This window comes from Thermobia domestica, chromosome 4 (assembly GCF_964235325.1).
Source record: "Thermobia domestica chromosome 4, izTheDome1.hap1.1, whole genome shotgun sequence".
NCBI lineage: Eukaryota > Metazoa > Arthropoda > Insecta > Zygentoma > Lepismatidae > Thermobia > Thermobia domestica.
Genome location: NC_137457.1, coordinates 242021703 through 242165881, shown reverse-complemented (window position 1 = coordinate 242165881; position 144179 = coordinate 242021703). Strand labels below are relative to the sequence as shown.

Below are 144179 nucleotides of genomic sequence, written 5' to 3'. Positions count from 1 at the left end.
TTTCTCCTATAGCAAGTGTTATGCACGAGCAGTTAGGAAAATTTATTTTCCTAATATGAAGAAATTCTTTCACGATAAGTGCGCATCCTGTATAAGTTGTCAAGTAAACAAGAGGAAGACTGGACGTATTCCGTTACATCCACAGACATACCCACAATACCAACCGTGGGATAGCGTAGTGATAGATGAGGCTGGACCATTTCCGATATCAAGCACTCATAGGCATAAATATATCTTAGTTATAGTAGACCAAGCTACTAGATATTTGATAGCGAAATCCATTCCAAATGTGTCTGCAGAAACGATATGTCAAACTATATATGAAGAACTAATATTAAAGTATGGCATCCCAAAGCAGATTCTGCTAGATCGGTTGTCCTCACATCGGGGGAAACTAATGGAAGAAATGGCCGAGCGGTTTGGAATTCATCTAAACTTTGCTAACACAGGAGCCCACTATAAAATCGGTCAAGCGGAAAGAATGAACTTAACTCTACAAACAGTAATGAGACACTACTGTGATAAGAAACTTAATTCATGGGACGTTGTATTACCGAGTATTGTATTTACTTTAAATACACAAATACATGACGGAATGAAATATAGTCCATATTATTTGTTATTCGGTAAAGAGGCTAGAACCCCTCTTGAAAATTCTTTAGACATTCCATGTGAACACGAAGATAACGAGTTACGTATTGCCGCATTAAAAGAAGCTAGAAATTTAGCATATAAGAACTTGCAAAAACGGTTCAAATCTCAAAAGAAATATATGGAAAAGAAATTTGACCAACCAACTTTTGAAATTGGCCAAAAGGTTCTAGTGCGTCAGATGCCAACACCAGGGACACCAGCATGTTTCGCAGAAAAATATAATATTAGAGCGGAAATAATTGAAAAGTTAAATAATAATTCCTATAAGGTGAAATATTATAATAATAAAGGACAGGTGAAATATGACTCTGTCGAAATTCGTAGATTAAAACCATATATTGAGGATGAATTAGAAGAAGAAACGCTAGGTGACTGAAAAAAAAAACATGAACTTTATTTTGCTTATAAGTATGAGCACTGACCTAGGTCGAGTCAGCCCGACCTAGTTGGGTAGTGAACTTAGAGTTCACATAATATCCCAAAGAACCAAAGGCTAACGCATTGACGGACAGGAAATGGTCTCGTCTCTTACAGTGTCATATGCTTATAAGGAAAATAAAGAGAAATAAATAAGTAAAGTAAAATAATATTTAATATTGAAGCTAATTGTAAATGTCTGAAATAATCATAAACACGGCAAAATAATAAATAAATAAATAAATAAGAGGTAAATTTTCCATAAATTACAGATTGTGGAAGAAAAAAAAATCCGTCACATCATGTTTGGAATATTAATATTAGTTGGCATCGCAGTTGTAACAGCAGCAGAACATCAGCAATACACTTTGGAGAAATTAGGAATTGCAGTTTCCGAAGATTCGTTCGCAGTACATACGGTAAATGAGGTATATACCACCGTTAAATTACACCTAAACTTTCATGAATCAGTTCCAATTCATGAAGTTTGTTCGGAAGTGCCAGATATTTCCGAAGAATTTCGAAAACAAGAATTAGAATTTCGCACAAATATTTTAAATTCCATCCCATGTGCATTTTTATACAAGGATGGTATAGCACAATGCATGAATAACAATAGGACAAGGAGATCTATTTTCTCATGGATTCTAGGATTTTCTTCCATTGGACTATCAGCTTACAACTTAGTGCATGGACAACAAATGTCAGCGTCAATAAATAAATTAACCGAACACGAAAATGTATTAACAAATGAGGTCAGAAGATTAAAACAATCTGTGAATGGTCAAATTAGTATAGTTCATGGTGTAATTGTTAAGGTCAAGCACATATTGGATGATTTTCGGTCAAAATTACAAGAACTTTACTGTTATATGCACCAAGCTCATCGGAAAATTTTAACAAATTTATTTTTGCATATGGCGAAACAACGTGTTTCCGAAATTTTGAAAAATATTTTATCTAACGAATTAACATATCATATTTTGAGTAATCAAGAAGTTTTGGATTTCATAAATTCTCATGATGTATTAAAACACACAGTATATTCTCAAGACATTGGATTATTTTATAGAATATCGAGTGTTCATTTGTTAAAATTTTATTATAATGAAAATAATGTTGATTTATTATTACGCACACCAGTTGTCTATGAAACTAGCATATCGAAAATGTATGAGGTAATATCAATGGGATTTCTCATTGACAATCGACGATATTATTATAAATTACCGGAAATGGTATATTTTACTGGAGGAAAATTCTATAGCCTAGAAAAAGATGAATGTACTTTTAAAAGTTTTTTGTATTTCTGTAACAATGTAAATTTAAATACGGAGTCCAAATGTTTGAATAATTTAATATTCAAAAATTCGGTAGAACACTGTCAATTAAAATCAGAGAAATATCAGTCAAACATATCATATTCTTACACTCATGCTGGAGTGTTATATTCAGCGTTAGAACCAGGCTATATGACGAAATTAGGCGAGCAACAAGAAGTACATTCGGAAAAAATTCAATTTGGAAGTAATAGATCATATTTCATTTCATATGAAAAATTTGATAATCTCATTTTTGGAGACATTGTAATTCCGACGAAGAAAATTTTACAAGTCTCAAACGAAATGATAAATTTAGTAGGGAACTGCTCAGACGAACACTTAAATGTTACAGCTAATACGCAAGAACTAGATGTCTTGGCTGAAAAATTGTTAAAATTAAAATTAAATTCTGTAGTTCCAAATCTTCAACTAAAAAATGACTATATGATGTATGCAATTATTGGACTTTTAGGAGTATTATCTATTATTATTATATTATCAATTTTTATTTACGTTAAAGTATCTAAACTCATTTCAAAATATGAAATAAAGCATGATAAACCGTAAAAAGGGAAACATGTGTCCAAAATTTTGAACATAGATTTCAAATAATTAATGATAAGTATAAATAAAGCTTGAACAACATTTTAATAGAGTGCTAAGGTTATTTAAAATTGAACTTAAACTGCATAGGCAAAATCTATTTTTACTAATGAGTACAAGTGTATTTTGCTTGTATTGAATCTACATAATGTTTTAGCACTAAGTGGGAAATTCAGTTTAAATTGAAATATTTTAACTATGAAATTTTGAAATGAGTAGAGAAAAATAAAATAAATAAATAAAAGTTGAAAATTTGGAAATATAGAAGTGTTCTGCAAATGTAATAAATAAGGAAAACAAACATTAAATTAACAATTATAAAAAAAAAAAAAAAATTGCAAACAATAAAACATGCATGGTACGTTACCGAACGGCTATATAAAACTGAAAGAAATCGCGAACCGCGGAAAACGGGAAAGGATAAGAAGTAGATTTAGGTTAAGTTATACATTAATAAGCTACAATGAATAGAGCACAAATATGTTTTTCGTCAAGCTAAAATAAGTAATAGAGTATTAAAGTAAAAATGTGTTATTTGGTAATGGGTTGTAAAAAAAAAAAAAAAAAAAAAAATCAATCAATCAATAAGTAATCAATAAATCAATAAGTAATCAATCAATACCTAATCAATGAATCAATCAATCAATCAATCAATCAATAATTATTGATAATTAGTATCACCTATCAATCAATTGATGATTTATTATTTATTAGTATAGGCCTGATATTTATCAATGTAATCTTATAGGTGATAGAAACAAGAATTTATACATATATATATGTATTAGATGTTTAAGGTATCTAATTTGTACTAATAATGGCAATTACTATTTATTTTACCGTTATATTATATTAGTATTTAATGATAAGTATTGACTATTATGTGTAATATGAAGAATAAATATGAAATATGAATGAAAAAAAAAAAAGAAGAAAATATTACGTAGACAATAGATGAGGTATTAGCCTATCAAAAGTAACTACGTTAAAGTCTGAAATCAAAATAGATATTATTCTAATAAATCAATTTTGAGGTTGATTCAGTATATAATATCGAAACAGAACCTACATGTAAATTAGCTCAATGCATGATCTCGTGAGACGCGAGATTCAGTAGCTAATAAAAGCCAGATTTAAGTACATGAATATGTCAATAAATATATTAGTTTTAAAAGTATTTAGTATTTAGAATTTAGCAATATATATATTTAGGGATATAACAAGCCTGACGAAAACATATTTTGTCTTTATTACAGAAAAGAAAAATGGAAAAATTAGTAATTATTTTCTTGGCAGCAATCGCTATAACCTCCCTCCTAGGCATTATGTTAGTAGCGATAGGCATATGTCTTTTTAAGAAAGCAACTAGAAAAGCGGAGAAGGTAATTTCCTGTGAGACGTCTATTCCACATATTTTTATAGTGGACTCACCACAAAGCAAAGAGCGAAACAGCATAAGCTCTACAACACACAACAATGATGATGACATTATTTCATTCAAGAATCTTTTTCACAGTGAGAATGAACACTGCGACACTGAAAAGGGATATACTTCATTCATGAACACAAATAAGGGGGAACTTTCAGACACGCACACAACTATGCACAATGAGGAGTCACTAATGCACAATACAGCCATCTTGAACGAACAGAACAATATTTCAAATTCATTTCCACCACCCCCCTCCCCTCTTACTCAAGCAAAATTAGACAGTCTTCATTTCCTGTATACACTTAACTCTGAAAATACAAAATTTATAAAAAGCACAGAAGTGACACACGATAAAAGCACTAGGAGCACAGCACAAGCAAAGAAGTTGAGCCAGAACACCGTTCCCGAGCTGATTTCCACGCCCGAACTGGACTTAGTAGAGAAGTGTGTTTCCAGAAACACCCCGAAATATGTAAAATTTTACAATAACGTAATTCAAAGGGAACTTCTCCAGTTACAACACGGAAGTGCGATAATCCCGTGCAATATACGATTAATATAGTCCAGTTATTCTACAAAAAACGCTAAAAATCAGACTTTCGAGTAGCATGGAGTCTATAACGGAAGAAGCCCCATGTTGAAGTGACGCTTTCGAAGTATTTCATCATCCAGAGTGACCGGATGTGAACTAGTGTTGCTAAATATGATGAGAGTTAATGTTATTACAGGGGGACAATGAGCGAAAATAAACTAGTGTTTTCAGCCACCCTGTATAGCTTATTACATTCATTATAGTGAAGAATAATATGTACTATATTTTGTTTCTGTGTAGTGTACCTAGTTACGTTAAAAATAGAAGAAGAGGGAAAAGTGAAATTTTATTTCCCACTGTGTTCATTTGTGTCTAAACATAGTGAAAAAATAAATGAGCTTTCTACTCTGGTGGAGTTATAGCATGAGATCCCTTAGTCAGCAGTAACTCAGTCAGACCACATCGGTACAAAGTGCAAAACCACACCTATGTTATCAGAGACTTTGTCGGATCTCTTGTTCTTCATTGCACTTGTTTTCCTTTTCATCAGCAAGGAGAAGAGTAACTGAAATATATACACATCTTTTTCTCTCTTGCATTAACTGCATTTCTTTCTTTCTTTTAAGAGGAAGAATGAACAGCAACAAGTGTGATATGTGTGAGTTATTGTTCAACGAACATAATACGAGAAAAAATCAACAGATGGCTCAAGCTTATTCTTTAAAAGACTTGGTTTTAAATCAAATGAGAGAGCCATGGATGAAAAAGATGTTTCAATATATTTAATAAACTGTTTATTTTCAATATATTATATGCTATATATATATATACTAAATGTTATGTATTGGTTATTGGTTTCCAACCTTTTTCACGCAGATACTTAGCAGTACTGCGAAATTTATGTAAATATAGTAACAATAGTATTTTTTTAGAAATCAAGTAATGATTTAATTTTCATTGTAAATCTTATACAGTAAAATATCAATATTTATACACTTTTGATAAATTTTGCATTAATTTTGAGGTTATGGGTTTTATCGTACTCAATATTGTATTTTAGTCAATTATTTTCAATTTTATATTTATTAATACTGTTTTATATATATCTTAAAGATTTTGATGTTTCATATATTGCTCTTGGCGTCCACTTGCGACGGCAAGCTGGAGTCTTGTCGGCGGGGGTGTCAAGACCATAGATAATTATTAATTATTGGTTTAATTTGTTTAGTTTAATTGTAGTACGGTCTTGAGTTTCAGGAGACCTAATTTACTCTTGTTTATCTCTAAAGATTCCTTAGACAATTTTCCGGGAATCCCTCCGTTTCTTTGGGGAATCCCTTGCGCGCGCATTGCAGAGTTATCAACCATGCATTTCTGCATAGCGCATGTCTGACTTCGATAGTCATTCATTGGACCGCCCTCTGTCCGATTCATACTTTTTGAGATATTCGTCTCTAAACTTCATTTTCCCAAACTTTTGACAGCCCCTATCTCCGTTACGAAGCGTTTGCGGACACATGTTTACTAAGACTTTTTTGTTAGTTTTGGCATGTACTATCTACGGTTTAATTTATGACCATTACTTATTAAACACCCTGTATAAACATGACAATTTACGTGTTAATTAAGAAACCATTTATACCACACCTGGCATGTATTGATGAGAAGTTTCTATTCTCAATTCTTCAATTAATGAATCATTTAAATATTCCTTACGTTTTCTTTTTAATCAAATACTTGGTGATTGACTAGGGTAAAGTTGAACGTCTCTTTTAGCACCAAAACTATATAACATGTAAATCCACATCTTAACGCGAGATCCACACCACATAAATTATTACCTGATCAAACTCCTTTCTCCCGAGCCGAAAGTGCGTAAAATAGCAACGAAGAAACTCGTTGAATACAGAAAAGATTGTAAGTTGTACGGAATATTCGGGCAACATGCTTCAAAAATGTTCTTCCATAGAGGAAAAATAATTTAGGTAAATCCACATATGTAGATTTATAGGCATGCCTGCCTCAATAACGAATAAAATTCCATGAAAATATTAAATTACTATATATATATATATATATATATATATATATATATATATATATATATATATATATATATATATATATATATATATCTTTATTTGTTGGAAAATACTTAATTTGATTTACTTAATATAAATTTCTGTCCAATCTTCACAAAACAAGAATTTTAGGAATGATCCAAACAAATGGATCAAAAGATTGCGATCTTGACCAATAATTAGTTTTTCGATTAAAGGCCACAAAATGTTTGAAGGTCCTTAATTGGATTTTTTGTATTTTTTAGGGAATAAGCACACCATACTGAGTTACAAATGATAGTTTCGGTTTGGCTACACAATATGTAGTTTTGCAGATGTAAGGCGTACAAGAAAATTTTTGATTGATATATATTGGATATTTTGACGTACTTTTGGATCAGAGGCCACAAAATTTTTGATCGGTCCCTAAATCGAGTTTTCGTATTTTTTACGGAATAAGCACATGATACTGAGTTAAGTGATAGTTTGGGTTTGGCTATACTATATGAAGTTCTCCCAGATATAAGGCCTACAAGACAATTTTTGCCTGAAATATATTGGATCTTTTGATCCAATAAGTCACAGACCAGTATCCAGTTCAGCTCCACAGTAAAACTGAGCGAAAAGCATCGAAAGTTCTGGCTATTTCAAAACAAACGGTTTTGGGCTCAAGAACTGTTTACACTTGTAGTGAACGAATGTAAAAAGAGAAAATAACAGACTGAAAGAGGAAAAAAGACTTCTAAGATCAGAATTATAGGGAAAGGGGAAAATGATCAACATTCAGAATTTATATATAATACAAGTCTATCTTAAAGCCTTTTACATTGAAGTCAATATTAATTATTTTATTTCACATTAGATCAATTATATAATGATTTCATAGACTTTAAGTACGTTTGCTGAACTTATGTCTCCTTCTAGAAAGATCTCAATGCTAAAAACCTTTAACGCTACGTACAGAGAGTACAATTTTTTTTTTTTACTACTTTACAAAATTTATTTAAACAATTATTTAAAGTTCATTCTCATTGTTCCAGCTGCGCAGTACAACTACGCAGAGGTGTTGGGGAAGTCTTTGTTGTTCTATGAGGCTGAGAGATCTGGAAAACTTCCAGCCAACAACCGTATTCCATGGAGAGGAGACTCCGCTCTCAACGACAGGGGAAACAATGGAGAAGATCTCACAGGGGGATATTACGATGGTAAGACCATAAGAAGCACAAACATTTAATTCTTCTACGCAGAAAAGAATCATTAATAATAATTTTAGTCTCGGAAGTATGCATATTACTTCTTTTGTTCTTCTAATGTATATTGATAATCACTATACTTAATTTCATTAGTTTAAAGCAAAAAAGATGTTCTTACAACTCTTCTACAGTATAGAAGATGTTATCACAATTTTCCTTCAACATAACTTATTTAGTGAGAAATTGCGTATTTTTATATACAACAAAGCTTTAGTTTGTTAATGGTAAAGTATATAAATATAATGACAACAATGTACATTCATTTCTATAGTTATTTGTAACATTATTTGCGTTGAAAATTTTGCTTTTGCTGTTTACAGCTGGTGACCATGTGAAATTCAACTTCCCTATGGCTTACTCTGTGACTGTTCTTGCATGGGGTTACCTCTCCAACAAGGCTGCCTATGATGCTGCAGGTAAAGTACTTCGTATGATATAAACATTTTAATTAATCTATTTTTTTTTACACTACAACAACAATAGTCTTGGCTGGGGGGCTATGCGGTAGAACCCTAACTTCTGCTGTGTAGGGTCCATGGTCAAGTAAGTTTGTGGTGGACAACATCGTGTCCGTTGGTTTTCTCGGAGTATTCCCGTTTCCTTCCACATTCTCATTCCACCAACTCTTCCTTCATCATTCACTTGCCTTAATCATCCGTCTTCCTTAGCCTAAAATAGCATAATCGTGGGACGTTAAACTGAAAGACTTCATTTCATTTTTATAGTCTTGTCTATCGGTACTGAATGGAGTAATTAAATCTCAGTAAAAGTAGGTAAAAAAAATTAGAATTTTCAGATGATCTGATTGTTATAACTAAGCAAAAATTGGTCTTTTCCTAATCCAATATTAAGCAAATTGTACAAGGCCTATTGAACTGATTACTGAAAGTAATCTTTTCTAATTGAATTAATGACTTTCTTTCCCAATCTTCATTTTTACTTTCAAAAGTACGTACGTATTTATATTTGAAATATTTTTCATCGTGCTATACCTCTGCTGTATTCCAGTAACAACGATTGATACACAAGTTTTTCGTAATAGCATTTAATAAGTAGTGTTTTCACACATTGAAAGTTTTACTTTTCTAGCTGAAATAACTTAAATATTGTTATATTATCTCGTAGAAATTGTATATATTGGGGATAAGAATATCAGGTTACATATCTTCAGTTTTGTGTAGTGATAGGGATAGGGATAACACAGAAAGTTGAAATAAAATATAAACTTCTTCGCTCATTCCCATTCAATATAACTAGAATATTTAAGCTACACTTTTCCTAATTTTTAAGTACAACTATAATCATTATTTAGCTCATTCCGTTACATTTAGAAATGTATAATTCCGTTAGTAAATCCTAGAAATTTGTTAGCACTCAATTAGAAATCTATTTGATATCTCTACAAATTTTTTTGTTCTTTGAAGAATTATATAGAACCATTATCTGAAGGAGAGGTGAAGCAGTTTTATTATTGCCATTATTTTATTATAATTACTTATTGTACCGTTCACAAACTGCAAAATTGGCCATATTCTAAGAACCTAATTGTATATTTTTGAAGTTCTACTTAATCTCATTTAATCTACATAGAAATATTCTACACATTCCGTCACAGCAGAAATTAGTTTATAAATATTCAAAGCACATTACTCGATGGATTTAAAAATATTAAAGTTTTGGTTTCATGTTTTATGATATGGTTTTGGTTCTATGTTTTTTTCCTCAAAGTACAACCTTCGCAGTAATAAAGATAGCATGAGCTCAATGTATAGTATGTTTTGAATCATAACATATTACCACCCACGTATCTCTCTGATAACTGATTTTTTCGAACAGGTCAAACTCAGTATTTGAAGAACACCCTGAAGTGGGGCACAGACTACTTCATCAAGTGTCACGTGAGTGCCAATGAATTGTACGGACAAGTAGGCGATGGAAACACCGACCATGCTTACTGGGGAAGACCAGAAGATATGACCATGAACAGACCTGCTTGGAAGATTGATAGTGGTCACCCAGGTACGGAAAAAACGATTATTTTTAAAAGAAACCATCTTAGCTTTCACTGTTTGCATTTGTTTCAACTAATTTTTTGAAAGTTATTAAGCAAGATTAAATATTATGTAGAGGTAACGGAAATTCTGGAAAAAGTGAATTCTTTGAAATACGCTGAGTACTATTTACACTGGTAAAAATAGTTCTCATATATGTTACAAATGAAATAAAATACTTCAGTTCTATACCGTGTAAGTAGTTAATTTATTTATTATTTAATGCTCTTCATTACCATCATAGTAACTTCAAATTTCAACAGAGCTATATTTGTGCATGTAATATACATCCATATGAATCAATATTTGCTTCTACAACGTTATTGGGTCATTTTTTATACAAATTAATATCTATACTGTTGTTCATAAGGAACTAATTGTTATAGGTTCTGATCTCGCTGGAGAAACCGCCGCAGCTATGGCAGCCACAGCCGCTGTGTTCCAAGGTTCTGATGCCGGTTATGCCTCTACCCTGATCAACCATGCTAAGCAGCTCTTCCAGTTTGCTCTCAACTACAGAGGAAAATACTCCGACTCCATCCAAAATGCTGCTCAATTCTACAGGTAAATAACAACAAAACAAACACTGGATTTACCTTAGTCATATTGAATGCTTAATTATGTGTGATCATGCAATTAGATGCGTTCTTCTACGAGTACAATTCTTCTTTTAATCACACACATACAAGAGTCTTCACATCTTAAATGTTGTAATCTGAACACTGATTTCTTCTTTCTATCATTACAGCTCTTCCGAATACAAGGATGAACTTGTATGGGCTGCAATCTGGCTGTACAAAGCAACCAATGACCAATCTTACTTGAATCAAGCCCAGAGCTTGTACAACGAATTGGGTCTCGACTACAGGCCGTCTGAATTCTCATGGAACGATAAGACCATTGGAGTACAGGTGAGTTCATATTTTAGAGAACTTATATTATATACTTTTATATTATTCTCTTTCATCAATTCATAAGTTACAGTTCTGACTCTTTGAATACTTCTTGATAATATGATGATGGACAACATTTTATGTTATTTTGCAGTTACTTTTGGCTGAGCTTACTGGTGGAAGCAACTACAAGACCCGAGTGACCGACTTCTGTGACTACATGAAGAACAGTCAGCAGAAAACTCCCAAGGGATTGCTCTACATCAGTCAATGGGGAACTCTCAGACATGCTAACAACATCGCTTTCATCTGTTTGGAGGTAAAGTAACTTTTGTGTGTATCATTTTAATACACATGTTATTCAACACTTGAATTTTCTTTACTACCTTCATTTATAACTTTTAATCGGATTAATTTTGTCAAAATATATCCTGCTTTCCTCTTTCCTTCAATTCTGACGTATACCCGTTTCAGTAAATTGAAATATACTAGATATTTTGCACTTGCCTCCTGATGATAGTGTTTAACAATGTAATTCATTATCAGATTACTTATAATCATAAACATAATTTATATAATTTATATGTGACTTTAACATAAACATAAACATAATTTATATGTGACTTTTCAAGTGTATATAAGTTTTATAACACTATTCAGACTAAGCAATTGATTGGTTGCTTCAAGTTTAGCGTCCATGTCAGCGACGAGCTATAGAGACGTGGGCCTACAACTTACCGTGAGATTCGAAGTACCTATGTTTCCACGTGAAATCAAAACCGAGTCTCCAGCGCCAAAGACCCATGTACTAACCACGCAAGCAAGAAGGATGGTTCCAATTAAGCTATTGAACAATATTCTACTTGGGTAATAACTATCCGCTAACTTATTAATATGAAGTAATCAACGCCTGTGAATCTAAATTAAATTTATAACTCATTTCATCAAACATTTCCTTCCATAACTATAGTCAATTAAATTTGCGACTTATCCACTCAATACTTCATAAGTTAATTTCTTTTAACCTTAACTACGTTTTGGTCATCTATGTAAAACGTTTTCACTTATTTATAGTCGTACAAAAGCAACGAAGTAACATTTTGTTGAGATGTAACTTAACTCGAACTACTTACAGTTTAATGATACCTTGCTTCTAGATATATAATTGAGATACCACTTCAAATTAATTAGTAATATATTAGCCTATATACTGATCAACTGAAAAGAACGGAAAAGTATTGAAACATTCCAGCTAATTGAATAGTATTGAATTACGGTATCCAATTTTGTGGTCAACATACTTCATAATTCAAGCTAACTACACTACATTAAAGCTAAAGGAATTTATTCCTTTAAATTCCAGGCTGCAAACAAACTGAATGTCAACACAGCCAGTTACAGACAATTCGCCAAGAGCCAGGTTGACTATGCTTTGGGATCTACTGGAAGAAGTTTCGTTGTTGGATACGGAAACAATCCACCAACTCATGAACAACACAGAGCTGCGTAAGTAAAGTGACATATTTAACTACTGTTTTCAATTATGGTACTGTAGTCACAGGTATTACGTTTCAAGAACTTACTTAACTGATTTTGCATGTGCTAGGAAACTATTAAGAATATACACGTCTTTTAGCGAATACTAAAAAGAAATGTGGAAGATGTAGAGAAATTAAACAAACTTACGTAAACACTATTACAAATAAAACATTAAGTAGAAGATTTTCTTACTAGCTGTTTGTTTGTCTTGGAACATATATTTATATATTTTGCTTTCCTTGTAGTTCTTGCCCCAACCGCCCAGCCACCTGCGACTGGAATGTTTACAACGGTGCCCAACCTAACTACCAAGTTCTGAATGGTGCTATGGTTGGAGGTCCTGACCAGAATGACAACTACCAAGACGTGAGAAGTGACTACGTCCACAACGAAGTGGCCTGCGATTACAACGCTGCTTTCACAGGCTCCTTGGCTGCTCTCAGCGCTCTCTACTAAGTTATATTATCTTATTTCCAAAGCAAAGACATGGCAATGTTTGGATAATGAAAGACAATAACATTCCAAAAATAATTATCTCACACCACGTAAATACTATGTATTTGTTTACTAAAAATAAATTATCATTAATTTAATCAATATTCTTCTTTTAATTAATGATATGCGATGTATGTTTAGAAGCAGGATAATTTAATTATACTATATTTTTTAAAAAAATACATTACATTTATTTATTGACGTATGAGGTTTAGATTTAACTTATATCAGGAGCATCATGCGGCACTATTAAATATTAACATATGAGCAAAATATTAAACTAGGAGGAGTTCGCGGACAACCAAACGGCTAACCCGAGTATAAGAGCTTCGCTTCGCTCAGCTCAATAATAACGCTCTTGTTACTGGCAAAATATGCTCTAGATTACACAAAATTTAATTGGGAGTTTTTGTACTAATTTGGACACGTTGAACCAAATGAGACTATTTTTAAATGTATCTGTCCGTGAGGTCACAAGGAAAATCTTATTGGTTAACCGCAAATTTGAAGAGAATCCGCATCATCATATTGCATATATCTTTACCTGGATATACCAATTTCGCATATACCATACTATTGGATAAAATAACCAGACTCAGTTACTTTATAGGTCAAGTGGTAAATTTTTGCTACTGTTTAGTAAATAAATATTGCGCTCCTAGATTGATTTTCAAATATCGAGAAGCGGTGGTAACAAAAGCAGTTGAAAGAAAAATACTTTCATGTTTTTATCATGACGGGAAAATGCCATGATAATTGTGAGGACGTTGAAGTCAACATTGTGTACTTGATAGTGCTATATAATTTTATATTAGTGCATTTATACTAATATAATAAAAATTACCTACAGTAAATACGTATTAATTTAGTAACGCATAATATTGAGACAATAGTAATATTTGAGTCTAGTTGGGCTTAGATATAATTATTTTTTTCAGTCAGCTATTTTACAATTAGCGGGAAAGCCATCTTGATGTGGGTTGATGTTGTGTGTGAAATGTAGACTGAATCTTCCAATTGGATTATTTGAACTTTCGTTCGCCGTTGGTCATAATTGGTATAGGTTCAATCAATTTTGAAGAAATTTTTATTAAGTCTTAATTCAGACTTCTGGATACTTTTTGCTGATTTTGGATTCTGTCAGTCAATTTTTACGAGGACCTAAGCCCGATTGGAAAATATCGATTCCAAATTTGAAGAGTAGCGTGCAGGAAGTCCCACAAGTGCTAGGTAACTACGATGAAGTATTAGTGAGGAGGAATGAGATTTACTTAGGAAGTTGGTTTGGTCGGGGTCCGATTCGAAGATTACAAATTTTTAATATCGACAAACAATTTTGGGCTAAATTCGATTCCAGTTAGTTTCATTCTATCAGGAAGACGTGCCATTGTGCACAAATAGAGTCACAGAGAATAAGAAGATTTTTGGCTGATCGTGAAGTACGGACATTGTCGAATCCAGAAAAAGGAGCTAAAATCAATGGAATTGTAGAGAACCAGAACAGGAGCCGAGGTTCTAATCTAGGACTTACAGTGTGATTATTATATGTTTTGAGCAGAAACCCATCTTTTGCAGTGTGGGGAATAAGTTTCAAATTTCTTGGAAGGGACAGTGGAGTATAAATGAGGATAGCACGTTTACTCAGTGAGAAAGTAAAGCAAATGAGTGTAGATTTGGCGTACTTTAGTTTCTATAGACTTTCGAAAACAGACGCCCCAAGAAATGAAGAAAAAACATGTCCTATTATAATAATATATTAGCAATTTTTCGGATGTGAACCTTAAACCACTGGCGCAAATTCCGGGGAAGATGAGAAGGACATGTGCCCTAATCTTGGAACTGGGAGACTGTTTCCCCAATAATCTGATTTGAAATTGATTTTTTGGGGAGAAATGATGATTTGTGTCCGACTTCCACTTCACCTACATTGCTTGATATATAATATACAACAAGCTCACCTCAGAAATCAGATTCATCTATCATAATATGTGTCTCATCTCTCCCCTTCGTAGAATAAGCCTCAAATCTGCCCGCCTCCCAATGTTGAAGACAACTCTGCTTCACTGATCTTCCACAGCATTGTTTTCACTTTCATAAATATTTTGAACATTGCTTTAAAAAATATATGGGAACGGTCTTACTCGTCCCCTCCCAATGTTGAAGACAGATTAGCGCCGCTGCTTTAAATACAAACACTTCTGGCTAACAGATTGAAATCAAAGCCACATGTACTTTCGATTTCTTGTTTTTGCTATGCGGAAATGAAATAACATAGAAAACTAGAAAAAGTCAAACCTTCTATCTTCGCCCATTAAGATACAGGTCCCTAGAGTTAGTTGGTTAAAGTGGTGTAGTGTGTTGAACCTCTGTCCCAGGATTAATTTTCTCATAAGCTCTCTCCCTCTCTCTGTGTGTGTAGGGCATCTAAATCAATTCCTGGCTTGAGCTTAACACCTCTAGAAATGTTTTAAGCCAAATTGTATGTTTAATCAATAGTAAACCTCTAGCATGAGGTTTTGACGTTGTCCTGTCCATTTCCTTGACCCGAAAGGAGACCTGTAAACAGATTATGCAGATTTCTAGCCCTAAGTATGAGACTACTAAGTGACCGAATGGCATACAGTGTTCCACAATAATCGTATTAACCTTATAATAAACCCAAAGAATTACCCATAATTAATCATTAAATTAAGACAATCCTAGGACAGACTTTGGAAATTTGAACACATGACTAGCATCTGTTATGACTGGAATACAATATAACAAAAATTCAGGCACGTAAGTGCATGGTTTGGGTAAATCAGAGTATAGATAATCACTCTCTTTCTGATGCTTCTGTTTGTGTTGCTTATCTATAATTGTCGATGAAGGATTATTTTCAGCACATATCAACCGAAGACAGTGATGCGTATTGACGTCTTTCCTCTTCCTTTTACATCAATCATGATGTTCTGATCTTTTCTATGCCTAATCTCCCATTTTAAGAACCAGAACTAAGATGTCTTTAAAATGGGTTGCATTCTGCCCCACACGAAGTGCGTGCCCTAAAAAACGAACAGTTAGATATACCTCCAGAAGACTGAAAGTTACAAAAACAGCAATGGAGCCTTAGAAGTTACGAAACAATACTTTACGTCTGATCGGAGTTGGCTGTTTGCAGTTATGTTCTCGGTATGGTGTTCAAATTTAATTTGGCATAGCCATAAGAGTCTGATTTTAGTCTCCAGCCGATCAGTTTTCTTAGGATTTTCCAACTTTAAGCATTTCTTTCGAGGAAAAAGATTTTGATTTGATAACTGCTCAGCCGACACGAAAATCACTCAATTTCCCATATTGGCCAGAGCTGCCTCCTTTGCCGACAGCCTACTGAGCAATCTAGGGAAGCAATAACAGCAAAAGCAAAGTAGAGCTTATTTTTTTTTTTTTTTTTTTTTTTTTTTGCCGGTATACTGTGCTGATTCATCGAAGCTTGCTCAATACTTGAAGTCGGTATCTGCAGGTGACGACAGTAGACAAATGTAGACCACACCAGTTGATATCAATTATTTCAATTTTACCAAACTTTAGTCGAATTTCAAATTACCATATTTTAAAAGTCGATTGATTTATTCATTTTTTCATTTTTAAATGAAACTTTATTTTTTATTCATTTTGTGCATCCGCTGTTGGATTCTAATGGACTTCCAGCCTGAATAGTTTCTTTGAATTTTATGACATCTTATCAGGTTTTACTCTGTTTTAACTAAGTCATGAGAGAAGATAAAGTTTTCTCACATCGCCGATACTGATCCGTCACTTATCTGGCAAGGACTGAAGTTTATTTTGTTTTGAGTTTCTGACTGTTTTTGGAGAACGATAGTGAACTTTAACCCTGACAAACAACCGGCGATGCTACTAACCCCGAATAATTCATTGGACATACTGTTTCGTACTTATCCTAATATTTCGGCACATTTCCGAACAACATTACCCTTTGATACGTCGATAACAAATCAAAATATTAATTATTATTTATTTTTAATTTTACTTCATCAGAGTTCGGTATAGACGTACTAATCTTTCATTGTCACCCATTCGAAAAATGAATTAAACTACTTGTAACTCTTTGTACATAATATGAAGGTAGTTCCGAACATTATTGTACATTTCCCTCGATTATTTGGCTATAGTTTATCTACAGAAATTATTGAATCTGTGATCTTAGTATACTAATTATGTAGATTTGTTGTAACTCAAGTCCTCAGTCTATGCCTTACTATTCTCAAATACAAGCACTTTGTTGGAAGTTTGCTTGTCATGGATAGTCTCTGGTATCGAATTTTGTCCACCTAGATATCAAATACACGATGGTATAAAATTACATACAGGATTTTCATTAATACGACTTATTAACAATGACCTGGATACCGACATGAGAGTTCTTACTCAAAATGGGAATTTAGATGCTAAAGAAACACTGTAATTCTTAATATCGTGTAACTGCAATATTTAACCCAGTGTATCATTATTCCAAATCACATTATAATAAATAATTCAAGTAAAACTGTACTCTTTATTCTTTATACCAACTCTATTAAACCCTGACGCCTAACAGTCAAGGTCAACTTGTTTAAAAGTCTCGCTAAGACATACTGTACCAGGAAAAGACACTGTGGATGTTATGTATGATTCCGTGGCTCTGCCAATCTAACTTACGTTATTATCTCTCTACCTTAAATTATTTGCTCTATAACATTAAGACTAGACAAATGATACCTCTCGTATGTTCCAAGCTTGAGTTTCCTCTCAGGCTATGTTACGTACTATGTTAATTGTTCTCTGGCGTAGAATTTCTACGCCTATATTAATTCACGCTAATGGCTGGCCAACATTTACGAGTGAATTTTACATACGCATTGGAGACTTCTTGCAGAAGTACAAGACCGTAATTATTTTGCAAAACAGAAGTTTTCAAACTGGTTTGTTTTACTGGATGTCGAATTCCAAGAAATGTCACTTGGAAACCTCTCTGAATGACTAGTGTGGAGGAAAACGTGGCTAGGCCATAAGAAAACTGTGCTGTGAGTACAAAAGGTTATACACAAAAACACTTAGGAAATTGTCGTTTTCTTAACACCATCCGGATCAAGTGACTGATGGTAAAGAGCTGGTTACAGCAAGTGTCTGATTCACGTTCAGCACTCTCGACCTGAATTTCAAGTTAACTTGCGCTATCTGGGTTTGCTTCAATTACGTTCATTTCTTTTCTATGCAAAAGCACTTTCCCTTTTTCTTTCTTTCTTTCTTTCTTTTTTCAGAGGGAAAAAAGTGTTCAATGAATTGCCAAAAAAGACGTATTGATGGTTTCTTCGTTAAAGGCGCATTAAGAGTGGACGATGTCAATACATCAGACTGCAACGTTGCCAGATTTTGCACTGGAACATTGGACACTGAGGAAGTCAAGGGTCACTTTTCGGATCAAACCTGTCCTGCTAAACAGGCGCAGTGGTTGGCTCAGGTTCACTTACATTATCTTTACTTAATTATGGAAATTCATTATCATCATGCACCAGAGGTTAGAACATTACCAGGAATAGGAATATTCAGGGGATGTAACGAACGTTGTGGGTTTCCCGGAAAAATACCAGTGGGTAATACTAGGCCCTATCATACGAAGTTCGTCCGATTTCTACTGAAGAAGAGTTGACTGGTTTGTACAGAACATTGGGAAATCAAATGATCAGCACTGAGACATCAAAGACAACCTCTATTGTTGTAAGAGATATACTACGAGAGTTTTATATCCCATAAAATGAAGTTTAGATGGAATATGTTTTCCTAATTTCATATGAACTGTCCGAACACCGTTCAAACAGGACAAGTCAAATAAGCTCCTCATTTTTCATGAACTATTTGCTTAACATCGCCATATTGAGGTTGAGTATCTCGCATTGCATCATCACTAAGTTCACATGGTAAATAAAAAAAAAGTACTTTTGATATAATATTCAGCGGCGTTCATTATAGTCACTAAACTGGTCACGCCATTTGAACGGCGGAAAGGAACAGATTCGAGAGGAGTATTTAAAGCTTGTTCAAAATCCACAACATTGTCCAATTTAATATAAACATTGAAGTCGTCCTTATGTAATTAGATTGCAGTCACTTTATCCATAATAGCTTGAAATATTCACTCAACCACACATGTATTTAGGCAGAGACGGTAGAACTTGTTTCAAATGTTTATCAAACTTGAATTTTAGTGTATTTTGTTGAACACTATCCATGATATATTATTTGTATACATATTACAGTATTTCACGCAATTAAACAATCTCAGTCACCTAGGAACACAGAAAACGTAAGTGAAAGCACAGATAATACCTAGGGAAAACTTGCTAACTTACCTTCACACACCATGAGAACTCACGATGAACTGTGCTACTCAGCTATTTCCACGCTACACGTATAACGTTTCTTAATTCGTCTATTGTGGATATAATAATTGAAAATCTACTATTATAAGTAAAAATATTCTAAGTTGCTTCCTGGATTTGAAATCTATGAATCTTTTATACGGTTGTAGATTATGTTCCGATCTCTCTACTAAAATCCGTTTCAACATTTTTCTTATTACCTCAACTATAAACAAAAAATCCATCTACCGAGTTCAAAATTCAAGGTAGGATCCTTAAATGTACAGATATGACCTACAGAATGAACTTACATAAACTTTGATGCTACGAATTATAATATGTGAGAAGACATAGACTAACAATTGACATAACGCGACCGAAACTTGAGAAACAATTCGGCAAACCAAGTTCCTGTTCACTGTTATCGTTCGGCTTCCAGGTCGGAAAAGGCTAATCGCATTCCATCCGGCTTTGGTCTGAATACGAAATCAAGCCGCTCCAATGACTGCAGCCCAAATATCGAGACTGATTTAAATGTGCTCACACATTCGAGCGGTCCTGCCACTGTAATAAATAGAGAACCAAAAGCGGGGTGGAGCATTTGCTAATGGGCTTCATTGATTAATAAAATTACCTCCCTCAGAGCCATTGTAACATTAACTATTGGTTACAACTATCATAAGTGTGTGTGTGAAATACAATGAAAGGCTAACTGAATTAGATTTCCGAAATGATTTTCTGGAACTTATATAAGATTTCGTTCAGATTGTATGTATGGTAAGCAGTGACAATCTATTCAACTGTTTCGAAGGAGAGTTGTACTTCTTTTTCCGAAGAGAAATACGTATTCACAGTACAATTCTATAGAATCATGAGGAAAGTCCAATTAGTATAAAATATATGAATAATCATATATTTTAGAGAGAGACTAAAAAACTATCGTATCTTCTCATAATGCAAACCGGTGTGTAACAATAACAAGAAAACATGCAATAAAAGTTCACAATGTCATATCATCATAATCATCAAAATTTATATATTTTAGTAGCTAGTTCCGTGGTAGCTAATTCCTACCGTAAGCAAAATAACACATTTCTCATTGTCGGGTTTTTATACCTCAGTGTTTTATTCGCTGAATTGTTTGAATATTTCAAATAATGATTTGTTCTATAATTAATTATAACAACATTACTTTTCGGCAATATTTCGCAGTTATCAACATTACATTTAAAACCATCAAATTCTGCTGGCACGTATATTGCAAAAACCGCGAGCACCAAATGTATTCTCGATAATTCATGACCCTGAGCATAAGAAAATGCTTGGAATGCAATTTAAAGTAAATATATAAAAAGAGAAACATTTCCAGCGAATGAAGACCAACAGCCGCGAAGACAAACAGGCAAACGATATCTGACTTCCACATAAAGATACAGGACGGTTTGTCATAGCTCTGAAAGGGTATTTACACTCCTCAAATAACGAAAAAAAATATTACGTAATTGCTTATTATTGTTAATTGAGGCAAGAGGCAGGGGCGAATTTCTAATTAGATGAATAGGCTGCAGCCTAGTACGACAAACTTTAAAAGTGTGGCAAATTTCAACAGTTTATTGAAGCAGTAAATTTCGTAAAATAAAACTTGTGCACTTATTTATCTCTTAAAACTGAAAAATATTAATTAAGCTAACAATATTTTGAGTTGCAAAAATCACAATTTATTGATGTATTCTTCAAAATTGAGTGTCAGAATTCATTTAGTGAGTATCAAAGTATTACTAAACAAAAGAAATGGATATTTATTCGATAAACCACTACACATTTGGATTTTCGAAATCTCAGGCCTAGGATAAAATGTGGTCTAATTGGAGCGAGAAAACTCATAGACTATTTGACATTAAGAATATAATCGATGGCAGAAAAGGCGTAAAAAGAGATGAGCTGATTTACAATCTCTATGTTATGTAAATGGAAAAAATAAAACAGGCGGGTGTTTTGTCGTCTGCTTCATGACCTTGAGCCGCCTATGGAAAATTTCGCTACTATAGTTAAACTGTAGTACTTATCAATTTATCTTTTTTTAATGTTTTCTTGTAGAATATTAGGTTTTAAAATACTTTTGAGACTTTAAATAGCATAAGAACCCTTTCTAAGCACCATATTTTTAAACTTTTCTGGAAGGCGGCAAAATCTCAGTATGGGTGGCAAGTTTATCCTAGCCTACAGGCGGCAAAACCCTAAATCCGGCCTTGGCAAGAAGTGTCAAAAATGTCATTTGTATTATTTGTTAGACAAAGATAATACGTAACATTATTCCTATGCTTAAAAAAATGTAATCAAGGTCGACCTTGTATTCATTGGTTAATTTATCACAGATAAAAAAGACAATGAATTATTTTAAAAGGAACACTGTTCTTTCAAAACAAGACTTCATTTAATGTATATCTGCAGGTAGGTGTATGGGGGAGGTCAAAGAAGATAATAATAGCATTAGTATATGCTTATGTAACATTTTTTGTTTTAAGGAACATAGCTTGTCCAAAAAAAAAAAAAATAGCTCAGGTAATAAAATGTGTTAAGAAAACTTACATTAGATTAAAACCTTCTGATGGATACAGCATAGGGTATCTATACACAGGCAAAAAAAAAAAAAAAAAAATGACAAAAAATAATGTACTTTGTTATGTACTATTGAGTATGAGTAAGTCTTGTGAGGAACTTGGATTGGTTTTAAGTACACATGATGAGACATGTAATTAAGATAACTCGAGGGCTCACTATTAACATTGCAGCCATTGATAATGTTTTGATAAACCTTTTGGAAAATTTAAGTATCGGATTGAGTATAGCCCGCTCCCCTCAGTGAATTTTAACGAATCACAGTGATTCTAACGATTCATATTAGTGCATAATAAATCGGAATCACATGTTAATCAAGATTTAAGATGTAAATCTTGTGGTAGGGAAGCTTTAGTATAAGTAGTAGTAGCGGTAGTGGTAGTAGTAGTAGTAGTAGTAGTAGCAGTAGTAGTGGTAGTAGTAGTAGTAGTAGAAATAGTAGTGGTGGTAGTTAGTAGCAATACTAGTAGTAGTAGTAGTAGGAACGGGTTAGAAGCCCCGCAGGTGTTGGTTGGGTTCTGTTCTCGATATAAGTAGTAGTAGTAGTCGGAGTAGTAGTAATAGTAGTAGTAGTAGTAGTAGTAGTAGTAGTAGTAGTAGTAGTAGTAGTAGTAGTAGTAGTAGTAGTGACTTCTAGTTCCGGTGACAAAGAAGTAGGGGGAGCTGGCTACACACAAGCCTAAGTATGTTTTAAAATGCATTAACCTTTAAAATGAACTTTAAAATGAGCTTCTGGGTGCATTTTTTTAAAACTATAAATTGGATTGGGTTGGACTTGAATTTAGCATCCCGTGGAACAGCGAGACTATATAAGACACAGACTTCAGAGTTGCCAACCTCAGAGAACAAAATTATGATTTTCGTCTTTAAAATTATTGTATGCAGTGGAGTCCCGATTATCGGAGTTTCGATTAACCGAGGTTCCGTGTTATCCGAGCTTAATCCAAATAAACAAACGAAAATTTAAAAACTAACCCTGTTACAATGATAAGCAGTCTGTAGGCTTTTGTTTCAGCAAAAAGCAAACAAAGCTGGCGTAAAGATAATGACTCCGCCCGACCTTGCCACAATTAAACGCATGAGCTTAAATTGTTGCATGTCTCCGAGTTTCAGTTTGAGAAGGCATTGTTCTATGTCGAACAGCAAGATGACACGACAGCAGCTGACATTGTAATGTTGCTACATCTGTGCAATATAATGGTCAAAAACGACACAGCTTAATGAAGCAGAAAGCTTAGACTTTTTAAAAAGATGTGTGTATGCTAAAAGATATATATGTATGTACCTTCAACTGACCAAATCAGTATATATATTTAAAATTATATATTTGTGTTACAGTTTCGGCTATGTAACAGTCTTCCTCAGACACATTATGAGAGAGATATCCAATTTTGATACATATATATATACAGCTGTCAAAATTGGATATTTCTTTTATAATGTGTCTGAGGAAGGCTATGTTACATAGCCGAAACTGTAACACAAATATATAATCTTAAAATATATATACTGCTTTGGTCAGTTGGAGTTTTATTAGTAATCTTGAATTTTCCAAAGCTACAATGAATAATTTACAAGTATATACCTTATTTGTGTTGTGTTTTGTATTGTGTTTTACTTACGTACGTATCAATATCAAGCTGCATTTTATTTACTGTATTAGTGTTAATTTCTTATGTATGTATGCAGTACCGTATGTCCAATAAAAAAAATAAATAAGGAGAAATAATCAACAAACAACAATAATAATTATTGTACAGTTTTTTTTGTGTCCATCCGTGTTAACCGAGTTTTTGCTTATCCGAGTTAAATCTGGTCCACATTAGCTCGGATAATCGTGACTCTACTGTATTTCAAACAATTATCGTACATTCGTTATGCACAATTGTATCTTATAGAAACAAGTGTAATACTACTAATATTAGCAATAAAAACTTACCTAGTATTCTTCAGTTTCGAACTTCTAACCAGTATCACTGTTTTCATCATTTTTAAGTCCTTATTAACACTACTCTGAACAACAATAATATTCCCTTCGTAAACGTAACTGAATTTAAAGAATGGATGCAGGGTTGCCGTTTGCCAATTCTCAAATCGTTATTGATTTTTTTTACATGAATGACTGTTAGAAATCTCAGTGTGTGTGTTATAATTGTTTAATGCACATCTACAATTTCTTTGCACATTCAAAAATTATCATATATTCACCTATTACACTGGTATGCAAATTTTGATCAAGGTCGTGCTTATGTTGGTTTTTCATCGGTTACTTAATGATTTGCACCCGCTGAACACGAATATGTCAGTTATATTCCCGTAATGTCAAAATTTGTGATGATATAAGCATATCAGATTTTATTGAAACAGTAACATATTATACAATTGTATCTTATAGGAACATTGAACTACAAACATAACACACACATTTTGGACATCTACTTTCTGGGTAACAAAAATGTACATAACAATGCATAAATACCAAAATATGTGAATATTACATTTCTTATAAAAAACATACAAAAGTACTTGAGATTGGAGGAAAAGTGTTCATCAAGTACTGGAATTCCGTAATCAAAAGTGAGGGTTAGTGGTTCTTTTTCTTTTGTGGGATACGTTCACTTCGTCACGGACTAACCCCCAATTATAATTACCCATCATTACACAATCCCACCTTTCTTGGTATCTGCTTTCCATCACCTGAATGTCCTTATGGAAATGTTTCCCGTGCTCTTCGCTAACATCTAAATTCTCCCTTAAGAAATCCAAGTGTAAATTGAAGCATATGCAATTTTAAAGACATTCTACATCCCATTGCTCGATATTGATCAATGAGTGTCTTAACTTGGTGATCAAACGCTTCACTTTGGTTATGCACAAGAAATTCCGTCATCAACTTATGAAAGGCCTCCCAAGCGTTTCTTTCCAACTCCGTCATTTTTTGTTTAAGTGGAGCACTATTAAGTATGACACGACTCTGAGGCCCTGCGAAAATGCCAGCCAGAACTTTTGCCTCTGATAAAGCTGGAAACATTTGTTTGATACATTGTAGGGCAGGTGAATTGCGATCTAGAGCTTTCACAAATTGTTTTGCCAATCCCAGCTTAATATGTGATGTTGGTATGAGAATCTTCTATCTGGGCACTAATGCTTCATTTATCACATTATGTGTTCCTGGAATAAGCTCCGTTCTTTCAGGCCACACGGTTTGATCATAATACTGGTTAGTTGCCCGACTGCCCCACAGACATAGAAAGCAGGAATGTTTAGTATAACCACTTTGCAACCCTAGAAGAAAACCAATAATTTTGAAATCTCCACACATGTCCCATTGAAGTTCCTCATATTTAATTTTCTCCAACATCAGCTTCACACTTGAATAACTTCCCTTCATGTGAATGGAATATGCAACAGGGGTTGAAGAATACTGGTTTCCGTTGTGCAAAATAACAGCCTCCAGACTAGTACTCGAACTGTCCATGAACAGTCGCCATTCCTTTGGTTCATGTCGAAAGCCAATAGCCTTAAAAAGACCACCGATTTCTGTACAGTAGCACAATGAATCATCAACAGCAAAATGAACGGGAAAATGTTGGTGTTTGCTTCTGTACTTAGATATTTTGCAGGAAGGAAGTAGAAAGTTCCACTCTTTGAGTCGTGATCCTAGCAATTCGGACTTGTAGATCTCTAATCAGATCATATAGTTCTTTTTGTTTCAGTAAATGAGGTTTCTCACTATCTTCCAAAACGAACGAACTATCTGAACTGTCGGAATGAGCTGCTTCTTCACTGAAAACCGTTTGGGGCGAAGATGAGGGATTAGGGAGTTCTTCACTATGCGGAACAGGTACTCGGGAGGATGGTATGTTCGGGTATTGTAGCTGACGTCTGTTCTTGCCTTTCTTGTAGTGCATCAAGTCGATCATGCAAAAATAAATCATCATGATGATTGGTAGGTTCTCTCCACACTCGCGGAATGGGAAACGGCATGCTTTTCCTATTCCCTCACAACCAATGTTCCAACGTCGACGTGCTATTACCACAAGACACATGTGGGGCCCATGGCTTGTCAAGATCCTCAATCACCATTCTGAAGTAAGCTTTATAGGCTGCACAAAATTTTGTTCCAGGCACAATCCTATGCTTCACCTGCTTCGGACCAATATAGTACCCATGCACATAAAAGGAATCCGCACGTTGCTTGCACTTCCGACCCGACATGTTGCTCAAATATATTAACTACACACTGACACTTACACACTGATATTTAACTACACGCACGTACACTTAGATAGACTTATACGATAATATAAAATAACTGTGGAAAATGTGCATTTCAATACACCATTTCATTACTACCAGAATTGACTACAGCTTAATTATTGCTTAGACTCTATTTAATCAATTTACAATTCTGGCATTAATCCTTAGAATCTATATTACGTCTGCTATTCCGAATATAGGTAGAAAAATAAAACATGCTTATATAATTGAAAACAGGGTTGGCACAAACCATGGTTTTTATTGAAAAAATCAAAAAACCAGTTTTTTTTGTTTAAACCCGTTTTTTGTTTTTGTTTTTGTTTTTGTTTAAACCAGGTCTTTTTGGTTTAAATAATTTACTCTATGTATTTATATTAGATATGGACAGAAATTAGTCTGTTTTGCCTTAGTGTTATTATGCAACAACAAGATTATGCTGGAAGGGGTCAGATAAGCTTAAAGCGGAATCCAAACCGCTTCTCGGCTTCATCCAAGAAAAATTGTCCATTTCGACACGAAACCGGGACTAATTGGTCACAAATGCGATTGCAGACTCACTCACGAAGGACTCCTGATAAAAAATACGTTGTACTGATCTTTACATAGGTCTAATTGTTAATATAATTGTCAAGAGTCATTTCAGAAGAACAAAAAGATAAACAGTTACACAAGTAAAAACATTATAGGCCTACAATTATATATAAATCGGGAAACTCCCGCCTTAGCCATTGGGAAAATCCTGTTATTACTTTAAATGAATTTGTATATAACATTTGAAAGTCAACGTATCATAATCACTACGCTAAAACTGAGGTATTAAATTACAAATTTGGTATGTAGATATCATTGAATAAAATTAAAACAAAGTCAAATCCAAGCTGATGTTGGAAGCTGCGTAGGCAGTTGATAAGTTTTGCCAATTTCTATCAATATATTTAAGCAACCTTGGCTTATTTATAAAACAACAGGCATTCATCAAGTAGAAATATACAATTTGGTTTCGTTTCGTATATTGAGGCTTAACATCCTTATGAAATACCAAGGTTATCACGGAGAAGACTTTCGCTTAAAGGGACACCTCAAATCGCTACTTGGTTTATACTTGAAAGATGGATTGTGGTTCGACCAAGAATTGAACACGGGACCCCTTGATTAAAAGGTGAAAAGTACATAAACGTAGTGCGGATGGTGTGATATGTAGAGACGTCACCATGAAGTTCACACGATTTAAAGCATTTTTCGTTCTTTTTTTTTTTTTTTTGTTTGGTTTAAACCAGTTGGTTTCTTTTTTTAAAAAACAGCTGGTTTAGACCAGCCAACCCTGATTGAAAATATTGACACTACATGAAAATGATTATATGATGATGAAAATGTGCCGGATTCGTGTTCAGGGGGTCAAAATACATAAAAATTCATCAAAATATCACAATAAGCAAAATTTTGTATACTAGTGTTATCACAAGGGATTATCGTATATAGCATTAAGTGTTAAATTATTGTATCACGATAAAATATTGTATGATTGGCAAACTTGGTAGACCTACAGCTTAACGTGGAATCGAAACCACATGAGCTCCTGCCTGGAACTGAATCCGGATCTCCCGATCAAAATGTCTTAGAATGCATATTGTATCCGCAATAAGTGAGTTTATTTTCTGTTCCATGAGACTGATGAAACAACAGGCAATTGAAAACTCATAATTGTTAATTTTGTGGAATAAAATCGAGGAAAAAGCATTTGAAAGAGTTTGGGCTTATTTTGTAGTATTGGATAAACCTGCTGATGGTTTAGCGGCAACAATTCAAAAAGCAGTGAAATAAATGGTAGTAGAGAAATCTCCCGAAGAACTCGTTTGCCAAACATGCGATGGAACATTAGATATGAGCGGACAGAAGAGTGCGGTGCAGTTCTTAGTCCAAAATAAATATCTTGTGTAAATTGCAATGATAATTACACATAAAAGAAACTAGTTTCCAATACGCCACATAGTCTTCCTCTTACAGTAGAACATTTTCTTTTTCTTTCTTTCTTTCTTTTTTTTTTTTTTTTTTAGGATTTGCAATAATAGATCCATTTTCAAGATCTCTCAAAGGAATGGATTATTTGACAAATTGTGGCAAAAAAAAAAAAAAAAACACTCTCCAACCGACAGTGTGATATTTTCCTCATCGTAAAGTTACTACTGTTTTTGACCAAAAAGATACTTGAGAGACATAAAAGACACTGAAATAAATTACAGAAAAATCATATACTTACGTAACAGGATTTATGTGAGCAAGGCGCGTAACAAAATTTTTTTGTGGAGAGGGGTCCAAGCATTGGGGGTTCCATTACTACAAGTAATTACGTCTATGTAGTATTGAACAGGAATTATTCTTTATCCAAAAAGACGATAAGTAATTGTAAAATTCTTCCACCTATACTTTCAGAAAAAAGATACGATGGAGCTAGATTATTTTTACAAAAGAAAGAGTACAGATGCAGCGTAAGATCAAATTTTCATGCCATATCAATCGTTTCCGTGTTAAACAAGGGTAGTTTTATAGAGAAAGTGTACTGAGTTAGAAAGTTTTGGGTAGGTCCGGACCCGTTATGTCCACCCCCCCCCCTGTGGGTTCGCCCCTGGTGCGAGCATTACACGATCTTCAGTTTATCTATTGGCTGGGTGCTATTACAAAACCATATCGCACATTGGTACAATCTTTGATTCTATTCAGAAATTAGACATCGATGCCATTAAAGTCAACGGGAATGTCAGTTATTTTGTTAATTCTACTATAGTGTTTACAGATTGCATAAAAATTATGTTTCTCGAGATAAAAATAAAATGTATTGAACATGTAAATAGTAAGAGCAACAGCTTGGCAAAGGGTTGAGAAAATGATGATCTGCTACGTAACGAAGTTTTGAACTCACCTTTGATACATTTTTATTCCTACAGTTTGAGTTGAGTTGAGTTGATTTTGAGTTTAACGTCCCGTTCAGCAGCGAGGCTATACGAGACGTGGACCTACTGCTTAACGTGGAATCCGAACCACCTGAGCTCCCGCCGGTAATCGAACCTGGGTCTCCCACGCAAAAGGCGCGTACGCTAACCGCTTAGCCACGGAGGAGCTCACCTACAGTTTGAAATATGAACAATTTTTATTATTAAATTTTTGATATAGTGGGTTATATGGAACATAGAACATCCAACGCCAAAATAATTTGACATAATTTGGATTCTAATACTGGCAACTTGGATTAATTCCGCACTTCTATAGCTTCGTCTTGGGATGTAATTAATGAATAACAATACGTTGTCAGATTTAGAAATGTTATGTGATTAGAATATGTTTGATTAGAGTATTAGAGCTAGACATGGTTACAGTGTTAATGATAAGTTTATTTCTCATGTCATTTGTCTGCCTCAATGTTATATTTTGTTCACAATTTTCATGAATATTTTAATAATTTTCTCGAGAATGACTTTTAGGCACCTTTAACAATACAAAAACGCATAGTTCAAGACTGGGAACTGATTAAGCCTTTAGTGCCAAAATTTCAAAGTTGTGCCTTTAGTGCAGAACTTCCAGAACTTTTTCCTGATAATATAATATGTCGTAAATATTCTCAGAACTTGTGATGGAGTTAAAAACAATTGTTACATACTCCAACGAAGGCTATGAAAACCGAAAGACCCTTTTCTACTCTGAATGGAATAAATACAATAGGCTATTTTTGCTTAATTTCATGAGAAATAAGACACTAAAAGTCCTATGAATGAAGTAAAATATAGTTTTAACATTCTGAACCTTACTAAGCATATAATATTAAATTGTTACGGCAATCAATAGAAGACTATATACTCATTTCTCATTGAAATATACTCATTGAATAACACTCATTTCTGATGATTTCTTTACGATTTTCTGCTCACCATCTAAGATAATTTTGCTCATATTTCATAAGTAAATTATTCAGTAATGATCCTACGGTGCATGACATCATTTAATCCGATAAATTAAAATTAGAAAATTTAGAATTATGTGCCTTACTTTTTTTTATTGGCGTGAACATATAATCCTACAAGTTATTCCACTATAGTCATATACAACTATAGAAACTGCAAGTGGTAGATACTATGACTGAAACTGGATGAAGTAAGTCGCGTACTTCGAGTCTCAATATTCGATCCCATGGTATGGATATCTACCGTACTTCTACAGCGTGAAATGATTTTGACAGCATGTTTTGCATATATGATAATAGTGATTTTTGATTTATCTGAAAATGTTTCCCTTGGGCAATTGGCAGACGTCACGTTCGCGTCACGGATACTCCAATTTTTTCTCCAACTCTAAACTTGCATATGTAAATCATCCCTCTCTGTCTCCATATTTTAATCTCCCTCCTCAATATCGTTCACTATGAACGTACATGGCTTGTGATCAAACATTCGACTCTTGAAACCAAATGTAAGCTCTCTAGAAATGTGCTACCTCTGGTGCATGGGGCCCTTCGTTTGATCCCAGCTCGAGCCAAGTGAGCTTACACTGTGAATAAACACTGTGTGCGTGAGTTTTCTCGGGTTCTTCCCTTTCCTCCCGCTATCTTCATGCCACCATTTCATTCATTTCTCATGACCACCGTCTCCTTCAGCCTAGTCGGCATAACCGTAGGACGTAAAACTTACAGGTTTCATTTTTCTTATCAATGCTATCGTAACTCTATAGGTGTATTCCTAAAAGCAGCGTCATTGAATATTTAGTAAGGGAAAGGGGGAAGGAGGAGGTTCTCCGCCGACATAAGAATTTTAATATCAGTATTTTGCTATGCATTTGATCAAACAATATGTGTTTATTAAACTCAAGGGAGCGGGGAATTAAACCTTCTGTTCTGACCAAATGATACACCTGGAACATTTGCTTGCAATTTCTGGGAAACAAAATAAAATTAATCATTGAATAATACTCATTTGTGTCAGTAGTTTTTAGAGCTCTATGTCCGAATTACAGACTTTGGGAAGCACAAAACCTACTGCTGTGATTGACAATTTCCATAGATACCACAAGGAGCGTTTTCCTAGAGGAAGAAGAGGAAGAGGGCGCGTGGGATTGAACACCTGGAGTACTTAGTCGATTGAGACGTGTGTTTCTGAATGCATAAGCACAGGAGACAAGAGTTTGTTAGTAATTTGGACTTAAAATTTTTGTAATATTTTCATTACCGAGTACTATACTGTATGGAACAGAAAATGAACCTTACACAAAGATAATGAAAAATGACTGTAAGCTTTCGAAATGTTGGTGTCAAGAAGATCGGAAACTTACCTGGGTGGAGAGAAAAAGGATTGAGAGGGTGTTAAAAATGGTGGGGGACAAAAAAAAAAGTTTTAGGTATTATTGAGAAGAGGAAGGAAACTGGCTGGGATATTTATTAATATGGAACTGTATCATGAGAGAAGAGCTAGAGGGTACGGGCAAGAAAGAGAGGAAGTGGCGAAAGAAGTTAAAATTGATGGACGATATCAGAACATAAAAATCGTACGTGGAGATGAAGAAGTTAGAGGAAGACCGTGGAACATGGAAGCTTCTCAGTTGCAGCAAATGAAATACTGAAAGAATACCTGATTATTGTAATAACGCAAAGGTTAACTTATAACAGTTTTATTTTTAATTATGTAAGTATTATACAAACAATTCTTAAATTTGTCCCTTAACTTTGAGAGCGGTGAGGGCAGCAAGTGCACCTTGGAATCCAGCGTTGTAGTCACAGGCCACTTCGTTCCCTACGTAGTTACCCCTGACGTCCTTGTAGTCGTCATTCTTATCAGGACCTCCGACTAAAGCACCGTATAACACGTGGTAGTTCGGTTGATCACCATGAAAAGTATCCCAATCGCAGGTGGCTGGAGGATCAGGGCAAGAACTGAAAATAACAGTAAAGGAATAGTAAACCTTCAAATGCATGTTCAGAAAAATGTTATAGTAAGTTTAATCCTACACTGTCCATAAAATATACCTAGTTTCAGTGTAAAGTAAAATTTGTTACTAGGTCTTCCATTACCGTTACAATCTACAACTACTCAGTACGTTCTTGAATATTACTACTATTATTAGCGTTTAACGGGAAAAAACTTTGAATGGAAAAAATATAATACATATACCAATCGATAGATCCAGTGAGTTGAACCGGCAAAACCTTATTTCATGGTTTAGTTTCAAATAAACTAAATCTACTTTGTTCATATAGAGGTTAGTTTGAACTTCTGCTTGTGCTAGACGAAGCGTAAGTTAGTTACTCTCAATATCAGAATGCTTTACACTTGATCCTTTACATTAATCATTTCTTATTTTCATTCTAAGTAAATCTGTAATATTTATTAGCGAACAGAATAGAATATTGGGATGTTAAAATAAGAATAAAGCAATTTGTATTACTTACGCAGCTGCATGTTGTTCGTGAGTAGGTGGATTCTCTCCGTATCCCACAACAAAACTCCTGCCTGTGGATCCCAAGGCATAATCAATTTGACTCTTAGCAAACTCTATGTATAGGTCTTTCTTGATATTCAGTTTATTTGCCGCCTGTAGTTTGAAAAATGTGGTAGTTTGTAGTCAAACATATTATTAGCATTCAGTCATTTATTAACAGCTACAGTTAGCTCGAAAAGAAAATTCTCAAAATAGGTAATAAACAAATGTACTAAAGACTATTAACAACATTAATAACGAACTTATTCTTTTCTTAAATAATATTTTAATTGACGGTAATACATTTTTGAAGAATCCACAAAATATTCTGACTTACTACTTACAGAGTGTATACCATCTGACAATGAGTATTATAATTCGTACCCGGGTTTATGCATATAAGAAGACCTGTTACATTCTTTAAATGTAATCTCTCCCCATCTCTATCACCTTTTGCTACACGTGTGAAAGGCAATAGAGATTAATTTTAAATTGAGAAATCAACTCCATAGGTTTAGCAGCTGTCGTCGCCTGGTTGAAATGTTACGTGCAAGTTGGGTTGTATCTCTTCAGGCATTTGTAATACCAACAAAAGTACTGGGCCCGACCTAAGAGAGTCATAGCATCGGGGAATAGTTACTTTTGCTGTGGGCTGTAGAATTTCAATATCACGGTATTCTTTCTATCGAAAATGATGGAGTGGTTTTCTCTGCAAGCTCTGAAACAAAACTCTGAATCTTCTAATCGAATAAAAATCAGAAAAATGCCTAAATCGTATTCAATTATTTTGAGGGCTAACAGTGGTGAATGCAAAATTTCATCTAAGGCGCTCCATCTCCTGTCCTTTTAAGACACGTATTGTAAGTGATATCTGCAATATGCTGCCCTCTATTTTCGAATGTGTTAACTAACATTGATAGAAAACGTGCTTGCTGTCAGAGCAAAAGTGTTGTAAGCTACACAGAGATCGTTCTGAAAGCTTGAGTGTTGTAGTGATGGATGTAAAACGAGTATGCAATTGATTTAGCTTTAGAGGAGAGCTGGAAAATACTGATAATGATCCAGAGTATGATCCTAATGCAGATGGAACTAAGATAGACTGGCTAAATATTCGGTGGATGAAATTTGAAGAAACACGCTCCATACAGCTTTTCGATCAATGAATGGATTTGCGGGCTTTCACACAGTGAACTGGAAACGGAACATTCGTGGACGGCCAGCAAATCCACCCAACAAACTGACGCAGTTTCAAAACACCAGTGTTTCTATTAGTGCAGAAAAATTCCAAGACCTTATGTCTCTTTTGCCATATACTCCTCCAGTCTACCATGATTTTTACTTATCCACTTAAAACACGAAAGCATCGAAAACCCAGATACCGTGATGTCAGGAAGTGCGGCATCAGAAAATGAATCAAAGCCTTAAGCAGGCAAGTGTTTTCTTTCCTTTGTATTTTTGCGGAATAAATGTTGTTTCTGACAAGTCCTTGGGAATTGATCTCTTTCACCAGGTTCTGATATTTCAGGTACAATGATAGTAAAACGTTGATTACTGTAGCATCAAAGTTCAAGAAATAATCATGGAAATGTAAATACTCGTGTTTATTGAACAACAATGAGCGGAAATGTTTGCGGAACAGTGATGTCAGTGACATGGAAAACAATTACATTGCGTATATCTTTGAACACTACATATATAAACACATTTTTTGGTTTTAGAATATAATAGCAAAGCATTGGAACTATTCAATATGTATTTGTTTAAACAGAATACGTGATTCTCCTGAATTCTGAAGGGGTCAGAAAGTATACAATTGCTTATATCTCAAAAGCAGGGGTAAAAGTGAGGAGGGAAACGAGGGACGCCGTCCCTCCACTTCCAGAAAATATATATGGCGTCCCCCCACTTTCTAAAATATTATAATAATGGGCAAAGATAGGTACAGGAGACGGCGTGGCGTCACGCGTCCCCCTATCTCTTCAGATCCACTTTTAACTCTGCTCAAAAGTACAACAATGTCACATCACTGTTCTTTTCAACCCTTCGTATTAGGAAATGTTTATTTTTTTTATAAGATCTTGCTCATGGAGAGTTAAAATCCTCTCCGTATACTATTGAGGACTACCATAACAAGATACAAAATTGTATCATTAGAAACATCGCCAGAAGTGGTAGATCTGGAACCTAGATTTTTAAATAAGACAATCGAGTTACATATACCAAATAAACGATCATGACTAAGGAGTACTTAGTCAGCTAACATTGTGATTGTAATAAAAAAAACAGTCATGAAACAAACGATAATCGCAAATTCGACTATTCAGGAAGAATGAACGACATAACCCTGTAATACAAACGCGCAGGAAGCAAGGGCACGGATTTCTCTGTAAATTTGAGGGGGTGGGCATTCAGATGCAAAAGGTATATATATATATGAAGATGTTAAGACAAATTGCACTCATATTATGCCAAATATTGTATATTCATAAATACAATAGGGGGCCCACATGAGCTTTGGGGAGAGGGCCCCCTCGGCCTTTCCCAGGATCGGCGCCCTTGGTAGGAAGCGTCCTAAATCTAAGAACTAATTACATTATTAGCTATATCTCATTCACCATACTGTTATCTTGCTATAGTCCGCGTCACCCGAATTGGCGTATGGCATCAGCCAATAAGCTCGCAGTGCGCTGTGACTATAGGGCAATAGCATGCCCGTGCTGGGATACTCATGAGGGCGGTGGACAAATCTACTAAAAGGGCGCCCATACAAACGGGAATATATATATATATATATATATATATATATATATATATATATATATATATATATATATATATATATATACTGTGTCTATAAAAGAACTCCGGGGTTTTGAGGCAAAATAAGTAAAAAAAAACGTACATACATGTGTTATACATGATTGGAAAGCTTACATTTTCACGTTTGTTTTAACAATTTAATAAAGTTCAACATGAGCCCCGTGAGTGGCACGGCACACAACAGACTTAGTTTCAGACTTAGCCAAATAACACATTGAGCCTTTTGTTGTGGCGTCACCATAGCGCGAAACGCAACAATCCACACGGCACGGCACTGATTCACTGACTACCGCAGCCGCTACGTCGTCTCAAGGTCAACGCTCCGCAGCGCTGCCACCTGTTGATAAAAACATTTCCAATTAGTATGACTAAAACTTTTTGAGCTAGTCGTTTCAGAGAAATTAACTAAATTTTGCTCTCTTTTATCGTGAGATATGAATTAAAGCTATATGAAGATATTCTATAAGATATGAATTTTTAAATCCCCGTAGTTCTTTTATAAACACCCTGTACTTTGAAAGAAAGTATGGGTGTCATTTTCTATCAAAATCACCACCAAATTTGTTTTAGTATTAACGTAAATAGCTAATTTGTGGAAACCTCGAATCGAAATCCTCTTTACTAGAGACAAACTTTTAGTTCCTTAATAACATCTCTGTCAAATAAAAAGAAGCTAAATATATCAACAACTTAATACAGCTCTATGGCCTATGGACACAGGAGGTTCAGTGCCGCGTTTACAAAAGCTCTCCATTGATTTCTGTCCTTAGTCAACTGGACCCAGTTTCTACTTTATATTCCAATCTCTGCGAGAATCATTTTAATATTGTCCTCACATCTGAGCCCGGTCTTCCTATTGGTCGTTTTCCTATTTGGATTTCCAGTTAGAACTTTGAAAGCTTTTCTAATTTCTTCCATTCTAGCTATATGACCTGCTCACCTAAAACTCCTAGACTTGATAACCCTAACAATGTTTGGTGAACGTATAAATTATGCACTTCCTCGTTATGAAGTTTCCGCCATTCCCCATTCTCGTTCCTCTTGGAGTCCGAATATTTCCAAGAATCTTGTTTTCAAGTACGTTCAGTCTGTTATTTTCCCTCAGAGGCAGTGACCATATTTCGCAACCATACAGCAGAACAAGTATGATTATCGTTTTATATTTAAACTGCAAATTCCTGAACAGAATTCGCGACAACAAAATATTTTTAACTGAATGATAATACAAAATCCCTACATTCAGTTGACATCAAATTTCGTAGTCATTATGGTTTTGGTCTGTTAATAATGATCCTAGATATTTGAAAGTATACACTTTGTCGAAAGTAAATATTTTGGTAAGTAAGTATTTGGTATTTTAACGCATCCATATAATGCAGTATTACCATCCCGACAAATTTTCATGTATTTAGTTTTCTCTGCATTTACTTCTAAGCCCATATCTCTGCAAGCGTTAATTAAGATTTCTGCATTCCTTTCTATTGTTCTCATCCCCTATTAAATTTACATCATCAGCATACGCCACAAACTGGTAAATACAATTCCGCTCTAGGACCTGATTGCTGTCTTTGATTTTCTATAGAATGTTCTCCAGAACAAAGTTAAATAATAATGGCGACAACGCATCTCCTTGTTTCAGGCCATTCTCAAGGTGGAAGCTCGTGAACAAGAATTTCTCTACTCGAATCTTATTTTGGGATTCATTTAAACATATCTTAATTAATTTTCCTTTTTCGGTATTCCAAATTCTTTAAACAAGTTGTAAATGTTTCCCTCATATCCGAGTCTAAAGTCAATAACTGATGTGCCAGGATATTGTATTCCCATTTCTTTTCAAGTATTAGTCAAATGGTAAATATCTGGTCGATAGTTGATCGGTTTGACCTAAATTCGCTCTGATAATCTCCAATAAGTTCATCTGCGTATGGAGTCAATCTTGCTAATAGAATGTTTAAGATGATTTATTGGATATTGACAGAAGAGAAATGTCTCAATAATTATTACAAACAGTTTTGTTGCTTTTCTTCTGAACTGGAACAATGATTGATTCTTTTCACTTTTGTGGTAATTCCTCCTTGTTCCAGATAAGAAGAATGAGTTTGTGTATCTTGCTCTACATTTTTTCCCTTCCAGCTAAGATTAAGTCAGACAGGATTTCGTCTACACCCGGAGATGTGTGTTTCTTTAATTTTTTAATAGCGATTTATATTTCCGTCTGGTTAGGTTCTGGAATATACGGTTATGCTGTGTGCATTTCACTTTCTCCACGAACATTAGTTTCTGGTTATGTGTTAAGCAAATCGTCAAAGAAATCTTTCCATCTATTTAAGATGCTATTCTGATCAGTAAGAACTGTTCTATTGGCTTTCTTTAATATATAAGCACGAGGTTGATTCCCTTTCTTAAGTTCGTTGATGCATTTATAAATGTCCCGAATGTTTTTGTTTTTCTATTATCTTTAAGTTAATTAATTTTAGCGTTCAAAAATCGCGTTTTTTTGTTCTAAAATTTTGGAAGTTTTCCGCCAGATGACAATAAAATTTTATGTAGTTATTTCGCTCGGATTTTGTATCCAAAGCTGTTTCTTCTATTTTCTCTTCTGTACTACTTTAGTGCATTCCTGCTTGAACCATGGTATGTTCCTATGTATTTCTGCGTTCCCCAATATTTCTTTTGCTGAAATTTTAATGTTATCTCTAACTTCAACCAAGTATCCTGAACATTAGTGCACTCCGAACCTTCTAAAACCGAGAATCTATTCGACACTTCAATCTGGCTCTCCTCTAACATCTTTAAATTAAACCTCTCCGTTTTCAGATATTGAATATTTCCTTTATTCAACGATAGTCTCTCTCTTATTATCGCTGCTTCCATGTGGTAATCAGTATCAGAATCAGTTCCTCTGAACGGCCGAACATCAGTTGTACTAGACCGTTTTCTTCTGTCTACTAAAACGTGATCAGTTTGATTAAGTGTTTTTTCATCTGATGAATTCAAGTATATTTATGAATGTCACGATGTGGGAATTTTGTGATCTTCACAATAAGGTTTCTGGATGTTGCAAAGTTCACGAGTCTAATGCCGTTGCTACAACCTTCCTTATGTAGAAATGTATTCCCTATAATCGGTTTGAAAATACCATCTCCTTCTACCTTCGCATTGGAACCGCCTAACAGAATTTTCATATGGTAATGCGGGAGATGATCAAATACGCATTCTATTCTTTCATAAAAACTGTCTTTAAAAAAAAATCGTCATCGTTATTTTCTGTTGGACATGTGCATTTAAAACAAGAATATTACACTACCGACCCTTAAGAGAAGTAAAAGAAAATCTATCATTAACAAATTCAACCCATGTAATTGCTGATATTATTCGTTTGTGAACGGAAAACCATGTTCCTAGTTGGTAATTTTTAATTCGTTCCCCGTAAAACAACTATCTCATCTAACATCCTAATATCTCACAAGGTCCATCCTCTATTTCTAAACTCATTCGTTACAATTTTTAACGCGCCTGCCCTAAAAAGACTTCTTATATTAAATGTTCCAAATCTCATGTCGATTTTACTTTGCTGAGTTCGTGCCAAGTTATCAGTTCTAATCCGAGGATTCTGCGAATATATCTGAACAAGTCTTCTTTTACATATGAGGTTGTTAGCCCCACATCAAATCCCCAAGCTGGAGGATCACCCCTTGCCGTCTGTTCGCTACTGCTTATTCAGTATATTTGCAGCTAACCTCTAAATCTAGAGGCCTTCTCCTCGATCCACAACCTGAGGACGCGCCATGTCGTGCTGGCAGGAAGACCACATTTCACAAAAATTAATATAGGTATATTTTAGAAATACAATAGGTAGTGATTATCCGAATACTCCTTTAAAACACACAGGAACAATCAATGTGCTTGGATATATGGATGCGTAACAAGACTGTGAAAGTTTCGCTGCGTAAAAATTGTAAATTAGAAACTAATGTCAATGTAGTATTTCATGAATGCATCGTACGTTTGACTATCCGAACTATTCTCGATGTATCACATTGTTTTGTTTTATAGCTACATAACTTTATAATATTTTTGTAAGTGATTATACTCTTTACCTGTTCTCTGCTAATAGCAACTGTATGAATTTATAATACAAAACTGAAATACAGAAAAATAAAATTTTTAAAAAATATATAATGTGATATTTCGCAGGGCATCTTATGTAAAGGGCGCCTTGTATCCTTCACAGGTTCTTTATTAAGTCGCTATTTGAATTTATTATACAAATCTAGTATACAGGATAGCTAAAACCACGTATCTGTAATGTGATGTTTCGTAGGGTGCCTTATGTAAAGGGCGCACTGTACCTTTCATGGGTTTTTTTACCAACTGTAACTATATGTATTCATTGTACAGGACGGTGGTGTACGGAAGAGTGAATAAAATCGTTCATCTTCGATGGGGTTTTGCAAGGGCGTCTAATGTAAAGGGCACACTCTACCTTTCACGGGTTCTTTACCAATAAAACTGTTAAAATTTATTACTGAAAACTTGTACCTTTATTTATACTGTGATGTTTCGGAGGGCGCACCGGGACACGTCCTGGTGTCCCGGTGGGCCAGCACGGGCCTGGGCAATAGTGAAGAGTTTAATAAAGAGCATAGGCTACTTCAACATCAGTTTCACCCCAAAAGTAGCATGGTTCTCTCTCGTACAACAAGTTTTAGATTACAAAGAAATTAGCATTTTCCATTTTCTCAAGAACTACGCAGGAACATTTACATTCCTCGTACATCATTTTGTTCAGCTGAACAAGATATATCAATTTGTAATATGTTTATATGTCATTCTTCAACAAATAATCACCTTTAAATACCAATAATATTGTAGAATTTTTAAAGTCTCGTTAAATAACCGTTCTTTAAAACGAATGTACGACATTCTCCCTAAACTAATAATCCAAGGGCAGTCTGTTCCTAATCTCACTGAAAATGTCAAGGAATAGATACAGAAATACAGACCACTTACCTCTAAACATATGAAAGCAATATTGCTAGCATGTCCAAGGGATCCCCACTCGCTAATGAAAACTAATCCTTTAGGTGTTCTTTCCTGCTTGTTCATCATATGGTCACAAAAGTCTTCAACAAAACTTTTGTATTTACTTTTGCCTGTCAATTCAGCCAAAAGAACCTTTGAAAGAAAATTGCAAATAATGCTTTAAAATGGAAGACTGAATAGTACTGTAGATACGTAACAAATTTTTGATTGAAACGTTCTAAACAAATTCGTAAAACACTGAACCAAACACTTAAAGTAGATAAGCTATTTTAACATGATATAATGCGAAATATAAAAATTTGAAATATTATGTATCATAGTTATAGCATTCTGTTCAGTTGAAATAAAACCGGACTTTTTAAAATGTAGTCCTTTCGTATCTACAGTTATTATTACATTTCAGTACTTATATTATTAGGAATTTTTACGTTATTGTTACAGATTCCCAGTGTGGAGTTCACTAAAGTTAATAACATTACACCACTTAATATATACTGTACTGTATATTGATATGAACGTTGTATGCAGCTTTTTCAATTGCGGTGATTGGTTAGTGAAAAACATCACTTCCGTACATATGATTTTGACAATCCTGTGTCGTGCGGGGTACTTGCAGCTGAAAAAACTCGAAAACTTAAAAACGAAAAGTAGAATTAATTATAAGTAGAATTAATTAAACACACGTAACACAAGCTATTTTCACCACTACCTAAAGGTTTCAGTTGTGGTCAGTGGCGTATTTAGGGGTGGGCTTCCGGGCTTAATCCCCCCCCCGAAATCTTACTTACTATAGTAAAGTATATGAAATATCTTGCAGAATTTTCACATTTTCAGGCAAAGTCCCCCCGAAAGTTAGAAAAGCCCCCCCAGAAACAAAATCGTAAATACGCCACTGATTGTGGTAAACTCAAGGATACACGATTCATATCAGCCATCTCCATGATTTAACAGTAAAACATAGAATAGACATAGACCGTTGAATTGGCACCTTTATAAATTATTACATAATCTGTATTACATTTTTATCACTTATAATAATATCTTAGTTTTATACCCCCCTCGAAGTTTTGTGTAGAAGAGAAAATAAATGAAGGGTGAAAGTACCAATATAAAGGAAACAAAGGAATAGGAAGAACAAATAATTATTAGATATGTTGTTAAGAAGTACACTGTAAAAAATCGTTGTGTTATTTCAACGACATGCCTATGTGTTAACACGATTGTGTTAAAATATAACACAAATAGGTAATTAGAACAACTCACTCTCCATTTGGAGTTGTGTGTCAAATGCCGGTTGTTGAAATGACACACAGCCTGTGTTGTTGTTTTCTGCGTGATTGCCAAATATGTTAAGCATCTAATTATAAAGGCTTATGAATTGAAGCTACAGACAAACACAGTAGAAAGAAATACTTAAACAAATCCAGGTATACTCAAAATTTCAACATGCAAACCTCGCAATGTGTTTTCGATTGTTTTAGATAATATTTCTGAAGAAATATGTCAACAGCGACAATCAACATCGTATGACTGTGTCACTCTACACTGCACTAGAGCTCACCAGTCAGCACTAGAGCTCACCGGGGACTGTGCTTCAAAAATGGCGAAAAACAAGTAGAATCACGATTAAGAGGCAAACATATTATAAAGATATAGGTAAGAATTTCCTTTCATTCTTGAACAAGATGTTGGTAAAGGTTGTGTTACTCACCATAAATATTTCACAATAAATGTTGGGGAGGACGACAAAAAGTTTTATTAATATTTTCTACATGAAGTGTTCTGTAGTTTACTATTCTTATTTTAAAATTAGTATCTTCGGTAAGCGTAAGCATGCACACCACATGGTTTTCCAACACAAAAATGGTTACATCAATACCACACACGGAGTTAATACAACACCGAAATAGGTGTCGTAGTAGCACAGAAGTGGAGTCGAACTAATACCAAAAACTGTGTTAATTTAGTGGTCTGACCTTGAATTTTAACACAGGAAGTGTTGAATTAACACTAAAACGGTGTTACTTATACGGCTTTGACCTTGAATTATGACACAAATTGTGTGTTGAAATAATAAGAAAATGATGTTGAAGTAACACAGGAACTGTGTTATATTGATACTTGACATGGTGTAATAGACCCTATTAACACAAAATAATTAACTCACTACACACTGTGTTACTTTCTTCGTGTTGGCACAACACTGCCACAAGTAACACTCAATACTTTTCTCCACACTACCGACCCTGACATGGTGTCGAATCAACACCGAAAATACTAACACAGATCGAATTTAACACCGGTTTTGTGTTAAAGATGTAACACACCCTCTGTGTTAAACGTCAACACCGCGGTGTCTGTGTTGAACTAACACCGCATAGTGGTAGTCATGCTGGAACCACTGCTCTGTGTTAAAACTGAGTTAACACAATCATTTTTTACTGTGTATTATTACATTGTTATCTACTTACATGGAACTTGCCTTTTGAGGAGGATTTGACTTCTGAGTACCGTGTTATAATGGAAGCAAAACAAGGGAAGTAGCGAAAGACTACATGTAATTAAATAGTACAGAAGTATTAAAACATATAATTGCTATATCAAGACAAAGAGGAAACCAAACGACATGTGAGTATGGAAACTTGTAAATTTGTAGCATGAGCCCACTAGTATAATAGAAAATTATAATGGATGCTAATGCTAAGAAAGAAAAGAAAAAACTCACAAATTGTCAGATCATGTACTTTGCTGAAGATGTATCAGTAAGAGAGCAGAGGACAACAAGTTAGACACTGGAAAATTTAAAGATATGAAAGTAAAAATATTTGTTTCAAACTTCGAATAAAATTATATGAGTTGAGAGGAAGTAAACACAAGAACTAAATACTTGTGAAAGTATTTTGGACTTTGCGAGTAAGGTACGGTATAGTAAAGAAGAGACATGCGGTATAAAGGAAAGTTTGGAAAAGTACTGAAAGAAAAGTATGGAAACAGTTGCACTGAAGATGCAAAATAATGTGTAGAAAATTGAACCACAAATTTGGAAGGGAAATCGATAAAAGTAGGGAAATATACAATAGACATCATGGTGAGAAGAGGAAATTAAACGAATAGAGATATTTGAATAATGTATATTTGACAGTAAATTCAATGGAAATAGAAAGATAGCAAGGGAAAACTTCTACAACAATACATAAACTAAGTATGGAAATAAATCTTTAACGAGCGAAATACAGCTTGAGACAAACGAAAAGGATACATTCAGTTATATGACAGTAATAATAACGGTGTATTTTAGACATTAAAAGAGAAAACGAAGTAAACAGGAATGACAAAGAAACTAAGACACTACTATTCAAGTTCACGAACCTACAATAAAATGGAAAATATAAATGTGGGTGGTATACGAATTGCATTTAATTAAGAATAGAGAATAAGGAAGGAAAAATAAATATCAGGAATTATAATTAAGTGCAAGAGAGTCGTCGTAATATGTTTAGACAGAGAGGTAAGATTTTATTATCAAAAAAATATTTGAGGATTATAGAACTAAATTGGCATAAACACATTTAAGAACCCACAATAGGAATTCACGAATCTGGAATTTAAAAAGTTGTGCGACAAGAAGGCGATATTAGGTGGTATTATTCCCAACATAATACCCATGGCACTTCCTGAATAAATTACGAAACATATAGTATGAATACCTGTCTTCACTACATTATCAAATACTAATCGGCGAAGAAGTGAGAAAGTTGCCGTGGACTGTGGTGGAAACAAAAGCTTTGCAACTACGATGCACGATGTCACTACTGTCGATAGTAAATGTAAATAATATTTCAACTGCATTTGTTGAAGGATTGATTCCAAGTGATGTAGCAAGGTATAGCGCAAGGAAAATACTAAGTTATATTTGCTACCTAGAATATTTTTAATTTACCTAATTAAAAATATAGGTTTACAAAGAACACTTCAGATACTTTGGTAATTTTCTACCATATACACAAAAGTTAAATACAAAACTGCAGAAAGAATTACAAGATTGATGATAGCGTAGTCTGAAATGTTAAATACAAAATCGCAGAAAGAACTGCAAAATTTACTGTAGTTTCTGAATTAACTATCTATAGATTACTTATATCATCTTCAAAAGTAGATACCAGTTTATCTGAAGCAATAAAAGAAATAATATATCATCAGATTTACCTAATTCAGGGAATACTCTTTTCAGTAATTAAAGAAAGAAAAATAACACTGTAGTGCAAATATTTGTGTGAGGAAATCTACACACTTAACTGTAGCTTTAAGAAACTAATGAAATTGTCTAGAGAAAGAAGAACACGCACATTTTTAAAAATAATTTCTTAATTACATATATAGATACAATTTTGAACTTATATCTACTTACAGAAACAAAATATCTAAAAAATATCTCGATATATGAGTGGCTCGGGATAACACAATACTATGTCACATTTTATTTTTCGAATAAACTAGAGATGTTCATTGACTATTGCCATGCAATTTACATGCAATGACACATACCAAACAAGATTTCCCTGCTTTCTGCAGGTACACTTCCGAAATGAAACCGCTTAGATATTCTTGTGTGGATCAATCATAATCCATTCCATCTAATAACTCAATTTTACAGGAAATGGCGCTTAACATTATGTTCGCCTAAACCGCTCATATAAGTACTCGACACTATATAATAAACGTAAAATTTCCTTCCACCTTAACTTACTTGTGCTCCAACTATCTTGTCATCCCAAGAGAATTCTGATGCTCTGTAATCAAGGCCAAAATCACTGTACATACTCTCCGCCTGGTTTAGGTAAGTCTGGTCACTAGTGGCTTTAAATAGCCAAGCGGCTGCCCAAACAAGTTCATCCGTGTAATTAGAAGAGCTGTTACAATAAATATAATAATTTAATAATTATTAACTCCTTTCCATATTAAGGATAGAAGTACCTATAAATTCTGAAGAGCTTCGATTTATTTATAAAAGATTGCGGTTACGTGGTAATTGCTGTTATGAGGCGGCCCACAACACCTCCCACAAAGCAAGGGTGTACTGAAATTGCGCAAACTTTCACTCCTTTATCTGCTGATACAGATAAAGCCTTAATGTGCAGGGAACAAAATTGGAAATTGCGCAAAAAAATGTTGTACGATGTTGCCATCATTACAATAAGCATTTCGACTAATAAAAACAACCACGAAAACTCAAGTTGTTTTAGGGGAAAATACAAAGTAATGGATGACAATAGCATTTTCAGTTATCGGTATTATATGTGTGCACGGTCGTCGTTAGAGAGAGTACGAAGGAACATGTCCCAGGCAATAATTGTATTATCACGTCTAACTGTAAGATTGCCTGCAAGATTAAAACTGTAAGAAAATAGTTATTGGAAAACTGTTAGGAAAACATACTTATATAAAACAAATTAAAGATATAAATATTTCCAGAAGTTCCCTTTAAATATTGTGGACAGACGTTCGACGAATCAGAGATAAGGATTTGTTTACATTTTCCAATTTTACCCAATCACAAACAAGGATTTGTTTACATATTTCAGGTGTGTCTACCACGTATCTTAGTAACTGCCCTTTCACTTTTCTATAAACGATCGTTATATTTGCATTTGCATCTTAGTTACTGTTCTTAGGAGCTCTTAGGTGTTCTTAGGAAGCCTTTCATAGACACTACAGTAGCCAAGTTTACTTTTCTACTACTGATGTCCATACGATGATTTCTGTTTTACTAGAGATTCAAACGGAAACTGCCATGAAAATGACGTCGATGGTGAAAGGAATTTTAGACTAGCAGAAGTCAAAAGGAGAGTTATCAGAAAATACACTGAGTTTACAACAATTCAAGATAAACCATGAAAAGGCACGTATGACATTTTAAAAGCAGTAGAATTTAAAATCCAAGAATTCAAGCTGTAAATGTGAAATGTTCTGTAAATATTTTGCTTTGTAAATATTAGAATGCAATACAAGTATATCTCATAAAGGAATGGCATTTATATATTTTATTTCGGTGCAAAATTTCATACAATTTCCTGAATCCTGTTGTTGGCAACGTCGTGGTGGGAATTTTTCGCAATTTCAGCACTTTCTGCTCCTCGTTAATAAATCATAGATTACAGAGATTATCAATGATCTAATCTTTAGAAAAATTTACGCAATATCGTTGCACCGCAAAGCAAAAGTTCAAACCTACAATATCAGCACAAAAACTCGTGTGCACAGTGTTTTGGGACAGGAAAGGGGATTTTGCTGGTTGGCTTCAAACTCAGGGGTGAAACCATCAATGCGGAACGATACTCTGAGACTCTGAGAAAACTTCGGCGTGCAATCCAAAACAAACGTAGAAGTATACTGAAAACGTGTCGTATTCATGTTTGTACTGTTGAGAACGGAATCGAGAAATTTCGAGTGATCAGATTTTGGAACTTCTTCACGAGGATTTCGGTTCCGTTAATTTTCTACTACAATGAAAGTGATAAATTCATTTTTAAGATACTTTGCATCAATTATTTCTGTATTATGCATTGTCAATACCTGTACAAAAGTTCTAGTACAATGCCGTATTATTTTTCTTCCCCAAAAAGTGTTTATGAAAAAGTTCCAAATGTTAGAACAATTATTATATGTATAATAAGTTATGTATCTCTTGAAATATTTGTAGATTGTTAGATTTTAGAAATGTCTTTAAAAGAAAAATAACTGAAACGAATTGTTTTCAACAAGTTTTTGAAAAAAAACCGTCTACTGGCAAAAAAATTTGAAAGTCCATCAGCAAAGAGTTAACTGAGTGCGATTTTAAATAGCGTACTGAGTTCTTTGAAGAATCGCTACACCAGTTTCCTACGGTTACTTCCTTTACACCGTACTCTGGAGAAATCTTTTTTTTATGACTTTGCCTCGATTCAATCTCTGGAGAGCTGCTAACTTTGCTTCTGCGGCAGGGCCGGATTAATGGAGGGGCTTAGGGTGGCTGTAGCCTCTGACCTCCAGGTGAACGAGGGCCTTCACTCTGAACAAAATCTCAGCTGGCTGTCTAAAAAGAATCATACAAGATACAATCATCATCATAAGATGAAATACGCCAAAAATACGAAACATAGTCCCTTAACGTTCCTACTATACTTTCACAGAAATGTATTAAGCGAAGTCAGCAGGGGGCACGTATATTTTTAGCTCCGAATCTCCAGATAGGTTTATCCGACTCGGATTCAATTTTTATTTTATTCTTTCGAGTCAATCCTTGAATCAAACTCTAGGACTAAGGCGAAGGTGTTACAAACAATTGAGTCTCATTACTTAGAACTCATGTGAAGCAGCGAAGAAAAAAGTGTGCTTCAATTATTGTAGCACATACATAATTTCCACTTTAAATAACTTCAAATGCGCGCCTGGAAGGTATTGCATTTTATTAGCAGTCCGTTCTTCTTTCCCTGGCATGGATAATACAGGACATAGAGTTACAAAAAGTCTAATTATCGGTACTCAAATTTATTTAAATACTTACTCATAGAAGTCAGCAGCAACATCGATGGAATCTGAGTATTTGCCTTTGTGGTTTATAGCGAAGTCAAAAAGCTGCTTGGCGTGATCCAAAAGTATAGCGGAGTATGAACCAGAAGAAGATTCACTTTCGTCTTGGAAGGCAATAGCTGTGGCCGCCATAGCAGCTACTGTCTCTGCAGCAAGGTCAGAACCTAGAAATATTAACCAAATAATCGTTGTTCCAAATGGAAAATTAAGTATATCAGGAATACCGTGCATTAAGTAACCCGAACTTTCCTTAAAAATAGAATTGTTCAAAGCCTGCCAGGTAATGACATTGGAGAAACAAAATTCTTCAGTCAGTTCATGATAGTATGGTTAAGCTAGAAATTTGCACGGACCCAGGTCATAGATTTGGTGTGGCTTGAAGGTTAGGCTCAGTGATTTCAAAAAAAAAAAAAAAAATTAATGGTCATGTTAGTAGTAAAAAGTGCTTGTCTAAATTTGTAATTTTGTTTTTTTTTTCTATACTACAATAACTTGAAGATGCTGAATCTAATGGAACTATTTTTAAATATGTCCAATCAGGAAGTCACAGGGAAAATGACCTCAAAGTTGGAGTACTTATATTTAGGTATGTCCCAAATTTGACATAATTTTTTTTTGTGGCTCGTTGACGGGTATGTTTAGAAGTACTATCATTGGATTCAGCAAATTCAAATCAAAACAAAAAACGCAATTAGAAATCTATCCTAGTCTATTCTTTAAGCACTTTTTACTAGATGCATGAACGTTAGTTCTTTGTGAATAATAAAACCACATAGTTCAGTAGAGTTTTCAGTTTGTGTTGAATACAGTAGTCCATTATAACGTGCAATGGTGATTTTACACATCTCATAGTGACATTAATAAGGTCATTCAAGAAAACAGACGAGTAGCAACAAATAGCCCATATACGTTTCAGTTTTACGTCCTACGACTATGCTGTGAAAGATAAAGGAGACGGTGATGAAAAGAGTGAATGAAATGCTGGAATGAAGAAAGTCGTATAAAACGGGAGAATCCCGAGAAAACCAATGCATAGTGTTTGCCAACTACGACGTCCATTTGGCGCGAGCTGGGATCGAATCTAGATCTTCACAATGTACCGGTGAACGCTCCATTACTGAGCCATTATTGTCCCAATTATACCGATATTGCAAAGGAATATAACATTAATATACAGGAAAATTTGTGTTCGTTAGCTCTCAAAACTACTGAAAAGATAAGTGTTAAAAAATCAATGATCAACGAAGGTGAGAATATATTAAGAAAAGTAAGGAAACAAGGAACGATTTTGGATGTTTGAGGAATGACTAGAAGGTTTTAATTGTTTTGAACCTTCAGGAAGCTGTAAGAGGTACATATTTGATAATACCTTCACTTAACACACTTGTTCCAGCGGTGCAAGTTATCCCAGTTTAAAAAAAAAAAATATATTTAGAATGTGACCAAAAGAACTCCTTCACAGCTGTAACGACGTATCACTTGCAAAAACCTTTCCCAGGTAAAGCTATTTTTACTTATCGGAGTCTAAGGGAACCAAATCAGGTAAAAGGGTGGATGTGGAACGAGTTCAAATACACATTCATGAATAGTTACCATGGTAACTGCTAAGGTGTTGTCTGAAACATTATCATAGTGAAGAGAACTCGTCTGTTAATATTTAAGGCCTGATTTGTCGCATGTGAGCTCTGAAATTTTTCACAAGAACAGTAAGATATTGTCGTGTGATGGTGTGATCCCTCCGAAGATAATCAATCAATACCACACATTAAACATTCCCAAAATACTTACGCAATTACTTTTCTGCGGAAGGGGCGACCTATGTCATCTTTCCAGTGGCAGATGAAAGGTGCTTACACTATTTGGATTGTTGTTGGCTTCTGGTTGATAGTGATGAACTCAGCATTCGTCCATAGTGATGAATCGCGACAGAAAACTGTATCACTTTTAAAAAGTTTCAGATTCTTCAGTGACGTTGTGTATGGAGTGTGATTTAGTTCAAGAGTCAGCAGATGCCGGACCCGTCAAATTGAAAGTAGCATGAGTAGTAGAGAATAGACCCCTATACTCAAACATATAACCATTAAGGTTGTAAGCCTTCATGTAAGAGAATTGGTCAAAATCTCCGAAATTTACAGTTTTGGCATTTTTTTATCCATGAAAGAGAACGAGATGGACTATCCTAACTTACAGAATTACATACTCCAGTCCTATACCACCATACCAAATTTTTAAATTCGGCAATTTAAGGGGTGATCCTATGTACTCTTCCAAAAATTTAGGGAGTTTTTCAAGGCAGCCCTGTGAAATTTAGAGGAGGTGATTCTATACTCCCCAGGACGATGGCCTCTGAGTCATGAATTCAGGGGCACAAAGTTCGGCCAAGTGACGTTCATACTACTTTGAAATGTTTGATAAATCAAGTTCATTTTTCAGAATATGATTTGCTTATTCTTGTGATATGCCCACGTCGATCTTGCATGATCATATCAAGTATAAGAATAACGTTTTCCTTTATTTTAAAACTTAATGGTCTCTCTGACTCAGTTAACCTACAACAACACTCTCCCTGTCATTCATGACTTCTTACAACCATCTGTTGTTGGTGGCATATGAAGGGACAAATTCACCTAAAGTATTGGCCATATCCTGGTGGATATCAGACGCTAATATTCCTTTCAGCTACATGTAGTTTATGACAGCCCTGTAAGCAGTGGCGGATCCAGGCCGAGGTCGGAGGACCCAGTTTATTTGAGTGACGAAAATAATTGAAGCTATTATTTGTATATTTTTGAATTTAATAGTAAACTCGTGATATTCCTATCATAGTCGGGGGTCTGGCTGCCCCCCAGTTTTTATCTTCTAGATCCACCACTGCCTGTAAGGTACTTTTTTTTTTTATTTCCGAAACTTCACATATCTAAAGGACCTGTCAAGACAAAAGAAATTCCTTAGAACCAAGAAATTGGTATGTTATTAACAAAGGTTGTACTGTTATGAAACATAATGTTTCTATTCCAGCTTTTATTTTCTGTTAGCTGAGAACTAACTATATGATTGCACACGTCCTAAACGATACGATGGTAGAAAAAATAGAAAAGAAGCGAAAAAGGCTGCAATTGATTATTATTATTATCATTATTATTATTATTATTATTACTATTAATAATAATAATAATTTTGCTGTTATGTATTGCTGTTATGTATGTTTGCTGTATTTAAAGCAGAAAATGCGTACGTGAAGACTGCAAAGGTGCATGGTACATGGGTGTTTCGCTGCAAGTGAACTGCCAATAATGGAAAGATACCCATGAGAACGAACATGACGGACGACATTAAGTTATTGATTTTTTAATTAAAAAATCTTAAGTAAAAGCTTTTAAAATCCTAAATAGAGGCTATATGCAAAAAAACTAACGTAAGGTTAATTACCAGGGTTTTCCTTTGTGATCTTAAAAGCTGGTCTCTCCATGTTCATATCCTCTGGTCTTCCCCAATAATCATGATCTATATTAGCATCTCCCACTTGGCCGTAGAATTTGTCGGCACTCACATGGCACTTCATGAAATAGTCTGTGCCCCACTTTAAAGCTGATTTCACGTATTCAGTTTGTCCTAAAATATATACAAAAGCAAAAACAGACTTATTGTCTCAACACATCATAACTTTCTTGATCATTTTAATAAGTTATATCATAATTATTTAACATTTTACTACAAGAAAATGACGCTTATAAACCTTTTTACATCTTACTTCAAAATGCCGAATCAACAATCCTTTTACCTACTACAAGCTTGAAACCACTACTACAAGGTCATTTCAAAACGTTTCTGCCAAAACTCAGGAATATCGCGTCACTGATAATAGGTGGCTGTGGCATATAGTGCCATCTGTGGAAGAAATAATGTACTATTTACAACTGTTTAGCTGCGTCAATTCGTCGGAAAAAGTCATTTGAACCAGTCGCAGTTCGTTGATGTCGCATACTGCATAAAATGCTCCAGTCCACACGGCTCTTGCTGCCACGCAGCGCAGCACGGGAGAGCCGTGTATATGGAATTCCATAAAAATGGTAGTCAACGTGTTAAGAAATACATAACAGCAAAATTATTATTATTATTAATAATAATAATAATAATAATAATAATAATAATAATAATAATAATAATAATAATAATAATAATCAGAAAACGAAATGATTATTTACGTAATTTATAAACATATATTAATACTTATTAAAGCATGTAAGTGCAAAGAACTTAAGTTATGTCTCTCTCTCTCTCTCTTTGAACGCAACAGCCCTTAGGGTGCCAAGGCGTAGAAGAGGACTTGTGGCGCTCACGACTTCGGGGTGGTGTGTTGTCAGCATATCGGGTCCCTTTGTTGTTAGTTCTAGGTTTCTAGATGGGATGCAATTATTCCCGGTACAAAATACAAGAAAATGAGCCTATCTATTACTATTGTAATTACACTCATTCCCTCAATGTGATATTTGTGTCTACTTAACAATACACAGACAGCTAATCCGTAGAAGAATCGTTGATAATAATAAATAAAATAACTCGACAAATATTCTTATAAATAATAGGTAAAAGTTTGCGTCACACTTTCACTTTGCTGGGCACACCAGTGTGCCGCATTATACTGGTTGTGGCACACTGGAATATAGAGTATGGCTTTCAACTTTTTTTCAACTATTTCAACTGCTTCAATTGAAATGAATCTTTAATAATAAGAGTGTGAATTTAGTGTTCTTACCCTTCGATTTAAAAATAATCTTCGCCAGAATTTTATATATAAAAAAATAATACTCAGAATTTTATAGAGTAGTTTGTTTTAATCGAAATTATTAACTTCCTGCAATTGTTTGGGGTTGAAATTATTTGGAATGAAATGAAATCTTTAATGAAATGAAGACTTGGGAAGAGTTGGCAGAAAGCCATAATTACATCAGAAAGCTTCTAGAAAGCATGCCACGACGGCTTCCAGCAATCACTGATGCAGCAGGACGTTGGACTTCATACTGAACTCTTCGGGACAATTAATCAGCCCTTTTAAGGGGCCACATTTTAAATTCCAAAATGGTAAATTAAGACACAAATTAACATGAATCCGTTATTCTAAATAATATTTAAGTAAAAAAGTTTTCAAAAATTTCTGAGTAAATTCGAATCACTGACCTTAAGTTTAAAAGACTCATATATATCTTTCTACTGCTCTACACTCCATTCTCTACAGAAATCACTTGAAGGAGCAGATGAAGAAGCGCACACTTAAGTAGAATAATTCCTGTGTTTTAACATTGTAGATAAACGATAGTATTGTAATAGGATTATTCTATTTTCATTTTAGAAAAATAAACTCAGGGATAGGCAGATTTAAGGAAAAAATGTACAGAATTGTGAAATATTAAATGTAGTTCTGATTAATGGATTAAGACACTGTAAATAGTTGATTGTTTGAAACATACTGGAAGTGACAGAGCCATTACCTGATGGAAATATTGAAAGACATATGTTAATGGTGTTAGTTGCAAACTGCAGTAGAAGTGAAAAATTTATGGAAATCTCTAAAACTTTGAAATCACAGATGCAAATTGATTGACTGTTAAGTAAAACTCCAAAATCTGACTAAAGCAAAAAAAATTATTAATAGCCTGTGTTATAGTTTCAGGTATATCATTCTCAAATCAAAACTACGATAGAAGTAAATCATGAATAAAGACGAATTTACAGTTCTAGATTATCAACAATTGATTCTGCTAGATGTAAATTTTGGGAGAACTTGTTTATAAGGCTTTAGATTCTTTTATTTGTTTGTTCATTAGTTTCTGTCCTCACACGTAAGGCAGATTGTAATCAGCCAAGGGTGTTTTGAAAAATGGGGAACATCTTCCGACTTCGACTTCTGAATAATGCATTTAGAATCAAGTCGAATCAAGGCTGTCTCACGGGAAGGTAGGTAAAGTAAGGCAATCGCTTCAAACACTACACTTGAGAGACCCGTCTCATTCAAGACTTAGACTCTTCAGGAAAAGTAACAAGATTATTATTTCTAATTTATTTTTTGGGTTCAAAATAAACCAAGGTTTTGTAAGATAATTTTTACGATTATGTACTATTAATTTCGAAAATTGTACTCATAATGTAATATACCATCATAGATTTGAAACAATCAAAGTTCGAAAAAACAAAGTCTCTTCATGTTTGATATGAAAGTCTCGTCTTCATTATTGACCCCCACTTTATTTTAGTCCTAGGCAACGCGAATCGACGGGATGGCTCTAATTGAAATCATTCATTTAGATGATTAAGTAATCAGGAAATGCCTGATGCTATTTTCTGCGGGGAACATTTATTGGGATTTTCGTTGAGAAATTTTATATCCTTTCACCAAGCGATGTTGGTCTTCAAGATTTTGAAATAATGTTGAACATTACACCTACATATCGTTATCAATTTATTGGAAATATGCCAGATGTCTGGTTGCTAATGGATAGTCGGTAATCACAGCAACGAATGGTCAGCGATCAGTTGGTCGCGGTGTGCTAGACCAAACTCTGTATTACGAGAGAAGCAATAAAAGGGCAGTGTAGAGTGAACTAAGCAGACGATGATACTGTAAAATAGACGACCTCTGTGATTCCGAAAGGTATTCTTGAGATCGGTTATGTAGTCCGAGCGTGACAAAGAGGGCAAGTATGTTGGGTGTGTGGCGAAGGGCAGTGTCAAAAGGGAAGACGAGCTACAAACACAACACAACCACATCGGCTAAGAGGAACGGAGTTCAAAGAAACCACTCAGTAACAGACCCTCATTAAAGCGGATCATCGCTCTAAACCATCATGCGACTTTGGTATAAGAGACGGAAGAACTCAAGAAGCACCTCCCAAAACCTGTCTTCATAATCACAGTCCGCTGCGAGTTACATGGACATGGAAATACGGAGTCGGGTTACATGAGCGAAACTGTTGATAAAGGACCATAGTGGCTTACCAAAACATCAATGGCGCCGCTAACACACAACATGGACTGCTGATGACTAGAAAGGTGTAATATGGTGTAGTGAGTCATCCTTCATCTTATTTAAGAGCACGGACAGTGTTTATGTGTGGCGGATGGCCAAAGAAACGTATCCGTAGTGTCTCTGCCCAAAGATGAAACGACTCTGTGATTCTGTGGGGTTATAATATCGAGGTTTTCAGAGGATTCTGTGCTGACTCTTACCTGTGACGTCACTGCCCATGATACGTCGCCATTCTAGGAAACCATGTGAATCATATGATCTAGATATTGTTGTTGTAATAATGTCATATTTTAAGATGATAATGGGCCTATTTATACACCTCAAGCTGTTGATGAGTGGTTTTAAGAACATCAGGATGAAGTTGGACACCTGTCCGACCACCGAATCTTAACATAATTGAATATTTGTATTCCGTTTAGGATACACGAACCCGGTCCAGATTTCCGCCTACATCCTCTCTCAAGGAGTGTAGTGATGTACTGCAAGCGAGGCGGTGTGATATTTTACTTGTTACAATTTAGATCTTCAAGACTCCATTTTACATTGCATTAGATCTGTTCTGAGGGCAAAGGTGGTCCAACGCCTGTTAATCCATTGTGTTACATTTTTTCAAAGTGTTTCTATTAAATTGATATCGATTTGAATGTATTAAACGTGGGCGTCCATAGGCTGAAATAGATGGTAGTGATTTAGGCGTCCGGCCACTACAACCCACCCCTTGACTACGCCCCTGGCGTTTTGCCCCATCAACCATTTATTTACTTATACAAAACCCAGGTTTTAAGGTACGAGGAAGAAAATCGCCCTGGATTTATGAACCCGGAAAAGCGCCGTCATTGCATCCAAGCGTGTTTGAGAAGAAAGCGCAAGCCTACTTGCTATATATATATATATATATAAACCTCTTTTTTATGACTACCAATCAATTGTGATAAGGACTTATGCAATGATGGGGGTAATTCATAATACCTTTCTGCATCAGTGTGAAACTACCACTGCAAACCATTACAATGTTGAACGCTGTGATATGTTCAAACCTGTCTGTAAGCATCCATCAATGATCAACAGGCATGGTGTTCTAATGTTCGCTTCAATACACTCCTACATACCATCATTATAACTTCAAAAAACGCTATGTGTAAAATTTAAAATTTCAAAGAATAAAAAATCTGCATTATTTATGAGGGGGCAGGAAAAAACTCGGATATGTGCAACTTCTGGACGCGCATTATTGCTACCTCCAACCACAAAATCAGCTAGGTGTCTTTGCGAACAGCAGAAAATGATAGGAGCGGTTTGACTGCAGCATCACACAGCGGGGTTTGTTTTATGACGTAACAACCCTTTAAATGAACGATATCACATAACGGTTGTAGGTATATGCTCAATACCAAACAGCACCTTCATCTGTAAAATCATAATTTGAGCAAAATCTGCACATAGAACTTTTTAAAGGCTCAGCAACGATATGCACTTCAATGAAACTCCTCAAACGATGAAGTATACTACCTATGATTTGAAGTATAAAACTCTTCCCTACTCACAATATTATCCTAATATCTCCCATCGATTACTGAATTTTCTGATATTTCAGTAACTTCTTAGCAGGGTAACTAGCCAGAGACTGCTGACTGCTGTAGTTTTCATTTTTTACCTTTGAAAGTGACTCATATAAGATGAACATTTCAGTCGCTCCAACCTCTTTTAAACAACATATCCTTGATATCTTCATAGTGGTATTGTAAGGCTTTGTTTGAGTGATTGATTTATTTCGTTTGGTTTACTTAACACTCCTTTTATGCATCGATTTGTTATACCTTAACGTAGGAATCGGATATCAGACCATGCAATTAAGCCGCTTTGCCATGAGAGGCACAGGGGAGTTATTCTTTAGATTTCCTTAGAAATATTCTTTAGACCTGGATATTTAAAAATTCTGCAAGATATTTCATTTACTTTAATATAGTAAATAAAATTTCGGGGGCTTAAGCCCGAAAGTTCCCTCCCTTAAATACGCCACTCGTTGCATAGTAAGTCTCTCGAAAATGCAGTTTGTTTAAAGCAAACCGGTTCATAAATGAAAAGTAAGTAAGAGTTTAAGAGAAATACCGAACTGTTGCATTATTATTATTATTATTATTATTATTATTATTATTATTATTATTATTATTATTATTATTATTATTATTATTATTGATATTTTATTGACTTTTTAAAATATTAGAATTACGTGCTTAGGAGAATTCGTGTTGGGCCCCCTTTGAAAATAAAACGTGGATACGTGCCTGTCCTGAATGATAGACATATGAATCATTGTGTAGACGGGCGCGCTAGGCGATAGAGTTCAGAGTATCAACAAATAAACTAAGACCACAACTTGCAGTTCTTGTCGATTGATTCCAATTTTTACCTGCAATGATATGTCAGATAATACGGTATGTGAAATAAATGAAGATCGGATGACCGAGACTATGGTGTATTTCTGTTTCACGCACATAAACCTGTAAAATATTTGTGTAAAAAATTATCTTTCACTTCCTACTTAAATTTGTGGGTATGATCGCACACCTTGCCTTGTAAAGTATAGCCTTATGAAGAAAATATATTTTTACATGCTGGGAAGTTAAGGAAAAAACAACTTCAATAATTTGCTGTAGCTTTCTTTTTTAACAACGGCAATCTAGTCCATTTCATCACGATAAATCACGTTTGGTAGTAAAATGTCTGTTTCTAACTATATATATATATATATATCTTTCACACTTTGTTGGAAACAAAATTGTTCTTTTTCCAAGAAAAGAGGATGAGAGAAGAAGCTGTACAACAGCATAAACTGAAAACAATCGCTATTACCAATAGTACTCTAATCCTGAATAAATACGTCATTAAAGGAAAATATCAATAAATTATTTCCTTACTATATTGTTTCGGTTCTTATTAACATGAAAATTATACACTTCCTATAATGTTTTTTTTTAAAAGGATATGATGGGTTGAGATGGGATTTGACCTGGCGTCAAAACAGTATAAAAACTACCAGTTCATTACTCTACCCACGGAAACTACTTTTTGGTTGTTTTCTTTTTCTTAACAAATAAGTGCTCTTAGCCATGGTGCGTGTCACTTCCAACCTCAAGACAAGAGTTTTCGTGTTTGTTTCTATATTTTCGTACGATATCTTGGTTACAGAAGCTAATTTATATTTTGCAGACAATCTAGACAGTAAGTTTAAACCAATAAATGCAATATTTTACTCTGTTAGTTCCTTGATCCAACATTCCTACAAAATTCTAAAATTCCCTCCGCAATCGTGCTCTGCTACTGCAAATATCACTCGAAAGCATGATTGCCAGTATACAAAAAACCGAGCATAGTTTTGTTTTTTGCTTATATTTTTATTACTTTGTTATTTTTTTTCCGATAAAACAAGTCATTGTTGGATTTTTCAGAGTAGATAATATACAATCATTTTGACCTAGTGGATAAGCAGCTGAAAAAGAAAAGTCTTCATCGAAAAACATTATAAAAACATGTTCCTTTTTGTTTTACCATCATTAGTAGTTTTTTTTTTTTATGTAATTGAACCACACCGAGCTGCAAAAAAGTGCTGGGATAATAGTATTAAAATTATTTATTTTACTTTGCCATTGCAAATTCTTCTTTCTTTGTTACATACAGGGTCCAATGTCATTACATACTATAAAACATGTCTGTAATAAAGATAGAAATACTTAGGTTTGGTTAGATTGTACTATGAAGTTTCGTGTTATATTCAGACTGTAGTTAGGATAGATAAGTTCAGATTAAGTGAAAATAGTCTAAACTGATTTACAAAATATATATATATATATATATATATATATATATATATATATATATATATATATATATATATATATATATATATATATATATATGTATATATATATAAACAGAATATAAAATTTACATGTTTTGCATTGTATTAAGCATGTTTGATTTAATTTTGATCTTCAGGTCTTCACAAGTACTGCAGACATCGACCTGAGGTCTGCCAAATCGGTAACCAAAGTTTTTCTTGAAATATTCCAAATAAAACTCATACTTTATTACATTCTTCAAGTCAGGAAATTTTTCTGTGAAAAGTTCATGCATTATTGCCACATTAAGCTGAGCATCGAGATATGTGACTGATGTAGACGTTTAGTATGCAACATATTTAGAAAATGAATCAATATGTTCATGTATTTTAACTAAATGTGAAGCTGGTATAGCATTAGAACGGTATTCGTGTTTACCTCTCATGTCAATGGGGAATTTCCCAGAAGCCAACATTTTTGTCAACCTAATGACAACTTTGTGTATCACCGTATTAAGGTTTATGTAAGCATTACGCATACTTCAACTCTCTTGTACCTTTCATGGCAAAGTACTTGAAAGAAGACTCGTGTTGCTTTGAGTTTTCATTTGATGGCCTGTGCCTTGCAACCTTATGCCTCTCGATTAGGTTCATTATTAATGTGTCCTCCTCGTTCTTAGGTCTGCCACTATATAGGGTTTTAATAATGTTCTCCTTTTCTTCAATAGAGAAACTATCCATGCATTTTCCCCTACACTTGCAGTTTGTGCCGGTTGTTTTGGCTGGAACAAGAACGTCTGCTGAAGTTATAAACTCTTCACCTCGACGCCTTGCCAACTTTTCCATCTCCGGTACATGTTTTTCTTTGTTAAGTCTACTCTTTTTACGGCTTGGTTCACCACTGTCACTGTCTGTTTCTGACATTGTTACTAGGTTAAAGCAAAGAAACACTAATAAACTTCACGACACTACTTTTCGCAATGATCTTTACTTTCCACTTTAAACATAACCAACACGACCTTACATAACGCATGACTGAGCACTAGCGCTGTGGTGGGTGCCTCCGCTACTAGCAAGGCTATGAGTTGAAGAAGGGACATATTCCTGAAATCTGTTCCTTCTTCAACTCAATCGCATCTACATATTTTTGGCAAGCTCATTTGCAATAATGAAATATGTTTCTTTTTTTGCTCAATGGATGTAGATACGTCCAAAGAAGAGAATGGCTATCTCAGTTTAATTTGTGATATTTTTGGAATGTGTACCTTTTTCAACTCACCCATTCAATTAATGATTTATTGTAATTTAGTGCATTTTATGCCAATGATTGTCCGCATGTTTCCCTTTTCTGTTCAAAGATTTGTTACGATATTCAATTTTTGACATTTTTGTTCCCTTCCCATGTGGCAATAATTCTTGGACCAAACCTAATGTGCAGCAATATATTCAGCAATGTGCACTGAAACCTAATGTAAGCTAATTAAATAAAACATTAATCTAACTCACTAATACTAATATTATAACACAAATGGTACGTCAAAGCTACTACGTTAAATGTTCTCATATATGCGATCATTAACTCTCATGAGATAACGAACTAAAACCGTAGATAAATCATCAAGTATTACGTTGCAGTCTGTTGTATGTACTTCCTTACCTGCAGCATCATATCCGTCCTTGTTGGAGATGTAACCCCATGCAAGAATTGTTATTGTGTACGCCATAGGGAACCCAAACTTAACGAAGTCACCAGCTAAAGAGTAAATAAAAATATAAGATACTGAACATGTTTAAAAAGCTATAGGCTAACCATACACACTTAAAACTGTCTTATAAACTAATGATTCTCTAGTCTCTGTAAAATCAATCACATGTACGTACATTGAAAGTGTTTCATGGCACTGCTCTTAAAGTACTTGAAAATTTGGAATTTTTTAATACTGTACAATCATTACTTCAGTTTTGTTCATACTCATTTTTGCAGTATCATTCCTAGAGTTCAGTTTAGCAAACAAACCTCCTTTATATATTTACCCTCCGTGTCTCCACCCAGACAAAAAAATCTCAAAACCTTCCTGATGGATCATGATCAATTTTGACCAGAATGTAGAGATTAAAATTTAGAAATCAAGTCCATTGATGCAAGTGTTAACCGAAAGTGATAGAAATCAACCATTTCCAGCTTTAACGTTCATCTCAATATAGCACAAACGGTCTGAGATAGCGAAAATAAGTTTCCTGCAATCGATTAATCGTCTCATGAACACATTTCATCCCCATCCTTACCTGCCTACTAAAACCGGAAGTGATAGAAATCCACTGCGACTTCCGGTTTCAATATTGATCTGCATAGAGACAATGATAAGAGATAACTAGAAGCATTCTTTTAAAATCAATTTAACGTTTAAAAAATTTTCTCTCTTGAGTACACCGTAGTTTAGTGGTTAGAGTGTTGGTTCGATTCCCAGCCGGTGACTCCCAATTTTCGGCATCCACCCAGTGTCGTGAGGCAAACTGGGGAGTCACGTGAATAGAAAACGTGACGGGCACTAGGTCTAGAAAGCTCCTGATACACTTGTTAAAGACAGAGCGACACAAAGCTATGAACCACGTGTTCGTACCTAGGCTGGACGAAGTTCAGCCGATCGCTAACAGATGGCGTTCAAGCTGCTCAAACTCACATAAAAGGCTGTTACACCTAGTGGTTTGATTTTTAAGAATATTCTCTCCTAACCCTCTATTCGAACCGGAAGTGGCAGAAATAGAAGACTTCCGATTTTAGATTGATCGTTACAGAATGAGCTCCCTCGTGGCTATGTGAGAGACGAGGCTTTGATTCCCGGAGGGAACTCATGTGGTTCAAATCTCACATCGATCTGTAGATACACGTCTCATACAGCCTCGTTCCTCAAAGTGATGCTAAACTCACATCAAATCCAAATCGTTGTAGATTAACAACTGTAATAGATAGCTAGAAGCTGTTTTCTGCAATAAATTAAGTATCCCAACCTCCATTGAAATATTTTATTAAAGCCGGAAGTAGTAGAAACCTACTTCTACTTTGTTTTCAATATTAATGGAGAAAATATCACTCCACATAGACCAAACTTCTTCATGTGGTGTACACGTGATATTGCTAGTTGTTATCATTTAATTATGTGTCGTAATATTTTTGCTTCTCATTTCTGTTCATTGTATCTTGATTGACTCTAGATCAACCGTGTTAATGCATCTCCATTATGTCTATCATATATCCAAAAGATATTTTAGTTACGAGGAATGATCAGAAACTAAGGTTACATGGCTGATATTTCTGGAGTTTCGTCTCTTATATATTAATGAGAAGTGTGTTACATGGAGTTGGCAATTGTCCAGAGTTTCAACCACCTACGGCACTAGTTCGTAAAAACAAATGGCGATTCATTTGGAATACTGGTCTCGCGAAGACGTCCGCTCAATCATTCGATTTCTGTGGGAGATTTTTGTAACCACGTCTGAAATTCACCGGAAGCGCGTAGAGTTTTACGGAAAAACTGTAATTCTGTAGACTGGAATACGAAATTTTATTAGTAATTGCAGATTGCCCAGTTTTCTTGTAGTATAGATACCTTAACAACCTTTTCTGAATTGCTTCTAAATGATTGTTTTGAGTTATGTATTTCGTAGTCCAGATCACTAAGGCGTATTCCATCCTTGATATTACAATACTTTTAAAAAGAGTTCCTATAACATCAATGTTTGTAAACATTTTCGTGTTTCTTATAAAAGAATCCTAGTTGCTTAAAAGCGTTATGTGATACCAACAAAGTATGTTTATTAAAAGACATATCACAATTGAAAGTAATGCCCAAATCTTTATATGTATATACACGTTCCAATGCTTTGTTCTGTACCATGTAGGGTTTAATTTTAGTTGATCTTTGTTTTGAAAATATCATAAATTTATACTTCTTGGTATTAAAATATAATTTATTTTCTGTACTCCACTGATATACGGTGTACATTATTTAGATCTTCATTCAGTTTCGGTACATCCTGGTTTTCCTGTATGTCTTTGTATAATTTTAAGTCGCCAGCATATAATAAACATTTGAAATATTTAACATATTTTGGAAGGTCATTTATAAAAAGTAGGAACAATAAGGGTCCTAAGTTTGAGCCCTGCGGGACACCGGAATTAATATTATAACTAAACGATCTTGTGTGATTAAAGTATACCTAGGTATATGCTGTTTTTTTTTTTTTTTTTTTTTTTGATGTAACATTTAAACAGTTTTAGTAAACTTTATGAGAATCCAAAACTTGGAGTGTTTTAAGTAGTATGTCATGATTAATTGTGTCAAATGCCTTTGCAAAATCAATATATATTGTGTCTACTCGTTTGCGATCAGGTATAGCTTCATGAACGAATTGAGTGAAATTAAATAAATTTGTTACCGTCGATCGTCCAGGGTAAAATCCATGATGGTTTTCACAAATATAGTTCTTTACATGGTTAAAAACACGATCGTATAATATTTGTTCTAAATCTTTTACTGGTGCACAGATTATGGCTATAGGCCGATAATGTTCTATTTTACGTTTAACCCCATTTTTAAAGATTGGTGATACTTTAGTAATTTTTCAGATTTCAGGAATCGTTTCAGTTTTAAGTATTAAATTGTGAAGTATAGACAGTGGTTCTAGTAATATTGCCATTCAATGTATTTCCATTTAACGACATACTACCATTTTCACTATTATTATTCTTTTGTTTACATTTTATATAGGACCAGAAAGATTTTACATCCTTCTTAACCTCAATTTCGCTTTTCTTAATATAATGTTCATACGCCCTACGAATGATTTTTTTGTTATCCCTCCTTATCTCGTTATACATATTTTTATTATGTTCTGAGTCTGAGTCTTTATACCAGGTATATAGGCCTATATACGTATTAGGGTGTTCCTTATTTAGGGTAATATCGAGTTGCGATACGCACACCAGCTAAATGTATTCTGTGTGACAGCAAACACATATTAGGAAAATACCAGCTCTCTATGAGAACGTTAAGCCATGCCGACTTGACGACAAAGTCATGAAATGACGTTTCCATATTATAATATCATTTAGAATGTCGAACCGTGATAACGGAGAAACTAAAAGAGACAGAGAAACGAAACTTTGTACGAAGGAACTAGAGAAAGGACGACATCTGCCCATATGTTGACAAACCTCACCGGATGAACAGTGTTTCCAATCCAAGAGAAAGTTGTGTTTCTGTAAATAGAGTGACCTAAATTAGATATCATCATAGGAAGCAGCAATGAAAATAAAGACAAAAGAGATGGCAAACGCAGATCAGTGTTGCAAACGTTTCGAGAAATAACGTGAAACTTGTGTTATATGCAAACGCTGTGGCACACACAGGGAGTGAGGTGTACTAACGTTTTGTACACCTTAAATTAAATATTGATAAGAACTGTTTTCTGGCTCCAAGTTTAGAAGGGTCCGTTGAACAGTGTTGCCGTCAACAGAAGAGAAAAATTGAGTTTGGAAAAGGAACAAGAACTCGGAAAAGGTCACTAGTGTAGTATGATTTAAAAATATAATGCAAGGCGGTAGAGCATGAGAAGCAGTACCGTAGTTATGTGAGATCGATAAGTCACGTACTGACCAAGATATTCCGTATCCTGTTAAGGGGATCTCCTACCATCTCCGCTTAGGTTTCTAACTCTCCATTTGATAACATGTAAAATTTAATATGGTAATTTCTAACAAAGTATTGCAGGTAATAACTTGAAATTTTTAATACAAATACACAAGACCCATATAAATCCAACCACGGTCTCCAATTTACGTTACATGCGTTAGATTAATTGCAATATATTCTTCAGTAAGTTTGGCAACAGAGAATAAAAAGTATGCTGCAGAGGGGAGAGGGCTGACCATCTGTTTGCTTGTTAGCTGCTTTTAAAAGGACGCTCTTACCAGAAAAATCACGTTGTGATTCTCACTTCTCAGTGGTTAGAATGGTCTGGACTGGAAGAGCCCAAAACCTCTTCTTTCTTCCTTTCACGGTTTGTTTGTTTCTTCCACCCCCTGCTGTCACAAGAAGACAACTTGTTTCGGAAAGCACTTTGAATTAGTAGCGAAAAGCCAAACTGAATGACACCACGGACGGATTAAAAGGAGGGGCGGTCACTCCCTCCGAGAACATTTGAATACTTTGAATAATCGGAGTAAGAAACTAGAAATTGCGTAATCTAATAAGAAAAGTTTGTTGAAGTATACAAATCAAGACGCATTTTAAGTGTCACAGCATTGTACTCTCATCCCCTCCCCTCCCAATTCCCTTCTGAAGAAGTTCTCTTTTGTTTCTCTGTTCCATATTAGCCTTTACACTTACACTTTCATTATCCAGTATTGATTTTTACCATACCATCTGCACAGAAGGCGAATAAGGTTTACGAGTCATTCCTGCCCCCTTTTTTAAAAATTGCTAATTATAATAAAATTTATCGAAAACAATTCATCTCAACGATAAAGACTTATACACATTCATTATTGCAATTTTAAAATAAACTCGCCGCCTGTCGCGTATGCTAGCGATCTAATATATACGAATAGATGAAAAGTTAGTTTGAAGCGTATTGTTTTTCTGTAATTAAGTCCGAATTCATATTTGTTTCTATTGTTGCATCGACAAAAGTGAGTGCTAAATCGATTTAGGCTCGTTGGTCTTTGCGAGGTCCCTCAAGATGCAAGGCCGTGGGCAGTCGCCCACCACTTGAAACGCCTCTGCACTAGAGGTCTGCACGTGCTCGGGCCTACAAAGAATGTATCACTTCGGGCCTGGGAGGGGTTCGGGCAGTAGCGTCATTTCAGATTTGGCTTGGGGGGTCAAGACCCCTTGATATATGTAAAATTTCGCGTTTTTCACTGATTTACTACTATGCTATTGATAAAATTATATAAATCTCAAACTCGGGAGGGGGGCAAATGCCTCTCCCTGTCCTCCTAAATGACACCCCTGGGTTCGGGCTGTGAATTATTAAATATACAACCATATTTCTCGGACTTTTTCGGGCCTAACTTTGTAAATATAGTGTAAAACGATACAAATTGCACCGTTCTTTCTGGAGGACTTTTAAAACACAACTGCAAAATCAAACCTCGAATTGCTGTAAATAAAAATACAATTTTGCATTAATAATTAAGTTTCTGCAATTCGGGCTTATTTCGGGCTCATTTGATTATCACAGAGCCAGATTCTGCAATCCGGGCTAGGGCCTAAATGCTAAGACATATTTTGGACTCGGGTCGGGCCTCACATTGTAAATTCACAGGCCGGGCCCGGGCTGAAAATTCCGGCCCGTGCAGACCTCTGCTCTGCACCCGCACACATTCCTTCCTAGTCCAGAAAATTTCCTCCCCTCCGCATCGTCAATAATGGTAAATTTGTTTCTCGTATATTTGCTTATTATTGTAAGAGAAGTTCAAACCAGAACTCTAAAATTTGTTCGTTCTCTGGGGTAATGTGAGTAATGCAAATTAAGAAAGATATGCGTAATATACAAATGTCAGAAAAACTTGATATCAATTTGATTAACCTTTTACGTAATGTTTATTTTAGAAATAATAAACTTATGTAAGTATATCGAGGCATCTGAAATTTAATGTTAAATAGTGGCGATTGAGCCAGAAGGGGCGTGCACTATTCAGTTAGTCAAAGAACTCATATATGTAGCTTGAAAACTAATACTATTTAAACCAATATTGAATTAGACAAATTTGATCACCCTGGCCACAGAAAAGGCGTCACCTTCTATGGCCCACCCATCGCATGATGGGAATGAAAGACAGAGGAAAAAAAAGACAAATTTGTAAAAAGTAGGATAACCATAATTGGAAATAGTGTGTGTATTTTTTAAGGAGGAAACCCAGAAGTACATTCTCGATATAATAGTAATAGTAATAATAATAATAATAATAATAATAATAATAATAATAATAATAATAATAATAATAATAATAATAATAATAATAATAATAATAATAATAATAATCTTTCTCACTTCAATCATAGGTTGAAGGAAATTTTATGCGCAAGAAGGAAATTTTAAAACTTTTCTCTCCCCTGGGAGAGCTGTTTTATAATTTGATAAGGTCTCTTCTTCGTAACTGCATCTATCCCTGATCGGGCCGCGGTGGGTCAGTGGTAGAGCGTTCACCTCTAATGCATGGCGTCCTTAGTTCGATCTCAGCTCGCACCAAGTGAACTTTGTGGAGGACAAACACCATGTGTGTGGGGTTTCTCGGGGTTCTCCCGTTTCCTTCCACTTTCTGCATTCCAGCATTTCCTTCTTTTCACAACATCACTAGAGCTCCTTTAACCTACCAGGCATAACTGTGGGACGTAAAACTTACAGATTTTTCTATCCTTGATCTTCCACTTCCAGGTTTTTCTTCTGCCTTTTCCCCTATCAACATGGTGATCCAATCGGAGTGCCGAATAAGATGTCCAAGCATGTGTTTCTTTTTTTTCCTATTATCTTCATGATCTGTCGTCCTTCATTAGCTTCCTTTAGTACGTCTTCATTCCTTTTCCTTATACAGTATTATTATTATTACACAACCACACAAAATAAATAAAAGTTCTGTGCACTGGACCCCAGGGTATTGATTCGATGTATTTTGGTACCCAGAACCCAAATTTCGAAACTCCAGGACGATTTGAGCGTGTCAACTTTGTTTTATGGGCGAAGAACGTAAGTGCTGTTTTACGTTTGCTTATGTTTATCGCCCATTTAAAAAAATATCACGGTCAATCGTCTTGGGGTTTCGAAATTTGGATTCTGGGTACCAAAATATTTTGAATCCATACCCTAGGGTCTGGTGCACAGAACTTTTATTCTTTTTGTGTAGCTGTGTTATTATTATTATTATTATTATTATTATTATTATTATTATTATTATTATTATTATTATTATTATTATTATTATTATTATTATTATTATTATTTTCCATGCGTACATTTTCTCGAAAATATCCTCCCCCTAAGAGATGATCAACAATTCATTCCTGAATAGTACTCAGCTTCTTTTCCTACTAATGACTATTTAGGAGTTTTTCCTTAGCTGAATCTCGTTATATTGTGTCTCCATTGTACGTAGAATAGGATTCGATTGCCAGTGTGAGCTCACAACTTCCGAAGTTGAGTCAACATCGTGAAAGAAATGGAGAACTATCCGAATAAAGTGGTAGCGATCTCTGGCCAAGAAAGACGAAAGGATTGTTTGATGTCATTGCACTGATCACGATCTTCTAGGTTGTGAATGTTTACCAGCTGGCATGTCCAGGCCCCTATGGGCTGTATTGCTGAGTTTAGATTTTAGACTAATAAACAGCTGTCTTTAGAAAATAACCTTGTAACACAAATATGATAGTCATGAGTTCCGAACCATCGTGTTAAGTGGTATAAATCTCACTTGGGTGGTAAAATTTGTTATTAGACATTCGTGGAAATCAACTGCTCTGTTAAAATATTTCAGTTTTCTAACATTGTTATGCCTAATTATTATTAAGCATTAATAATTAATTATTATTAAGAAGAAGCTGAAAATCGAGAAACATGGAAGAAATATTTCAAGGTCCAAACTGAAAATTAAGAAGAAACGAAAAAAATCTCATCAGTCCCAGGACCGGCCAAAAGGCAGAATACTTAATAATAATAATAAGAAGAAGAATAATTTTAAAATTTCGTTCTTGATTATAAGAATACATTATACATTATAAAAGTCGTATACAAAGAAATGTATACATCCTAGAAATAGTATATACATATCAACGAAATACCTTACTACTGTCAAACAACATTTGTACTGTGTATACATTTATATTAATTCTATAGACTGTCACGTCTTTTAATTACGTGGCTCCCCAGCTTGCCTCACAACGATGAGCAAACGCCAATGATTTGAGTATTCTAGTAGGGAATCGAACCTAGAATCACGCGAACAGGAGTCAAAAGTTCTAACCACAAGACTATGGAACCCCTTAGTATGACGTTATGCTTGAAATTCAAATGATTCTACCAAAAACAATTATCAACGAAATAGTTTATTACATCTCTAACACATTACATTTATACTGTGCATACATCTATATTAATTACATTATGAAAAGGAGTAGAATGACTATATGCCTGAAATTAAAATGATCCTACAAAAAGCATATTTTTCAACGAAATACCTTCCTATTGTCATGTATACGGGTAATTTTATTCGTGGGTGGAAGGAGGAGTCGCCCGAAGTAAGGAAGAAATACAATACTCTCCTATCTGATAATTGAAATCATGAATAAATTTTATTATTATTATTCTTTCTGTATATGTTCATTTTCGAGTTAATCATTCCATATCGGACTCCCGAAGAAAGAAAAAAAAACTATCGAAACAACTTATTGACCGTGCTGATAGCGACTACTCCCCGTCACGACACCGTTTTTCAGTTTTGTTAGTGTTAGGAAAAAGAAGAGTGAGAAAGAGTAGCAGAGGGAGGCAGAGAAGAAAGGAAAAAGAGAAAGAATGAAGAAAGATAAAGGATTGGAGGAGAAAGGATTACTGGATAATTCAGGAAATAGAGTAATGAACTTGAATGGTTATTAACGAAGGATCAATTCCGAAGTGATCCGGAAATAGACACATGTCCATAAATACGAGCCTGATCTGGGTCCAGGCGACTGCACAAGAGGGAGTTGCCCAAACCCAGCCCAAGCTAGGTGAAAATGGAATTTAATTGGTTGTAAGGTAATCCTGAATGGTAAATATTAACTATCCAGTCTCTGAACTCCATACTCTGAGATCAACCACACATATGAATTAGCTTGGCGAGACTTCTTTTTTGGAAGGAGAGAGTACCAAATTCTTTTTCTCTTTGATTCCTTCATTTTGTCACACTTCTTGCAACACAGATATTATAGCACAACGACAGTAGAATTTCCAGTAAGTGCATTTTGCAGTTCGTTTCAAGACTATTCTAAAACTCAAGGGTCACAAAATCACCCTCCCCTCTTTCCCTTTTCGAAGGGATCTTTCGGGGGGAAAGGTGAAAAATGTGGAAACAATTGGATACAATTACTAAGAACATTTTCCTTCTTCCTTCACAAGTCTCTTGTTTATGGTCATTTCGTCTTGTGTGATAAGGCGGACTTCAGAACACAAAATTGCAACGCTCCAGATTCCCTACCCAAATTGTCACGCGGTTCGTATGTCAGTCTTCGAGTTTCTTCAAAGAATGTTACATTATCTGCTATGAGATCTGCAAACGATCTCCATTGTATAACTGCTATCTCGATAGAGGCAGTGGACAAAACTGAGGACAAAGCTGCCCAAAACAAGTTTTTGACAAAAAAAAAAAAAAAAAAAAAAGGAAGAAACAGAGACAACATTTGTTTTTAGCCAGAAGCGCTCATAAATCACTACCACGTGACGCGAAGACTATTAGGGCTAGAGGTTCAGCAGAGAGCTCTCAATTCCTGGAGAAATTCTATCCTCTACGTTGCCAAGTGTAAACGGAAGTATACATTATAATTAATCTAAATTGATCTGGGGCATTAAATCAAAAACAGAAACCATGAACATATAGGTATTGCTGTTGGAAAATATCATGGAAAATTTTGAGACGGTAAGTGCAATATCTTGTTAAATATTCACATAGAAATATCTACGTGTTATCTTATAGGGATCCTGAAACACTTGCAAGTGGGTAGACATCCCCTTAAAGCTGAGAAGTAAGGTTTGCAAAAGATGGCAATGCTGCACAGTAAGTTGGAATCCTGACAACCTGGTCAAAATACGAAAACAGCGTGCAATTTGCATGGGTTTATGTACTCGTAGGTTTTCAAGGACGCTGATAGCAATGATGACGCCAAAAGTAAAAAGTTCAGAATGGCTTATCCAATTTGATGCACAAAATATGTTCAGAATGTCCCAAATGGGCTGAAAACTGAGTTTGTTATATTTGTGAGGTCTATAATAACGTTTTGGATGTCACATTTGTAAAATTCAATATGCGGAACCAATACGGGGTAAAGTAGGCGTAAATGGCCATTTGGATAATTCCGGAGGGAATTTGCCCCGCATATTGGATCCAGTAATAGAAACCAGTGCCTGTTACTGGATAGCATTATCACTTTCTGGCTCAACTCCGCACTGGTTTCTGGCAAAACGTTATTACCTCACTCCCTGTGTGTGCCATGGCGTTTGCATATAACACACGTTTCACGTTATTTCTCGAAAAGTAGGCAACACTGATTTGCGTTTACCGTCTCCTTTGTCTTTATTTTCATTGTTGCTTCCTATGATGATATCCGATTTAGGTCATTTCTATTTACAAAAACACAGCTTTCTCTTGGGTTGGAAACACTGTTCATCCGATGAGGTTTGTCAATACACGAGCAGATGTCGTCCTTTCTCTAGTTCCTTCGTACAAAGTTTCGTTTCTCTGCCTCTTTTAGTTTCTCCGTTATCACGGTTCGATATTCTAAATTATATTATAATGTGGAAACGTCATTTCATGACTTTGTCGTCAAGTCGGCACGGGTTAACGTTCTCATAGGGACTTGCTATTTCACTAATACGTGTTTACCGTCACATAGAATACATTTAGCGGGTGTGCGTATCGCAACTCGAAATTACCCTAAATAAGGAACATCCTAATATATATATATATATATATATATATATATATATATATATATATATATATATATATATATATATATATATATATATATATATATATATATATATATATATACAGGATGTTAATGAACTATAGCGATAAACTGTAAGAGGTGATTCTTTACATCAAAATAAGAGAGAAAGTGCATATGTACCTGTTGGGAAAAGTTCATAGTTTCAGAGTTAGGGCTGTCCAAAATCGCGAAAAAGCCAAATTTCAACATATCCTATTTCGAATTCCAGAAACTGTGTATGGCGGTCCTTACCAGCATAAAGGAAGTCACTCATACTCAATCCAAAAATTCATATTTCATTAATGTTCAATGGGTATACAGAGTATTCCACACAGGGTGAAATTCCCAGACATACCATCAACCGAATTTCGAGATATACTCTGACTTTATGATTGGTCCAAAGTGGGCAAATGATAGGCCTTGATAGCAGTAAACACAGAATCCTTTGGCTCAATGTCGGAAGTGTTAAGGATTGTCAGCATCACAGTTTCTTGTACTCGGGAAAACACATACTGCAATGTTTTCTTTCATGCTTATAAGTGAAGAAAACGTGACATAAACCGTGAAGAAATACATCGCATCACATAATATTCCGAATACAAAAGAACGTGAAGCTGACGGTTCCTACCACTTCCGAGTTCCCTCCGAAACATTGGATGTACACTCATGTCCAAAATGATTGCCGCATATCTATAACTGTTTTCTTGCAAGAATATAATTTGATATTGATTTTGCAGGGCACTTTTAATACTGATACTATGTGTATAATTGGAAAATGTATACTTGTGGTCAGGGGTGCCCATCCCCCCCAAAGCTGATGGCGCACTCCCCCCCAAAACTAATAATCTCATCCCTCCTCAAAACTCAAGTCCTCTAAAAACAATTGCCCAGTGTAGCAGTAGTTTTTATAGTACTAGTAATTGTTATTTTTGTTGTTGTTTTTATTTCCTGTAGTAGTATTATAGAATGCTTGTAGTAGTAGTAGGGGCAGTAGTAATTATAAAAATGGCATTACTTTTATTAGTAGTTTTGGTAGTGTACAATACTAAATATGTTCTGTAAGGATATTTAAGGGTATAAAAACTTCTACACACTGTGTATGGCACAGGTATTCTTTTTTTATAATTAGTAGTATTATTTTTTCCTTTACAAAATATTGATATAATTCCCTTGTACATGAAAAGTAAGACGCAAGTTACAAGTTATTGAGTTTGATAGGGTGGTTGTGCCAGTCTTCGACCACCCCCTAGTTGCCGACCACTTTTCACTTTAAAACCATATATTAGGCTTATTTTCCGATAAAAAAAGCATGCTTTTCCGTTATAATTGAATTGCAACTTATTCTGAACCAATCACAAAGATACTGTCAAAATATATTGCACATGCATTCGGTAATAGCCAATCAAATGTATGCCTACGGAAGACGCACTGAGGTTTCGACAACTTTAATCTGTTGCAAATGGGAACGACAGCGCCCTGTTTTTCGTGCTTTTTCATAGTTTTATCTCACCAGGTAAGAAATGCAAATATTATTCTGTTACATGGAACTGTAGAGCACATTTTAGTAATTAAATTTAAGTGATAACTGTAAGGTATGAAGAATAAATCAATAAAATGTAGTGGTCGGACAATGACTTATGAAATATTCTTTGTTAACTAGTGTTCGACCACAGGGTGGTCGAGCACTGAAAAATTGTAGAAATAGCAATAACGACTAACTTTGGATTCATCTACATGAAATGAGTACCTAGTTACCAATTCTGAAGTTATAATGGAATACGAAAACATTTACTAGTGTTCGACCACCACTTTTCGTAATACATTTGTACTGGTCGAAGATTAGCTGTTTCTTTCTCAGTGTCCGACCATGCTTTGCGTTTGAACTTTCTAGCAGAATTTCTTGATTCAAACACTAATCAGTGATCAATTTACATTTGTATAATCATCTGCTGAGTCTTACCGTTAATAAATGAATATTCACCGAATGGCCGTGACTCTGTGGTAATGGTGAAGAGGCAATCCACTGAGGGTTCGAATCCCTCTCAAGAGCAAGGTTACTTTTAATTGTCCTCGATATTTCTGTGTTCGTGTCCCTGTCAGGATTGGGTTACCTCCAATTGGCTCGAGGAGTATTCAGGCTTAATGTCTCGGCTGAGACGAACTTTGAAAAAAATAGTAAAGCGTTGGCTTAGCATTCGGAAGGTCCTCGGTTCGATCCCAGCGGTCGACCATCTTGACTGAGTTATTTCGGGTTTTTCCTCTTTCACACCAGGCAAATGCTGGAATGATATCTTCAAAATAGGACCTGGACGTCTCACTTCCAACACCCTCTCCCCCACCCTATCCCGGTCGGAACCGTAGATGCCTAAAGGAAATAAAATAAAGTCAAATTTAAGTAACTGAATATTCATGTAGTTTCCCAACATTTTCATGGAAAATTAACGGCACTGTTAGGGTATGACATTTAATTTGAATAATAAATTTATTATATTTGGTCAAATTCGTTTAATACTGAATTACAATATTCTCGCTTCGTCGTGGAACGCATTCAGATATTGTTAGCGGAATAGCTACTATCAGCTGACGTCTGGAATACATCTGTTTTCCTTGCATGTCCTTAAGAAGTTTTTTTTTTTTTTTTTCAGAGATAATGAGTGAGTAGGCCTAAGCTTAAACTGCCAGCTTATTCACGCTTCATACGAAAGGCATCAGTAATCTATAGAATTCCTCGGGTAACGCTGATGGATAAATTTCATGGTCACAGTCCCAAAAAGCGAAAATTAGATCCAGAACCATACCTAACACAGAAAGAAGAAGAGGGATTATCAAACTGACTCCTTAATGTTAGCATAAGGGCTTTCTACAGAAGAAATACGATCTTTTGAACAGTGTTTAAAAATTATCGATTCAGAAAAACGCAAAACGCCGTTCAAAGACAATCGAGCTGGTGAAACTGGTACTACACTTACTTGAGGAGACACCCACAAATCGTGTCCCTAAACTTTGAACAAGGCGCGATACGCTGTAACCGAGGGAAACATTCGCTTGTGGTTTTAAGATCTTGAGAAATACTTGAAACAAGCGGGACAATCTGATATTCTAAATGATTCTGAGCGAATATTTAATGCTGATGAATCCAGCTTTAAACTGTGTCACAAATCAGGAAAGGCGTTTGGGTCCAAAGCGTGGAAAAATATGTACGAGGTGAAGGGCAACGAGAAAGAAACATTAACACTGCTTTGCACTTTTTCCGCAGCAGGAGGAATTGTATCCCCGATGGTCGTATATCTCTATGTAAGACATCTTCCAAAGGACGTAATCATTACAGTTTCTTCAGAGATTTTCATAGGCAGGTCAGGTCAGATAGCGGCTGGATGCGAAGTGAAACACTACGAATGGATAGCAAATGGCTTCCTAAAATGGGTAAATGATCCCTCTATTAGGAAACCAGTCCTTCTGCTAATCGACATCCACAAGGCTCACTTGGCAATGGAAGTCAGCGAATTTCGTTCTAGCCATGCTATAGTACTCTATTGCCTTCAACCAAACAGCACACATATTATTCAACCCTGCGACGTATCGGTGTTCAAATCGTTTTCGAGAGTTCCACATGGAAACTTAGTAAAATGTTACACATGTTATTTCTGCACCATTAATTAAAAGAGTGATATACAAGGTAGCAACACAATTAGTAATTAAAAACGAATTTAGAAGATGGGGTTTATACCCGTTCAACCCAGAGAAGACGAAGCATGTTTGGTGCTGCATTCAACTGAACCTTAAATGAATTTGGTGGTCCCTTTCTTGACAAAACTATCACAGGATTACTTAATCTCAGCGACTATTGTGCGAAACTGCGAAGAGATACCTGAAAAACTAGTGATGTAACATCTACAGATGCTATTAGTTAGGTAAAGTTATGGTTTAGCCTTCATACTGTAATTAAAAGCACATTAACCGAGTAGTGGTCGATGACTAAACAGTAGGCGGTCGAACATTAACGAAAAATGGTCGAACACTAAAAGAAATCAGTTACTGGTGTTTCTCCGACTAATATTACATAAATGGTATAAATTATCTCAGTTTTAGATAAAATATAGATAAAATATAGTTTTAGGAACACATGTGAGCTATTTGCATCCTCCTAAGTTGTTCCATTGAGTGAAAAACGATTAAGGACGATAAGAAAATGAGTTAGGTGGTCGAGGACTGGCACATTTACCCTACCAAAAGAAAATGTTGTCCTCGAAATTAGCCTACAAAAAGAAGTGATATCCAACAAAAAACATTCCTGTAAAAGAGCCAAGTACGAGTGGCCTTAAAAAGAATTGAAATCACAAAAATAGGCGCCAAGTTCTGGTGGACAACAGTTACAAACACTCAAGGAATCACTTTCAAATTTAGATTTGAAACTTGGCTGTTGTCTGTATGGTTACCATTAGCTCACAATTATGTCAAACTACTTTATAATTTTCAACAGACAACATAGGCAAGTTTCAAATCTAAATTTGAAAGTGATTCCTTGAGTGTTTGTAATTGTTGTTCACCAGAACTTGGCGCATCCTTTCATGTAGCAACTTGCGGGGTACTTCATTCATAGAGTTTCTAAGCAGGGGGTAGGGGGATTCATTCTCGAGATTTAAAAAAAAAAATCGCATCGTGTTCCAATGTTATTCTGACGACAGTAAAATTACTTATTCGACATTAGAGTAAAATTCTTCCCCAATTTTTTTATTCCCCCCAATTTTTTTCTCGATGGAACAACTTGCGCCATTCATCCCTCCTGTGGGCGGCCCTTCTCTCTTAAAACAAACCAACCTTTCCTTTCATACGGCTACTTGCGCGGTACTTCATTCATCGAGTATCGAAGCAGGGGGTACGGGGGTTCACCCCGGAAAATTTTTGAAAATTAGCTTCTCAAAATCGTGTTTTAATGCTATTCCGACAGTAAAATTGCTAGTTCGAAAGTAGAGTAAAATCCCCCCCAAAATTTTTCTCAATGGCGCAGCTTGCGCCATACATCCCCCCTGTGGGCGGCCCTGCTTGTGGTGAATTTCATAGGAAAAGAAGTATAAATACAAAAATTAGAATAAGTAAGACAAAATGTTGCTAAATGGACAACAAAGTTTTATTTTCGTTTTATTGTTCTTATTTACTGCTCTTTTGACATGAAATTTGCCAACATTATAATAAATACCGGGCGAATTCGTTATCAAATTATATTCCTACAACAACATATCTATAGACATGGAACAATAATTTTGGACATGAGTGTGCACTGTTGTCAAGGCTTAACTTCTGCCTACTTTGTACCTCCTTGAAATCAGTGTATATCTGAAAACTCTATTGAGTGCATATCTGAGAATTACACCTGTAGGGAATTCCTTTTATACCTAATGAAAATCGATGAAATATGCACTTTTGGATTATGTATGCGTGGCTTCCTTTACGCTGATAAGGACCACCATTTACAGTTTCTCGAATTCGAAATAGGGCCTTTGAAATTTGGGTTTTTCGCGATTTTGGACAACCCTAGCTCTGAAACTGCACTTTTTGCCATAGGTCCATATGAACTTTTTCTCTTACTTTGATGTGAGGAATCACCTCTTACAGTTTGTCAGTATAGTTCATCAATACCCTGTATATATATATATATATATATATATATATATATATATATATATATATATATATATATATATATATATATATATAAGGTGGAAGGTAACAATACCGAAAATCTTTAAGAGGTAGTTCCTTATATGAAATGAAAGAAAAAAGTTTCAATAAACTGGGTCGAAAACGTCTCCTTTCAGAGTTATGAACCGCCGAAAATTCGAAAAAGGGCGTTTCAAAACGCTTTGGCTTAGAAACTATAGGACCTATCCCAAGCAGTTTCAGGAATTACACAGGAACTAATATGAGCTCTATCTAAATATACATGTTTTACCATTCTCCGTCATCGGCCAAACGAACTGTAAAAAGCAAGTTGAGGTATAGGGATACTCCTTTAAGTACTCATGGTGTGTTCGTTTCGCTGGTACCGGTGAATTCTGAAACATGGATATTTAGACAGATCGCATATTAGTTCCTGTGTAATTACTTCAACTGCTTGGCATAGATCCTATAGTTTCTAAGCCAGGTCATATATATGAATATCCAATATTAAAACCAAAAACGACAAATTTGTTTTTCTTCTGAGTTCAATAGACTATTATAAGTTCAAAAAAGGCCCATTTAAATAGCATGGGGAATTTCTTCATCCCCCCTATAGACTCCATAAAAATTAAAAATATTCACTTTCGGCAATTTTCCTGTCGGTTAGTCCGATAAAGCTACGATCATGCCAAATTTCAACTTCCCACCTCAACCGGAAGTACGTGTTTATTTTATGTCAGTTCATTAGATAGATAGATAGATAGATAGATAGATAGATAGATAGATAGATAGATAGATATAGATATAGATATAGATATAGATATAGATATAGATATAGATATAGATATATAGATATATAATTAGGATGTGGAGTTTTCCTTCACTGAACATAGTCACGAGCTTCCATTAAGCTCTAAGTTTACTTTCTTCATTAACTACCGCTTTAACCATGAGTGTTTGCACATTCAGTGGGTCTTTCCAATGAGGAAGACTAAGGGAGGTTTGTTTTTGATTTGATTCTTTGTGCAGTTTTATGGTAAGATCTGGAAACAAATTCAGAGCGTACTGTAGACTTATTATTGTAATCCTTGTAATGGTGTTCGAGTCCTAGTTCGGGGGCGGAATTTGTAATGCTGGGGGAATCAAATTTATGACAAGATAAATTTGATTTCCAGTCTTAGTTGTGAAATTTTATTTGAATAATTTCATAAAAATTATGTTCTGGTTCGCCAAATACTATTTATGAATATGCAAATTGTTTTTTTTTTTTTTTTTTTTTTTTTTTTTTTGCATATTTACTCGCCGCCCTGGCAAGATATAACATGCCTAAAAAGCAGAAAACTGAAGATACGTGCGTTGATTCATGAAAGCCTGATTTACACCGCACGAGGCTCGATTTTTATAATCCTATTTTCCCCATACGGTACTCCAGAGTGCTAGGAAAATAGGTGCGTAGTTAATTAGAAACATATTTCAAAAGATAGTCACGTGCTGCATAGCTGAAATAAAATCACTATTGTAGTTTTATTGGGAAACAGCTGTACTGGCTGTCACTTCGCTAAGCAATAAAATTGTTGCATAAATTAATTTAATCATCAGACTAAAAGAATTTATGCAAATGTAGAATGGAAAAATTTACTATAAATACTAATAACTGTATCTGTGAGGGTCAGCTCAGCTAGGTTCCCAATTGTTTCGAAATAATGTAAGAGAATTCTCTAATTGGCCTAGAATAGGTTGGGAAATCTGAATCGTTTTAGTAATGACAATTTAACAAAATTTAGGTAACAGTAATAAAATTTTAATTATCCAAACTTGCAATAAAATTTAAATTGAACAACAATTAAAAAAAATGAAATGACATGATCATTTTAAGTTGAAATAAATTGAGACAAATGTCACTAAAATAAAATAAAGATGAAATATGGAATACGTTGACTGAAGAATCTGAAGGATTCTTATTTTCTTTACGTTGTTTAAAAATAGGTCTTAGGCAATACTTTCAAATAACAAAAGTCTGAATTTAGTGAGCAGTTTACCTTTCTTTTGTAATTGCTTATTATATAAATTACAAACAATATTTTCTATTTTCCACTTTTTAAAGATGAATATTCTAGATATTCAAAAAAAATAAATGTACATGGTATCATTGTTTCATCTTTCCGATATAACCTTTTGTGTGTGATTTATTTAGTCCAGAAGACAATATTTTATTCATCAAGCACAGAAGGAGAAAGTAAAAAAAAAAAAGTATGCTTGAGAAATAGATCATTGACGAAGGTGGGAAAATTAGATGATTTTGAATGCTAGCAAGATGACTATTATTTAGATTAATTAAAGATGAAAAGATAGTGAAAGCTTTGATTTGAGCAGTGCACTGATTTGACTTTAACTGTCTACTTTAAATTGAAAATTCTCAACACATATGTATAGCTCTAAGATAATAATAATATCCAATAATAAGAAAAATACCTTGTAATATAAAAACAAACAATCATATATACTTGGACACATATACTAGATAGTCATATGATATATACACAATGATTACTAGAACACATATATAGATATCAGAGTTTATGCTTAACTTGGCCAATATTCCTTTCTAAATGTCGGTACCTTATATTTGTTTATTTCACTTTGCGCAATATTTTACTTCATAATTATGAAGATCTGTCTGTGCGGCGTTTGCGCAGACAGATATCTTTATTTGTGTTTAGTTGCTTATTTACGAGTTAATTTTGTCCTAATGATACTTTTCTCTATTTACATGCTTAGGGCAAGAATTATACTCTATGCTTTTCAATTTAGGTACACCCTGTCAATACAATTAAAAATACCTATATCTAGCAAACAGATTACATTCGTCTTCTAACTGACAATTACGAGCTCTCTGTGTATGTACTTGGTAAATAAAAAAATCTTTTGAGAGAAATACATGAAAACATAAAGATCATTCATCCAATTAATACTTGAATAGTAATGTTTTTCTGACACATTAATCTCGTCGTGTAATAACCTAACTTTTTATGTCACAAAATTTTCTACATATAATATCTTTAAATGAGCAAACAACACTAACATTTAGAATATAAGGAGATAATTTTCAGAATCTAACACTAATTAGCTGTGTGAATATAAATGGTTAAAATGACAAAAGTTAATCACAAATAAATTTTAAAATATCGATTTCAGTTATAGTTTCTTTTAAAAAAATAATAATAAAAGATAACTGTTCAGTCCGTCAAGGCCGGATTACCACGATTCAGTTCTCGTTTCGATACATTAGTGAATTTGGCCAAGGTAAGAGGATGCGCTCGCCCACGGTAATGTGGCAACAAATTCCAAATTGAAAATTTAATATAAAGGTTTTGTCCTACCTTCCCGTCGATTCCCATGTTGAAGCTACCACTTTTATTCACCTCTGGTCGACCACTTACAACACTCAAGTTCCTGTGTTCATGTGACTGCAGCATCCCGTTCGACTCCCGAGATGTGTATGGTCACCCGCCGATCTCTGACTCTCTCCTCCTTAGGCCTTTGGCTCTCTCTGGATGTTTAGGACGTCATCATCGGACTGTAGCATCCAAATTCCTCATCATATCTAGGCGTCTCGGCGTCTCTTCATAGATTGTCTCGGTTAAAGTGATTATAGAAGTCCAATATTGGTGAATCCAACTGATACACTGATTAACAAATTATGTATCCGTAAACTGATTAACAAATAATGTATCCGTAAACTGATTAACAAATAATGTATCCGTAAACTGATTAACAAATAATGTATCCGTATATATGTTGATCACAATTATCACAATTGGTCACAGTCACAAATCAAACTTTAGTTGCACTCTGTTATAAGTCGATATAAATGCAAAATAGATTATAGTTGGGAGAACGTTCGGAATTTGACTAAACTGTATTGGTGTCTATATGAGTGAACTCGTTGCGGCACTACTATGTATTTAGCACTTCATTGTCTATAGTTGCTCAACACGATAAAAATAATTAATAAAGTGTGTGTGTGTGTGTGAGTGAGCTCTGTATACGTGTTGTCGGTGTCACTTCTCGAACTTAACTGCCCTTTCTTTTAGTATCTTGCAACCGTCTTTCTATTTTTAAAAAAAAGTAACGTATGTTCTCCCAATTCCAGTTTTAAAATTTTAAAATTGCCAAAATAGGTTGTTGTTTGTGCGTTGTTCTTTCTTTCTTCCTAAAATGTTAAAACGTGCTAATGGACTTCTAGCTTGCAATATCGTGCCGGTGTGGTTCCTTTGGTTTTATCATGCGCTTGCGAATATACCTCTTTTCTACGATAGCTATTGTGAAGATTCTCTTTCTAGACAAACTGTCTAGCTTTACAATGGAACTTGAGTGTGTCTCCTGGCTGTGGGTGGTCGTGGTGAATAAAGACTTTTAAAGAGTTCCGTTGCTCAGGTGTCTCATTTACCGCTGAAAGGGTGGATACCGTTGGAAAGCAAATAAAAAAATACGCGTTTGAAAGAAAACAGAAATACAGATTCTTCATTTTAAAAGAAAAATTATATATCAAAATATACACTAAATAATATACTTATAAATGATTCACTAATTAATTGGGTCGTAATAGCAACTGTCACATCCTTTGTTTAAAAAAACAGAAGATCGTCTAGGATTCGGAGTCATCTTGAATCCAGAAACATAGTATTTTTCAACAAAAGACGAACTAAAGATACTTAAAAACTTTGTTGAGAAAAACTTGAACAGCATTTCGAAAATAACTCAAAGTGAACATTCACAGAAAACTAGAAACAAGAAGGGATCTCTAGCCCTCCCGAATGGTCTAATTGGTTAGTACGCGCAACTCCACTTTAATACACGGGATCTCGGATTCGATTATAGGTAGGAGAGCCCACTTTAAACTGTAAGTTCACACTTGGCCTCGATGTTAAAATGGGAAGCTTAAGTTCAATAAGGAAACAAAAAGAAAGAAAAAAATATTTATGTACGCAACCTCATAATGCGTCATTAAATGAGCAGAGACAAAGGTACAAACAAGAGCTCACTTTTAACGTATAATTTGTATACATACCATCGTAGTATCCCCCAGTGAGATCTTCTCCATCTTCTCCCTGATCGTTAAGAGCAGAGTCTCTCCTCCATGGAATTCGGTTATTTTCTGGAAGTTTACCAGACCTTTGAGCTTCATAGAACAATAATGAAAGGCGTAGCACCTCTCCGTAGTTGTACTCCGCAGCTGAAAATTATGTAAATCATAGTTTATGTTAATCGTTAATACAAGAAAATTAAAATGAATTTTTAAATTTTGAATTATAGCTAGCAGAATTGTATGAAATATAGAACAAAACTAGCGTATACCCTACATGTTACCACGGAAAATATCTCCCTCCCCCTGAGTCCTATTCGTGGCTTCATTTCTTTCTTTATTCTAAACCTTTATAGGTTAAAACTGTGTAGAGTCAACAACTTAGGCCAAGTCTTCTTTGAAATGCTTTAGATAAAATAATAGTTACAACATATGCTGCAACCATAATGGCAGAAATAAGTCTGAATTTGTTGTTAAAATATAGCAGATTAATTATAACAATTGTTCATAATAATTGTCAACAACTGCATTAGATACATTCTAGTTGAACTACAAATTACAAAAAAAAAAAAAAAATCACTCAGTGTAAAAGTTATCCGAATTATACAGGGTGTTGCATAAGTATGGCACAATATTTTGGGAACAGGTTCCTCACATCAAAATAAGAAAAAGTTTATATAGACCTGTGCTCAAAAGTGGATAGTTTCGGCGTTATACGCCGAAAACGTAAAATAAGTGAACTTTAAAAGTTCATAGCTACACTACTATAGGAGCTATCGTAGTCGAGTCAAGACATCACTGAGGAACTGATAGCGAATTATCCAAATATCCATCTTTTAGAACTTCTGGTACTTGCATAAGCAATTTTAGATAAGCTGATTGAGAGTACTTGATCACTCTCCACCTACTTCTAAAAAGTGGTGTGTAAGTACTGGAGCATTCTTAAACATGTGTATTTGGATAGTTCACATACCAGTTCTACAGTGATGTCTTGATACGACTACGATAGGTCCCATAGTAGTGGAGCTGTGAACTTTTAAAATTTACTTATTTCATGTTTTCGGCTCCCTATAACGCTGAAACTATCCACTTTGGAGCACAGGTCCATATGAACTTCTTTTTTGTTTTGTGTTTTAAGTTTTGATATGAGGAATCTGTTCTCAAAGGGTAGGGACATGCCGAAGAAACCTCTTGATCGAGGTCGAGGTTTAAGTCGCGGTCACTACCTCGATGTTTAGGTCGCGATGAATGAAGGGCTCACATAGCGAGGAGATCGCACCCTCGCTGTTAAGTTCTCAGTTTAAGGAGAAACATTGCTGTGACCAGGCCCGTGCTGGCCCACCGGGACACCGGGACATGTCCCGGTGCGCCCTCAAAAACATCACATTATATATAAAGATTCATTTGCATATAATAAATTCTTACAGTTGTTATTGGTAAATAACATGTGGTAAGTACAGTGCGCCTTTGCATAAGGCTCCCTTGCGAAACCATATCAAAGATAAACGGTTTTATTTTTCTGTATGGCACAGTTCTGTACAATTAATACATGCTGTTTCTGTTGGTAAAGAACTCGCGAAGGGTACAGTGCGCCCTATGCATAAGGCGCCCTTGCGAAACCACATCAAAGATAAACGGTTTTATTCTTCTATATGGCAGTTCTGTACAATGAATACGTACTGTTACTGTTGGTAAAGAACCCACGAAGGGTACAGTGTGCCCATTGCATAAGACGCCCTTGGGAAACCACATCAAAGAGAAACGGTTTTATTTTTCTGTATGGCACAGTTGTGTATAATGAATACATACTATAACTATTGGTAAAGAACCCTTAAAGGGCACAGTGCGCCCTTTACGCAAGGCGCCCTTGTCCTGTGATTGTTCCTGTGTGTTTTAGAGAAGTATTGGAATAATCAGTGCCTATTGTATTTCTAAAATGTAGCTATATTGATTTATTGGTATATACTTAGCTTCATTTTGGTGGACAAAAAATTCTCACAAGAACTAAAATTGTTTCTGTAGGAAAGAAATTTTCACAGTTTAGCTATTGACGTTATTACACAAACCTTGGGTTTTAATACATAAAATGGCGCCCATATATATACAGAGTGTAACTTAACTAACATATGAAACTTCAGGAGGTGACTCCTGACACGGATATAAAACGAAAAGTTGAGTGAAAAAAATGCCTCCTTTCGGCGCCTTGATCACACGAAAATTTATCGGAAACAAAGTAAAAACAGCCATAACTGAAGAACAGAACATCGGATCAAAGTCTGGTAAAAGAGAATGCCAATTATTTTTGGTCGTAGGTCCCATTAGTGTACAATCGGATGTATTGCAGTGGCAATGCAAGGGTGCCTCCCAAAGAAACTGGAGTATTCCTTCGAGTATTTTATCAAACGTTGAATGAGGAAAACGAACAACAATCAAGTACAAGATTTCAACAATCAAAAATAATAGCACATATTTCAAGTTAGAAGAAAACCTCGAATTCGAAAGACAGAGGAATATACATGTGTGATTGATCTCTTTGTCTCAGCACAGAATAAACTCTCGGGAGAAGAATTTAAATGAAGTCTTTAAAGTATCACAGGTTAATCTTCTAGACTAATGGTAATTGATGTCAAATGAACGGCTTTCTGTCCAAGTTACGAGTGTGTGAAAATGGAAAAATAACTTTGACCAAAAATTAAGTTTAAAACGACTGTGTATTGGACAGTCAGGCGGCATGTAAAGAAACAACATGTAGTATCCAAAAATGCGAAGATCATATATGATGAACGAGTGTACAAGAGATTCTCCATATGATTCCCATATATTGCGTGAATAGGCCTACATATTGGGCAAAAGTAAGCTGCAGTAAAATGTTTCCTCCTCGTAATATGCTATTTCGTGGAATATGATACTTCTGTGCACAGAAGCTACAAAAATGGACGAAACACGAGATGTTGTATGCGTTGCATAACGATACAAAGAAATGCGTTGGGACAGTATACTTAATTTATCCGTTAAGTAAATCTTCTTCCAGGGATACTTTCGAGGGGCTTTTTCCCTTCTCTTGGAGTTGGGAAACCGCCCTTTAATCCTGAGCTACAAAAAACTACACTACTATTGTGAACATACCAAAATAATGTAGCCCACTTATATTTTGATTTTTTCACTGCTGGAAAAATTTTCTAGAAGAAAACATGCAACAAATGGTGGAACATCTTTTTCGAAGTTTTCTATGTACTTTGGATCTTGATGAAATACCTATACGGAAGGAAGAAAATGTGGCATTTTTGCTTGGACGTAGCAGCAGTTACGGAATTATCGTCCCTTGTGTGCCACTTGCGAGTGGCTCGCAGAAGGGTGTATAGCAGTTTTGATGTGGAAGGCATAAATTAGCGTGGCCGTGTTGTAGTGGGTATCTGACACAACTTGTGAGTGATATACAGAGTCCGATGCTTTGGTATTACGTGTGGAATTGCTGTATAACAGGATAGAAAGTGTTGCTTACAACGGTTGAGTGTTGTGTCCAGGTACCCATGGTCGTGTAGAACTGTAGACGTTGGTGTTTAAGTAAAATTTATTATATTAATCTGTACGTGCCTGCGCAATGGTAGATTACCCTATCCACGAGCAGGCAGATATACACCTCATTTATGGAGATGCAAGGAGAAAAAGCCCAGAGACGAGGCGTTTATGTCGTGACCGTCGCCCTCAAAAGAGAGTAACTGTCCTATTTTTTCCACGCCTCCATATTCGCCTTCAGGAGATAGGGTCTCTTCAATTTTCCCTACTTGAAATCGGAGGAAATCGCACTATATGGACAGTTGAATTTGAAGACAGCGTACTGGGAATGATCAGAGACCGTTCTGAAACTAGCACTAGCCATGTGTAAGACAGCAGATGTGATCCCAGCATGACAGCGCACCTGCACATTTTGACAGGAATATGCCGACCTAGCTACATAAAACATAACCAGATAGTTGGATTTTGAGAGATTGACCTGTGTTATGACCACCTCGTTCACCCTACCTCACACCCCTTGATTTCTTATTTCGGGGGTTATGAAGCGCCTTTTGTATGCAACACCAGCCACGACAGCCGAAGAACTTGTTGCTCGAGTTAATATAGCTGCGAAAATCATCCCCGAAATTTCAGGTGTGTTTGACGTCACGCGGAAAAATTTGCTTCACCGATGTCATCTTTGCAAAGCGGCCAACGGTTGACAATATCAGAAAGTGAACTGTTATTCTTCACAGCCGTCTCATGTACACATACTGCATTGCACAAATACTGTACAAGATACTTCTGAGTTTTTCACAGTTATCCTACTTTGTACGAAACAATAAATCGGTAGTTCGTATTTCTTTGTATCATTGTGCAACAGGCGCAACGGCTTGTATTTCGTCGAGTTCCATTGCTTCTGTGCTTGAAATTATAATCTTCCACGGAATCTTATGTAGTACGAGGAGGAAACCTTTTAATGCAGGTTACTTTTACCCAAATTGTATTCACATAATTTGTGGAAATCACTGTTATCATGTCAAGAATCACTTGTAGTCTCTTTCATCGTACATGATCTTTGCCGCCTGACTGTCGTTATAAACCAAAACTGGTTCAAAGTTATTTTTTCCATTTTCACACACTCGTAACTTGGACAGAAAGCCGTTCATTTGACATCCACTATCATTAGTCTAGAAGATTCACCTGTGATACGTTAAAGACTTAACTTAAATTCTTCTCCCGAGAGTTTATTCTGTGCTGAGACAAAGAGATCAATCACACATGTATATTCCTCTGTCTTTCGAATTCGAAGTTTTCTTCTAACTTGAAAGATGTGCTTTTATTTTTGATTGTTGAAATCTTGTACTTGATTGTTGTTCGTTTTCCTCATTTAACGTTTGATAAAATACTCGAAGGGATCCTCCAGTTTCTTTGGGAGGCACCTTTGCGTCACCATTGCACTACATCCGATTGTACACTAATGGAATCTACGACTAAAAATAATGGACATTCCCTTTTACACAATTTAGATCTGACATTTTGTTCTCGAGTATGGCTGCTGTTGCATTTTCTCGAAAATTTTCGGGTGGTCATAGCCCAGAGGGATTTCTACACCCAGGTTGATCTATATTTTTTGTTTCATCTCGGTACCAGAAATCACCTCCCGACGTTTCGTATATTAATTAAGTTACTTTATATGTATATTAATTAAGTTACTATATATAGGGTGTTTCAAAACAACACCGACAACGTTTGGGAGGTGATTCCAGACCAATTTAAGACAAAAAGTATAGACCAACCTGGATGCACAAATGCTTCCTTTCGCAGTTCTAGGCTGTCAAAAACATGAAAAAGTGAACTTTGAAAGCCCATAGTTCCCAAACTATGGGACCTAACGTAGTCAGGTCAAGACTTCACTTAGGAACTAGTATGTGCCCTGTTCAAATATCCAAGCTTCAGAATCCTGCGGTACTTCTGCAACAGTTTTTGTAGAGGTAGTTGGTGAGTACTTCCAATTAAATGCCTGTAGCCAAACTCCCTCTAAATTGTTTCTTGAGTACCTTAGGATTCTGGAACATTTATTTTTGGGTAGAACACATATTAGTTCCTAAGTGAAGTCTTGACCCGACTACTGTAGGTCTCATAGTTTTGGAGCTAAACCATTCAAGTTCATTTTTGTCATGTTTTCGGCAGCCTATAACTCCGAAAGGAAGCATTTGTGTACCCAAGTTGGTCTATACTTTTTATCCTATCTTGGTGTTAGGAATCACCTCCCAAATATTGTCGGTGTTGTTTTCAAACACCCTGTATATACATACGCATTCACCTTTCCATGGGCGCCCTTTTGGTAGACTTGTCCACCGCCCTCCTTAGCATCCCAGCACGGGCCTGGCTGTGACGCATGTGAAATTATTCCGAAAGTGTACTGCAAAATCACATTTTGAAATTGAAAGGACCAAACAGTTTATAAATAGGGACAGACGCGAGACGAGATATAAGAAATGCCAAAGTCTCGTCTCTTGTTTCGCAAAAATATTTGAGTCTCATCTCTTGTTCATCTCTATCAATATTCTAAATCAAAGACTTTCACCTTTCATTCAATTTTCAATGAAGAAATGCCCTCTTTCATTACTCAGGTGAAAAATCGTTTCTCAGTAAAGTTTAATAAATAAATAAATGAGGTATATCTTCATGGGGTATTAACTGCAGCAAATGAAGTTTCGGCACTGCAATTTCATTATTCCACGTTTCCTCCCTATGAATACGTGCCTGTCTTTACAGGTATTTCTTTAACCTTATATCAATAACGAATTTAGAAGAAACCCTTTTTATTAATCTCGGAATTGGGGGCAGGAAGCGTGAAGTTTTTAAGCATAGATATATTTAACAGTAGCTTCTTTTTTTCTTTAAAAATTCTATAATTTACGAACTCCAGCTCGAAAGCCCTCTCCCCTGACCGCCACTGCCTTATATAATAAGAAGCTACAGTATAATTCTCAAATAAATAACTTATCTGACATTCCTATTTCAGTTGCTATTTTCTTCCATTCTCTATTTAAAACGTGTCTATTATGATGTTGTTTGTGTTTCTTATTCCATATTGCTGGAACATTCCTCATCAGTTCTATTAATATGTCTTTCATAATCAATTATAATAGTGCAGCAAAACCTCTCGAGCATAGACACACGCAATCCTCTGCAGACGAAATTCTAAACAAATGAAAACTTTATTCCGTGCAGCGCTTCAGGGAGAGCCAATGAGAACACGAGCCACAGCGATGCTTTGGCTGAACATCGATGTAAAAACAAACTCAGTTATTCATCATCGCGACCACTAACCCACCCTCGCGGTCGACCTCCAGGTCGCGATGTAGCGTACATCTTCGGCATGCGCTTACTCACTTGAATCCATGTGTTTGTGCCACTATCGAGGGTGCGACTTCGACTTAAACCTCGACATCGACCGCGAGGTACCTTCGGTATGTCCCTACCCTTAGAAATCTAAGAGAAGATAAAAGTTCGATGGCTTAATATCTTTGCCTATAACCGACTTGATTTTTCAGCTATTTTGGTAACACGAAAGGAATTTCATGCAGTTCTACAGACAAAAGTATTGGTTAAAAATGTCTCCCCGTAAGAAAAGCCTGTGTGGAGATATTGCTTTTCTGCTAATTATAATAACGATTTTCTGCTCTGTATAACTTTCTTCTATTATGATTCACAATAATTTGTTGAAGACTGCCCTAGTAGATTTAGCACTGATTGCTTTTACTAGTATTGTTTTTGAAACTAGCACTGTTAAAATTTTAAAACTCAATTTTAGAATATATTGAAAAATGTGCTTCTAATTCCAAAATTGGAACAAAATTATTATTGTAATAATTTCGTGAAGCATTTAATAAAGAAACAAACCATTATTTAAATAAAGAACAACTGTGCGAATAATGAGAGGGAAATTATTCATACTGAATGTAGGTAGAACGAGGCTCAAAGTCAGAAGTCAAGATAGTATTCGGTAAATATCATAATTTATAAAGAGTATATTTAAAAATTCGATAACCAAACTATGGGAGATGATTCCTTATATGAAATTAAAGAAAAAAGCTCTAATATTTATTCACTGGCGAAAAAATCTTCTTTGGAAGTTATAAACCACCAAAAATGAGAAGCTTCATTAACCACCTCAGATTAAAAATTATGGGACTAGTCACGTGTGGTTCATGGAATTACTCAGGTACAAATACGTACCCTATCTAATATTCATATTTTATAATTCTCTGGTCCCGACGAAACGAACTGTATAAAGGAAGTTGGTGTAAGAGGCAACTGGGTAGGGGGAGAAACTTTTGAGAAAATTATTCAAATTTTTATTCCTGAAATACCAATCAGAAAAGCACACAACAACGTAACTACAGGCTACCAAATGTTTTCTTTTACCCGGTTATGCCCTCTTTTACTTAAGAGCAAAAGGATTCTCTCGTACAATGAAATTATCTGCGTTTCCTAAAGAATCGAGAAAAAAAACGTTTGAAATAAAAACTGGTAAACACATTAACGAGGATCACGTAAAACGCACATAATTATGTCTATGGATAAACAGCACCATATCACCGTTATCCACAAAGATGTTAACAGATTAGTTTCATTAACAAACTCAATCGAGATCATAGTTTCAGCTATGTACTGCAAAAACTGGAATTCAAAACTTCGCTTTCAGTCAAGAGTTATTGTGTGAATAAACGGACAGGCAGACAGGCGAACGAATATTACAATCTTCTCATCTTTGGTGCGAGCAGTCCCTGGTACGATTCCCGGTGGGCGCACCCCGTTGAAAAAGTATAAAAGATTTTCCTGGGTTTTCCTCATTCACGCCAGGCAAATGTCGAGATAATACCTAACACAGGTCCCAGGCCACTTCCTTCCTTCTCTTTCCTCGGATAGTGTGATCGCAGAGGGACGTCATCTCTCATATGTGATGAGCTAACACGGCCATAGATGTCGAAAGCCCAGAAATCTATCCCTAATCCTAATTCTAACATTACAATCCTGTAAGGTCTAATATCGTACCTTATAAGTCGTTCATCTCTAGTCTTGCAAATATTTGTATTTATCGACCGCAAAGGAAGTGTCTAACAGCGTAATGTGTGTGACAGCTCAGAATGCGATCGTCTTCTATTTTACGCAGGATAAAGACACGTAGAGCTATATTTTGTTCAGCAATAAATTCAGTGGGTACGTACAACGGAAATTAACGTATAATTAAAGTTGCGTAAAACAATAAATAAAAAAAAAAGATCACTTCAAAGATAAAAAAGTATCTATTTGTATTAGTTTATGTTTTAAAATAAATATTTTAGTCAGATGCCGTCTATTTCTTTTCATGAACTTTGGTAATCAGGTCTAACTCGTTTTCCTATTTTCTAAAAGTCAAATACGTTTACTTCTAGTTAGAGATCTCTTTGATATCACTTACCAGTCAAAAGTACTGAAGCGACGAAGAACAAGCAAATCACAGCTGACTTCCACATGATAACATTGAACGAAAACAAATGGCTCATACTTTATCACCACATCTCGTCCAGTGATGAGTTTATTTCCCCTTGTTGCTAATGGAAGTCTTTTACATTGTTTCTTTGTGAAATATAACGTGCCATTAAAAAACGACCAGAAACGTAGACAATTCTTTACTCAATCAGTGTGCAAGACAGATACAAGAATGTCTCCATTCATAATAATCCTTCAGTAAACATACGTGCAGAGGAAGAGTAGAGTATCCAACTTCCGTTCTGTACAAAATTTTACACAAATGTGTTGTTGATCTTGTGATTACTCGGAACATGAAGATATCTTTTCTCTCTTTGAAAAAGTATTTGGGAAGTATACAAGGTGTCTCAAAAGTCCCCTGACATAGGATAACTCTGTTATTATCAGAGTTACAACAAAATGTGAGAGGGGAAACCGTCTCCAAATATGATATTTTTAATCTAAAGTGAAGGTTTTTTTTTTTTTTTTTTAATCGGACGAGCCGTTTGGGCTGTACACTCTTTATGCAACTAATGTTAAACGAAAATGCAAGTTGTCATTTACCTGAACCTACAACATGAGTAAATGATGTTGGCGGCTATCGACACGTTAGGGTAAAAGACAGTAATTTCATTCACTTATGTTGTGGGTCCAGGTAAATGGCAACATTGCATTTTCGTTTTACACTGGGAGCATAAAGAGTGCATAGCCCAAACGGCTCGTCAGATTAAAAAAAAAAATCCTTCACTTTAGACTGAAAACATCATATTTGGAGACGGTTTTCCCTCTCACATTTTTTGTAACTCTGATAATAATAGTTACCATATGTCAGGGGACTTTTGAGACACCCTGTATAACATAGATTTGTATTTTAATGGTTTCATGCGCTGTTTACAAAATTCAATCTCTGACAGGGGAAAGATTATTTAAACTTTTTGTCGCCTTTTCACAGATCTTCGAATCCTTTGAGACAAGGAACTTGAAATTGTGTACACATTTTCTCCTTATACCCTACACCAGTGATGGCCAAACTAGTGTCAGAAAGTTTTGTCCTGTAAACTACATGATTCCTAATCTGAAGAATTAAAAGGAAAAGAATCAGGAATAATAAGTGATACTGAATTATTTTCATCTTCTTTCCTGTTTTTGGATCAACAGGTCCAATATATTTCAGGCAAAAATTTTCTTGTAGGCCTTATATCTGGAGAACTACATATAATGTAGCCAAACCCAAACTGTCACTTAACTCAGTATGATGTGCTTATTCCGTACAAAATACAAAAACTCGATTTAGGGGCCATTCAACAATTTTCTGGCCCCTAATCCAAAAAAGCATCAAAAGATCCAGTATATTTCAATCAAAAAATTTATTTTACCCCTTATATCTGGAGAACAACATATAATGTAGCCAAACCCAAACTATCACTTAATTCACCAGGAACGGACATGAACGTGTCATCCGGACATCCCAATCAAACCTAGTCCATTCGATAACAAAGATATGTTCATGCACAAAAAAATTAGGTGCCATGGACAACGGAGTAAATCCCTGGGGCCCATTAACCCTATTATTATAAAGAAAATCGTAGACGAGTAGTGAAATAGCTATTGCATTAACACTGTTCATTGCAAAGTCACGCTCTATAGTTCATTCTCTTGAGCATGAAACAAGCTTTCCAGAGGTGTTCTGTATTAGGGCCCATTAGGTACTTGAAAAGACAAAATTGAGAGAATGTCGGAAAAATTCCCTCCAGAAATCCCTGCCCCCTTCTGAAATGGCCCCGGGTAAAAGCACGCAATCCAAATATATGTATCGCGAAAAATATTATAGGGGTAGTAGCGGATCTAGAAGTTTCGCCCTCTCCTCCGCAAGAAAATTTGAATGCCAACATTCCAAGTTGCTCATTCTCTCCTGTGTCATTGAACATCTTAAATAGCATTTGATTCTCTTCAAGATTGAGAATGACCTTTCAGCGGAAGCCACAGTTGCGGGTAAAGTCAGGAAAAAAGCAAGACTAGTCAAAACTTCAGGATAACTTGGGACAATAGTATTAAACTCGACGTATACATAATACCGCCAACTTAAGAACAGTGTTGATCTTTGAAATATGGTTTCTAAGTCTTGTGCGAAAGGAAATTAATTCCAATGGTAGCAACGGGCCAATGTCTTACTGGTACTTCTTTTGTAGTTTTTCATCCTTAACCCCTTACCGTATGCTGTGCCATATATGACACATACACTTTTTTTACTTTAGCTTTTTTGTGATGTATCAAGGGCATCAAATGACTGTTTTGTCTGCTGTGTGAGATACTGACATGTATGAATAAGAGATTTTGGTGTCATCTGGCATGTTCTTAGTAAGTGTGTCATATATGGCACTTATTTATTTCTCGTCGGAATTAAGTGAAAAATCTAAAATTCAAGTTTTAATTCATTTTTCAAGTTCTCATATGAGGATTTACAATAGTGATTATTTTTTTCGGTAAAAGAAAAAAAATCATATAGAAAGGTGTTAACTAAAATTTCTTCACCTAAAAGGTTCACAAGCACTTTCAGGAATATGATTGAAAATCCATTAAGAATTGTCTGTAACGATGTAAAATGGTTCTCTATTTCACTGTACGGGATATCTAGAAGTATATTGTAAACATTAACCCTGAAGCAAGCCTCTGAGTCCGAAACAGGCCCGTACCCATGGGGGGCTAGGGGCCGTCCCCCTAAAATTTTCACAGTAAGCTTGCAAATGAAGTATAATATGGTGACGAACTATAGTATGGTTGGGTCGGGCCTCCCTAACTTCTACCGCACCCCCACCCCTACATTTTTGGGCTCGCTACGGGCCTGGTCCAAAAACCGATGATTTTCTACCGGTTCATTGAAGTGTTTTCCACTTTGGGTTGCCTTCTTTCTACGAACACAGGGTTGAATTTCCACTTCGCAGCAACAGCTGTGGCCTTGAGCTTTTTCAAAGTGACATCTGATTCTTCTGTCAATGATGACAGAATATCCCACCTAGTTATACTTTATCCAAAAATATATATACAAATCCTGGAAGTGTGAAGCAACTGGCAACTTCTTTTACACCTTTGACGGGATCATTAATGACAAGGTTTAGGTTATGTACCGCGCAGTGAACATATTTGTATATAGCTCGTTCCTCGATTTCTTGAAGACTCTTCTGAGCACCTAAGTAAGCACCACTCATCACAGTAGCGCCATCATATACCTGCCCTCTGCATTTTGTCACAGACAATCCCAATTTTTTCTAATGACTTAACACTAGAGTTGTAAGTCCGAATGCAGTTGGATTTCTTATATGTAAAAATCCTTAAAAACATGTCTTCAATCTCGACCCGTCTAGAAACTTTGTTTTTCTAATCTATTGCTTACTTCTCTAAAATTTACGTATCGAATAATAAAACTTACAGTCCCTCACATTAATATTCGGTTTTTATTAGTAATTGCCAGAAACAAATTGGATTTGGATAATAAAAGATCAAGTAAACGTAATTTGCAAGGCAAAAGATACGTGGATATATATTGAACTCTGAAAGAAAAAAATGTGCCACAATATGTTAATCAATGCTTGGTAACAGGATGTGAAACAGATAATGGACCAAAAATATCTCCCACTAATATTCGGTTTCGATAACGCCAACGCTGTTTACTCTTTCTGTACTATGTAGAGGGCATGGTACGGTGACAAGACGTGTACTGCAAATGACAGCAGAAGAGATGTAATAGCAGAGGTGCATAAACAGCACTGAACATTGTTGCCACACTTGGTACAATTGTACCAAATTCAGCCCTTTTTGTCATTCATCGGCCCGTTGGTACCACGCTGGCATTTTCAGCCCCTTTTGTGAAAAAGTTGGTACTATTCTACCCAATTCAGCTCCATTTAACAAATACTTGTCACATTTTCAAAAGTGTCGGTAAGACTTTCCCTATATCTCTTTCTTTTGATGTCTTTCAGGAAAGGTTCTAGGTCCCTTTAAGACGGGCCGCGGACACCCGTTAGTGACGGTGGGTAACCAACTTGGAATTCCCATCCGTCGTACCTGGACCGGTTTTACTTTTTTTTCTTTTTTTTCTTTTTTTTTAACAAATGTCAGTTTACTTACCTTATATTCTTCTTACATTCTATTATTCTGCTTCGGTTGTGAAATGAGCACGAATAAGGAGCAATAATTTATATTTTAATATTTTATTATAACGAAGTATTTACACATAAATTTGATGATTGATTTGTTTCTAGTTTTATATTTTTTCATATATTGAGAAAAAATTGTAGGTGGCGTAATTAAAAATCATTACATGCATAATTCCTGTAGTTTTTGGACTTAGCGTACAACAGACGTGTAACTGAAAACGTACGTATAATACTTTCCGTATGTGTTCCATCTATACGTACATTCCATATGAAACAATATAGGCGGCTAGGATCTCACATACAAGTGGACGTATATACCATATAGCTGAGGAATGTAACATGTGCATACGGAAAATTGTTAGATATCAGGCATCCTGCAACGGCATAATGTAACATCTAAGGGCAGTGCGTATGTAGCATATGGATAACGTATGCTCCATACTGATTTCTGTAGTAAGCAAGAGGATTCCTTATATTTGTACAATATAACGCTGTCCGGAGAATGGATTTTTCTCTGTATATGACCATAATAGTTTTTTGGTTTATTGGTCACTTTGAAATAAAGGCGCGTTTGATTTCCTTACAATACATACCGAAAATGATAACTGTTTTCCGTTTTAATTTGCGTCCTGTTAAACTTCCTACGTGCGATAAAAGTTTTATCTACTTCCACGGTTGTTCGGGTTACTAGTATTTGGATGTTTTTAAAAAGTAATTTTTAAAAAGAGCACTTTCTTGGTTTGCACTCTTGGAAGAGGGGGGTGGGAATGTTCTAGAACTTCACCTCTTTTAGTTTCCTCTTATAGAGCCATGTATTACGCTGGTACAAAATAATAAATTCAGCCCTTTTTGTTTCAATTTGGTACTATTTTTCAGCCCACTCCAGAGATAGGACTGTGGCAACACTGGCACTGAACGTTGTGAATCAAACAGGTTACATGGACCGTGGCGAATATGGGTAGAAAAGGTAAAAATACAAGTCTCAAGCACTGGCAATTGGTGATCTGTCATCATGCAAAGGAGCGTAAATACGCTAAAATAGCTTAAATATTACGCATCCCCAAAAGTACTGTTCGAGACATTGTCAGGATATATAAAAATGGAAATAGAATAGAATCCATATCACAAATTGTACAGCCCAGGAAATTGTCCGATAGTGACGAAGTGCTATTCTTCGCAAAATTAAGAACAATCCCGCGAGTGTAATTTCATGTTATACATACCCTCGGTACTGAAAAGGAACGATAAATTCCAACACAAAAACAACCATCTTTCACCGTCCCCTCTGTACCTTTCAACTATGTAGAAAAACTAATAGTGTATATACGTATTTTCGACTGATTATACCAACATAAAATTAATAAACTTTTAAAATGTAAATATACAGTTATTAACAAATGTTCGAAACATTATACCTAGCACATATATCCATTATATCGTGTATATTGATTCATAATATTCTGAGCAATAAAAGTGGTTACAGTTTAAAAAGTTTGAAAAACGCTGCACAAGAAAATGCTTCTTTCGAAACTTAGCATACAACAATGAAATTTGTATAGGAGTATTTTGCAATGTACAAAATATTGTTTCTCAGGCGGGAAGAATAATCTTTTTAATGTCACACCTATGAAAATAAGATTTAAACCTTCCTCATATAGTTGTATAAAAGAATACAACTATAATATAGGAGATTTATAATATTTCTTTTAATAATATTCTAACGTGTTATATTTAAATTTGTTTGGGCCATTCTGCTCTCTACCTCTTTCGCAGAAATAATAATAAAAAGGAGGCATATATTTTTCAGTGTTCGAGACAAGGATGTTATAAAATAGAGGATCTGCCCATACAACAAAATCGTGAAGCAATACGTCACACCTTCGCCACACCTACTCTGCCCACTCAGGGCCACTAAAATCGCAATGTTTCGAACCAACAATCATGGCGGAAACGAGAGTAGCCAATCAGATGTGTCCCTGACGATGCTCGTTTTTTGGGGGGGCGGCTTCATTGAGTTCATATGATGAAGATACGTATGGGCAGATCCCCTATTTTATAACATCCTTGGTTCGAGCCTACTGTCAGCATTCCCAAAACTTGGAACAAAATATATGTTTTATGTAGTGTCAGTTTTGCTGTACAGATGTCTCTTCAGGTCAATTTTGTTTACTCTGGCGGTCTCTTCTCTTTCTTTTCAAAAATACCGTTACGCCGCCTCCCGCATGTTTTTGCCAGTATTGTATTGTCCTCTTGTGGAGAAGCTTCATGTGAGGGGGCGCGGTGGCTCAGTGGTAGAGCGTTCACCTTCGGTGCTTGGGGTCCCTCGTTCGATCCCAGCTCGCGCCGTTTGGACTTTGTGGTGGACAAACACCGTGCTCGTGGGTGTTCTCGGGGTTCTCCCGTTTTCTCCCACTTTCTTCGTTTTACTCATCTCTTATTATCACCGTCTCCTTTAGCCTAACCGGCATATTCGTGATACGTAAAACTTAAAGATTTCATTTCATTTCAAGCCTCATGTGCTTGATCTTCAGTGTTTGTGTGTTGTATTTTCCTTATTTTAATATGTTATTAATTCAATGTATACAGTCCACTAATACCACTAATACAATCCACTAATAGAAATGCAAACGCAGAACAATAAATTATTGTTTGGTCGAGCAGAAGCAAAATTGGTATAGAGATTATAAAAAAAAATCTCAGACCAGCTTCCTGTTTTAATCAAAGATGTTAACACATTTCTTATATAGAAGAATGTACTATAATATAAAATACATAACATATATTAGAATGTGGTCATTCTAATGTGCATTACTAGGGACTACATAATTCCACCCAAATAGTTATCAGAAAATAATCCATCGATTGAAATTGCAACTATGAACAAAACGTTGTTTCCTCATTTATATAAAGGAACAGAAATAAAATCCAGGATATGTATAATCTTTCTTGTGATCATATTGCAACTTGTAATATTATAAATAAACATTTAAATTGGAGTAGCTTTCATAAAATAGTCTCCCAGACGAGCTCCCACCTATAGCCAAAGATATTAACGTTTTTGATTTATCTAAAAGAATATAACAGTAGCATTAAAAGATTATAATCTTTCTTATGACCATTTTCTCATGTGTAGTACTAGGGAACAAATATTTCCGGCCAAATTGTTATTACAAAATAATCTCTCAAAATACCGGTTTGCACCTATAAACATAGATATTAACCTTCTTCATTTATATAAGAAGAGAAATGATTTATAATATTTCTTGTGATATATTACAACGTGTACTTCTTAAAAATAAATATTAACTTTTGTATGACTGTTATTAAGTAATATTATACCAACATCCAGTTAACTATAAACGAAAATATTAACGCTGATTATTTACATAGAACAATAAAACGACAAAATACTATATGCTCTTTCTTATTATCATATTGTGTATAAAATAGTGGGAACCTACGTGTATTAAAACTTTAGATTTATTATAAATATGATGTAAAGGTATTAGTTTCCAGAAAGACAATAATCAAGTTCGGTTTCAACGAAGTTATAAACAGAAAGTTTAAAAATGAAATTGTAAGTGCCAGATACTTGATACTCGGAACAATCATCATGGTTATCATCAGGCCAGGATTTTTATCCTACAATTTGTAAGTTACGCCTTTTATTTAACAGTCCTGTAAAAAAAATTAACAAGAAGCTCATTAAGCACAGAGATCTTCCAGATGGACAGTTTTTTTTATTTTTTTTAAAATTTCAAGGTCCTCCTGTCCAAATGTAACATTTCATTCTTTAGAATGTCAACTATCCAAACAATGTAATGTCATTAAGTTTCATGTAATTAAATATTAAAGATGCATCTAAATTCATGTTGTTTCCATTTACTACCCAGAATTCAACAAATATACGAGTATTAATGTATTTCCATAGAATTTAGTAGAATTATTACACAATACAAAACAATCAATAACAATTCTTAAGTTTCGTTTTAAGGTTACAAAACAGTACAGTAGTTTACGTATACTATTACGCAGTAAATAATTCGATTGATATAGTTATTTCAAAATAATATGTCAATTAAGTTTGCATCTATTGTAAACACCAAGATTTTGCAAGAATGATTTATTCTAACAAGACCTACTGTAACAAAGATTTTAACATTCCTCGTTTACGTAAAAGGATAAAAAGTAATATATAGGAAATTCATAATCTCTTTTGGATCACATTTTACCTTGTAGTATATAAGAATAAATATTTAAGTTTGTATGGTGGTTATATAACAGTCTCTCACCAGCCCTCGGATATAATCAAAGATGCTACTTTACATACACTATAATGTTTTTGTTTGTTTGTTTGTTTGTTTCTCGAAATAGCAAAGGTAATATAAAGAGAAAGTTGTGTATGTGGCTTACAAAAAGAAAACTGGTTTAGTGTTCTTGTACTTTCAGCTGCTTAGATTAGAGTCATGTCGCTCAAAAATTTGCTTTACATTGTAACAAATACACATGTTTCAACTTCTCTAAAACCATTATCACACTTTGTCCATGATTTGTACAAATTTTGAAGTTCTGCTTTCACTCTACCATCATTGAGTCTACTAATAGTATTTATACATAGAGATTTGTTTCTTGAAAGTGTTATTTCACATTCAACATTCCAGTTGGATATGAATAAAAATGTCAGAGTTATTATTTTGCAGTTATTTGAAGTTTGTATGAGAAGATTCCTAAAACTTAGTCTATACTAAGTATGAGAGAGGATATGATTTTACAAAACACAACCACAGTTTGCAATATATATGATGATGGCATAGATGGTAATAGTGCTATGAAGGAAGAGGAAACGGGAGAACTCTGAAGGAAACCTACATATAATGTGCTGACTCACGAAAAAAGTCCTCCTGGTACAAGCTTGGATCAAAACCAGGGACCCCAAACACTAGAGCTAACCACTCTATCGCTGAATTAGTGCGTCCCTACTTAAGTATCATAATAATATCTGTGTAAAAAAAATAGCAAACGGGTTTCAGATTAGTAATAACCAAGTTAAGTAAATCAGTAAGTGTAAAAAGAGGAAAAGAGATTATTTTCTACACAGATTTTCTTAATTTTTAAGTAACACTCAGAAACTCGTATAAATCTTTGATGTTGCAACCGCTGTAAACACAGATCACGCCTCTCTACTGCTATTTATTGTTATTTATGTTGCCCACTAAACTTCAGAGAAATGTAATGGTTCTTATAGAATCCCTTTACAAATTGTTCAACTTTCATTGGTTATATCAAATTTTTCAAATAACAGACAAAACTGTAACCTATTTTCCTCATTTTTTAAAAATTCAGAGGTTAATCGATATGTTTGCTTGTACTTAGAGGTTTATATGATGCTACTTACCAGTTAAAAGTGCTGAAGCAACAAGAAACAACAAAACCACAGCTGAGTTCCACATGACAAGATAGAACAAGAACAAATAATGACTCAACAACTTGTTAGAACGTCTCGTGCAGCGGTAAGTTATTTTCCATGTAGTTGATGTTTTGAAGGTCTTTTATAGACCTACTGTTTCTTTGTAAAATAAACAATATGCCATTCACAACCAGAAAGGTAGCTAATTCACAACTTAATTAATGATATGTAATTAGTAAATATCTTAATAGCAAAGTACATGTGTTGGTTACACATGGCACACAGGCCTAAGAGTGTCTTCATTTATAATAATCCATCAGTAAACACACATGCAAAAGAAGTTTCCAACTTCCGTTTTATACAAAATTTTACCGAAATGTGTTGTTCGCCTTAATATTACTCAAACTGTTAACCTTTTTCATTCTTTGAAAAATTATTTGGGAAATGTATAGTACTTATTTGTAGAGGATGCCCTAAAAGTAAGTACTTACTTTTGTAAAATTAGACACATTTTAAAAACCAAATTCAAGTCTGTTCATATTTATCATGTCTAATATACTGTAGTAGTGCTATTCAGCCGGTTCGCTAGAACCAGTTGTTAAAATATTTTGAGTTCACTGAACAGTTTCTTATACCCAGACATAACAGTAAATTTTAGTTTAAGTACCTTTGTTTTTTTAGAAATTCTTAGAGCTACGCGGTTAAACATATGATCTCTCAGAGCAAGATATAAACGTTTATTTCTTAACCTCAAATGCTCAGATATCGAGAATGAGGACTGGGTTCACATTAGTGTAGTGGTGGGGGCTATTTATATTTGAAACGCATACATACCATCCAACAGTTGTCGATCCATTGCTGGATTAAGGTCTTTCCAATACTTTTTGACAATCATCTATCTGGGATAATTCTTTCCAAGATATTGGAAGTGCTACCAAATTTCGTCACACCACCTTGTATTAGGATGATCTACTTGTCACTTGTGGTATCCATTAAAAAAATGTTTTTTCATCCATATATTCATCCATGTACTATCCATCAATCTACTCTCTCTCTCCATATATATATATATATATATATATATATATATATATATATATATATATATATATATATATATATATATATATATATATATAGGGTGGTCCTTAATTTTTGATTTGCGAATTTCTTTGCACGAACCCCTTAAAATGGTTCCATATGGGACTGAACTAAGCCAGGAGAAAAATTAGCTCCATTGGATAGTATTAAATGGTGCCTCAAGTGACCAAAAGTTTTGAATCCGATTACAATAGATGGATAGTATATGGGATAAATTTGGAATAAACTCCTGTAATTTAGAATATGCTAAAAAGAATGCGAAGATACCCTGAATACTATAACTAGAGGAAGAGATACGCCTAATTTTGTATAGTATTGTCATGAGAGCCATCTTGAAGCCCGCCATCTTGCATTTAAGTCAAAATTTTCAAATAGAAAGAGGGTCATGTGTCATATTGTTTTGAGGTTGCTTCTCACCAGAAGCACAAATCTGGCACTATTTCAAAGATAGCTTTAGTCATGTAAGAATTATTACCCGTAAAAAGATTCCTCCTCTAGTACCTAATAGTGCCAATGAACAGATTCTGGGAAGTAAATTACTATCAAACAAGCAAGTGTTGAGTGTCTTTTTCTACAACTTGAGAACAGTAAATATGACAGTGAGGGAAAGTACACGATTAGCTGCTAAAGAAACTCAAAATATAAAGAAAATCAAAACTTTTCCTTCTTTTTTATTACTTTCAGCGCACGAAGTAATGAATACAGAAGAACGAATCTTTGTTCTGATGACCCGTATGATAGTATATCAGATTTCGGTCAATAAATGCATGAATTGTGTTTTCAGTGATAAAAGCATGAAACTTGGTAAATAGTCAGTACTCATGTGATAGGAAGCCAAAAATGGCCGTCCACTAACACCTGTGAAGGACATTTTAAAATGGCCGCCTTGTGCCATGAATATATAGTTAGGAAACAGACAACAACTGTTTTTACTGTTGCTTTTGTTATGATGCCTTCCATTAGAAGAACTTACTATATTATTTTCATGATTACAGGGATGTTCATTTTCTTCTATTTGATGATTAGTTCCCAAGAGAGTTACTAGAACTTGTGAAATAAGGAACAATAACGTTTTCTGGTAATTTTAGGTGACAGATTTCATAATAAAAAGGAACAAAAACATTCTAATAAATACAGGGACGTGCATTTCATTTCGATAGGATAAATGGTTCTCGAGATATTGTCCAAAAACTTGAATCTTACTTGAAAAACAAACAACTGAGATAAAGGCTAATTCACACATTAATTTCTTATTGTTAATCACATTGATCCTGGAGAATTCCAGCCTAAAATTTGAAATTTTTTATGTTTTTTTTTTTTTACTTCTTTGTATTGAATAGTATACTAACATAGTAAAAATAAATAGTATACTAACGCACTGACTCTTTTATTATTCTATGCGGTAATTCAGTAGCTTCCAACTACTTAAGGATTGTGGACCCCACTTTTATTTTTGAGGCAAGCTACTGAACCGACATCCTTAAATTTTGGTATCTGCATAGTAGTAGTTAAGAAATAGATAGCGATCTTAATAATAATTAAAGTGACAATCTTCTTTTATGTTATAAACCAACAACATACTGTATATTCCAGAATCTAGATGTAATCGGGAAAATTATGCTTATTTTATGTTTTGAACAATTCTTTCTACATCTGGTTCAATTTTACTACTTTTAGTTTTAAGTCAGGTCCAACATCGAAGTGATTTCTAGTTTATTTTTCGTGGTAACCTACAAAGCATTGAAAAAGATATCTGGTACAAATTACAACCAGGTGTTTAATACCTTGCTTTCTTATACTCAGAAAATTCTTTCACCCAAAACTACAAGTTTATCTTGCTCCTCTCGAGATAAGGTTCCAAATGTACAAACCATACTCAAGAGGATTTCTTATCAGTGTGTTTTCAGAGTTTGATTGGGGGAAGAAGTGTCATTAAGACTCTCAACGAGTCAACAACGACAGCGCAATTCTTCATCAGTGGACTCCAGAAATAACTTCAATGTTGGGAAGGTTGGCAAGCAACTATCTTCGCACAGTCGGTTTGCACATAGCCACATTTTTTATAATTATGCCTAAATCCTTTACCAAACATCAAAATTATTTATAATACTGTCTTGAAGACTACTGAGTGTGTTCAAGTATGCAAATAATACTTTCTAAGTAGACTGCCATACACACTCAAAGAAGTTATTCAACTGACCATATTTGAAATGATTTGTTTCCTTATTACCGTTTCCCACAATTCCCATTGATCAGAGTCAAGAACGTGAAATTTGACCCCCAATGAGGGTTGAATTACTCCCACACACACATTTAAAAATATGTTTCCCTATATTTTTTTGTAAATATATATATATATATATATATATATATATATATATATATATATATATATATATATATATATATATATATATATATTTCAGGCTTTCCCGTAATCTTTTGACTTCGGAATTCAAATCAGTCAATTATAAAAAATAAAAAAAGTGATTTAATCACCATGCTTCGGTCTAAAAATTATGGTTTTGATAACTTAAGTAATAACTTACTAAGTGTTCCATATTGCCGCTATATGGCATATATCTGTTCTGAGACTTACCAAACAAACAAGTTTGAAATTGAACAATAATGACGAAGTGAATTTAACCTTACCTCTACCGATGCTAAAAACACATTTCGGAAAAATTTTGCAAAATTCCTGCGATTTTATTAAACATAATGTGTGTTTTCTTTGAGATTAGAATATTATGGATGTTATGCATTGCTTTTAATACTTTTTAAGTAGTCACAGAGAAGAGAAGAGATTTACGTCGTAAGGAAATGAAAAACCACACATGTTTTCTTTAAGACTTTCCAACGGTCCCTCTTGTTATTGATCAATATCACTTAAAAGGCAACAGGTAAATTAACTCCAACTTTCAGACTATATTTCACGATAATTACTGTTAATAATAATAATAATAATAATAATAATAATAATAATAATAATAATAATAATAATAATAATAATAATAATAATAATAATACAGTGAAACCTGTCAACTTGGCCACCTCTCCAAGTTGGCCACCTGCATATCTTGGCCTAGTTCGTCTTGAACCTGCATTTTCCCATAAGACATTCGTTACTTACTACTCTATAAGTTGGCCACCTGTCTATCTTGGAAGTTGGCCACACTGAAGCAATGTTTACCCTATGATGATAATGATAAATTTACCTGCGTATCTTGGCCACGAAAAATACAGTTTTGTTAGTTTTCTTAACTCTTTCGAATTCCCATATGAGAGGCAGATGTTCTGTATTTGTGACTGGAGACAAAGAAGCATACATTCGCACGATTAGTTCTTGGAGGTCAATGGCCAGAACACTACCCTCATAAAGGGGTGGTGAAGGAAGATGTTAATAAGAAAAAGCACGTACAGGAATTCAGGAAGTGGTTGTACGTATTGTTTAACCTGTCTGTTTTGATAAAACCATTAGCTATATCAACTCCTCTCATCAGTGGGAAGCTTTAGTAATTCCGGAAAATTCTCAAGGTTAAAACTAACCATCTCAATTTTCAACTATTGGCACCTGTCGGCTTGTCAAAAGATAGCGGAGTTTTTGAGATATGAATTCCCTCAAGATTTTCTCAAAACATCTTTTGCTCCGAGGGAAACACTTCTAGCTCATTAACAAGAGGTAGTTAACTACAATATTAGAATGTGCATATTTGCCAAAAAGAATAAAGCAAATATGTCTAGAATTTACCACCATTCAGTAAAGAAGTCATGAACTGAAAAGAAGTCATATAAATTGCATATGAATTTCTCAATTTATAACAGCTTTTCTTGTCTTCAATCTGAATAACTCAGTGTGCTATAATATCAATTTCAATAAACTGCGTACATACACTTCTATTTCATGGTTGTTTGTGTTATTGTGTTTTCAATCCGAATAATCCAATGTACCAGACTAGTTTTCAGGAAGAGAAAGGTATGCACATATATTAAATATACTATCAAGGGTGCCGATCCTAGGGGGGCGAGGGGGCCCGGGCCCCCCAAAGCTCATGTGGTCCCCTATTTTATTTATGAGTATACAATATTTAGTATAATTTGAGTGCAATTTGTCTTAAAATGTTCATATATATACCTTCTGCATCTGAATGCCCCCCCCAAATTTACAGAGAAATCGGCGCCATTGCATACTATAGTAATATTTTCTAGTACTGTATATTTTTATGATTGCTCTATATACATTATTTATAAGTAGCTGTCGTACCACTGCTTATTAAAATTTTACAATCAAGTAATATTAGAAATCCTATTCTAAAATACACAAATCATACTTATTTTCTGTAAGTTGGCCACCTGTCTAAGTTGGACACTTTTCGATGGAACCGATGGTGGCCAACATAGACAGGTTTCACTGTAATAATAATAATAATAATAATAATAATAATAATAATAATAATAATAATAATAATAATAATAATAATAATAATAATAATACATTTTGAAACATGGCATGTGTTAGATTGGAAGCTTAAGAATTACTCCTACTGGTTAGGACTGAAGGTGAAAAAACGTCCTTCGAAACTTACGTATGCATCTTTCTCCACTAAAATTCAATTCTAGTTCACTATGTTATGCTACAAACCAGAGGTATTCATTGGTGGCGTATTTTGTGAGCTACCGGGCCTACCGGCAGTAGCCCTAGATTATTACAAAATAAAGTTGTTATAATATAAACTAAATGATATTGATAATTTTATAGTTTAGTATTTTCTTTCAATGATACAAGTTTCTGAAAACTATATGTATTTATAAAGATCCACTGATTTTTTGCACGCAGTTTGTCTCCTAACTTAAGAGATCTTCGATATGAGAACGCAGCAGTAAACATTCTCTAGTTACTACAGCAATAATCATATCACCGCATTCCCCTTCGCTTTACCTACGCTCACAGCGTACGAACTGGCTACCAGTAACAGCACTTGTCTCTAGAAAAATCGGTTTCTTGGGCGTGAGCGAAGAGTAAAGGGAAATTATACGAGCAATGACAAGGCATTTTGGGGATTTCTGGGAATTGTCTCGGACACCTTGAGCTTCGTTCCGTAGTGGTTTGTGTCAACGCAACGAAAATTTTGTGTTTTACTGTATAGTATTTTGCGATAGTTGGCATAGCTGTTATAAATACCTGTTTCATTATTTGCGTTTCGTTGCGAAGGCTCTTACACACTGAGGTTTCTTCGTCGGATAATCGCCTATTTAAGCGGTTTTTAATAATACCAGTGGCGAGTAATAAAAACTTTTTATTACTCAGACAGCTTCGATTCACTCTGGTGAGTAGGGTTACGACCTATTCCAAGCAACATGTAGGGTTACTTCATGATACAAGTGAAGGTAGAAATGTTCGATCATTTTTCCGTAATACTAACAAGATAATGTAAGTCTTGCTACTGAAAAGAAAATCATATATTTATTTCTCTATTTGATAAAAGAAAAGTGTGTTGTTAGGTTTTATCCTTATTTTGAAGATTGTATAATCACGTGGAAAGTAGTTTCCAATAATAATAATAATAATAATAATAATAATAATAATAATAATAATAATAATAATAATAATAATAATAATAATAATAATAATAATAATAATAATGTACAGGTGCTATAAGGTTAGTGGTAGCCCAAGTCATCAAACCAGTATACGCCACTGGTGCCCATCCGTTTTTATACACGTTCTTTTCCTAAATTTACCTCACACGTTCGTCCAAAGCAGCAATTACAGCTGCTGGGGCCGGTGTCATAATCCATCTCTTTTGAAATTGAGATAATGTGGTAGAACAGCTAATACCGTGAGGGTTAATCTAGAAGATGGTCAGTACATCCCGAACTGAACCGTATTCAAGCCTGCTCGACCTTCGGCCCACGTTAACAGTAGGTCCCGTGCTTTGTAGCCATGACGTTGTATTAGGGGGCAAACTCAGCTGTTCCTTCCAAACTGATTCAATGGCTCATACTTCAATATACCAACTCCCAACCCTTAATACGGCCTCGATTAAAAGCAGGCCCGGCTCGCATTTTTGCCGATCCCAAACGTTTCAGCATTCTTGCCAATTTGATGTCGAGAACATAATCCAAACAACCCCTGCGGGGCTTCTAACCCGTTCCTACTACTACTACTACATTAGTTGTGGATCTATATAGCACAGGGGCAAACGTACTACTACTACTACATTTGCTGTGGATCTATATAGTACAAGGGCAAACTTATTTTAATGAAAGAAGTTTAATCAAAATTTTAAAACAATGCTCGTTAAATCACTTTTTGAATATTATTTTTAATCTTATTTTAACGAAAGAAGTGTTATAAACATTTTTAAAAGTAGTAAAAAAAAACTGTCCGTAGGCAGGATTCGAACCCTCGCCAAAAACATTTTCGTTACTAGCATGTTACGCTAGACCACTCGGCTACCAGAGCCAACAACAATTTTCGTTTACTTTGTGCTATATGTAGATCATGTCTTGTGATATCGCATCTGTATCGACCAATCAGATCAGAGGATATGCTGAAACGTTTGGGATCCGCAAATATGCGCCCGGCTCGTCCATATAGACAACCTAGGCAGCTGCCTAGAGAGGAAACATTTAGGGGCGCAATGGCAGACATTTCTTTTATGTATGATTTATCAACATTAGCCAAAACCTACGTGCGCCAGCGCTCTACATATTTAGGAAAAATAAGCTAATGAAAAGTGCGATCACCCAAGATCGATTACTGCTCACTTTTATAGAGCGGCGAACATCTATCTGGCTAGAGTACGTTTCCGTGTTCCCACTGTTCCTTCTATGACTAAAGATCTCCTTCATTATCTCAATATCCAGACTCCGCATGCTCGCGGGGATGCCATTGATCTAAAGTTTCTACATAAAGTTCAATACCAATGGAAACTTAAGGTCTGAAGCTCTACTTCAAGAATTATCCCTTCACATTCTTACCCGTGTAGCACCAAGTACCTACTACCTCTTACACACTTCCTGCCCTAGACTATCGATTATTCAAAGGTCCTTCTTTCACAGAATACCAAATTTATATAATCAGATAACAACTGACGTGGACATTTTTTAAGCTAGTCAGCTTTTGACAGAATAATTACATAAATTCAAAATAATTAAAAATGAATTAAGAAACTTCATTTTTGCCTTTTTTGTTTTATATTTACAATGGACATCGACATGATTTACATAGCAATAAAAGTTTAATTTCCTGTTGCTCTGTTGTTATATTAGTAAAATTTCATTCCAAATACCACATCAATAACTTTTTTTTAAATAATTGGCTTATAGATTATTTATTAACACAACAGGAAGAGGTATTGGGAATAAGTTTTATTTTATTTAATGCTTAAACAAATGGTAACAATGTGATGATATGGTGAAAATGTCAGGGGTGACAAGGCTTCATTTTGGTTTGTTGAAAAAAGAGATTATGGGGGCGCCGACATCTTTTACGCCTAGGGTATAAAATATCCTAAAGCCGCCCCTAATTAAAAGTGCAATAATTGTACCTAGTTCAAATATATATTTTTTTTTTTAAGTTTCTCACAACTATTAATTACATTGCTCTTTTTTTTTTTTTTTTTTTTTTGAGATTTTCTAAAATTTCAATGACGCATTATGGACTATAAACCCATACACTCCTGTAAGCATCCCTGCTACAAACTACAAACTTAAATATTTGGTAAATCATAGCGTTATTAGCTACCTGATCGCACTACTTTTACAGTAGTCTTGGCATGAATGCGATGGCAAGAGATTTTTAGAACTGCAGTTTAGGACCTGTGCCATTTAGAACTAATGCACAGAATGCTAAAAACAAAATTTTGCTTACCATTCTTTGGCAACTGAAATCTGAATTTGGTAAAATCCACTTATAATTTACAAGACGTATTCCATATTCGTCTTTGAACACTTGAGAACCCTATTTATATTACTAATTAAGAAAAATCATAATTCCTCATAATTGGAAATACATTGAAGAATTCTTATGAAACGACCTTTAAAATACACAAAAGTTATCTCACTAAGTATAGAAATAAATTTGTGGATTGATTAGATTAATCTTTATTCACAGCAAATTGTATATGAAAATTTCCAAAAGGAAAAAATAAATATATAATGAACATCTCATAACAACTGAACTGAATAGTCGTCGTTGTAATCGATTTTAAATAGCTACCCGTACGAAGTCCTGAAATTTTAAATCGAATGAATTTCAAATTTTCTTACAAGTTTGTGTTTTGGTGTTTACATAGATAGGTTATAAAATAATAATACGTAATTTTATATAGACCTACATGCAACTTCAGAATACATATCAAATCCAAATTATAATAATAGCATTGCATGCTTTCTACACATTTTATAACACACATCACAAACGGTGTCCCCCTGAGGTCATATTTACCCTGCTTTCTCACTAACTGTAAAGACCCTTCGTTGCCGGGTCTTAATTTAGAGCTTGGATAAAAAGAAAGTGCATTGCCTGGTCATTTATCCTCTGCTGTTATGTAAACCCACACAATCAAGAGATAATGGAGGTTTGCATTCACAGCAAGGCATTCTTACAAACCGAGAGAAATGTGCATATATTTTCGCATACGTTTTCACCTCCTCAAATCCGACTCCCCGAGCCAACAATCGATAAAAAAGCTTCGTACGCGATTGAATCTCGTGAACATCTGTGTGTATACAACATTTGGTGGCTCCAGGGAACTCCTTCCTATGTGAAAAACTTATGGTAGACACACAAACAGACAGACATGTCCATGTATTATTCTATTATTATTATTAAAAATTAAATTTTGCATAAGAAACGGAACCTAATATTTTTTGTTTGTTTGTTTTTCTGCTCTTTAAAAAATTAACAAAGTTCATACTGCACTTCATGGAGTTGGGGCAGAACAAGGGCGCCGATCTCTCTGTTAATTTCGGGGGTAGGCATTCAGATGCAGAAGGCATATATGAAGATTTTAAGACAAATTGCATTCAAATTATGCGAAATATTATATATTCTTAAATATAATAAGGGGGCCCACATCAGCTTTGTGGGGGCGGGCCCCCTCGGCCCCCCAGGATCGGCGCCCTTGAGGCAGAAATTCATTTAGTGATTTCGTTCCTACAGAAACAACGAATTTCAAGTTACTCGTTATTTCTTAATACTAAAGGTAAGATAAACTAATATTCGACGTAAATGCAGAACTAACATGGCATTTGAAGATATTCTTCTACCTGGATATTACTTAACACGCAACCTGATCCATCTGTCAACTTTTCAACGTAGTGATGTTTGCCAGCAACAGATGGGACAAAGTTCAAGATTCGTTTTTGTGCTAATGTTACTATGTAAACAATGTTTTCTTCATTCAATAGTTTGATCTTGTGTTTTACGACCTTATACGTACAAAGACCAAACTTTTTTTAACGTCTCTCCAACTAGGTTTTAGAGTCACCTGACGTTAGATGATAGCTGAGTGGCAACTTTCACCTTGTAATTGCAATCTCTACTCTGAATGGAATAAATGCAGTGTTTTTGCACCTTAATAAGCATGTGATATTAAATTGTTACGGCAAACAATAAAATGATATATACGAAATAGAAAACACGGTGTAAGCTGTTTGGCGGTCAGTTGAACAGAGGTTACAAACCATTGAACGCAGGGTTTCTTTCAGAAAAATCTTTCTGATAGGGGGACTATTTTCGGAAACGTGGGATTGAATGATCGAAACTACTGTGGAGTGCAGTGCAGGGAAGGAAAAGAGAAATCTCCGTATTAAACTCATATGTAAATCTCTCTCTTACTACCCCTTTACTTACAGGAATGTTGTATCATCCAAATTTAAAGAAAATCAAAAGATATGTCAAATAAAATAATAGAAAATACTGAAATTTAGATAAAAGTCGGTAGAGCTAAGATAAAAAAAAAATAATTAAATATATATATATAATATAATATAATTTCTATAATGTCATTCCTGTAAGTATGAGTTCCTTATTTAAAGTCCTGTAGCCCCTTTCGGACTTTCTTTGATATGTAGACTTACGCATGAGTTATCTGCCACCTTGGTTTATCAAAGAATAGGTGTGTGATTACCTTACTAGTTTCGAACATCTGATATTAAAGAACATGGAATCCAGCAAACCTGCAAGAAACAAACAAATTATTCTGGTACTTACCATACCAGCCGAAATTCCGTTAGGGAAGGTGATAACTCCATGTAGTTTAATAAACACTTTTATTAAAAACACAACACTTAATCACTTAAACCACAACACTTAATTGATATCAATATAAGATATGCTCACAGTTGAACTAAAATAATAATAAAAAAAACTATTTTATGATTTTCATCACTAGTTCATAGTTAATAATATGTATTTGTATTTATTGCACAGTTCATCTTCTTTAATTTCCAGGTAAGTATGTCCTTCACTTCACAGCGTTAATCACAATCTTAGCGTCTATTCTTTCATGTCGATAGTATTCTTTTAGAACGGTTTCCGTAGCATCCTAAAGTAGATTAAGTCCTTGATGCCTGATTATAACTTTAAGTCCACTACTTTGTAACCACTTCAAACTTGGTTTTATTTGCACTTCTATCTCTCTCTCTCTATATATATATAGATATTTTAATGATTTTTTGCTGCATACGTAAGATGTGTGTATCCGTTACCAGTATTGTCAGATTGGATCTCAAAATGCATATAGTCTAGAAAACTGACACAGTTTAGTTAACTTATTTTGAACATCAATGGTGCAACTTATCGCACTTAACTAAGTTCACTTTGAAAACAAATGTATGCACCTATCTTCCAATTCAACTAACTCTGTTGAATCTATAGATTTCATGATGAAAATAACTATTTTCACACAAGCAGCAACTTCACAGACCCGATCTAAACGCCAACTGCCTTGTTCTTCTCCAGAATTTCGGTTTTGTAAAAGGGGTTTGACGCCCAAGAGTCGTGCTTCGCATCAAAGCTACTGGCTTTTTAATAGAGATAACCTTTTCTATTGTCTATCTACCTGCTAACGGAACTTTGCAAGAAAGTATGCTTATTTTTATTTACATTGACTTTATACGCAAATAATTCACTTCTTATAGATTGTCACCTCGTTTCGAATCAAGCACTAAAATCTGCATTCTTTGGCCTTTCATTAGATACCAAATATGTTATAGTCCCCTTCTGATATAACCTTAAAATTTTGCATTTAAAATAGGCCGGTTAATATGTTTTCCACCACCTGACATTTTCTTTTCTTATGTTTGTCTAGTCACTGGTGCCCTCTAGCGGAAAGAATTAACAATGTCGCGGACAACCATAATAGTTCGGAGTTTTCTGCTTCCGGGTGACAATTTTACAAATTATTAATTATAGAATGAAATTAAACATACACCTACTTTACTTACAAGTATATACATATCTTTGCTACCATATATATATGTGGTATGGAGTTGTCATCCTCTATTAACTTTATTTGAAACAATTTCTTAGGGTAAGGATTCCCAGTCTTCGTCTGTTCCCAGCAGAAAGCCAAAACTCCACCCTCCAATACCAGATCGTACTTGTTTTGTTTTTTTTCTCACGGCTGAAAGAAAGTTTTATGATACGATATACGGAAGGACGGAAAAGGTAAAACAAACAATAAAGGTACGCGTAGCTTTCCAATACATAATTGACTCTTAAACACACTAATTCTTACATATTTTAATTATTATTAGTATTTGATATTACAAACTGTTTCATCTGGTAAACCTGGAACGAATTCACAGCCTGTATTGCTAGATTCGCTACGCCAGCTAGAATTCTTGTGAAATCGGCGGTTAACCCAAGATTTTCACACATCATTGTCCTTCTGTTTTTATATCTATGTGTTAAATTTTGACAATAGGCAAATATCCGTCTTTCTGTCGCCTTTTCGGTAGTGTTACAACTCAGGATGTTTTATGGTTGTTTAGTTCTATACAGTATTCTTATAGCTGCTTAACAGAAATAAAACAGTAATTTTTAGTTTCAACTCACAATATAGTTGGCTAGGCTGACCAAGCATAGGTGACTGACCTTTTGGAGCTTAGTTGTCTTCTACAAGTTCGCTTTTAAAAAAAATCTAACTCACTAGAGTCTATCTTTCTATATACGAAATCCAATATCTATAGTTACATTCTCGATATAAACTTGAATCTTACCAATACTTAGGAAATAAAATAAATATGATTCTAAGTTAATTAATAATATAAATAATATTTGAAAATAAAGAAAACCATTTCCATTTTGATATGCAAATTAATGATAACATTTAAATATGCTACTATATAAACTTTATTAATAAAAATAATGTAAGACTGCGTCGTACACTACTCACAAGGGACCGTTCTTTTTTTAACAATTCGATTTCTGAAAATGCTTGCTATTATCGGATGCAACACCCAAAGAAACCGAGAAAAACAAGTTTTTAGCGGCAGACCGTAAACAGGGCCGGAGACAAACGGGTCCATAGTTCGAATACAGGACGCAGAAAGTACATATAAACACCATGTAATTTTGAAACGAGTGGAGGAATTGAGATCAAATTTGAGGTGTGAGTATCGAGTGTGAAGCTCTTCGGAATAGGTATGTATTGCGCATCATATCGGCCATCTTAAAAGTCGCCATATTGAAGTTATCGAAAATAAAGAAACGGGTAGGAAATCATGTGGCATATCAATTTAGGCTAGCTTGTTCCCAGAAATTCAAATATGAAGTTAGTTTTTACCAACTCTGCATGGTACGAGAGTCGTCTTTTGTAAGGTGTTCCGGTGGGACTACTCAAAATTATTTTACAGGTTCAAAACGATATTTCCTATTAACACTAATTACTGTTGGAATTTACTCCGCCTTATGAGCAAATTTCTCATATAGCTGTTTCGAGGATCCTTAAGGTGCTATATTGATAGGATTGTATGCACCTTTCAAGCTTGATTTAACAACATAATACTTCCTCATCCACAGCAAGAACTCTAACACTGTGCCCACACTAACAGCCCTATTTTGATCATGTTTCTGGTCCACGTTGAATCGACTGAAATGGCAGAAGACACTACCATTAATTTCGCCTGTTCAAAATTTCCAGCATCCGTAACTACTCAACACATAAGGGTTGGTAAAAACTAACTTCATATTTGAATGTTTGGGAACAAGTTAGCCTAAATTGATATACCACGTAATTTCCTTCCCGTTTCTTTATTTTCGATAACTTCAATATGGCGACTTTTAAGATGACCGACATGATGCGCAATATACCTATTCCGAAGAGCTTCACACTCGATACTCACACCTCAAATTTGATCTCAATTCCTTCACTTATTTCAAAATTACATAGTGTTTATATGCACTTTCTGCGTCCTGTATTCGAACTTTAGACCCCTTTATCTCCGGCCCTGTTTACGGTCTTCCGCTAAAAAATTGTTTTTTCTCGGTTTCTTTGGGTGTTGCATGCGATGATAGCAAGGATTTTCAGAAGTCGAATTGTCAAAAAAAGAATGGTCCCTTATCAGAGGCGTACATACAAAGGCATATAGGGCTTCAGATTCCCTTCCCCTCCCAATAAAATTAAACGTACACTATTTTCTATTCGATATTCAATACATAACACAGTTGGACCGCGATAACTCGAATTCTTTGGTAACTCTAATTTCCTCACATTCCCTTGAACCCTTATAACACTCAATGTTAAAATAATCTTATAAGTCGAATGTTTAAAAATTACGACGTCGGTAAGTCGCTTTTAAGAATTTCATAATCATATTTGAAAACCTTGTAACTTGAACTTTCGTATCTGCGAACCTCTATGTGTCGATGTTTACCTCTATAAGTTGAATTTCTCTTGATGTGATTCGATAACTCGAAGCTATAACTCTATGGTTTTACGTAATCGTGGTTGTTGCTAATGTGTACTGTAATTATGCTTTACTCATGTCTATTATTTTATTTTTACTAGTCACCTTATTTAATTTAAGAAACTTTCACAACTTCGAGTTACAGAGATTGAATGAATAAAAATTTCGAGTTATGAGGAACCCGAAACCTCGGTATCTCGAATTTTTGTTGCGGCCACCTTGATATCTCGAACCTTGATTACTCGAAAAACTCGATAATTCGATTTTTTACCTATTCCCTTCATCTTTGAGTTATCCGGGTCCCACTGTATTGTGCTTCTTTCTAATGATAGGATGGTAGCTTAATTATGTCATTTTAGAGAGATTCGATTATCTAATATACGATCATTTACTCCGAAAGTATGTCTATTACAAACACTGCCTTTAGTCTTTACACAAACCAGGGGCGGATCCAGGGGGGGCGATCGGGGCGATCGCCCCCCCCCCAGAAGAGGAAACTTTCTTATTTTATATATATAAATAAAACCCATCTTAAAGTTTGGAGCCCTTAAAAGTGGCAGTATGACAACCCACCGCCCCCCCCAGAAGTCGGTCCTGGATCCGCCCCTGACACAAACTATACTATGCCCTCTCTTTTAAGCGATTCTAAGATAGATTTGGTCTGTTTTAAATCGTTTCTTAATATACAATTTCATACTTCTGAAAACTGTTTTATTATCCAAGCGTTCTGTTCTAAAACAGTTCGATACATTTGTTGCAAATGACCGGAGAGTCATTAAGCCTATTTAACCATTATATTTGACCAGTTTTCTGTTGTGAGAAACCAATCCAAGATAATAATACGGGCTACGTGCAAAGAAAACATAAATACTGGTTCAACAAACATAATAAAATATTTCATGTGTATCGTCATTTTGGTGGCTCCTAACATATTTGTAGTTGGTTGCGGTCAGAATTTCTGGTTCTTATATTGCCAAAAAAAGATCCGCCTAATGTTTTATAGCCACAGGGAGATTTCTTTTACTACCACGCGACGCAAAGGGAGATTGCAAATTGTATGTTTAAAAAGCCAATGTAATTGCCAGACTGGGATCTAATTACACTACCGCAAACACAAATCATTTTCTTTTGCTATTCTGATATTTTTATTTTATTTAGTCTATTTATTTTTGGGTTGTTTCTTTTTCATTTTATGAGCAGTTCTGCTTATTATGATCATTAAAGGAGCTGTGAACGTGCTTGAAAGCACGTATTGCTCAAGAAACGTCTGTGACTTTGCAGAAACAATTTATTGTTCTTATTGTCTGTATATTTACATGTTCACTACAAAGACTTAAAAGTTTAAATATTTGAAGTTTGTCCGATACTTCAAGGCAACATTCGAAGCCAAGGGAAGAAATATTTGGCTTCAGGGGCGCAACCAGGGTGGGTCCACTTTCTCATAAAACCATTCTTGTATAACACGGAAATGATTGATATAACATGACAATTTTATCTACACTTCATCTCTACTCTTTCTCTTATAATAAAAATGATCTAATTCTATCATTCTTTTCTGAAAATATAGAAGCATTTTACAATTACTTATTGTTTCCTTCGAGTACAGAAATATAAAGGTTTAATACTATATAGACAAGATGGCTTGTAGTATTGGAAAGCTTGGGCCCTTCTCCACCAACAAAAATTTCTTGGGTGCTCCTTTTTGGCTCCTTTCTACACTAGAAAACAGAGAAGCAGGACGGCTCAGTAATGGAGCTCTTACTTCTGGTGTGTGTGCTCCCTGGTTCAATCACGGCCAAGTAAGTTTGTGGTGGACAACATCGTGTTCGTGAGTTTTCTCGGGGTACTCCCTTTTCTTCTACATTTACATTCCATCAATTCTTCCATCATCATTCCCTTGCTCTTAATCATCCATCTCCCTTAGTCCAAAAGGCATAATCCTGGAACGTAGAACTGAAAGATTTCATATCATATATTTCATAGAGAACAAATTAATTTATTTTACTAGAAATTTGCCAAGTGGGTGATCTTTTTTTTTTTTTTTTGAGTGACCCTTTCTGTCTTTGAGTGACCCAGACTTAGTGCTAGGTCTGATGAGTATTGGGATGGAGCAAAATGTCATATCCTAACTCCACTGCCTTCGGTATGGATGCATGGGCGGAATGAGCTGGTGCATTGTCTGCCAACAGCAGCACTCTTTTTGTGACCAATCCACGATGCTTCTGCTTCAGTTAATCTCGTAACTTAGTCAGGACATGTAAGTACCTGACTAAATCATTACTACTACCTATTATTCCCAGGAGATGGGAATAATAGGTACTAGTAGTAGTTTGCTCCTGTAGCAGATGCAGTAATCTGTCATGATGACTCTTTCACAGTCCCAGAAAACAGAAAGAATCACCTTGGCGGCTGACTTCTGGACTCGTACCTTTCTAGAGGTGGAGAAGGAAGGGTGTTTCCATTGTTTGCTCATTTCCTTTGCTTTAAGGTCATAAACTTAAGCCCAACTTTCATCTATTGCCATTAGTTTGCCGAAAAAGACCTCTTCATCCACCTCATAACCATGCAATGCGGCGTTCTCGCGATTTCTTTTCTGGAAAGGTGTTGACATTTTCTGAAGATGCAATTAGTTGTGAATGATATTCCAGGCAAACCCATAACTCATATCTATCGCACACGTAACACTTTCAATGGTTATCCTTCTGTCTTGCATTATGATCTCAACTTTCTCCGTCTAGGTGGGATCATCAGTGAAAGATAGTCTTCCAGATCTAGAGGTGCCTACGATAGTCATGTATCCAGTTTGGAATTGCTGTTTCCACTTGGATACCATCTCATAGGATGGGCTTTGATCCCCATAGACTTCTTTCATCTCTTCGTGGATCTGCTTTGCTGATTTCCCCTGAAGAAGGGAAAACTTAATGAGGCTCCGTGCCTCAAGCTTGTCAATCATCGCACCTTCAGTGATATGCCTGCAAGAACAAAAAAGAAAAAGAAAGGAAGAGTTGTTTTTCATAATTGACATACAAAAACCCAACTATAAAATACATATCCGAGAGTTCGTAGTTCGTCGCCTTCTAGGTGATTGCACGAAATATTTGATACCCCCTCTTACACATAAGATTGGCGATCACCAGTGGCGTATTTGCGATTTTGTTTCGGGGAGGGCTTTGCTAACTTTCGGGGGGGCTTTGCCTGAAAATGTGAAAATTCTGCAATATATTTCATACTAGCAGCGTTCACCCCGCTTCGCTGCGGTCACCCCGGAACGCAATAAACTTTGTTACTTAGATAATTTTTACTTTTTCGCTTTCAAGTGATATGATAAAAACCATAGAAGATTGCAGTAAATGTTAACATTATATCGCCTGTCATTTATGTTAACCCGCCCCGCTTCGCTGCGGTCACCCCGTAAGTTTTCGCTTTCAAGTGATATGATAAAAACCATAGTAGATTGCAGTAAATGTTAACATTATATCGCCTGTCATTTATGTTAACCCGCCGAGTGACACGGTCATGCGGGTTGCATATAAATACGTTTATTTTTATACCTATGATGAACTAACAAAGGATTTGTACGTTATGGACACTTGAATGGTCAATTATCTCAAGACACTGGTAATTAAAAATTAAAGTGATATGATAAAAACCATCTAGGGTCCAAATCCTAATAACCCCCCAAAAATAAAAGAAATTGGTTCAGCCGTATTAGCGTGATGAGGTAACAAAGGATTTGTGCGTTCTCTTTTATATAATAGATACTTTACTATAATAAGTAAGATTTCGGGGGGGCTTAAGCCCGGAAGCTTCCCCCTAAATACGCCACTGGCGATCACTGATCTAAGATACTATTTTAATATGTTACTGATTTCTTCATTAAATTATCAGAATAACTATCTCACGTAAATCAAATATTACATATTCTAAAAGTTAAGAGGAAGTATGTTTAGTTATCGTTATAATTCAAGAACTACTTAAGCAAACATTGATACTCTCAAGATTATCAGCGCCAATCTTTACTTCTTACACAATGCACTTTATTTCATCAACAAATAAGCGCGTGGCAATTTAATTTTCAAGGTTAAGTGGGTCTATATTAAGTAATTATGTCATAATGATATATTACGTTTCAAAAATAAAAGTTAAACAAAGAAATTAGTCTAATATTGTGTTCAAGACATAATCACGTGAAATGTACCAACATTTCCTTTCTTGTTCACTGTAAAGCTTAACTGCTGGTTTCGTCAATGATCCCTAAATTTGATAATGTATTTCTGAATCCAAGACGACTCCGAGTCAAAGACTATCGTTCATAATGTTAACAAAAGATTACAAAAAAAATCTACATATTTTCAGACCTTACTCTAAAACTACACTGGAAAAAAATCAGACACAGAATCCCCTTACCCTTCCGCCCTGGAAGGGTGCACTGAAATTTAAAGCTAAAGCGTTAGGCGAGGAAGAGGATAAAGTCAGAGCTTAGGGGGGCACACTACTAAATATTTTTCAAAAGCTAACAATTTTTCTTTTGTCAGTTTTTCGTAAATGAAAAGAGATAATGAAATCTACCTTAGCTCAATAATAGATAATGTTATTCTACACCCAAAAATACGAATCGGAAGAATTTTCAGTGTTGCCATCCATAGAAATTATAACGTGACCAGAATGTGAATTACCCAAAAATCTAGGTTAAGGCAACCAGTAGAAAAATGAACTCAACGGTAATTGATAACTTATCATGCTGTCTGTGTTCCTTGTTTACTACTTTTTAAATAATATTTGTATTTATTCTGTAATAACTTACATAAATTATTATAAAATAAATAAGTTATTACAAAATAAATACAAATATTATTTAAAAAGTAGTTACAAGGAACAAAGACAACATGATAAGTCATCAATTACCGTTGAATTCATTTTTCTAGTCTCTGCCTTAACCTAGATTTTTTGTGTAATTCAAATTTTGGTCACACTACAATATCTATGGATGGCAACACTGAAAATTCTTCCGATTCGTATTTTTGGGTGTAGAATAACATTATCTATTATTGAGGTAAGTTACATTTCATTATCTCTTTTCATTTACGAAAAACTAGCAAAAGAAAAATTATTAGCTTTTGAAAATATTTAGTAGTCTGTCCCCTTAATGAAAGCTCGTGATTTTTTTCAGTAAAGAAAACACCGCATCATGTAGCGAAAACAAAACGAACCCATATTTTGAATATGAAATTGCGGCAAAAAGCTCATCTAGGATTCAGAAATATACGGTATATCCTTGAATATTATTTATACCACATGAACACAAATGGCTTTCACGCCTCCCTCTCCCCTACTTGGCACTTCATATTTCTTTATGTCGCAGTCTGGCTATCGGTCAGAGTCCATATCACCATGACCAAAGCTGATAGATAAAGCATCAGTTACTAAACCTAGCAAAGCGAAAGAGAAGGTGTATGTCAAGTAGAATATACTGTGTTGATCTAACGATATGGAAATGTGCGTTATCTTGCTGGAAGATACGGTGACACGAAGTAAGCAGGTAAAGTCGGAGAACGTTATGGACATCATGAATACACAATGCACTAGTCATATTCCCCTAAATGAAGAGCAGAAAATTAGTGAGGGTGTGAAATGTATCGCCAGCCAGCTATTCCAGAATGACAGGTTGGCCCCTGCATAGTGCGTGTGACACATGCTGAATTATCCATTGTCGTCAAAGAGGATTCATAAGTCATTAACCGATTACGTGGCCATACTAATATTTACCTCTGTTTTATCCACATAAGGTGATAGGTAAGGCCACCCAAAATTTACAATAGGGCCTAGAAAACATTTACCAAATTTCATTTTTTGACAATTCCCAAATTTAAAGGGTGAGCCAATATATCCCTTCCAAAATTTCAGATGGGATGCAATATTCAACAATTTTCATCTGGAACCGCAGATGCAAGAAAGTCAGCTTTTCCGGAATGGAGAATTCATTTGGGATGAGAAGCACGGAAATTTTCTTGTTTAAGCACCACTTTTTTCCCTATAGTGCATTATACAATTAATAAAATGTGTTTACAACATCCTGTACTTGTAAGTCCTACGTTCAATCCAGAACTGGCTGTCTTGATTGGTTTCCAGCAGTTGTTGCCAGCAAGTATGCGTTATTCAACCACCATATCCCAAATGTCGTTTTCGTTGTCTAGCTAGTTTATTACGTGCCTGGAAGTTACACATCTTAACATATTAGGTATGTGCATCAATTTCCACCATTTTTACTGAGAATAAAAACTACATTTTAAGCAACGAAATAGAATCTTAATCATCAAAATATTTTCCTTGACTCTCTATCACTTTAACCCATAAGTCAGGTAGCTTGCGTATTCCCGCGTAGCTTGCTCAAAGAAAGACTGTGATTTAGAGACAATGAGGTTGTCGATTCAAGTTTTGATATTATCGCTGTTTGCAAAGCGCTGGCCAGAAAGTATATGCTGTAGATGATAATTTGAAGGCAAGATCAGGTGAATATACCGCATACGCAAAACTTCTCAACCCAGATTGAAAATTATTCTTTTGTTGACAAAGTTATGTAGACGAACATTGTTATGCAATAATATGACCTCTTGCGTCCCTTGACCATTATAAGGTCGTTTCTTCTCGATATTTTCACTCAAATGGAGCAATTGATCATTGTAGCGTTTGGCCTAAAAGGTTTCACCAGGCTTCAGCAATTCTTAATAGAGCACGTCCTTCATATCCCACCAGATCCACAACAAAACCTTTTTGTCATAAATATTCGTTTCAGCGACTGAAGTTGACGGCTGACCAGGATATATCTTCGATTTTCGACGTTAAGGGTTATCATCGTTAACCCATTTGTCATCTCCCATTACGATTTTCCACATAAAAGACTTCCTTTTATGGCGAGCATGAAGTAATACGAATGTTTAGAGAACTCTCTATACTGCGTTCTCTAAGAACAAAGGAACTAAATATTTTTTTTAGTGTTAACAGTACGTGGAAAACCAAGGTGGAACGTACTGTTATCTTTTCGCTAAATCTGAAATATTTTTAAAAATCTCTAAATTTCCCAGACAAGAATGCCTTCGTTAAAAATATTTTTACCGAGTGCTTGCATCTCTACCTGAGAGTGAATTAGATTTTATTTTCTTGCTTCATAACAATGAGAACAAAATCAAGCTGGACATCGTCATCACAATATAATAATAATAATAATAATAATAATGCATTTTTTGTATAATAGGAGCAAATAGTGACTGACTAGATGAAACATCCAGAGTCAAAACGTTTTTTCTATTCCTGTATAAATGTTAGATGTCTTCATGAACGTTTTCGCGGGATGGTCATGCATCCTTAGTTACGCTACTGCAAAAATAGTTCAAATTTATTATTACTTCCGATTTAGTTTCTGTATCTAGAGCAAATACAGTAAAAGCTATCGAGATGCAGTTTTTCAATCGGTTCAGCGTCACAAAAATAGGTTTTATCTGCTCCTTTGAAGCTCTGTACGAACCTGAAGTGGTTAAAGTTAGCCATTTCCGTTTCAGCATTTATCACCATAAACATGGTAATAGATAGCAAGAACCGTTCTTAGCAAACTGTTCAGCGTCTTAAGACAACATATCGTGACTATCCATAACATTTTATTAAAACGGGAAGTGGTTCAAATTAATTATTATTTCTGGCTTCAATACTGATTTCTGTAGAGCAAAAATGGTTTAGAAAAGCAAGAAATGGCTTTTTGCAATCGATTCAGTGTCTCAAAAATAGAAATATTTCCTTCCTTAATCCTTTATTCAAACCTGAAATAGTTAAAATAAACTATTTTTGGTTTCAACTCTTATTCCTAAGAACAAAAAAGTAAGGGATAGCGAGTAATGGATTTTTTATATCGATTCAGCGTACAGTGTTGCCAATTTGGGGTAAAAGTCGCTAAATCTAGGGGATTCGAGTTCCAGAACAACAAGAAATAATATTTCCGATTAGCGACTTTTTCGGGGGATTTTTAAATGATGATTTGGCAACTTATTTACAAATCTAGTGACTTTTGTATTGTGAACAAATCAAGCACTATTAGTTGGAAGCATTTTTAATATGTTCGTTTTCTTCTTATTTATTTGAATCAGCCCAAGCGTCAATGAGTTCGACAAATATACAGCCTATATATTGCGTGTGAAATCTCCAGAATCCCGCTTTGCTTTCTGATAGGCTATGTCTTGCCCTCTAACCGAGAACAATTGTAACCTTCAATGTCATTTAGTTTGCAGAGCTTCCGTTGAGATGCACAAATAATACATCATTACCAATTATCTCTAAAAACTCAAGTAAACAGTGAAGTGGTGTAAGTCTTTTCTTTGTGAACTTTTAAGTTTAATGTGTTTTTTCTAACATTTTTGACTTCTTTGAATTGATATTAATCCCATATATGTTGTGTGTGTGTAAAGAGAGAGAGACGAAATATCACGAATATTTTTTTCTTTTAGATCATTTCACCTCCCATTTAGTACCGTCAAATGTGATGAATAGAAACTATAACTTTACTATGTTATTGTTATGATTTTTAATTAGTGGGGTGAATAGAAACACTTCTTGAGGAGTGGAAAATTCTTGAGGCGCGGGAAAAAGGACCAGATAGGAATGAATGAACCATCTCTAAGAACAAATTTCCAAGTCTTCTGAAAAAAAAAAAAAAAGTGTGACAAACTGAAGGAGGAAAATATCAGGGCTGGATTTTAAAAGTGTGGAATCTTTCCCCTTTCTCGAGTCCAAGTACTGAGGATGCTGCCAAAAAGAGACAGTGAACGAGAAGAAATAGAACAGCAAAAGACAACTCAGACTGTAGACCGTTCCCTTATGGATCTTCTCAAGAGCATGAGAGAAGATGAAAAAATTAAACAACGGAAGAAGAGAATACGAATAGATGCTGTTTCTGGTAAGAGTTTTGGTTTGTTTTCTGAAAATGATACGTTTTCATCAAATCAGAACGAAGCTCAACCTGGGCCCTCTTACTCCGACAGCAACGGAACGGATCTCTCACGAACAAGAAAGTTGATGTACTACTATGAGCAAAATAAATGACGCGTCTCTTTATTTTGAAGTTTTTTGAAAATATCTCCGTTTTCTTTATATGTTCGAAATTTCGGAAGGTTTCCCCAGCAGGACAGGTTAATAACAAACCCGTTTTTAATATTTGTGTTAGATATTAGCTTAAAATAAAGAAATTAGAAGCAAAAAACATTAAATCGACAGAAATCTCGAGAATTACCAACTCTGCTAAAGTGGGAAATTTTCAAGAACGCGAGGGAATTCTGCAGTTCAACACGAAGCAGCGACATCTATGTCATTGAGAGAAGCGTGAATTAGATCTACAAACGAAAATTTTAACGAAATATTTCTAGTATGTCTTATTATATGCATTATCAGCGAACTCCAAATATATGAATCTATGCTAAGTATTAACGTATAGATAGTGCAAATAGTGGAAATTACCTATGGAAAAAGACGAATTGTTAGCCCAATCGTAATGAAAAATCGTCTTTACTGTAGAACAGGTTCAGCTTACGTAACAAATCAAATAGCTCAGTTAGATAAAGCAACGAGTTTGTATACCGAAGGTAGACGGTTCGAATCCCGTGGAAGTGTTGTTGTCATTTTTATCACTAAGGTTATTTTATTTATTTTTTATTTGGGAAAGAATCAAAATGTAACATATGTGTAAAACTCATGACGATACCAAAAAAAAAAAAAAGTTTGGATATTTTGATAACAGATTTCCCTATTAAATGTTTAATTTTCTCTATAAATATTTGTCTTAAATTGAAATTGTTTTGAATTTATTACATAAGGAAATTTGCCCGAAGGAGGAGAACTCAAGTAATTGATATTCTATGTAAAAGCAACCTATTGTAGAATGATGATGGTTCTTACCTTCAGCACATAATCTTAACGTTAGAGAGTCAGAGAGAGAAAAATCCTGTTTTTCCTCCCCTATGACCACTCATCTTAAAGCTCTATCTATAATGATTCGTGTCACATAATTTCGGTTCTCCAAAGACATTCATATTTATTATTATTATTATTATTATTATTATTATTATTATTATTATTATTATTATTATTATTATTATTATTATTATTATTATTATTATTCCTGAATATGAGCCAGAGCTCACTCTGAAAAATTGCATCTGGCGTTCTGAGTGAAAGTTCTATGGGATTATTAGAAAAATATATTCCCGTTTCCACGCTGATGGTAGAATTTCTTAAACAGTTATTGAATTACGTTCGAAAGGTAGGCGTAAATAGCGCCCCCGCAACAATGTGGCGTGGGGACCGCACAAGCTGCAAGGCCAAAAAATATACAGAAAGTACGCCGGGGCGGAGCAGGCCAAATTTTCACACGGGCAAAGTGACCTTTTGGCGCCCTTCCCCTAGTAGTAGCCTATATTTTACATTTTATCATAGTGTTTTTAATAGTTTAAACCAGGAGCGTCATTTCAGATTTTGCTTTGGGGGGGCAAGACCTCTTGATATAAGTAAAATTTCGCGTTTTTCACTGATTTACTACTATTCTAATGATAAAATCTATATACATCTCAAACTCAGGGGGGGCAAATGCCCCTCCCTGCCCTCCCTAAATGACGCCCCTGTTTTAAACCCATTTTCAAAAAGAAATCCATTACCTAGGAAAACTTCACAAAGAATATGGCCCGCTATAAACAATACCAACTCCACCCCCTCTGGTCTAGTGGCTAGCACGCCTGCCCTCTGTGGTACCGGGTCCAATTCCCGGTGGATTACTGTTGAACGATAAAAGTGGTTCGGATTCCACTATAATTAGTATCCACATCTCCCTTGCCCATTAAGGCATAACCGTGGAACGCTAAACTCAAGCAAACAAACAAACAATACTTAATTCCCGGCACTCTTTATTCTACATGCCATCTCTCAATTTTTCGATACAGCCCCCTTAGTACTATGAAACTCTCTTCTTCCATAGTGAAATGTAAAAAGATCATATAATTGCCACTACTTTACAAGAATATAAACCAAAAACGTCAGTAGAAAGCACATTGTAAAATTTACTTTTTGAGGCTCGTTTTGGTGCCCCTCTTTCTCTGGCACCCCGGGCAGTCGCCCGGTCCTTAGTCCGCCCTTGAAAGTACGGACGCATAACTAAGGACTGCGGAGGAGAGGTTAACCTTCATGTTATGCCACTGGTTTGACGTGTTTGAAATGTTCAGTAAGTGATCGGTTAGTGAAATAATTTCGACGGTTACTGATGTTTAAAGTTTAGCTAAGACAAAGCTAACTAACCAAATACATTTGATATCGCGATGTCACAATTTGATTTTTCCTCACATAAAAAAGATAAAAACAATAGTAATAAAAACCCTCACTCGTACTGGGCTCCTAACTAACTAACAACCTAATTCGTACAGACTAGTTGCTCTGACCAACTGAGTTTCGATTTCTTACGTGAGAGAAGTCTGTTATATTAAGAGGCATGCTTTTCATTATCAAAACTGTTCGAAGTAATACGAACATGGCTTAAGAACAGAGACGGAACTGAATTACCACTCGATTGACCTTGAGGGCAAATCACCAAAGCGTAGCTATAAACGTAAGTTCCAGCATGCATTTCTCTGGAGTTGTGTTCAGTATTCCTATCTGCCAGTCATGCTTGTTCGTAGGAGTAATATGTTACAAACCTAACCTTTCGATAGAGCACAATGACAGAGAATCAGAGGAAAGAAACTCTTGCCATTGTGAACGTGGGATACCACACTGTGCAATAAAACTGACGCGTCTCCTTGAAGTGATATTTCATCGAAAATAACTCGTTTTCCTTTATATAGTCTATCCGAAGTTTTTGAGGGTTTCAAAATGAGGAAATGTTACTGACAAACAAGAACGCATTTATGGGTGGGTCTAGGGGGTCCGGACCCCCTCTGAAACCCCAACTTTTCTGTAAATTTAGCCTAATTTTGGGGCTTATCTTTTAAAATTTTATTATAATTTATCCTAATATTGAAGTCGGACCCCTCCCGAAATAAATTACTGCATACGTGTCTCTGACAATTTTCAATATATTCGTTAAATAATAAAGTAAAATAACTAAATTAGGAGCAAAAAGCTTTAACATGGGCTAACTTTTGTCTACTGCCAATATTGCTAGAAGGGATATTAATAGCAAAAACTGCTAGTCAATGCTAAACCTTGGAACGTCATCCCGAACAACAAGTCTATTATTGAGAACTACATATGAAACATGTTATTAAAACTTATCCAGCTTTTATCTGGCATGAAATTATTATATACACCAAAATTCACTCTCCTAAAATATGTATCTAAACAATGTACGAAGCAATGAAAATTTTTTATCGAAATATTTGGGCAGGAAACTCTAACAGCCAGCCATTTTATTTAAATCGTAATAAACCCTGTAACCGTACGTTAACGTGAGGACAAAGCTTGGTCCATTGGTAAATTGTTTGAAGAATAAAAACTCAATGTTCGTAGGTTCGAATCTATCCAGTCACCACAACATTTTATTGTTATGTGTAACGATGAAATAAGAAAAAAAATGTATAACAGTTAAGAAAAAACTTCAACCAAGTCTGAAGAGAACAATACTAAAATAGTAACACAATGACGTCAACCAAAAATTATTTCATGCAGCGTTTGGACGAAATTACAGCTGTTAACAATTGCAGAAATAAAAACAGGCTGATAGCTGTAATGCAATCTAGACTTCTGAATGCATTTACTTCCTGAAAACTTCCGTCTCGTCATTGGTATGCCGTTAATCATTGTAAAACCTTTCAATTGGAAGTGAAATGACAAACTAAAACAGTTTTAAATCAATAAATAATGTCTATGTGTAAAAGTAGGTGTTTTTTATCTGTAGTTCTGAGTTCCTTTTACTTTGAAGTGACAAATGAGAGAAGAAAGTATGGTGTTCGAAAAAAAAATCAAATTTGAGATTTCAACGAATTTATACGTATTATAGCCCCTAACACCGAAAAAGTTATTTTTCGATACATGTCTATCTGTTCGTCCGTCCGTTCGCTACACTTTTCTGTGCACTCGCCTAGAGGCCATACCGTTCAACTTATCTGCACCAAATTTTAGTTTAAGATTTTCATAGTATTTCCTATAGTTTTTTTAATTTCCCTCCTACTCCCAAAACAAGGGTAGTTTCCTGTACGATGAAAATAGAAAAAAGATATTTTCTCATAACTGGCTCTAACGATCTTGTTTTCTTTCTTTTTTTATAAATCAATATTTAATTAGCAACCCTATTTTGTGGTATAAGGCATTTATCTGAGAAAAATCTACAAAGGGTAGTTTATACTAAGGGGGTGAGTTTTTTCTCAGTGATTTTCTCAAAATGGACTCAAATGTTTTCGTTCATATTTCATAAATAAAGATTTCATTAATAACTTATCAATATGGCATAACTCGTTTGTCCTAAAAAAAATGCGAGGGGTAGTTTATTCTTGGTGGAGTGTTGTCTGAGCGATTTTCTCAAAAACGACTCAAAAGAGTTTATTCATATTTCAAAAATAAATATTTCGTTAATAACCGAACAATATGGCAAAACTCGTTTGTCCTGAAAAAATATGCGAGGGGTAGTTTACTCTTGGGGGTGTTTTTCCTCCACGGTTTTCTCAAAAATGAGTCAAGCAATTTTGTTCGTACTCAGAAATAAATATTTCATTAAAAACCTAGTAATATGGAATAACTCGCTTACCCTGAAAGATTCCTCAAGAGATAGTTTATTCGGGGAGTTATTTTTCCCTCACTATTTTCATAAAAATTACTCGGACAATTTTATTGATGATTCATAAATAAGTATTTCATTAATAACCCTATATTTTAGTATAAGTCATTTCTATGAAAAACAATTACAACGGATAGTTTATTTTTGGGGTCAAGGTTATTTCCCCGACAATTTTCTCGAACGACAGGCGATTTTGTTCAAATTTCGCAAATAAATATTTCATTAATAACCAAAAGTATATCTTAACTCATTGTTCGAAACAATTCACAAGAGGTAGGTTACTCTTCACGTGTTCTCTTTGAACGACTTTCCCAAAGTGACTCATTTGATTTTTTTCATATTTCATAAACAATGATTGCATTAATTGGTCTATTATATGTCTAATGAAAATGTGCTCAAAGTGTGAGTTAGTTTTGTAGTGTGGATTTTCTTCAATCGAAGTTTTTTATTCGATAATCTGACATTCGATGTATTTGAATAATACGATAATTTTATTCGTATTATCCAAATACACACTTCAGTAACAACTGCGGCCTAACACAGTTAAGAAATTGAATTGAAAAAGTTTAGTGCGGTGGCCCTGTAATTGAATATTTTTTGAGAAACTCCCTAGCTTTTTGTGGTAAACTTAGGCTTTTCTTTTTCGAGCGACAAAAGAGAGAAGAAAATATAGTGATTATGAAAATAATATCAAATTCAGATTTCAACGGATTTACATGTTTCATGGCGTCTACATACCGAAAATGTGACTTTTCGACACCCGTCCTTCCGGTCCGTCCGTTCGGCACACTTTTATATGCACTCGCCTAGAGGCCATACCGTTCAACTTATCTACACCAAATTTTAAACGTAGGGTTTACTTAGTATTCTTACAGGAGCTTTTCCATTTTTTCCTACCACCTAAAATAAGTGTGGTTTACAAACAGCCGAAAATCGAAAAACGCTATTTTCTCAAAAATGGTTTTAACAATTTTGTTTATTTTTCATTAATCAATATTTAATTAACAACCCTATATTGCAGTATCAGATATTTCTCTTAGAAAAATTTACAAGGGGTAGTTTATTCTTGGAGGTGACTTTTTCTCGACGATTTTCTCAGAAAAGACCCTGGCGAATTTTGTACACACTTCATAAATAAATATTTGACCTTACAACATGGTATAAGTCAATTGACCTGAAAAATATATGAGTAGTAGTTTATTCTTGGACTTGAATTTATTCTCAGTGAGTTTCTCAAACACGACCAGTTGGCAACCCTGTATCTCGACAACGAAGCTGAATTCGAAAACTGCAAGAGGACCATTTGTCTCCTTTTGATGTCACGAATCACCTCCCGAAGTTTGTGGACATCTTTCAGGTTCACCCTTAATGAAGCTTCTTTTCGAAAAGTTAACTATTAACTTTAGGCATTGTTTATCTTTTTTTAAATCACAAATGTTGTTATTAATTTTAAGGCAGAGAACTACTTCTGAGAGAATAGATCTTGAAAGATAATATTAAAACTTAGACTTTTGTTTTCGAGACATTCCAGACAAGACGAGACATTTTACAAGCTATCTCGTATCCAAAACATTTGCCTCGTATTATCTTGGATGTCACAAAGCGCGTCTTGTCTCTTTCTCGAGACATGTCTTATCTCGTGCGCATTCGTTAACACTTGGAAAGGATTATCTTTCTACTCAAAGCATCGTTTTTATAATGGTTTCATATTTATGATAATTGCTGTCCACATAAATTACAGTCCTTTCAGTTGAATTAATTTTTATTATTATTATTATTATTGAAATTGCAATATCTAGTTTAACGTTGGTCGATTATGCACCTACGCTAAGGGAGAATGATGATGAATGAAATGGTGAAATGAAGAAAGTGGGAGGAAAATGGAAAATCTCAAGAAAACACATACCCATGCACACGGTATTTGTCCACCTCAAATTTCACTTGGCGCGAAGTGGAATCGAGCCACGGACCCCATGCACCAAAGGTGAATGCTCTATTATTATTATTATTATTATTATTATTATTATTATTATTATTATTATTAATAATAATAATAATAATAATAATAATTGTAGCGAGCTCAACGGGTTTCAACCGTTCGACTTAACCAACGTTTGGGTGCCTATTCGTTCGTCGGCTCCATGAGAACTTCTCATAAAAGACATTTCATTTTAATGAAACTAGTAAGTGCCTTCTTTTAGCTCTGCGAAGTAACTATTGCTTGGAATATGAATCTGCTAAACATACGAGGTAAAATTAACCAAATGGTGCAGGTTTCCACTTATATATACAAAACAATTTTGCAATATCAACTACGTGAATCTTGTCCCATAAAGAAGCCGAAACCCCTACACCGAAGAGCCCTCCGAGATTGTCCACACGGACTGAAATTGTCATTTGAAGCCAAGGCTTTAATATGAAGCCAATAATTTCTTTAAAATAGACGGAAAATTCGGAAGTTATAAGCATTTTCATATTTTTGCCTTTTCTTATAAGGAAGCCGTAGCCCCCTATACTGAAGAGCCCCCCCCCCCCGGAGATTTGATCATTGTCCACTCGGACTGAATTTGTCATTTCAAACCAACACTTTAATACGAAGCAAAATATTTATTTAAAATAGACGAAAAATTCGAAAGTTATAAACATGTTAATAATTTTGCCTTTTCTCATAAGGGGGCCGTATTAGCCTACACTGAAGAGCCCCACGAGATTTGATGATTGACCACTTGGACTGAAATTCTCATTTGAAACCATAACTTTTAATATGAAGCCAAAAATTAAACTTTTACATCAATTTAAACTGACTGGGTTCCGGTTCCCCCCACTATTGTTTAGTTTAGTTAAGTGGTAATTTGTGACAGCTTCACATCATCAAAAGAATGTTTCACTTCAACTCCCCTCCCCCAGGAGTTCGTGCTGGATCCACCACTGGAATCAATAGACACTCTTCCTATTCTTTTTGTCACCCTTGATTGTGTAGGGGCTCCCTCGTACAAATAAAGAAGCGGTAATATTACAATCAAGGGGCGCTATATATTAGGTATTTTTTTAGTTACCTACCCCTAACCGCACAGGGCCATCTTTCGTAGAATAAAAAATATTACGTGATATTCCAATCATGAAAGGGGAGAGGATGCTGTAAATATATTTCTTATTCATTTTGTCTGTCCTGCTTATCAAAAATTACTTTCTGTTGGAAGGGTACTGAAATGAGAGGGGCAAAATAAAAAGTCGTACCCCCTCCTACATGGTTGCTCAAATAAGTACTAAAGAAATCATTTTAAACTAAGATATTTAAGATTTAAACTAGGAAACTAAGATATCCTTACATTATGTAAGGATGGCATATTCAGGATTATTATTATTATTATTATTATTATTATTATTATTATTATTATTATTATTATTATTATTATTATTATTATTATTATTATTATTATTATTTGAATGTTTTTGGAGCACCGAAATTTTGTGAGACGAACAGTGATATGTAGAGGTTTAAGATGGGTGGTCATAGAGGAGGAAAAACCAGGATTTTTCTCTGTCTGACTCTCTAACGTAAAGATTATGTGTTGAAGGTAAGAAGCATCATCATTCTACAATAGGTTGCTTTTACGTAGAATATCAATTACTTGAGTTCTCCTCCTTCGGTCTACTTACCTTATGTAGTAAATGCAAAACAATTTCAATTCAATACAAATACATTGTAAAACTTTTCCGTAATTAAACATCTAGGGAAAATTAAACATTTAATAGGGACATCTGTTATCAAAATATCCAAACACGTAGATAGAAGAGTATCTAGTGAGAAATATTGTGAAACTTTATAAAATTCTCCAAATTAGAATTAACATTTACTGGGAAACATTCGTTATGCGCCAGCGAGCATATGGTGAGCAGTGAGCACAGGGGAAATAATTACGAAACTGTTTGCAAACAAAATTAGGGACGCTAATGCAAGTGCGACAACGGCATTTTTTTCTTTTTTTGGTATCGTCATGAGTTTTACACATACGTTACAATTTAATTCTTTCCCACATAAAAAAATAAATAAAATAACCGTAGTGTAGAGATAAAAATGACAACGGCACTTCCGTGGGCTCGAACCCGCTACCTTCAGCATACAGACTCATTGTTTTAACTAACTGAGCTATTTGTTTCTTTTTTTACGTGAACTGAGCCTGTTCCGGTAAAGACGATATTTCATTACGATCGTCATACCAATTCGTCCTTTTCCATAGATAATTTCCACTATTTGCTCTATCTTTATGTTAATACTTAGCATATATTCATATATTTGGAGTTTGCAGATAATGCATATAATAAGACATACTAGAAATATTCGTTAAAAGTTTAGTTTGTAGATTTAATCCACATTTCTCTCAATGACATAGATGTCGCTGCTTCGTGTTGAAATGCAGAATTCCCTCGTGTTCTTTAAAATTTCCCACTTTAGCAGAGTTGGTAATTCTCGAGATTTCTGCCGATTTAATGTTTTTTGCTTCTAATTTCTTTATTTTAAGCTAATATCTAACACAAATATTAAAAACGGGTTTGTTATTAACCTGTCCTGGTGGGGAAACCTTCCGAAATTTCGAACATATAAAGAAAACGGAGATATTTTCAAAAAACTTCAAAATAAAGAGACGCGTCATTTATTTTGCTCATGGTAGTACATGGAACACTCGTTATCAGAGAGCTTAGATGATTATTCTCTTCACGACGTTGACAAAGATTTAAATTTAACCCTATATTGTCGGAAGAGAAGAAAGACAGCATTCCAGACGATAACGAACTAGATGATGGTTTTCTAAAAGCTGGTGATTTTGCTGTGGTAAAGGTTTATGGGAAGCTAAAATACTCGGTGAAACTATTCACTAACCAAGTGCGAAAATGAGAACATGGTGGATATGTGGGAGTGTTTTATAAGGGAGCATCAAAAACAATGAAATTTTCAGAAATTTCTGAAGAATCGTTCTTACCACATGAGGATATTCTGACGAAACTGTCGGCTTGTATATCATGCTATTAGGAGTTCGTCAGCACCCTTTAAGTCAGGGATGCAAATAACCACTTATTTCAAAGGTATGTAAATGATTTCTATTGTGGCATGTGGGCTAGTAACTTTTTTTTTTCTTGCGGTAGTAAAATTTTGTTGCTTATTTGCATCCCTGCTTTAAGTATATGATAAATTTTCCTGTGATTTCAGTAGTTAGTCTTTCTCAAATATCATCAAAACTGTATGATCGTTTGTACCTACTTTGTGCATTGTATTGTTTTATAAGTTTGTACTTATGTAATACTGGACTTATTGAACTTACAGTATATCTTGCAGGTATCAAATAAATAGTTCGTTTCAACAAATACTCTGTTTCTTTTTACCTTTCCAATAGTATAAAAGAAACAACAATGAAAATAAAGTCATTGTTTCTATTCACCCCATGGGTAGGGGTGAATAGAAGCATAAAGAAATATCAAGGTGAAGAACAGTGGAGTTGATAAATTAATATAACGTTTGATGAATTTCATCAGCATATTAAGACCGATATTTTGTAATAATTAATACGCGAAATCTTTAATATCACCAGACTTACATACTCATATAGCCAAAAATGTGTTTCTACTCACCCCATTTGACGGTAACTTTTTGTGTCAACTTTTTGGTAATATTGGTATGAAGATCACGTTGTATTTTTGATCTTATTACTTTATTGTAACCGTTACATATATATACACTACTTCGAATACTAAATTCACATAATTTGGAAGTCGTGGTTTCATACTTTGAAATGATATTCTCTTGTTATTATTTATAGAGAATATATTACGAGGGAACAAGAAACAAGATCCGTGTGAAAGTCATATACTCTCTTTTAATCTTGTAGTCGTGTAAACTCCATTTCGGAACGTTGAAATGCTATATACCACGTATACAGAAAAGGTCGTTTCAGTTTTGTAGTAAAGAATTCCATCGCTAGGTAATAGCGAACGTAAACACGACAGAGAAGCTATTGCGTTTATTTTGAAAGTGCTGTGTATTAACTTGGCAGTGAGGATAGCTCTTTTGGGTATAAGTGGTCATGTGGCTCCTTAAGGTTTTTCAGGTGGGCTACATTTTCGCCCTTTCCTATATTGTTTACAGTTATAGCAAAATAAATAGTATTACAAAAAGGTTCCGTGTGTCAATGAAAGGGATCTGAATCGAAAAAAAAAAGCAGACATACTTGTATTATTATCTGGAATAGATATGAGGGAAAGAGTGTATTGATATACAAACTTTTCCCTCATATATATTCCGTCTATCAATACAAAACTTGGTACACACATTTCTTATCCCGTTTGGATTGTGTGTTTTTACCCGGAGCCACTCCAGAGGAGACCAAAGTTGATGAGAGAGATTTTTGGATGGGGAATTTTCTCAACATTCTCCCAATTTTCCCTGTTCAAGTACTTATGGGCCCCAATCATAGCAGCTCTGGAAAGCTTGTTTCATGCTGAAGAGAATGAACTGTAAACCATGACTTTCCAATGAACAGTATTGATGCAATAGCTATTTCACTGCGACAATTTTCTTTATCCTAACAGGGTTAATAGGTCCCAGGAACTTACTGCGTTGTCCATGGCACCTAATTTTTTGCGCATTAACATATCTTTGTTATGTTTATCGAATGGACTAGGTTTGATTGGGATGTCCGGATGACAAGTTCATGTCTGTTCCTTGTGAGCATCGTTAATATCGGAAGTCCGATCGTACTCCTGGCGTGGTGCAAACAGTGCGTTCCTTCATGCGACGTGAGAACCCAACATCTCAAAAAATACTATAAGAACAGTACAACGTTCCACAGTGACCGTAAATCGTATGATTACGCATGATACTCGTATACCTGGTAAAGAAGCATAAGGCCAGAGTTCATTTACTCCATCCTTCACATATCATGGTAAGAAAGACGAGCAGTCGAAATCTGTACGAACGACAACTTGCATCACACATGTTGAAGTTTATAGTAAAGTGTCTCTATATGAAGCATAGTTATAATATGGTTTCTAAAAAAAAAGGCATCTATCGTTTCCTTGATTCCCGGAGATCTTATTGACTGAATATGTTTTGCACGCTATTTTATGATTGTTGTTGGTTACTGCTATAATGGCAAACTTACGCTCCGCAGAGCTTATAAAAGGTTAAAATCAATGCAATTTTTTGCAGTCACTTGTACATCCATGACATTCATCCCAATATGACAGCAACACATCTCATATTATCATTGGCCACGACAAGGCGTCCAGTCATATGGCAAAGTCGATGCTGACGTACATGGAGAAAAATACATCTGAAACGGGAATTCATGCAACCTCACTCACAGACATTTCTGCAAGGTCCCTTATGCATCCCCCAAGGATGTTAGTGGGTTTCCGTTGTTGAAACGATAGTTGAGCCTTCGAAAGCCGTGAACATTCGACAGTCTTTGGAAAGTTTGTCACATACAATGAAACAGAATTGATTAAACTGTGTTTCAACTAGTGATGAGCGCAAGAGTCTTGGTCTTGCAGTTTCTACAAGAGTCTTGCATGCAAGACCAAGATCAAGACCATACTTGCATGCAAGACCAAGACCGAGATCAAGACTCTTGCACAAGTACTGGCTCAGTGGTAGAGCGTTTACCTGTCGTGTATGGTGTGTCTGGTTCGATACCAGATTGTGTCATGTGAGATTTGTTGGTGGGAAAACACTGTGCGTGGGTTTTCTCGGGGTTTTCCTGTTTCCTCCTACTTTCTTCATTCCACCATTTCATTCATTTCTCATAATCACCGTCTCCTTTAGCCTCGGTGCATAATCGTGGGACGTTAAACTAGATGCTTCATTTCACTTCAAAGCATATTAGTGGTGTTCTTCTTCCAAAACTAAAGAAAAATGTAGTATTGAATATCTTTAATTCCGTACGCCACAGGTGCCGACTACACGGGTATGGCCTAGACTCCGAGGCTCAAGCATCAGTTGGAAAGTTTTAATGTGTGCTCATAAAATTAATATCGAAATAACATTTTCATGACATTGACAAAAACTTAGTGCATGTGACCGCAAATTTGATTTCATGGCCGGATGCTTATACCTTTAATAATTGTTTATCAATATAGTTTTATATATAACCTCCTTAGGTACACTGCACATCGAGGATTAAGTGATATAACAATTATACAACAATAAATAATCTACATTCACAAGTTACAATGATTTTGTACAGTTATTTCAAATAACTTGGAGTTTGATGGCGTTATTTTGTATTTCTAATATGCTGTAGGTCAAAACTATTGATATAAATTGAGTTTAAACAAAAGACATAGACGGTTGAGTCCTTTTTAATTTTCACTCAAATTATTCTAAAATATTAAGAGATTTGATTATAATCATTATTATTTTAATTTTTTCTCTCTTTTTGGCCAATATTGCTAAACATATCATCATAATAATAGCTATTCTGCCATTATTAACAGGTCACTTGGTACAACTGAGAAGTTTCGATATTTGGTGGTCCTCAGCCAGTCTCTTCTTTTTGACGTAGCAATTTTCTGTTTTAATACCTTCTTTCAACCACAGTATCCTTCGCCCCTTACTCTCTTTGCTTCCATTCCACCATATTCTCTAACACGTCCGTTATAATACAGTTCCTCCACAATCAGTGCCGCAACCAGTTCCTCTTCCTCCTCTTAATTACATTTTCTTCTTATCTCCCCTACTGCTACTATTTTTAATGTTTTCTCATTCGTTTCCTGTTCAACCCAGTTAATTCTCCCCTTTTTTTCTCCATGCCCACGTTTCAAAAGCCTCCATTTCTTTTAATCACTTTCATGTTTCTGCCCCATGGAGTACATATTGGAATCAGTAAAACAAAATCTCAATATTTAATTGGAAGTTTGTTCAATACAAAGATTAGCTAATCTTGGTTGAAAAGTGAAAATTGTGACGCCTTTAGAGTGTAGAAATAATTTTGCAATTCATGGTATTTCAGTAATCTGGGAGGTTTTGATTTTCTTCCATGCGTCTCAGAGGTAGCCTCCCTAGTTTGGGAACCAGTGGAGTACTGGATCTGTTAAAAAAATATATAAAAAGGTTACGAAACATTATGATTTATATTATAAGTAGTGAAGCGTGGGCACCCATTGAAAAAAATAAAAGTTATCACCCATGTTGTATACTATAATCATACTTACACGAAAGTAAACTATATTACGTTTAGAAACATACATTGTATTTCCGTTACTACTGGTGCATTGTAGAATTTGTTATCCTTTATATATAGAGTAAAAATTTACCTATGAAAAGTATTAGATTTCTTAAAAGCAAGACTTGCAAGACTCTTACAAGCAAGACCAAGACGAAGACTGGGTGTGCAAGACCAGGACCAAGACTAAGGGTTCCAATTCAAGACCAAGACCAAGACCACCCGGGTCTCGGTCTTGGTCTTGCATTTGCTCATCACTAGTTTCAACGCAGTCTCGCTAAGTGAAAACTTAGGTGCAGTGCGATAATAAACAGGATGGACTTAATCTTTGAGGAAACCATTGGTGGCATACCTGCATTTCTTGAGCTGGTAAGGGAAGAGGCATGGTGACTCAGTGGTAGAGCGTTTAACTCGGGTGTAGCTTTCCTGGCTCAATCCCCGGTCAAGTAAGTTTGCGGTGGACAACATCGTGTCCGTCAGTTTTCTCAGGTACTCCCGCTTCCTCCCTCATTCTCATTCCGCCAATTATTGTATCATCATTCACTTGGTTGTATCATCATCTCAGCCTAAAGAGCATAACGTGGGACGTTAAACTGAAGATTTTTAAGCTGGTAAAAGTGCCAAATTCGTCATCGGAATGTCTATTAATAAACAATATTTTTAAAAAAGAACTAAAATACATTTATTATTTTGTAGAATTATATATACCTTATATAGGTTGGTATATATATATATATATAGGGTGGTAGGTAACTCCACCGAAAATCTTTGGGAGACGGTTCCTTATACGAGATGAAAGAAAAAGGTTCTAATAAACAAGGGTCGAAAAACGTCTCCTTTCAGAGTTATGAACTACTGAAAATTCGAAATATCACGTTTCAAAACGCCCTGGCTTAGAAACTATAGGCCCTATCTCAAGCGGTTTAAGGAATTACACATAAACTGGTATACGCTCTATCTAAATATCCATGTTTCAGATTTTACCGGTACCAGCGAAATGAAAGCACCACTAGTACTTAAAGGAGTATCCCTATACTTCAACTTCCTTTTTACAGTTCATTTCACCGATAATGGAGGATGGTAAAGCATGGATATTTAGATAGAGCACATACTAGTTCCTGTGTAATTCCATAAACCGCTTGGGATAGGTCCTATAGTTTCTAAGTTATGGAGTTTTGAAAAGTGGTTTTTCGAATTTTCAATGGATCATAACTCTGAAAGGCCCATGTTTATTAGAACTTTTTTCTTTCATTTCATATAAAGAATCGCCTCCCAAAGTTTTTCGATGGATATATATAAAGGTTGGTAGGTAACTCCATCGAAAAACTTTGGGAGGCGATTCTTACTATATCATCAACTATATCATCAACTCATGCCAATCTCTGAATTACATGTCCCTAGGCAGCTGTTAAGGGACATGTAATTCAGAGATTGGTGTGAGTTGATGATATAGTAGGCTAATACTGTATGGGTAGGGGAACTTAATTCGGGTGGGTAACCATAGCGGCGGCCATCTTGGCATCCACCATATTGGATAGAGGTATTTTTTAAAATGGAAGGATATATGTGAGGAACATAAGTTTAGGCTAAAATGTCACCTGAAACGCGACTATGAAGTCACTTTTTAGATATCTTTAATCTCTTTAATCTCTACAAAATTACTGATGCAATGTTTAACACGTGATTAACTTTTTTTTTTTTTTTTTTTGAAGATTTTCAAAAAGCACTCTGAAGATTTTTATTCGTATTTCATAGATACATATTTCATTAATATCCCTACAATGTGACGTAAGTTACTTCTTAAGAGAAAAAAGAATGCAGAAAGAGTAATTAATATTTTGGAGTGTTCTTTTTAGAAGTTTTTCTCATTAAAAAAAATACTCAGGTGATTTTGTGCATATTTTATAAATTAATCTATATCTCGAAGTTAAAAGGTCAGAGATCTGTCTTTTTGGGACACTTGTCTATATCTAATTTTACGCTCTCTTTTTAGTGATATGATGCTTGAACTCCAAGAACCTCATAGCTATATGTAGTTAAGGTGTGATAAAAGATCGGATGTTCTTTCAATACTCTCGTAGGAGAAAAACTCACGTTTTTCTTTCTATTGTGAAATTTGATAAATGTAACAAACGTTACATCATAACTCTGAAATAAAGAAATATATCATTAATTCTTCTCACAAGATTTTCACTAAAACGACTTACTCGATTTTGCTCATATTACTTATATGTTCATACATATTTCACTAATAACTTTACAATGTGAGGTAAGTAAATTTCCATTTTTAAAAAATCCGCAAGAAATAGTTTATTCTTTAAGCTGGGGTTTCTTTAATGCCCAATATAGTCGTTAATGCTTTTGTGTTTGGTGCGAGCGGTCCCGGGTTCTGATTCCAAATGGGGACATTCAATCGAAAAAGTGTAAAATCTCTTTCAGGTCAGCAATCCTAAGTGAAGTTTTCCTGGGCAAACGCCGGGATTTTACCTAACATATAAATTGCAAGCAGTGGCGGATCCAGGGGGGGCGATCGGGGCAATCGCCCCCCCCCCCCAGAAGAGGAAACTTTTCTTAATTTTATGTATAACTAAAACTCATCCCAGAGTTTGGAGCTCTTAAAAGTAGCTCTAAGTGTAAGTATTACAATCCACCGCCCCCCCAGGAGTCCGTCCTGGATCCGCCCCTGGCTGTAGGTTACTTCCCTCCTACCATTTCCTCGGATAATATAATCGCCGACGGATGTCATTCCTCATACGTGAGAGGCTAACATGATCATGGATACCGAAAGTCCAGAAATCTAATCCTGAGTTATCTTAGGAACAAAATTTCGAAAATGCTTTTTATAACTTTGTCTGTATGATATTTCATAAATAAATGTTTCTGTGATAACTGCATACATGTGATGATTTAATTTAAGAAATGAGATGGTGAAAGTTTAGTGCAATTGCCTGATATATGTTATTCAGTTTTTTTTTTTTTTTTTTTTTTTAGAATCATAAGACTTTCTTTTCTTCTCTCCCATCGCTGTTCGAGAGTAATAAAATGAAATAAAACATGAAGTAGGTCAAAGTGTAAACCACGTAAAGAAATTTCGTTTCTTATGGTGTACACAACATGAAAATTGAAATTTATTTATTTATTTTATTTTTATCATTTTCCCTCACCCTACAATTATCACTCAAAAACTTTAATCAGATAAATGAATATTTGAAAATATAAAATAATAAAATCTAAATTTATCGAGTAGAAAGATCATTTAGCTTCATTTTAGCGTTATATTCCACGGACAGATTAATATTTTGAATCCTGAACATTATGCTAACCCGCTAATCTCAACAGCCCTACTGGTAGTCTATTAACCAAGGATGATAACCATAATTACTCCAATAGGAATACATGAGGAAGCGATGTTTGATTGGCTATATCTTGAGATCAACTGCATGGATCGCTGTCCGCAACGAACTGGATTCCTAGCTTTTCAGCTTGTACACCCTGGCCAAAATTGATGGTAATCCATCAAGTAGTTCTTTAGATTTTGTGTTTCCCGGACAGACCGTGTTTCAAAATGATTTGAACGATGAAAAAAAAAATCATTCAATGAGCGTTAAAACTTTTTCAACAATTGAGGCACTTTGTTTGGCATGGTCGTAGTAGTTCAAAATTCTTCCGCCAGATGCAGAGTAGACTTTGCAAGATGGACAACTTCTGGTGCAGGTAAAATATTTTGCGTCCTATAATCAGTGGTGCCCACCCCCCCTTATGTCCATGACGCACCCCCCCCCCAATTGTCTATCCATAGGTGTTCTTCCATGAAAAAAAATCTTTTCGATTAATTTTTACACCCCCTCAAACATATTTATATAGGTTTTTAACCCCCCCCAAATATTTCAATGACGCAGTTTGCGTCATAGCCCCCCCTTGTGGGCACCCCTGCTATAATTTCACGTTAGTCGGTTTGTTGTCAATGTGCAGCGTGAGTTTTGTAGAAATTTTCATAAACAAAGCACCGTCAAAGAACACAAGCACAGGCAACAAGACCTCAAAATGTCTTCTTACTTTGCCTAATTCCCATTTTGCCTAACAGGTTTTCAACTGTCAATCACAGATTATAATCACATCCACCATTTTAGGTGAAATGCCAATTCTCATTTGGCCTAATTCCCATTACGCCTAACGATCTTATCAGGAGGGAAATACTCCCCATACAGATGATCTGTCAGTTTCCATACTTTCACATAAATAAATCACAGAAAGTTAAAAACAAAAGCCGCATTTCTTTCAAATAACTGTAACATAAAATATTTCAGATATGTTTCATGATCTCTGCAGCTTAGATTAATCCTGAATCTAGTTGTAACGAATCGTGGATAAAAGCCCACGGGATAAAAATTTAAAATTCAAAGGATATTTACTAAATTAGTATGTTGTATGTTGTAATACAGTTAATATGCATAAGCTAAAAAGTAAAAACAACGGAAAAAGAACAATTCAAAAAGTAACACTGATATCTACTGTAATATACAACACAATACGCATCCAGGAACCAATACATAGTCATTCTTTCTTTGATGTACAGTAAGTTATTTTTGTATGAAAAGATGTGTACATATGAAATCTATAATTGTTGCTTTTGTCAAGAAGAGTTTTCTATGTAAGTTTCCTGTCACTTATTTATGTATAAGTATGGAAACACTATCAGAATTTCTATATAGGGAGTATTTCCTTCCTGATAAGATCGTTAGGCGTAATGGGAATTAGGCCAAATGGAAATTGTCACTTCACCTAAAATGGTGAAGGTGATTAT

General features: G+C 35.0%; 3 protein-coding genes across 10 annotated transcripts in view; 1 reads left to right on the top strand and 2 right to left on the bottom strand.

Moving 5' to 3' along the window:
* LOC145683947 (endoglucanase E-4-like) overlaps positions 1 to 5095 on the bottom strand; it is a 428679-nt gene extending 423584 nt beyond the window's left edge. For 2 of the 4 annotated variants that reach the window (XM_081755655.1, XM_081755652.1), the window contains exon 1: positions 4428 to 5095. In XM_081755655.1, the coding sequence (XP_081611781.1) occupies positions 4428 to 4485 (58 nt within the window). In that variant the 5' untranslated portion in view covers positions 4486 to 5095. The remainder of the gene's footprint in view (positions 1 to 4427) is intronic. The other 2 variants (XM_081755651.1, XM_081755650.1) reach the window with 1 other exon arrangement.
* LOC145683944 (endoglucanase F-like) overlaps positions 1 to 13353 on the top strand; it is a 19629-nt gene extending 6276 nt beyond the window's left edge. Inside the window, exons 2-9 of the mRNA XM_081755646.1 lie at positions 8061 to 8225; positions 8594 to 8689; positions 10110 to 10292; positions 10711 to 10888; positions 11073 to 11235; positions 11372 to 11536; positions 12581 to 12723; positions 13002 to 13353. Of these exons, the coding sequence (XP_081611772.1) occupies positions 8061 to 8225; positions 8594 to 8689; positions 10110 to 10292; positions 10711 to 10888; positions 11073 to 11235; positions 11372 to 11536; positions 12581 to 12723; positions 13002 to 13212 (1304 nt within the window). The 3' untranslated portion in view covers positions 13213 to 13353. The remainder of the gene's footprint in view (positions 1 to 8060; positions 8226 to 8593; positions 8690 to 10109; positions 10293 to 10710; positions 10889 to 11072; positions 11236 to 11371; positions 11537 to 12580; positions 12724 to 13001) is intronic.
* Positions 13354 to 32158: 18805 nt separating this feature from the next.
* LOC145683939 (endoglucanase G-like) lies at positions 32159 to 113397 on the bottom strand. 5 transcript variants are annotated; one of them, XM_081755639.1, is made up of 9 exons: positions 112662 to 113397; positions 82748 to 82912; positions 60936 to 61031; positions 51846 to 52028; positions 48391 to 48580; positions 45595 to 45757; positions 40815 to 40979; positions 32953 to 33095; positions 32159 to 32436 (listed from the first exon to the last, which is right to left on the bottom strand). In XM_081755639.1, exons 3-9 carry the CDS (start codon positions 61000 to 61002, stop codon positions 32211 to 32213), a joined length of 1137 nt encoding a protein of 378 aa, XP_081611765.1. In that variant the 5' UTR covers positions 61003 to 61031; positions 82748 to 82912; positions 112662 to 113397; the 3' UTR covers positions 32159 to 32210. The 5 variants fall into 5 exon arrangements, with proteins under 5 accessions (XP_081611765.1, XP_081611763.1, XP_081611762.1 ...); XM_081755637.1 differs by lacking the exon at positions 112662 to 113397 and adding an exon at positions 101330 to 101431; XM_081755636.1 differs by lacking the exon at positions 112662 to 113397 and adding an exon at positions 91731 to 91939.
* Positions 113398 to 144179: the final 30782 nt, after the last annotated feature.

Coding starts and splice junctions, on each gene's coding strand:
- LOC145683939 (XM_081755636.1), bottom strand. CDS start 91,815: ATGAGCCATTTGTTTTCGTTCAATGTTATCATGTGGAAGTCAGCTGTG. Junction 52,029..60,935: donor GGACGGATATGATGCTGCAG/GTAAGGAAGTAC, acceptor TATATATTTTAG/GACAAACTGAATACGTGAAA. Junction 32,437..32,952: donor CACGAACAACATGCAGCTGC/GTAAGTAATACA, acceptor TGTTATTTTCAG/TTCTTGCCCTGATCCTCCAG.